Source organism: Molothrus ater, chromosome 1 (assembly GCF_012460135.2).
Source record: "Molothrus ater isolate BHLD 08-10-18 breed brown headed cowbird chromosome 1, BPBGC_Mater_1.1, whole genome shotgun sequence".
Classification (NCBI taxonomy): domain Eukaryota; kingdom Metazoa; phylum Chordata; class Aves; order Passeriformes; family Icteridae; genus Molothrus; species Molothrus ater.
In genome coordinates this window covers 15,845,689-15,974,779 of record NC_050478.2, presented here as the reverse complement: position 1 = coordinate 15,974,779, position 129,091 = coordinate 15,845,689, and the positions used below count along the sequence as shown (strand labels likewise).

Here is a 129,091-nt window from a genome sequence, read left to right as displayed (position 1 = left end):
AAAATCTAACATCACTTGCATTTAAAATTTGGCTTCCATATGGCAGGATTTCATTTTTTAAATTGTTATTGAGATTTTACAGATGAAATTTACGGGGAGAGAGCAGAAGGTAGAAGAGGAGTTAAGTTATGCAGCAATGGGGGGCCATGTACAAGGGATTTGTGACAGCATTTGCCTTTGCACTTTTCATGTGCCAGAGGCTAGAGTAGTAAGCCTTGGCCTGCATATCTGCACATCCTGAATGCAGCTAGACAAGACATAGAAAACATTTTTCAAGCATTAATTCCTTTATTTTATCTTTACAGAGGAAGAGCTGATCTTCCACATAGCTGTCATGTCCAAGTGCATGTAAAAGCACACTGAGCACATGGGCTGGAATTGTTTTAGAAGCTCCAAGCTTCTGTTCTGTGGTTTCTTCTCTATCCAAGTACCTTTGTTTTACTGATTTCTGGCCAGAAACACAACTTGGAGTGACCAAGGACTGTGGCAAAGCTGGCTGTCATGACATTTCCAACCTATCCAGAAGTGCAGGAAATATCCCAAGAAAGCTTGTTTTTATAGGCTCCCAGAAGGCTTGCATATGTCAGATATGCTTATCCAGACCAAACCCAGCCTTCCTGAAATTCACCCCTCACTAACATTCATGCTTTTTTCCATGTCAACTTGAGTAGTCTGAGATTTTTGGCAATCAGGGAGTAGTAAAGATTTGTTTACTGCTGTTTTGGAATGGATGTTGGTTTGTTTATTGCAATTCATGCCAAAGGAATATTTCATAACAAGTAATATATTTCAGCCTATTTGTTCTTTTCATTATTTTCTCTTACTGTAGGGTTTTTGTTTTGAAAGCTTGTGTTGTTCAGCAGTGGCCAAATACATAAAGCAAAAGGAGGTGAGGAAAAAAACAAGGTGATTTTGTAAGATGCTAGCCCTTTCTTGATAATTTCAAAGGTAAAATCTCAGACTGGTGCACAGAAGTTCAAAAACAAGGGGGGGGGCTGTTGAACTGTCACATTTTCAAGTATCAAAGTTTTACAGAAATGGTGACTTAATCTAAAACCTTTTATTGATTCTATTACTTATCCTTATTTCTTGGCTCATCTACCTTGAGTGAATATTTTCAATCATGTTTCCAGTGCAAATATGCATGGCAAGAAAGCTGAAATGAGTTTTCCATTACCACTTAGCTCTCATCAGGCTGAAATTTTGCTTCTGTGAGCTTCGATTGTTCAAAACTGCACCAAAAATACCTTTAAAGCGTTTTCAATGCCTGACATTAATTTCCTTAAATATGTAAATATTATACAAATATTTTTGTAGGGTTGTCTGTTTTTAGGCAGTAGGAGGTTGAATAAGTATTAAGCCCCCAGGTAAGATTCCTCGTCTAATGCAAAATAAATCCACATGGGCCCACTGTTAATACAGAAGGCATAATTTTTTTAAAATAAGAGAAGTTTGTTATGCATTCCTTTTTACATGAAAATTTCTAAAGTCATCAAAGTTTGTGTCCTTGGTAAAATACCCAGAATTGGAAGATCTGCTGAGAGCTGCAGAACTCATCTCAGAAATGCAGCTCTCTGTGTCCCATTGTCATTATCTGATTTAGAATGCGAGATATATCCTGCATTGGAAGATACAATCTACATTTCCCAGTGTGTTAATAACTTGACCCCCTCCAAAGGTCCTGCTGTGTGTATTGAAGCTGTCTATTAATTCCCTTGTGGACTGCTGGTTTTGGTATTTAATCTCCAGGAAGAATTTAAGAAGGTCAAAGTCCCCTTCTTTGAGGAATGCCATACAAGTAATAAAACAAAGTACATTTGCCCCTCAAAGAGCTAGAAGTCTGGGAGCTGTGTTGACAAGAGACCTTTGGACTATTTATACTGCTATTAGAAAGAGGGGGAAGGGCAGGGAGATAGTTACTGTAGCTGAATAAGTATGGGAAGATGGTTAATACACATGGAGTTTCAGCCCCACTGTGACATTTGATTTATGTTAAATATAGTGAGGGGGTCAAGATCCCTTTTCACACCACTGCAATCCTACGGACCTCCTTGGTCTGTGCATGGTGGCTAGAATTTGGATGATGCTGGATTTCTTGGAGCAAAGAAGTTTAGGATGTAATAAAAATTCAGAAAATTTCCCACAGAGGGATCTGCTCACATAGTTTCTGTGTAGGCAGGACATCAGCACAAAGTATCACTAAGCCCAAAGACCAAAGAGAAAAAATTCTCTAAAAGTTATATTTGACAGCACTGGCTTGATCTTAAATCCCAGTTTCAAGCAGACTTGCAGAGGACTTCCAGGACAGCAGCATTAGGACATCCCCAATGCTGAGAGAAAAAAACCAAAACCCACACCAAAACATTCAAGGACTAGAATTTACCAGGTCATAATGCAGACATTCCTTGGTTGGAGACTCGCTGGGCACTTCATGCCATTGTCTCAAAAGAGCCATGGAGATAGATCCAAATTTCCAAGGGTCATTTGAAAGCATGCTTCTGTTGCAGTGACTCTGGGCACATCTGAGGCTGCTGCAGTGTTCTGGGCTCATGCAATGCCCATGCACACTCACAGACTAGGGCCAAGAGGGTTCCTGATGTAATACATGGTATTACCCCAGATCTCTGAGTAGGTTGCTGGACTTTCTAGTTCTGCTTTCCAAGAAAAACAGTAAGTGCAATAGCATTTTTTGTTTGTGTGTTTATTGATCCATCTGTCCCTTCAAACCTGGTGGTCAGTTCCTATTGGGTTTTGGCAGTGGAAGACACTTCAAGGCATCATATTCCTGCAAGCTGATTTAAATGCATGGGGCACAGAGAGCCTAGAAATGCCTCCACAAAATAAAAGCTGCTACATAACCTCAACCTATTCAACTCCAGGAAATGCACAAGGAAAGGACACCAAAACTAAGACTTTGGTTGGTTCAGTGGCATGTGAAGCTACTTTCCATGAAGAAACACTGGAGGCCAGGGAGAGCAGTAGTGAGCAGCCTTGTGAAAGCCTGCAAATTATCCTAAAGAAAGCTGTAATGAAGTTTCCCTAAGAATCTGGGAAGAAAACACCTTTTCAGCCCAGCTGTCACAGGGAGATGAAAGTTAAGGCTGCCAATACAAATTCTTTGCAATAGCTCCCACGGCAGTGCGTGGTGAGGAGCTGATGGCAGGGCTGTGCTCCCTGGGGCTGCAGGACAATGTCCCCTGCAGCTCAGCAGAGCAGCATCCTCCATCCTTCCCTCCCTCCCTCCCTCCCTCCCTCCCTCGGTCCCCCCGCCGAGCCCCAGAGCCGCGGGGCGGGCGCTGTCTCTGCGCGGCACCTTCGCAGCCCAGGTGTGGGCAGATAATGGCTCAGGCTTCCCTTTTACTGCTGCTCTTATTTTATCTGCCCTGAGATACCATCAGTGACAAGGCAAGTGTGGGGAGATTTCTTTGACAGTCCTCTCATGACATCTGATTACAAATGGCCTGGGCTTATCCAACGCCTGCCCTGGCTGATAACTTCAAAGGGACTGGCTCTCCCTTCTCTTGCTTCAGCTGCCCAAATAGCTCCTCTTCCAGGGCTCTGATTTTGGCCAGGCTTTTCATAAAATGCATCAGTGTCACTGTGTTCACAGGGCTGGATCTGAGGAGGAATCTGGGCTTCTAGCCTGACAAGACTAAACTTGGATGGGCAAATCTGCTGAAAATTGAGGTTTTATGAACTTTTCAAATTATTTTTGTGTGTTCATGGGGTTCAAAAACTCTATTGAGGTCATGAACCTTTCCTCTCCTCCTCCTGTCAATTGAAACTAGTTTTTTTTCCAAGAGTGATTAGTTCTATTAAAAGAGTATTTTCCAAACTGAATGGGAGTTCTGTGCTACTGCATGTCCAGACAGGAGATGTGATGAATCACGAGATGGAAGAAAACTTTGGAATGAAAAGCCCATCACCATGATTAGAAAATGTGGATAAAATCCCAGGCCCAGTGAAGTTAGCAGCAAAATATTATTGCCCTCTGTAAGACCAGGTTTTCATCAGCTACTTTTTTGTTTCATTGGAGTTTTTCTTCTCTCCTCCTCCTCTTGGGATCTATGTTTGTTTTCCTTCAGCCCACTCAAAGGCTTTTTTTTCCTCCTTATTTTTGAATAGCTTTCATATTTCTTTTATCCACAACTGTTTCTTAGACTGCTTCCCTTTGATAGAATTCGTTCTCAGTCTGCTTTGAGTTCAACTAAGATGTTTCAGGAGCCTAAGACAAAATAAATTTGCCTCTGGAAACTTCATTCTTTACACAATTTTCTGTGGCTTTCACCACCATGCCAGCAAAAACTAGATGCTTTACATGTATTTTGAAAGGAGCTTGGTTTGCAGGGTGAGTTTCCCACTGCCAGAAAGGGTAACTACAAAGCACAAGGCACATGGATGGCAGGAGGCAGTGTCAGGGATATTTTTTCCCCATTAGGCTGGCTTTGCATGGCAGTGAAAAGTGATGGCCACTGGAACCACCCAGAGCCAGTGTGGTCCCAAAGGCTGGCACCACTGGAAATGTCCCCAGGACCTAAAATTCTGTCAGGGCCAGAGTTGTGACACTCATGTAAACCAAGCATGGGATTTCTGCCTCCTTCCTATGATTCAGGAGCTGAATCTCTTATTTTTTGCCTGTTTATCTCAGTGGAACTGAGACCCCCTTGTGACAGTGCATAGCTGCACTACCAAGGCCCACGAAGGCACAACCCATACCTCTGATAGTTTAACAACTTAGTTTAGCTGTTAATGTCTCTGTTTAACAGCTGAAAATTAACTTTGCCATGCTACCAGTTACATTTCCTACTACCCACAGACAGAATTTATTGTTTGAAGCCACAGTTACACCTTTTGAGATGAAGACCAGCCTTCAAAAGAGTTCACAGTAAAAAAAAATTGTAAAAAGAATAATTTTGCACACCAACTTTGTTTCCAAAATTATTTTATGTTAATGGCTGCTGCCCATAATTCCTTTTGAGTATTTAAACTTCAGAAAGACAATGTTTTTTAGCTAATAGCCTGAGAAGTTCCTGGGGTGGCAAAGAGCCTGAAATCCTCTGTGCATCACGGATTAAGAAAACAATTCCAGCACTTCTCCAAATCCAAAGGACACCTCTAACTGTGTTCACCCCTCCATGTCCCCCTGAAGGTGGGGAGGCCCTCCAGGTCCTGCATGCTGGCTTCTGCAGTAGAGAAGCCAACATCCCTATGTTCTGAGAGCACATCCCTATGTTCTGAGAGCACAGCTCCACCAACCACTCTTGTCAGGTGATGGATGTGGTGTGCTCCAAGCTCCTCTCTGCTTGGGCCTGTTTCAAGTACCCAGGTTATCAGGGCTCTGCCATTATAAATGTAAACTGCAAATGGAACATCAAACAACAGCCCTGTCCTGCACAGCGTCACCGCCACGGCTTGGACAAGGAGGAGCTGCCTGATCATTTCCAGCTCTCACACTGCTGGGGAAGGGCTGGGGAGTGACCAGGATAAAGAGCAGCATTCACAACAGCCTCAAACTCCTTCTGCAGGAGGGCTAAGGTCACGCTTTACTCCTACTCCCAGCTTTGTTACATTAAGAATAATTCTCTTTACTTTATGAAAACAGGTTAAAAAGAAGAACTGGAGATATTTGGATTAATGTACAAGAACAGGGGGATTAAGAGGCCCTGTCAATTAAGGTGATCCCTTTAAGGCTCTGCCCTTTCACCCCTGGAACTTGGCTTTAATTCCTACTCAGACTGATGTGACTAAACCCCTTCTAATCTGACAGCTGATAGAGGTCAGAAGTTAAATGTGTCCAGGCAGCAAAAGACACCATTCTCAGGGTCTCTGTCCTCAGGAGTCACTCTGACACAGCAGTCCCAGGCAGCCCTCACAGCGATGAGAGTGGCTCTGTGACTTTTTTGGCACCTTGTGGTGCTGACTCTCCAAGTTTGGATTCTTGCAAATCTTATCCTTTGTGGTTTTGTCCCCCGTGCCCTTCATAATGCTCCCCCTGAGGATGCTGCAGGGCAAGTAGCACCCTCACCACAGGGCTTACCCTGGCCCCCAGAGTGATGTTTTGCTATTTTCCACATATAGCTATGGTGTGTTATGGCAGGCACCATTTGTAAGCAGTGACCCTGGTCCAACTGCAGCACTTGTTGTGGATGGAAAGGAACCAGGCTGTGCCAGGCAAGCAGGCTTGGGCATCATCCCAGCCTGGCCTGCAGTCAGAGGTGTAGCTGCCATGGGTCCTGCTACAGAGAAGATGAGCAGATTGCTTCAGAGATTGTCCACACACCTCATTTAGACACCTCTGTTGGAAGGGGTTGTGTCTAAGTGTCTGGCTCACATGCTGGTGGTGGATGGGGCTGACACAGGGTTGCCTCACTCCCCTCTCCCAGCTGCTGACTAGCCCTGAGGCCAGTGAGATGGATCTGCTTCTTGTTACACAGGCTTGCAAAACCTAAACCAAACCAGAGCCTGTTGTTATCTAGAAGTGAATGTCATGTCCTAAGGAGGATGCTGAAGATGGTTTATGAGCTGTGAGATCTTCCAGCTTGCACAGTAAACCACCATCAAAATCCATGCCTCAGCAGTACTGAGATTAGTGATAGCCAGGGCTGTGTGCTGAGCAGGCTAACTTGAATAAATGTCTTATTTCTCAGCTGCATGAACAAAGGAATTGTGACTCTCTGAGGCTGTGTTTTACCCTGCAAACAATCCCTCTGGGCTAGGCTTGGGACCTTTCTGGGATCTGTTTTCTCTCTAACATCTTGCACTTGTTCTGGTTCAGAAGAGGACTTTGAAACCCAGCAAGACTGAGCAAGCAGCTCTTTCAGGCCAAGCATCACTGATAAAATTCACAATGCTTATGCTGAAAAATCAGAAGAGCCTTGTTCCATCTCAAGTAGTTAAAAGATATTTCTGGGTCAGAGCCATACACTGGTTTCTTTCTGCTTCTTCTGTGGCCAGGCATAGCAGCAGCAGGGATGGGGAGAGTGGGGAGCTACAGGAACAAAAGCAGGAAGGAGCAGAAGCCCAGGCCCCACATTCCTCAGAAATCTTCTTCTACTGGTCTGTTCCTACTTTTCTGCTTGTGACTGCTTTTCCCTTTTTTCCTCCACTTTTCTGCTTCCTGGGTTCTCACAGCCTTTGCAGTTAACAGCCAGACATTTGTCCCTTCCCTTCAGAGCCATGGAACTGGTGTATGCCTTCAACAAGCCCACCACAGGCTCCTTTTGCTGCAGCTGCAGGGGCCAAAGCCCTGCTTGCAGCCCTGCCTGGCAGGATTAATTTCAGCAATGCATCAAGTTACTTTTCCTGAGCACTGTCCACAGAAGCTGGATGACCCTGCATGCCTGGCCTGGCTCAGGGGAAGTGCAGGGTTTGCCTTCCCCACCTTGTACCATAAATGCTGCAGCCCCAGAGAGAACTCCTTGTTGCCCTGGGGTACAAAGCTCAGTACATGTGGGAGTGTCTGACCACGAAAAGAAAGCTTGGATCAGTGCTTCAATATTTAAAGAACAGGGAAAATAGGAAGACAGATGCCATTTCTCAGCCACCCAGATGTGGAGAGAGAAGTCACTGTAGTCAGGGTGGGTTTGCCTTACTCTACCTCCATGCTCAGCAGCTCCTCTCAGCACATGGTCTAGATTAAGCCCCATTCTCTTTTAAGCCATTAAATCATCATGAGCTCTCCAGTCCCCCAGTGGGCTCATCTTGGAAAATCTTGCAATAGCTCCAATTTCTGCCAAATCATTCAGATCTTAGCTTTCAACTTGTCTTTCACCCCAGGGCCTTGGCTTCCCCATTGGTAGAAGGATAAAGGTCTTGCACAAAAGCCTCGGGAGAGATGTGCGTGGGCTCACTGCTGCTGATCTGAAGCAAAGACAGAGTTTGTGTGGGGGTGTAAAACCTTATGTAAAACTCAGAGCTCCAGTTCACCTCAGGGCCACCCACAGACTCCAAGATTAATTATTTGCTTGCACATTTTCCCCACAATAAGATTCATTTGTGGGGAAGGGAACACTGACTTTGGGGGCAGTGAACTTTGCTGTTCAGACAGATGTTTAGTTGGTACTCAAACCTGGTCCAAACCCACTTTTGAATGGTTTCACAGAGGTGAGCTGATGATCTGGACATGACCTGATCTCTTAGCTCATCTGTGCTGTACGTGGTCTTCTCAGGGATGTGATATGGATTCCCAACCCTGCCATCAGTTTTATGTTCTTAGATTAAGGAACTCTTGATCGCATTTTAGTCCTCCAGCAGGCCAGGTGCCAGGATTGCACGGTGTGGCTGTGACCAGCTCACTGAGGTACAAGTGATGAGTGTAGTATCTGCCAGCCACCTTGGCAAGCAGCCCATAGGAGCCAATTAGCCCTGGGCTTGGTTGTGTGTGCTCACACCACAGGGTGACAGTTTTGTCACAGTAAAGGAGCTCAGGGAGCTAAGACATGCAAGTGGAAGACTTAAAGCTCATGCACAGCCATTCCTGCCTTGTCCAGGGGAAGCCCTGGGATCACACCATGGCTGGGACCTCTAGGCCCAGGTAGCTGTGCTAGGGGTGCACCCTGTTATGCCTTTTCTCATGGTGATCCATCAGTCCTACACATTCCCTGCAAGGCTTGTTTTAGTGTCACAAAAGTGTTCTTAAATTCATTAGCAGATGTACCATATTTTTCAAACAGATCCCCTAAGACTAACTTAATTGTCCAGTAAGCTGTAGGTCCAGCTTTTCAAGTCCACATTAAACAAAGAGCTGCTGATCCTGACAGAAGCGAGTCAGAAATTAATAAAACCTTCCTGAGACTAAATGGTGAAATGCTGCATGGTGTGTATGTCATCTCATAAATACACCTGTTGAGTGAAGGGGTGGGCAAAGAGGAGAAGGGAAGTGTTTCCTGAAACCTCCCTGGGGCTGGCTGCCAGCTGCTGTTTGAGCAGCACATGCAGCTGTGAGAGCTGTGCTTGTGGGGAAGGGAAGGGAAGGGAAGGGAAGGGAAGGGAAGGGAAGGGAAGGGAAGGGAAGGGAAGGGAAGGGAAGGGAAGGGAAGGGAAGGGAAGGGAAGGGAAGGGAAGGGAAGGGAAGGGAAGGGAAGGGAAGGGAAGGGAAGGGAAGGGAAGGGAAGGGAAGGGAAGGGGGTGTGGGAGAGAGGCTTTTGCCACTCCAGCACACCCTGTGCTAGCCTAGGTCCTGCTCCAAGAGCCCAGGCTCTTAAACTCACCCAAACAGTCTGAGCAGAGACTTTGCAGCCCCAGTTCCCTGGAGGCTGGCCAGGGATTAAGTCAGTAAATAAAAGCATTGCGTTTTTTAAAGTTTTGGCAAAGAAGATGAAAACAAAGGCCCAGCATTTTGCATGCAAGGATGAGATTACTTTTTTTAAACTTCTGCTGTCACCATACCTTCACTGTGTCTGTAGAGAGGAAGTCAGTGGATGAGGAGCTCTGCCACCCCAGTTTCATGGGGCTGAATGTCTCCAGAGCAAACAGCATTCTCACAAGCTACAGAGCAGCACTGCAGCCTGATGCCACAAAAGAGATAAGAATGCATAGACCATGTTGTGAAAAGAGGGGAAAAGTATTCTTGAATACTTTGAATCCCTGATGTTGATTAGGACACATTGTCAGGGTCTGTGAAAAGTTGAGGTGCCTCTCTAGAGAAACTTGCCATCACATACATGTCTCACTGGTCCTTTAACCTCATGCTAGATCCCTTCTTCCCAGCCCTTCTGCCATTGCAATGTCCCTAAATCTGAGTCCCTCACACAGCACATGCTAAGGAGAGGGTGTCCAGACCTGGCTGTTTGTACAATACTGCATAAGGAAGATTAAACTGTATTCCTTACACATGCACATTTTCCTGTAAAAGAATATTCCTAAAGTGCTTTGAGATCCATGGATGAAAAGATCTGTTAATAATAATAATTTATTACTGCAAAGTTATTGCTAAAGGTCTGTCAGCTTTTCCTTTGTGATTATATACATAGGAGCTTCCTGCAATGTTACAGAACATCTCCCCAGGCTGATACTTGGCAAACTGTGTCCCAATTCTGAGCCATTTAATTTTTATTAGTTTTCTGAAAGCTTGTGTTAACCAGTTTTAACCTGAAAAGTGAAGAAACAGAACCAAAACAATAATACCTGGACTGTAAATCTGCACCCTGGTGATTTACAATGAAATGACTGTCTGGATTAGACCAACTATTGTTCTAGTTACACTCCACATCACCACTGAATGGGGCAGAAAAAAATAAATAGGAGGTTAGAAGCGATATTTTCTTTTTTATGAGGGCATGGAAAATCATGGTAGCTTAGCACCCCTTCTCAACTACAACTTTTCCCCTGGAGCAAGTATGAGTCATGTGGACAGAAGCACAGATAAATCTTCCTGCAGACAAACTTGTGTCTGCAAGGTTTTCATTTAGTTTGCCTTTGCCAACAGGTCAGAGTGTGAAAATACAGTAGCTGTTCAGTGAGGTGAGGAATGATCACTTTTTTAACTACAAAAAATTAATTTGTAAAAATTGGTTTTAAAGAAAGAAATAGGGCTTTCTCTTTCTGGCGATACAACATGCTCTGCACAGGCAGTGTGATGGAGATGCTTCCTGTGTGCTGCTCTTCAGTGCACTCAGTGCATTACTCACATGTTCTTTTCCTGAGCAACTTGGCTTGGATGTGCAGTTTCTGCAAGGATGAGGACCAGGACTCTTAAATGCCTGTGACCCATCAGTGACCACAGCAGTTCATTGTTGCACTTTGCCTGTCCTGTAGGAAGCACATCAGACTGATCCAGCGACCCAGCCACCTTCCAGCAGCCCTGGCCTGACTTTGGAGCAGCACTTGGTAGGACATGGAAGATACTACTCCAGGCCCTAAGGCAACTAGAAGCAATTAAGTAGGATTAAACAGGGACAAAACAGGAATGGGAGAACTGTTTCTGTTGCTTTTACCAGCAGTGGAGTGGAATCTGATTGTAATTGTGTCCTGTTTACTGTCCTGATCAGATCAGAGATGAATGTCCAGATAAAATAAAGACACTTTTAATAAACTGTTTCTGATTAAAAATAGCAGTGGGGGATGGAGGAGCAAGGCCTGAGCGCAGCACTGTGTGTAATTTGCTGATGAGTGCCTGGGCTTGCTCTGCAGAGTGTCCAACCTTAGCTCAGTGGCAGTGCCCTCATCCTCAGCCATGCAGGTACAGAGCAGCTGAGAACGGGTCCTCTGTGCCACCTCAACAGCTCACACAGAGTAGTAAAGAACATAATCACCCCTCCCTAAATTTCTCCTTAAATTTGTTTTCCACACTTGGTGTGCCCCTGCTCATGACAGGAGGATAAAAACTAGATGATCTTTAAGGTCTCTTCCAACCCAAACCATTCTATGATTCTGTGATCCTATGATACCATGATTTTGCAAAACCACCCCAATACTTAAATAATTTCTGAGAACACTCACCAGGACCATATGACTGGTCTCTTTCTGAAATTACATTTTCTCTGCAGTACATTTAAACAACAGGACCTTGGTGGTGGAGAAAAATCAGGAGACTTTCATGAGAGAGTTTTCAAAAAGCAACATAAAAATGGCATCTCCTTGTTAACCAGGAGACTCAGAGGGAGCATCAGTCAGACTGCAAGGTACAGGTAAAGAAATAACCCTCAGAGGTATTTTCTTCAATATGAAGAAAATCCAGGATAAGGACAATAAATATGAAATACAGTAACAAATGCATAGCATTACTGAAGCCTCAGTGCAGAATTTTAATAAAGAAAAACATTCTGCATTCATATTCAAACATAAGTCAGTTATTGTAACACACTATGATACTACCCTATGGGATGTTTGCCCAGATTTCATATCTGAAAGAGGAAAATGATTTAAACTTACTGTAGGGTTCAAAATGCTGCAAAATTCTCGACACCATTCTGGAAAGCCAGAGGTCAAAATTACACTGAACCAGAAAGTGGTTGCCACTTCAGCAGCAATCATTCAGAATAGTATCAGTACAGAGATGAAGTCCAATTTCATTGCAATGTATTGTAGGACACAATAATTCTCCATACTGAGCATTCACAATATTCTTACAAGATAAGCTGCTCTGGGACTGTAATACTGGAGGAGTTAAAGGAATGACCTCATTATTTCTGTTTAAAATCAATAATTATTTAAGTTGTTGGTATGCTTGGAATAATCCAACAAAAAATGGAGTAAATATATCAACAACAGCAAAGCTAATGACTGCAGGAGTCAGCAGAAGCAGAGAAGCCAAATGAGAGGGAAAACTGAAAATCCAGTATTTGAGAAAAGTGACCAAGAAGGTGACATGGTCATCATCAAGGCTCTGGGCTGACAAAGTCTGCTGAAACCAGGAGTCTGTAATTGCTCTGCCAACAAACTGCAGCCTCAGCAGTGATGGTGCCAGAAGGAAAACCTCTGGCACAATGGGTACAGCGTTTCTGTAAATGATGGAAATACCCCAAACAAACTGAGACTGGTTCTAGCTATAAAATTACAGTTAAATTTAAGGAAACACACTCATTCTACTAGACTCTGGGCAGCTGGCATGTTACAGTGACTCCTGGAGCACTCTGATTTCTACAAGAACATGGACCAAAAATCCTAGTGTTTCAAATGAAGCAAGAGTGCTTTCAAAGACATTGACCTTACACTGAAGCTGCTAAAATGGCAATAAAAGTTCAACAGTATAAACAAACTAAGTATGTACAGAGCTTGATTAGGAACATCACCTTGAAACATCAAATATCTTTTCTCCTTTTTCCTGAATCCTTCCTAGGAATGAAGAAAAATCTGGCAAAAACAGCTGAGAAAAAGGGTGGTGCACATTCTGTTTTACATATATACCCAGACTACATTCTTCAGTAAAAAGGGAAGTTTTCTTCTAATCAAACCAAGTATGTCATTGGAAATGCCTCAGTCATAACGTGAAAATAATCATGTTTTATACATATGTAAAATCACAGCTGCTCACATTTTGCTATGAAATATCCGAAGATAATCTAGAACTTCTAAAGACTCATGAAATCTCACCAAAAAATAAGAGTGATCTGGACTTAGAAGCACTCCAGAAAAGATTAAACTAAGTCTTTGTTCATTTAGCAGATGAGCCGCATTTCAGTTAGAAACAAAACATAATTAAACAACTGAGAATGTCCTAATGTTATGCTTCAGCTGTATTAACTGGCAGAAATTGTACCTCCATTTCCAGTAAGCTATGTGAGTGCTGAAAGAATATTTTCAGAACTCAGATTTATCCCTTCACCACAGAGGTTCAATATTACAGAGCAAATATCAGAAAATGTTACTTCAGTTTCTAAAATAAATTTTAGGAGAAGCATATTTGTTTGACATTTGAGCATTAGCATACATTCTGCAAAATTACCATGCACAAATGAATGAACAAAAAGAGATTAAAATATCAAGCTCTTATTTATATTTCTATTAGGATTAAATCCAACCTGTTAGTACAAATTAATCCTAAGTTTTTATTTTATTTTTCATACCAAAGCAAGAAAAGAAAACCAAAGGAAAGGTAGAATGAAATAAAACCTTGATGATTTCTGGATATATGTCCTCCCCAGACTTCCCAAATCCTGCAGTCCTGCACAGGGAGACCACAGACCTTTGCTGCATCTGTGATCATGATTCCCCACACTGGGAGGTTCCTGCAGACCAGCAGGGCTGAAGTTCACCTTTGCATGGATGAACCTGCTCACAAGCCAGGCAGAGCAGCTAGAAAGGCCCTCTCTTACACTCCATCTGGAAAAATAAGGTCTACAGTTCATCTCAGTAATTCTTTTAGTACTCAACACAATTACATTACACTAGAAAGCATCCAGAGAAGGAATGATAAACTAATAAGGATATTCTTTAGCTGGGAACCACTTCACAGTAATTAATTCCTGGTCTGTGTTTGACCAGTGTTACTTTGTGCATAGACTGAAAGTTAAAAGAGTATTTGCATCAAAGCACACAGGTCCCTTAGCACGCAGACCCCACTAAGCTCATTTCCTATCCAAGTGCAGTGCTCAGTTTAAAGTTAATTCCTCCCCTACAGAGCTTATGGGCTACAGCAATATTCCCTCCTTTAACGAGGGGGAATACTGCTGTGCTGGGAATATTTCCATGGCCAAATTAAGTTCTGGAAGTACTTACCCCCAGCCCAGAGCCCAGTTCTGCGACCTTTCCTTACCCCTCTTTATGGCCTGACCTCACCACAGCAGAGTGGAGCCCATGGCTGAGAACAAAGCCTGGGGCCCAGTGCTGCCCTCAGAGGCGCTTAAACAAATCTGCCTTCTTGAGCAGCCTGCTCAGGTACTGCTGAAGGTGTAGCTGGACCTCATTCTTTGCAGTCTACCAAAGGAGACTAAAAATTATGTGTGTTAAGGGAGTCTTTTACCTCAGAGTCTCTCTTTCTTTTTTTAACCTTCCAAGCCCTCAAGGAAGCCTTTTCAGAGTAACATAAAAAAATTAAATTAAAGGGAGAAGACAGAAAACCTTAGACATTTTTATTTGGATTGAATAAGTTTGACTATCCCTTCATGCTCATGATAAAATACTAAAAACTGATGATAAAAGAAAGTAAGGCTTTCTTAGCTGAGAGAAAGAATGCCAGTATATTTAGGAGAAGCAAGGGGTTCTATAAACAGATTAAATGATGTGCACTTTGTTTGAGAGCTTTCAACACAGTACACAAATTAAATATTTCCAGAAATTCTGTTGGGCCTACGTAACAGAGAAGTATTGTGGTCTCTTAAAATGACCTTTCAAATTTAGAAAAACAAAAAGGTCTGTATACATAATGGAAAATGTGTCTTGATAAACATAAGGTACTTTGTTGACTGTGGTTGAAAACTGACTATTGAAGGAATCTCACAGGGACACAAAATGCAGCCTTGTTTTACTTTTTTTTTTTTTTTCTTATTTTTTACTTCTCTTGCAAGGTCATGGGTTTACAGACATCTGATGTGGAAAATGGAAACTTGTACCTCACCACACGGGCAGCGGATGCAGCACAGCTCTCGGGCACACTCACTCATGGATGCATCTGCAGAGCAATGAGCATTCTCTTCCAAAGGCTTCATTCACAGCATTACAGGGTTTTGGACCCACCTCATGGAGACCCTGCAAAGAAGATGCAGCCCAGTCCACCTTCAGTTCTTGCAGCTCTTGGGCAGCCCAGTCCATCAGCCTACCTTGTCCAAGCCCCGGCATTCATCCCAGACAGGCTAAAGAAATGCTCAGATTTTTCACTGTTCCAGCTTCTCCTGATAGAGGCAGAGACAGATTTCTGTATGCACAAAATATCCACTTCAGGGGACAGGTCTGGCCCTTAGCCACTTGAAAAGAGAGTAAGTCAGGAGTCACATAGATAGAGAAGGACACCTTGCATGACACCCCCAGTGCTGATCCATCCCCTCACTTTGAGACCCTTTTCATTTAGTCCTTGGCCTGCAAGGTAAATGTTTATCTTTCTCCACACAGTTCAGGGATGCTTCCTGATGGTTTCTCTGCTCAACCTTATGTTTTCCAAAACGCACTACATTTTAACTCATATTTCTTTCCTTGACTACAGCAGCCTTCCCCCTGCTCCTCTATGGCCCCAGTGTGCTGATGCCACTTTGACAAAAGAAGTGTAAGCACAGCTCCACCACCTTGTTCTGCTGTAATCCCACAATCCTGGCTCTGACTCACTGTCACACTCAGGTAATGTCTTCTCCCAAAGCAGGAGAAACCCTCTTGGTCCACAGTACCTTGTAGTGCAGGGCCTTGTATAAGTTGGAAACACAATGAGTGCCTTATGAGTAGCTTGCCTTGTTGTGTCTCCATGTCACTGTCTTTGAATGACCACTTTCATAAAACATATTGATGTCTGCCCACAAAAAGGATTCCAGGTAAGGGAGGAAGAACCACTGTCAACTTTCCTGCAGTTCTGGGAGGAGCAAGGAGCTATCTGAAGTGGGTCTATATTCCAAGGTGGGGGTTGGTTTCCCTCTGTGGCAGCAAAAATGCATATTCAACAAGATCAACCGTCCAACTCATGGTTTTATTATTAAATTACAGACCCTGAAGTACTCAATATAAAAACTGATTAGATCAAAAACTACTTGCTTTGTACATCACCATGGCAATTCCACTTTCTCCATCTAGTTATTTATGACGATGATGGCCTCTGCAATAAACCTTGAAATAGATACAAAGATATAACTGAGTCAAAATAAATTACAGAAAATGGACTTGCTGTCTTAACTGGCAGCAAGTCCATCATCCTCTGCCCCAGAATACCATCTAGGCTCCAAGAAGATAAAAGGTATGGCCTTGAGAACTAGCACATAAGCAGAATTCAAATGCATTCATAAATGCAATCTGCCAAATCCCCAGCCACTTGCTGTGTGGATACATAAGGATATTTTTGCTTTAAAGTTCTCCAGATACCCGAAGTCCACCCTAAACCATCAATGTTGGGAGCCAAAAAATCCCCAGGATCTGATCCCAGAGGTGTTGCAAAGCAGTGCTACTCTAGGTAGTCTCTCTCCATGAGCAGCTGTTACATGTACACCTTCCTTTGCAGAATTGTCCCTGGGTGACCACACCAGAGCTCCAGTCCACATTGAGTGGCAAGGTTTCCTGACCCAGTTCTCTTCTCTCTCTGATTCTCAGCCCCTGGTCAAGAGCAGCAGCCAGCCAAACATGGATGCTGACCTGCCTGACAAAGCACGAGCATCCTGGAAGGCAGCCTCCTCCTCTTTCAGCTCAGTGGGGAGCAAGACTGCTATCCTTGTTTCAGATGAACTCCAATGGTAAATATCTCTCTATGTCTCCCTTTTTTCAATGACTTTTAATGTTGGCATCTCAGCTTTACCCAGGGATGTAGGTGCTAGGAAAGATCCATCCAAACAGACATCATCGTGTGTGCAAAAAGGAAGCAAGTAGAACAAAGCCTTGAATTTTAGAACAAGCAATGTTATTTGGCACTGTAAACATGAGATCTGCTAGATCCCATCCAGAATATATATATATGGCAGGTTCTATGCCCTGAAACACCTCTTCCCCATGCTGTGCTCCATCACATTCCCAGAGCTTTCCCCAAAGCCCCAGATTTCTGTGTGTTTGTACAGATGTACCCAGTTCCAGGCAGGGCTGCTCTTGGGACACATGCCCACATAGGCAGGCAAACAAGGATCTTCACTCTCAAAGAAAAGCATTCACAGTTTGTCTGCCTTTATTTCACTGTTTATAAATACCCAGTTAGGAATTAGGGGAAGACCACTGTGTGGTTTAAGTAGCCAGTCTGCTACCACAAAAGATGAATAGTGAATAGCTGAAGCAAATGATTCCCAGAAAACTCATAGTCTGAAAATGGTTTGACTGTGTAATTCAGCAAATGCTTACAAATAAGGAACAAGAAGTAAGGACATGACCAGAGGCTAGATTAAACTAAACAGGATTTTTTCACATTTAAATATTTATCGTGTACTATATATAAAAAATACATATGCATATTGAGGGGAATTTACACACCTCACACTCTTGTACAAGCATGCAGAAGCCAGAGCACTGACAGCAGTGTATCATCCATCAGATGGTCATGAGCAAAGCTGATGGAGGTGCAGGAAATGACTGTCCATGGCTGCTGGAGTGCAACGCTCCTATGTCAACATTTTACTTTCTTGTTTCATCTTTCCCATATGCTACAAGCAGGTTATGAGCCTGACCAGTACTCATGCTGGAAACTTGATGGGTATGCATCAGCAAGGCACACAGGTGTGAAAATGGGCAAACCCTGACAAACTTCTTCACAGTGTTCCTTGTGATTCTGATGATACCAGAATGGTATCAGGTGAGAGCTGAGACAGAGTCATTTTATGAGCACTGCCACTGAAATTTCCTGGCCAGAGACTGTCAGAGATGTTATCTACAAGGAATTCTGCCTCTCATCTTACAGATATTCTCCTCCTGATGCTGTGATTTATCACCCTCAAAGGCAATCTAGCAGGCATGGTCACCTGCGTAACATATGACAACAAATTGTCATAACAATTTCTTCAGAGGTACCATGCAAATTACAGGACCCCTGTTTGCAAAACCCTTTTTAACAGCCCTTGGTGAGAAGCCATCACAGGGCCAAACACAAATAATACAAAAATATTTCTTTTATTAAGAAATAATAAAAGAATTAAGACATGTTTACTAGGTCACCAAACTCTGGCATAACTGGGTGAAAAGTAGCTTTTTTCTAACTGCTAACCAGAAAGAAGAATGTGGGGCTGATTTTTTTTTATTTTTAAATATAGATTGGTTTCAAAACAAAAATATATCAATATGCTTTCTAGACAGTCCCACCATTTTTAATCAAAATATCTTATCAAGTTTGACATTATTTGATTAAATTATTCTAAAACTGCTGTGAATTTACATATTAACTAAATATATTTTCTGCTCAGCTCCATCCAAAACATGTATAACACTTGTAAGAACTGGTGGGGGAAACTGTGACTAGGATACAGAAATATTTGAACATCAAATAAAGTGTAAATGTAATGGACTCACTATTACAGAAATATCTTGGCATGCTTCCACCTGGAGCCAGCAAGATGATTAACTGGCCATATGCACTAATTATTTGAGGTTGATGTTTGCATCAGTGCTGTGTAAATTGGATGCTGTTCTGCTCACAAAATAACCCCAAACCAACCCACATAGCTGAGGCCAGGAGGCTGGATCTTCTGTGCCTGATGAAGCTTGAGATAGGTACAACAACAAGAGCCTCTGGGATTTCCAAGCACAGGTTTGGGCAAGCCTAAGTAGCCAACAGCTCAGTAAGGGAAAGCCCTCGCTGTGCTGGCTCCAACAGCACCCAGGGAGCTTCTCTGGAGCAGGAATCACTTGCATACAGACTCCCACCATTCCTGTTCCCCTGGAAATGCCTCTAACAATCTCCTCACCAAATTCTGCTCCAGAACTGAGTGCCTAAAACGTCTACTAAAGCAACTTCGGCTTCAAGACCTCCAATTCCTGGCCCTGCGACATAACCTAACCTTTGGTTAGAGCCCTGTGCCATGAGGAGTACTGCTAAGCAAACAAGGACAGTTCTCTCCTACATATTCTTTTCTATGTATGCCTTCAGACAGAATCTGAATTTGAATCCCCCCTCAGATGATAAAAAAAAACATGTTTGTTCTTTGCCCATACTTGGAGTAGTCTGAGCAGGATCAGGGCTGAGATTTTGCTGAAAGGTGCTTGTTGGCCTGGTTCTTCCATGTATACAGAGCAAAAATGGTGTTAAAGCTTAGTTGAAAGTTCATTTGTCTTCAGTGCAACCTATGAACCCAGTTCCAGCTACAGGAGCACTTGGAGGCCCCAGGTACTCTCGCTGCTCACAGCATCTTTTCATATATTCCTGTCAGCTGTGGCCAAGCTTTGTCTGTTCTCTGTTTAGGATTTGTGCATTTTAAAACAAAGGCGGAAACAACCACCAAGAAAATCCTGACACATTTTTGGAGTGTGACAGCCATGTTATAAATAATAGAAAATCAATGGGGTATCTTTTATTATTTTAGTTTGGGTTTGGAGGTTTGGAGGATTGTGGGGTGGTTTGGGGTGGAGGGGTCTTGTTTATTTTTAATATCTATTTAGAGCTGGCTTTCCCACGTTTTTCAGGCAGCAAAATTAGACCAGGAGCAGCTTTATCAAACTTTTCTTTTTCCTTACAACATATTCACTTTCTTTCAGAGTCTGTCAAGTTCCTGTGAAGGGCTGAGATGTTCTGGTGGTCCTCAGCAGCACTGTGCCTGCAAGGAGGTTCGTGTATCTGCGCATCACTTTGCGAAACGATGCCGGTAACGATGAATGGGGAAAAAGCACAGAGATCAAATGCAGATTTTCATCGCTGTTTGTTTAAAAAAAGGGGAGAGCATTCTGCTGAGCTGGCCTGGGGCCTGGCTGCCCACGAGATGGTGCTAGAAAGCTGCGGATGTGGGATGTGCCCGGAGCGCCCCTCTGCGCTCTGGGGACAGCAGGACCCGTCGGGGAAGGCACCCTGCAGGTTGAGGACATCAAGCACTTCAATGATCTCTCTCGTATTTTAATAAAAACACTTCAGGTTCATTTTCACTTGAAAAGTTCGATCATTGTGAAGGCATGCACTTAATACACAACAATTCTCACTTACATATAGTTAAAACCCAGGGCACTGCTTTCTCATGGGTACACAAGGAGATGAGCTCCATTTCTAAATGTTACTTACTTATTTCCAGCTTTCTTTTAAAATTGTTTTTTCCCTTGCACTGTTTTCAATTGTTTGCAGAAATTAGTCACTCTTGCTATTGGACATAACATGCTGGATTCAGATCTAGTTAATCCAGAATCTAGACTCAGATAATCCAGAATTACTTTTTCTAATGAAAGAGACCTTCCCTGACAGTACATGATTGACAGTGAGATCAACTTTTGTCTCTGTTTTTTTCACAGTCACAGGAAAATTACAAGACAAACAGACAAGACATGCTATAAAGTGAGGAATCCAGCCCCTAAAGCTGCAATCTTGTCTAGCCTGCAGAAGCTTTCTGGGTAGAAAGCACCACCACAGGTCAGATAAATTTTTGTAGCAATCACACAAAGGCCAGCTGAGGTCAGGTCATCCATAATAAGCAGATATTTCCATGCTGGAGCACTGGGCCCTGACACACTTCTGTTCCAAACACAGCCAATATTTGCTATTACAGATAATTTATTAAATCTTGGCCAATCATAATAGGAAATTTTATGCATGTGAAAAGCTCTATATTTTGCCAAATGTAGTTCATGCATGAAAAATATTACATAAACTTTCTGAACATATATCAAAATAAATATTACAAACTACAGGAAATATGCTAATATGACTCCCATTGAAATTTCAGGATTTGTTTAGGATTACTCTGATGGTTATAAAAGTGTCTCCTCTCATATCCTTCAGCTGAAGGAACAGCTTTGCCTTGGTCATTTTCTCCTCTTAAAAGCATGCCAGATTATTCTTACATCCAGCAGAACTCCTAAAGGCACAGCACAAAGTCTAGACACCTGCACATGTCCAGACCAAGTACACTGCTGAGCTGGATCCCCCAAGTCAGAAAAACCTTCTGAGCCAATTTTCCAGTGCTGATTGATGCTGCTCCTGCATAACTATGCATAGCTGAGCCTTCCAGCCACCATCTGCAGCGGGGTCACCACGTGTCTGCAAGTCGTGCCAGCCCTTTAGAGGCAGGTGTCAACACTCTTCACTGAGCACGATGACAGCAGGGCTTGAACTTCCACTGTATGTGGCAAAGAGGGATGAAGTCACATATTTGCTTCCCTTGATGTCTGTCAAGCTGGCCTTGCTGTGTTTCTGACTGTACTCATTTCACAGCATGATAGTGACTCCAGTATCATGGCATGCTCACAGGGTTTATGGTCCTTCAAGGGTTGGAACCTGACAGAATGTTCTTTGACTTCAAGGGGTTTGGGATTTTGCCCCAAGATGGATGAAAATGTCATGATAGAAACATCATCTACTACAAATAGTCATGGTTCACTCAAAATCAACAAGAAAGTGTTTGAAAATGTTCTGAGTCTTAAGTTTACCCTGGCAAGAAAATTTGCACAGCTCCATCAATCTTTCACAAAAAGTGATACAGAGATAGTGAGAGCTGAAAGATGGGAAATGAAAATTATGACAGAGGTAAAAAAAAGAGCAATGGGCACCTCTGGAACTGCATAACTCAATGAAACAGAAAAGTTACACATTTAAGAATTTTGTTAAAATGAACAAAAGGGTTTTTGTAACACCTTATCTCTGGCATTTAATGCCTCATTATTGCATTGAAGCCCAGTATACATCAGCTTTCCAAGAGGGCTTAGATATGGATAAACAAGATCCATATTAAGGCACAGATCATTAGAATGAGGGGAGAATATTTTTTTTTTAATAATAAATTCTTACATGATTCAAAGTATTCTATAACTGTGTGTTGTTGGACTTCCTGCACTTCCTATAAACTACTAATTATTTGGCATGGAAACACTTTCCTGTTGCCCCCATGGCCATTTTCTTGGAAAGAGGGCAGGAGAAGTAAGAAGTGAAGAAGCCTGCCTCCAAGTGATGCGGAACTGGGTCAAGCTGACTTTGTGGGATCCATCCCAGCAAGATCCTGTGGAAAACAGCCTTGAGGAATCCCAGCTCAACACAGGCAAAAGCTCAGCTAGAACTGGCTACTGCTGTGAAAGATAATGGAAGTGTTTTTATGTTTACATTAACACCAAAAGGAGGGCCAAGGAAAATCTCCATCCTTTATTGGAGTGATGAACATTGTCACCAAGACTGCTCCCTTTCTCTCAGTCTTTAACAGAAAGACTCTTTATTCTCAGAGCAACAAGCCCCCTGAGCTGGTGGACAGAGACCAGGAGCAGAATAGATCCCCTGAAACCCAGGAGGAAACAATTTGTGTCCTGCTGAGCTGCTTAGACCCTCACAAGTCTATGAGGCTGGGTGCGATTCCCTTGAAGGGGCTGAAGGGGTTGGTCAAAGAGCAGAAGAGCTTGCCAAGCCACTCTCCATCATTTATCATGGGTCCTGGTTAACTGTGAAGGTTCCAAACAGCTGGAGGTCACCCAGCATGATGTTCATGTACCAGAAGAGTTGGAAGGAGGATATGGAGAATTAAAGGCCTGTCAGCCTGACCTCAGTGCCAGGCAAGGTTATGGAACAGGTTATCTTGAGTGCCATCACGTGGCACATACAGGACAACCAGGGTTTAGGAAAGGCAGATCCTGCTTGACTGTCCTGATCTCCTTTTATGACCAAGAGACCTGGTCATAAAAGGGCTAGTGGGTAGTGTCCGGTTTGGCTGTCTGTCTCTGCCCGGACACGGGTAGGGTGGTTCTTGGGTGGCACGCGTTTCAAAGCACGAGTCTGGACTCTTCAGTTTTTCGATCTTCAGATTGTTTATTATTTCTTATCTACAGAATTTTCTGTCTGCCCAACAGAGGTCTGACCTGCAAGGCAGCCAAAGGCACTCTGACCACCCACAGGGCGGTCGTGTCTTTTTATACTAAAATCTACGTATATCATATTTACCTTTATTTCCCAATACCTTTCACCCATATTAGCAAGTGCACCTTTACCATGAACCAATCCCCAAGTGCCAACATCACCACAGAAAATGGATGACAAGAAGAAGAAAGAAGAAGGACGAGACATGCCCTGATCCCTCCATCTTGTCTCCATAACCCCCCTGTACCAAAAACCCCAAAATCTATATTTCACCCTATAAATGTGTCTTTCTTGCACCCTTCACTCCCAAGTGATTCTCACGTCCTCAAACAGGTGTCACTTCCGTAGAAGGATCAAAATCAAGCCACCAAACACTCCTGGCAACATTCCAGGGTTTCCAAGCCCCCCAAGGGTTCTCTCAGTAACTCTGGACATCTGGAATGATGTGCTGAGTTCCCACAGGGCAGGGAAAAGGCTGTGGATCTACCTGGACTTCAGTAAAGCTTTCTATACTGTCTCCTACAGCATTCTCCTACAGAAGCTGGCAGCCCTTGGCCTGGACAGTGCCCTTTGTGCTGGATTAAAAACTGCCTGGGTGGCAAGGCCCTGGGAGTGTTGGTGAATAGTGCCACATCCAGCTGGGCAGCTGGTCACCAGTGATGTTCCCCAGGGCTTGGTGTTGGGGCAAGGGCAAGGAGGTCAAGGGCACCCTCAGCCAGTTTGTGAAGGATGATTAGTTGAGTGGGAGTGTTGATCTGCAGGAGGGCAGGAAGGCTCTGCAGAGGGATCTGGACAGGCTGGATCCATGGAGTGAGGCCAGTGCTATGAGGTTCAACAAGGCCAAGTGCTGGACCCTACACTTGGGTTGCAACAACCCCTGCAGTGCTACAGGCTGGGGGAAGAGTGGCTGAAAATTGGCCAGTGGAAAAAGACCTGGGGGTGCTAGTTGACAGATGGCTGAATATGAGCTGCCACTGTGTCCAGGTGGCCAGATGGCACCCTGGCTTGTGTTAGAAATACAGCATGGCCAGCAGGACTAGGGAAGTGATTGTCCCTCTGTGCTTGGCACTGGTGAGATGCCCAAGTGCTGTGATCACTTCTGGGCCTCCCAGCTCCTCTGTCCCTGGAGAAAACAACTTCCCTTTTCTGAACTTTCCCTGTTCAGAAAACAACTGGATGTGACACTCAATGCCATGGTCTGTTTGACAAGGTGGTGATCAAAGATTGGACCCAAGGATATTGGAGACCTTTTCCAACATTAGTGATTGTATGATTCTGGGATCCCATTGTCCGCAGTCTTTCATGGATGGGAAGTTACCACAGAAAATTCTAATGTGCACAAAGGACATAGCACAGAAAGCTTAAATATCTCCTCTAAGGTCACATATCAAATCAAGGAGAACCCCCTGGGCCCCAGGTGTATATTTTTGCCAGTGCTGCCTGTCTCCTGACATGGAAACACAGCTAAAAAAAAACAAGGGTAGTGCCCTGTGGGGCTTTTTCTCCATCCATGCAATCAGATATGCCTTTTATCCCTCTCAGCTGGCTTCAGACAGCACGTTAAGCACCCTCCTGTCTGGTGTCTGTCCTGCCTCACCCCCAGGCCCAGCCTGGGAGCCAGCAGAGAAAGGCTCCCCTGCCCTCAAAGCACTGCTTGGAAAAGCGACGGGCAGAGGAAGGGAGGCAGTGCTGGGGCAGAACAGAGACACAGCAATGCTCAGAAATCCCCAGGCAGAACGCAAAGGGGAGGATGATCCCTGGTGGGTGTGGGGACAGCGTGGTGGTACTCACAAAACAGAGGAAGAGCAGAGCTGGGCCTGCAGAGCTGGGCCTGGTCAGGGCTGAGGTGCGGCCGTCCAGGAGCCAGGCCTGCCTCCCCGCAGTGCCAGCACAGCCCAGAGAGCACCACGATTCCCAAGGCAGGCAGGGCACAGTGGGGCAGCTTTGCAGCCTTTGGCAGCTCAAGGCACGCAAGCTTCGCAGCAGTGGTTGCATCTCACAGCCATCCGGACGAGACTGTTTTTAAATAAAAGCAAAATTTTCATAAGTATTTGTTGACTCCAGCAGTCATGAAGTGTAAAACCCCAAGCTATTGAAGAATTTGGGATAATTTGCAAGCTTTAGTGTTGCAAGAACATAAATAGAGAAGTGCTGTTATTGAAGGAGAAAGGAAAGTTGTATAAAATGTTTTAGAGGATGGTTTAAATGTCTTTAAATATGATAACTAATTTCACTGTCTGAGGATTTTCACTTTAGAGTCACACCAGACAGAAATTTTTTTTGCAGGTATGCATTGGATTATCAGATACTAAGGTTTCTTTTAGCACCAAAATAAATTATCTCATGTTAAAGATTCCGAAGCTTTCTAAGATTTTAATTTTTTAATGAAAGCATTATCACACTTTAGTCTTGTAAATGCTTGTATGTAGAAGAGGCACACAAGCATCCTTGCAAAACCATTTCCCAAACCCAGATTCCCTGGCTGGTGAGCTTGCCTATGCAGAAAATATCAATAGGTATTCCCACAAGATCCAGCATGAAATCCACCAGAGAATCTCCCAATGCCCCAGTGGCAGCTCTTCCCCACTTTAATCCCAAACAAAAATCTTAATGATAAATGTATTATTTTCACTTAGTCTTCAATAGAAATAACAATTTGTGCTCAAACAATGGAAAAAAACAGACCACCTTCCCCAGATCACAGAAAATATAGTGAAAAAGATTAATCAAGGTGAAGTTTGTGACAACTTTAATGGATTTAAGACCTGCCTCTAAAATCAGCTGCTAATAACAGACTTAGAGACGCCTAAACCAAGTTACAAAAAATATTAATAGTGAAAAAAAAATCAGAAAATTACAAGTGACTGAGGACTCTTTGGTGGAAACCACTGAATGCTGAAGCTTTGCTAAGATGGCAATGATAAGTGGTTTGTGCACAAGTTTTATCAAGATACATGGTCCAGGCTCGTAGAAGACAGGACCAATGCTTGTACCCCAAGGAAATGACGTTGTACACTGATGATTATTTTTATATGTCTTGTTGTTGCTATTGGAACATGAAAGCACTTATCTTTATGTAGTTTCCTCTATCTGTATCAACTAGTTGTAAACTCTGTTTGATTTTCCAGATCCTTTTAGAGTCAAATGTTATTTTAAAAGGACTGTGGAGTATAGAGAGCAGAGCAGCCAAAGGGCAATTTTAAATTTGCAGGCTGAAAGAAGTGGTATCATAGGCAGGGAGGAACTCACTGGCCAGTTTTTTATAAACTAATAAAAATTTTGAGAGAAGGCAGTTGATCTTCTAGTTGCTGTATGATTTCTCTTCACCTGAACAGGCATCCTTTGCCAAGAACAAAGCAAAGCTATTTGCAGAAAACAGCTCTGCTTGGCCTTCCTGCTCCTGTCTGCAGAGGAAGGAGGGAGGCAGCAGGATATGTTGCACATGTGTTCAAGTCCTTGCATTGTTGTCAAGGAAGTGATATGAACTTCTGGGAAATCCATAGTTCCTCTTTAATATGTCAACAGGTTAACAGTGTTGTGCAGGCTGTATCTGGCTGTGCAAGCAAGATGATGTTTATATGGTTGGATAGTGATAACAACACCTGGATAAGTTCTGATTCCTTCTAGAAATATCATCTTTCCATGTGAGCATAGCACAGGTGTTGACTTAATTTATCCTTACTAGCATGCTTTTGTTACAGGGCACCAGTTCATTCAGCAAATTCAACCTGTAAGAGTGGAATGTCTTCATCTTTGCCCAAAACCCAGTACAGTACTTTTCCTGATTAACATATTTTGAGCTTGAGAACAAGTGCTCTTTTTAAAATCTTGTCCTCAACAAATGCTAGAGAAATCTTTGAAAGCTTAGAAGTCCTAAATGATGAAATATTTTTTCTCTTTTTCTCTACCTAGGAAGGGCCACTTGGCTGCAGCAGGGTTTTGAGGTGGGCCTCCAGGAAGTGTCCCTGGGTGCTGCCCTCCCTCCCAGCACCCACACGTGGAGTGGGTGGCCCACAGTGAATGTCAAGGACCTGCTGCAGGGCAGGTGCAGGTCAGGGACTGTGTGGGCCACTAGTGAGAGAGGTCAGAATAACTTCTTGTGCTGATTTTTGTCCTTTCAGTCCTCTCCTAGGACATATGCTCTAAAAAGCCATTTTATTACAGCACAAGAAAGTGCTGCCACCCTGTGAGATGCCAGCAGAGCTCAGGCCTTCTTCAAGCAGAAGAATAATTAAATTATTTTTCATTGCCATGTGACAAGAGCCAGGGGCAACCCAGTGGTCTTACCAACAAGAATTGGATCAATACTCAAGAAAGACTTGAAAAAATATTTTTTCTAATTATAAAGTCTTCCGAAACAGCTGGAATTGACAAGGGAAAGGTATTTTCTCATATCTTGAGGTTATTTGCCAAATTTTGAAGGAGGGATCCTGTATAATATTCAGTCTGTAGGTTTTCTTCTGTGCCTTTTAGAATGAATACACCACACCCAAGGTTTCAATCCCTTTGGCCAAAACAGCAATAATCAACATTTGTGTTTTGAGACATTTCAGTGATAAATGAGTTGGGGTTGGGGGTTGAAGCTACATTTTACATTGCTCCTGCATTGCTGGTGTGGAACGCACAGGAAAACCTCTGCACCTGTTGGGCTTTTTTCTGGCCATGAACACATTTCCTAAGTACTATCTTGATGTGATGACACAAGCTAAGAATAATCCCAAAGTCCTTGCTTCATAGTTTTAACTAAGATTAAAGCATAAATCAATTAAACCCATCACTGTGAACTAGGAATGAACTTTTTTTACAATTCTGTAGCTCTCTGTAGCTCTCTGTAACTCTCCTTGTTTTCAAAGACCACTTCCTTCAGTTTATTTATTTTTATGCCAGCTTTTGTGGCTTTGTGCCTTGCACTGCACTCTGAGTGATCTCACTAGAAATTCCAGGTATGTCTCAACATAAAATTTGCAAATTCTCCCAAGTCTCCAAAAAACCTTCTCCCTGCCCTACTTCCCCAATTTCCATTTGGTGATAAAATGTGGTTCTGTCAGTGTTCTTTCCAGTGCTGTCCCCAGGCAGCAGAAACATGCTGTGGCCAGTCTGATGTCAGCCTACAAGAGCAAATATCTGCTTCCTCCTGTGCTGTGCAGAGAGAACCAATTGGGGCTGAGTCACATCTGGTGAAACTCTGGGCGGTGTTATTATAGGGGAAAAGTCATTTGGAGGAAAGTGAGACCAAAAACTCAAAGGAGAAGTAAACTGCTGTGTATCAGCAGAGGTGCAGAGAGCAGAAAGTGCTGGTTGGATTTGCACAGCAGTGCAGTGAATCAGCATCAGGGCTGTGCCTGGAAACCTCTCAGTGCCACCCAGCCAGCAGCACCAGTGAGAGCTCAGAGATACACTTGGGTACCCCATGGGGAAGTAGATGAAGGAAGAGACTGGAATTCAAGAAGAGAGGTTTCAAAAGAAAATGGAATTGGGCTTTAGAATGGGATGGAAAGAAAGCCACCGTTTTCAGGGTGTCCATCCACAGCACATTGAGCCTGCAGGGCTGGGGTTGGAAGCTCAGCAGCAGTGCAGCAGAAAGCTCTGCAGTTCCCTATCCTTGCTATTCACTCTCATATTCATTCAATTTTATTGTGATGGCATTTTAAAATCAGATCTAGTCCCAGGAAAGAGAGAGACACACTCTGCATGGGGATGGGAAAAAGTGCCAGGAGCAGGGCCAAGAGTTCCTTGTCTGAGCTTTGCAGCAGGGATGTGCTCACACTCATTGTGTGAACTGCACCAGGTGAGGTGGCATGGAAGGACATAGCAATGATGCTTTTATTGAAGGTTTTGTATATTTATTTTTTTCATCTTGTGAATCTAGATCCTCTTGCTCCTACTGCACAAATATCTTGGGTCATCTCTTAAGAGTTTTCTATTTAATGAAGTTCAGTTGTAGTGGATTAAATTTACATCACTGGTAAATTGAGAAGTGTTTGCCATTTTCTAATTAACAGCTTAAAGAGTTCTTTTTTGCATAGAGGATATTTATGTGCTTTGCAGCTCATCTTTCCTCTTTGCGTCACATTAATTCCTGCATCTGAAGTTTGTTCTCTATTTTGTGGCAGTAATGCACATAAAATGCTTGTAACACCAAATTGCCAGGATATTCATATTCCTAATTTAATCCATGAAACACAAAGGAGACCATGCAGCGCTTGGGGTTTAAACCGAGCACTCGGTAGCCCTCGGCAGGGGAGCTGTGATTCGTGTCCTCGGGCTGCCGCAGCCGCAGCTCAGCCAGCAGAGCAAAGCACGACAGTGTCAGCTGCAGCTGCCCCCTGGCAGCACCTGCGCTGTCCCTGTCACCTGTGCAGGCTCGGGCACAGTCTGGAGGCACAGTCTGCAGCATTCCCGGGGGGAAGCAGGCAGCTGGGCAGGGAGAAGCCTCCAAGCCCGCTTCCAGCTGCTCCCGGGGAAATCCCGGGCTCCGGGGCGGCGCTCCGGTCCCGATCGAGCGGCTCCCGCAAGGACATCACTAGATGGCGACAGAAGCTTGAAAACCGAGCCGGAGCCTCCCGGGGGCTCGCACAGGGCTGCGGGTCAGGCTTTAGCAGGACCCTAAAGGGGCAGGAGCTGCAGCCTGGGCTGCCGAGGGGTCTCCTTGGCTCTGGCCATCTCCCCTTTCCTTCCTAGGGAGCCGCGTTATGCTGTGCCTTTGTTCCCAGGTGTAATGTATGTTATGAAATGGTTCGTGCCTAAAGAGAGAATGTATTTTATACGATTGTAAAATCCAAACGAGTCTCTGAGCTCAAGCAGCCCAGAGGCAGATGTCTACTTCAGAATCTCGAGATTCCTGAAGGCGGCAGGAGAACAATACCCAGTTTACTCATGAAAAGACGCCCAAGAACGATCATCGCCCATCTGATACCATCGATCGAGATAGCAGAAGTCGCCAGAAAGATACATCTGAATATGCGACTTCCCCTGATACGATCAACACCGGCCACCGCTCAGGAAACAGCGATTGTCCAGCTCTGCACAGTGAAAGAAACTTTCGTGCATATGCAGAGTTACAAAAGAAATCGGGACTCCTCTGCCTCAGATATAAAAAACTGTATAAAACAGCCTCGCTGGAAGCGGCACTCGTGAACAGAGGGAGACCTGATGGGATCGAGGTTGGATCCAGGTTCACCCAGCGCCGGTCCCGGGCTCGACGCTGTCTCTTTGGCTGTGGGTTTTTCAGGACCCTATTTTGGTCGTAGAAAAAAATAAAATCTTTTTGCATTTTGATAATTTGGCTTTTCGATTGATCATTTATAACACAGGCAAGGATCCAGCACGCTGGGCTGGAGGTACAGAGGTACTGGAGGGCCTCTCATGAGCCAGCAAGGCAATGCAAGGTAATCACATCCCATTACAGCTGCTGCTGCTCTGAACTTGGCTGAGTAACCTGGGCTTGGTCAGCGGACCAGAATAATAATGCTGAGGTGCCCAGAGTGGCATCTGCTGTGTCATTGGGGAATATCAGTCGTGGGGCTCACCAATCAGCCTTCTCCATTCTGTGCTCAGGCTTAGGCTCAGTTTAATTCCATGCAAAAAGGGTGAGGAGAAAAATAAAATAGGTCAAAACAGGAGAAGATAAGAAAAATTAAATTTAACTTTATACAAAATAAAAACCATCTTCAGGGAAGTCTCTTGCCATTTTGGGTGTTAAACTACTCTCTGAGGAAGCTGTGGGAAGCATATCTCCTTATTATATGCTGTAAACAGGATTAATTTGCTTTTCTGTGTAAATGAACCCCATGATTCATTGCTGTCAGACAACCTGCTGAGAGTTTCAGTTCCAACTGAATTTTAAAATAATGGGCTGAGCAAATTGTTGATGTTTTCTGGCCCATGAGGCAAAACTGTAAAGTCACAAAAAGGTTAATTTTTGAAACAGCTTTGGAATATTACAGAGATTGTTACATTACTGCTGCTTGCTGTGCTCTGCTGTGGGAGCAGAAGTGACATCTGTAAGTGATAATCAGGTCCCCACCTCACAGCAGGGACAGCAGGACCTGTTGAGGCACTGGAACTTGACCCCTGCTGCTCCAGTCTCCATGGCACATCAGCTTCAACATGATATTCACAGACCTGCAGGGACATATTTTGTCAGCCTGTATATGTGCCCTTGCTCCAGATTTCTCCAGGAACCTCAGGAAATAACTGCCCCCCTCAAGAGCAGCTTGTCTCTTCCTGGGAGTCCAGGTGCAATGTAGGCACAGGGAGGCTCTGGTGGCCTCTACTGCATGGAAATCTGTCATTTCAGTGCCAGGGTGAAACCAAGGACAAAAGCAATTTCCCAGGGGCTTCATATTCTTGTACCACCTTCTAAGTGCCCTGTCTCTTTTATATACCCTGAATCCCCACATCACACAGGTGGGTCTGGATGAAATTGGTCCCAGTGAGCCAGACAGAAAGAAGAGACCATGGTCTAGATGTCAGTATTTTGGTTTATAAGTTTCAGGTCTCAGCCAGAGAGTGTCTGCTTAGACTTCCAAGTTTTTATCTTCTCAACAGTTTTATGAGCAGGAAAGTGCAGATGGATACCAAGGTATTGGGAGAAGTGACCCATCAGAGTCCTGAGAACCTGCTGCAGAGGAGGGAGTTGCACCAGCTGCTGAACCACCCTTTCAGCCATGGCTGGGACATTTTCAGGAGAAAGAGGCTTTGGTGGCACTGAGAACAGAGAAGATAATTGCCCCTGCCAAAGTGGCTCAGCCACTGCAAGGCCCGGTAGGCAGGGCACTGGCCTGCAGGAATGCATCAGTGAGCATCTGCTGTGCTGGGGCAGACAGCCTGCCATGTGCCCCATCACCAGGCTGGTATCAGCATGGCTTTTTTTCATCAGGATGGTGCTCACAGGTGACAGCCCAAATAGTTGCTCTGTTTTTCCCCAGAAGTGGAAACCCAAACCACATACTCCCCCACCCTCAGTCACTCTTCATAAGCCAGGTGTTTCTTTAGAAAACATGTTGTTGGACTGTTTGAGAGAATTTTATGGGCTTTTCTGGTACTGTTTCTCACCTCTTGTGGTAATCCAGGTTTGTTAGTACCCACCAAACATCTAACTGTGACATAGTTAAATGCTGGAAATCTTGGAATATCCCAGAAGCCATTAAAAACATATTTCTGTGTTTCTATGGTGGTTTATGAAAAGAGAATGCAATCATGTTGTGTTATTCCTGACCTGTTCCTCAAACTGGTAATAGGAGCTGAAACAACCTGAGAACAGGAGCAGGAACAACCTGAGAGGGGAGTGAGGAGAGGCACAGCCCAGTGGTGGGAGGGCTGGGTGCAGCAGAGGAGCCCTTGGTGGGGAGTACTGAGGAGACAGAGGGCAGAACCCTCAGGGCCCATCTGGTGTGGGTGAAAGGGCAGAATGTTACCTCAAAAGGCAGGGACTGGTGCACCAAAACCTCACCCACTGTCTGGGGTGGGTCCCTGCCTGGGTCAAGGGTGTGCATTCCATGGTTCTAGAGGGTTCTCTGAGGGAAGGTTGGAATTGCACCACCTGCTTTTCATACCAGTGGAAACCTCTCAGAAACCCCTGCTTATCCTGGCAGGACTCAGGCTGACCTAGCAAGCAGTGTTCTGCCAAAACCAGGGCCTTGGGACCAAGGCAGGATCCTGAGAATTCCTCTCTGAAGGACATGTGTACCTGGGAAAAAGGGAAAAGGAAATTCCCTCAAGCTCCAAAGCTGTGTTTTTGCCATTCACAGTCAATGTCAGTCACTCCGATCATCCCTGCATCTAGGTGGGCAGTCCCCAGCCAGAGTGGAGGCAAATAACCTGTCTCTGACCCCATAGAGAGGCAGAAATAACTGCAGTGACACCAGCCTCCTCCCGTCAGGCTCCACCGAAAGCTCAGGCCAATGCAGGAAGTTTCAGGGTATTTTTTTCCATTGGTAGTTCAAAGGAAGGAACGTAATTCTCTTTCTCCCGTCACTGCCATTTTCGTGTGTGCCGGAGCTTCTGGTTTCCAGTTACCACTGAAAGCAGAAGTGAAAAACAGAAAGAAAAGCTCTTCTCAGGGTATTTTAGGTTCAAGCAAAGTCAGGAGGTTTTAGAAACAAAACAGGGGCACTATGAGATAATTTGGTTTGTGCTTAGCTAAAGGCAAATCAAACTTTGACGCTCGCCTATCCTGTGAACTAGCCACAAATTCTCCTCCCTCTCAAATACTTGCCCTTTATCAGCATCCACAGCTCAGTCCCAGTTTTGCCTAGCAGGTGTTTATGAATAATAATATTCTGCTCTTCAGCCAGAATTTCTGTCTGAAGGTCTCAAAATTTACATTTTTGCAAATTTTACATTTTCCCAAAGTAAGAGCTGAGTAACAACAGAGTCACTCTTGTACAGATTTATGTTTGCCTCCCAGAGCTGCAATGGCAGAGGTGAAAACAATGCTGAAGTGCCTCAGCTAGAGGCACAGCTGTGCTTCAGCAGTTCCCCAGCTGTCCTCCCTGTTGTCCTCCTATTACAGACCAAAGATGCACAGGGGGACCAAGTCTTGATACAGCCTCTGGTAACTTCAGTCACTCAGATATCATGGGAAGTGTTGGAAAAGATCAGACAGAAAAACTCTGATTTTTGCTGTTACTCTAAATCAGTCCTGTGTAAAATGCTGCCATGCAGTGATGATGGCCTGGACCCAGAAATCAAAGATGAACAAAGAGGTTTCAGGAAAAAAAGTCCAAAAGAACAACTGGTCAGGATGGAGACATGGTACCCAGGCCCATTTATCTGCCTGTACACTTCTTATGAGGGAGGATGACAAGTTTCTGTGCAGAGGAAACATGTTTGGCAAGAGGAATGACTCCAAGAGAAGATTTGAAAGTGCAAAGATCATCAGAGAGCAGTGAAAGCCTGAGGGTTTTCTTTGTTAGACCAAATGACTGTTCATACTGGAGTAGGTCAGCACAACTACAGCAGACTCCCAGCAAAGAAGTCTAGGTGATGTCCAGTGGAGTTTTCTGGCCACAGAAAGGAGTGTGAAGCCCTGACTGCAAAGTGAAAACAAAGAGATATTTCAATACTTCATGCTGTAATGACATTTTGGCCATGTGAGAACTTTAAAGACATTCACAATATGAAATATGTGCAGCTGACTAAATGTTAGGGGCTGTATCTGTCCTAGCTGATCCTAGTTGATACTTCAAGTTAAAAAAAAAAAAAAAAAAAAAAAAAAGATAGAAAACTTGGAAACTTAGATCTGGACAGGAAATTATTCTTTCAGCCTCTGACATATCATCAGAGGAACTTTCCATTCAGCTCCAAATTTCAATTGCTGAAAAACTTAATTTGCTATGCCCACTCTTTTTAGACAGGAAGAGATAGTAAGATAGAGGGGTTGGATATACAAGAAGTATAGAGGGTGAGAGAATGTGCATCAAGGAGAAAGGAAGTAGTCATGCTGATAAGGAGAACTATTAAGGAAATGTTACAGTAAATGAGAGAATTGTGCCTGTTTCTATTAAGAAATATGGTGATGAATGAAAGAAAAAAGAGAGCAAAAGAGAAAGAGAAAGAGAAAGAAATAAAGTGAGAAAGAGAGAAAGAAAGAGAGAAAGAGAAAAGGAAAGAGAGAGAGAGAGAAAGAAAGAAAGAAAGAAAGAAAGAAAGAAAGAAAGAAAGAAAGAAAGAAAGAAAGAAAGAAAGAAAGAAAGAAAGAAAGAAAGAAAGAAAGAAAGAAAGAAAGAAAGAAAGAAAGAAAGAAAGAAAGAAAGAAAGAAAGAAAGAAAGAAAGAAAGAAAGAAAAGAATCAATCATACAATCATACATACATGCAGTCAGCCCAGGTAATAAAACAGGAGTAGCTTGATCTTCCAGTGAAAGGCATGAAATCAGCTAGTACAGAGATAACAGCAGCAGAAATCTGACCTGAAGCTGTAGGATCAGTGTTGAGCAGGGAAGAGAATAGTACAGGGGAGGGGATGGAAAGATTTGCTCACTTTGGGAATGGGAAAGAAAGTTATTTTGACGTGTATAAAAATCAGTTTGTTGCACTGGTCATAAAGAGTTCTAGCAGGGCACTGTTAGGAATCTGTTATCAATTTCTAAAGGTTAAATTTGCTTTGTGATAGAACTCTCCTGAGAAGGGGCAATGATGACAATTTTGGAGACCAGCAGGTTTTTTTCCCTTGTGTGCTGGATGTGCCAAGGTGCAGAGCCAGTGTGTGACATCCATCCCTGCTGTGGAACCAGACATGTTCACCCCTTCTTCAAGGGGGAAGCTGTTCCATGCCCAAGAGGTGTCTCTTTGGTTTCATGACAGATGCTCATAGATCATGTAGGAGAGAAAAAACACAGAGCCCTTGGTAGCCAGAGCAGCAGAGAATGGGCTGTGGGATGGCAGGGCAATTCCCTGTGCAGGTGGAAGTGTTGATGCAGGCTATATGCTATCCAAACCTCCAGCAGGCAGAACATGCAGAAGCTGTTGGAGAAGCACCTCTTCAGAGAAATAAGAAGGTGTGGAAAGATTCCAACACTAATGGGATGAGTTGGTAGCTGAGTGAGAGTTTCAGGTGTAAGCAGGAGCCTACAGAGGCAAGGAAAAGGCTCTGAGCAGACGAGTTCATGCCTTGGGCACCTCACAGTGCAAAGGGAAAGTGAGAGAGGTTGTGAGGCATGCAAGATCAGTCAAAGGGTATCAAAACAAACAGCAAAGTATGGGTTAAATGAAGTGGAGAAAGAACTCCCTGGTGGGAACTCTTCCTCTTTTGTGCAAGGGCTGCTGTGTGGTGTAGCAGTGCTGGGGGTGTTGCACAAAACCAGCATTGCTGCACAGACATTTTCTCTGGCACTATTTTCACTACATCCTCTTAGTTTCTCTGTAGTTCTAGATTTCCTCCAGTTTCTAGGGAAGTCTGGGCATAAAGAAAAAATATACATCATTAAGACATGATCAAGGGCTGGCATCAGCTGATCAGGTGCTGGACATCAGTTCCTATGTCCAGGATCTGGCTTCAGACACCTTCCTCCTTTGAGCTGTCAGGAAATCCCCAGGCTGTAAGGGTTGAAAATAAAACTAGCCTAGATTTACCAGAGTACAGAAGGACACTTGAAAATATAACACGAAAAAAACCAAACTTTTCTCTGCATTCAGCTAAGTCTGAAAGCGGTTTTTAAAGCAAATTTTCCTCATTGCCACCTCATTTCTGAAGTCATCTCAAGCATAAGAAAACATCAGCCTGAAAGAGACTTTTCCAAGAAAATTGTCAAGAAGGTGCAAAATGAAAGGAACTCCTTGCTGAGGGGTCACCTCCCTTTCTTCCTTCATGTGGGCTCACATTGTCCAAGAAAGGTTGGTGGTCAGGGTGGGCAGGTCACAGGGTGGGAAGGTGGGCAGGGGAGTACTTACACTTTGGAGCCCATGGGTGTTCACTCCAGCTGCTGCAAGTACACCAAAACCATTGGGGCATCAAGCAGCAGCCTGGGAGAGAAGGCAAAGCCTGGATCTCACTGCTCCATACAGGGCAAGGATGAGAGCAGATGGGATCTGGGACTCCAAAGCCATGGAGACATGAGGCAGATGCAGCCATAGACGGGGATGTGGTTCCTAGAGTGGCCAGCACCATGCTGGGAGGAGCATGGAGTGGACCTGACACAGGCAGCTCCTGAGTCCTTCCCAACACAGCACTTCCCACTGCCCATCAGCAGAGGCAGGAGAGGACCTTCTGCTGCTCCTGCCCCTGCCAGGGGTGCTCACAGTGCCCACACTGCCCAGCCCTGCTCAGTGCAGTCCTCCTGCCTTCCTGTGCCTCAGCAGAAATCCACATAGCTCATGTCCATGAGGTCAGTTCTTACAGCTGGGATCCCTCAGCTGTGGCATTTGGGTCTTCTTGTGTTCCTGAAGTATTTCAGCCACTGCTCTCCATCCCTCTGCTCCGGGGGCAGGGAGCTGAAGGAGTTTCTACAAGGAGTCTTTTATCTTGTCTTATGCAACAGACAAAATGATAATTATTAGACAAATTATTAGACAAAATGATAATTATTCATTTCATCTTTTAGGGTTCTGGACCATTTCTTGTCTATCTCACACATCTGTTCCATTCATTTTGCCCCACGCTAGAGCTTTCTCTTCTGTCCAAGCTGCAGCAAGGTCTGATCCCCAGGACATCTCCACCAATCCTCAGGGACTCCCCAAAACCTCACAGTGGAAAGCCCCTCAGGGGCTGGGGATCCACACTGGGCAGCTGCAAGGAAAGGGACATGAAAGGATCACCCTAGCAAAGGTACAAGTGTCAGGGTGCACCTGAGGGCAAGGGTGGCACAAACTGCACTGTTCCTTTCCTTAGAGAAGACGAGGGCTTTGAGGTGAGGAACACCAGCCTGCTCAGCATGGCACAGAGACCTGCTAGCTGGTGTCCTGAAAAGTGGGCACTGCCAACTAAAGGCCTGAAAAGGTCTTATTTCAAATAAAAAAGAAACGTATATGGATATTATTAGTAAATGCACCAGGCAAATAAACAGACTCAGACTGCATCCTGTCTCTGGTCAGCCTCTGCATCCCCATTTCCTTTTGGTGCATGCATCACCCGATGGCTCTGACTCACATGCTGGCACTGGAACAGCTTTGGATGTACTGTCTCGTGTCCTGAGAGGAAATGAGACACTGACATGGCTTGGAAAGTGGAAATAATCTTTAATCATTCTACTCTGTATTGCAGCCAAGTGCTGGTGCCCCCACAGGAGACACGCTGGGAGCCACACTCAGCACCAGCTGGAGGGTAGCACAGGACTGATCCCAAAACCATTGAATTCCCAAAGTATCTGGCACCCCAGCCAGCCCAGCACTGTCAGGGCAGCTGCCTCAGGGCAAGCACAGGGCACAGGTCACTTCTGCTCTTCTGTTTTGGTACACAGTGCACCTATGCCAAGGACTGTACCTCTACCAAAGGCTTGTATCCTTCCAGGCTTTCTGCCTGCCTCCTCTCCCAGGAAAACCCTACAGAGAGAGGAGAGTGGCTTTCATACCACAGAGCTATGATGTGGGCTTTACTACTCAGAAAGGCACTGAGGTCCTGGCTGTGCCTCTCCCAGTGACTTTAGGGGAGACGGGACAGAAGGTGACAGAGGAGCAATGCCCCACAGCATGTCAAAACTTTCCTGAGTGGGGGAAACAAGTATCCTTCTGAAGCTTCATCCAGGCACAAGGAAAATCCTGGGAGAATTGCAGGGACAGAGAATAAAAAACACCGTGTCTTGAGAAGGTGAAATTTATAAAATCCATTCCTGAGATCTTGCAAGATGGGTAGGAAGCTGAGGTAATCAAGCACAGAAGAGGAAGGGACATTAAACAGAGGCAAGTTTGCAGGCAAATGCTGAAGGGAGACAAGCTTTGTCTTTTTGTGCTTGCTTGTTTTGTGTGCCAGCCTCTACTCTGTCTCCAAAACATGGGTCAGTAGGCAACAGTGTGTGGGGTGGCCCAGCTTTCTTGTTCTTCCCCTCAGGGTTCAGGTCCACATGGATCAGGAAGTGTCTCTAGTCCAAGCTCTGCTCCACATGGGGCAGACTGCAAGGTCACACTCAGTTATTTGGGCTATTCCATTCAAGCTTTGAAAATATATCCCCATGTCTGTAAAAATAAAGATTTCCAAACTTAAAGTGACCTTATAAATTAGGCTTGAATTTGTTTCTGCAATCTTATGCACCCAGCTGTTTGTTTGTATTTTCAAAACTCGGTCTGAAACTGTTATGTCACTGTCAGTGCATGACTTCAGCTGAATAATCCCTCAAGGGACTTGGGAAAGGAGTACCTGGGAATGTTCAGGAGAGGAGTCATCCTCAGCAGGCCCATATTTAAGAGCTGGCCATGTTTCCCTGGTGTCTAACCTCTGCCTCATTGCTTCATCTTTCAGGGCCAGAGGTGTTCGTGCTGGGACAACATTTACAAACACAACACCAAGAGTACCATTTCAGAGAAGGTGATCTACCTTCAGGGCTTCTGGTACTAATTACTCCTGTGAGAAGCTTGACTCTGACATGATGACTTTTCATATAGCAGCCCTATCCAGCCCAGTAAAATGTTTCCTAAATATGAATAAGAGCCTTTCTGATAAAAAAAAGGCACAATGAAGTCCTGTAATCAGAACTATTGCAAAATCTGGAATAGTATCTACTGACATGCAAAGGCTGGGCATGCAAAACATTAGAGTCTAAAGGAAGGCCAAATTCCAGCACACAGCAGCTGGAGTTAGCTGAAGTTTGCAAGGAGCTGAAGTTTAGAAGGAGCATTGTATTTCCTTGCATAAATACAAAGTTTTCCTCCTTTCTCCAGGGAGCTAAATGATTAAAGGTCTCTGTTGCTGCCCATCTCCTGAAGCCTTCCTAACATGCTGGTTTGGCTCCCCATGTGTCCTAACAAGTGATCTAGAGGAAAAAAAATAAAAGTGGCTCTGGCCCAAGACCTGCCTATGGAGGGGTTTGCTGGGTGTCCCTCCTGTCCTCTGGTATGCCAGAACAAGGAGTGTGCAGGGACAGGCACGTGCACTAATTCTGGCTTCAGGGCTCTGAATGTGCAGTGCTGCCCCAGCAACACCTGAGGAATTGGCTTTGGAAGTCATTCCCCATTCACCATGGAAGAGGGAATGCTTCTTGCCCCATTTACAAATTTCATGGGTGCAGAAAGAAATACCACACCTCTTTTTGAGATACGTGTGCTCAGAGACACACCTTGAGGCCTCCTCCTTCCAGGTAATTGCTGACTTCTTATCAAACCTGCACTTACCCACACATACTACAGAGAAGGCCAAGAGAAGATGCCACAGTTAATACTAAAGTCTTGCTGCTGGAAAGTAAAACCTAACTGAGGTACTGCTTGCCTAAAATAGTACAGAAAGGGAGACAGATCTTCCCGAACATTTTTGACATTATTTGGCTTATTTCCCTTCCTGGAAATGTTGCTCTTTTAGCAAAATGAGTTGCTGATATGTTGTAGCCAAATATGCTTTCATATTTCTAAGGAAGAACAAACTTAACCTCAAATGGTACTTGTTGCTTGCTTTAAAACAACCTTTCTTATGCAGAAAAAGGTCTGATTTTCCCTGAGACAACCCAGTGTGTACTTGGAAATGCCATGGTGTTTGGCCAGCCCTGCCTGAGACAGTGATATCTGCTCTTCTGGTCTTTCAAAACCACCTACACTCAAATCCACAAGGATGCAGCATATGTGTCCCTCCTCAGAGGGTCTGCAGGGTGGGCAGGGAGCCAGTTAGACCAGGCATCCCATGGGATGGGAAAAGAGCTTTAGAGTACTTTTCAAGCACATCCCTCAGTGAAGTCTTTGCTGGCTTCTCACCATCTCTGTATACCAGCAAGTACAGCCATGGTCCTCACGGTGCCCAGCCCAGGGTCCCAGTGCTCCCACGGGGGCAGATTGTCCTTGGGCCACCAGCATCTGGGGGATGGCAGCACAGTGTCACTGGTCATCCTTGGGGCATGGCTGTGCTTCTGGCTCTGCTCAGGACACCAGCTGGAACCAGCCACCTCCAGGGTCTGTGGCAGGAGCTCAGTGGGAGAAGGAGCCAGGGGTCCCTAAACACCCTGACCTGTGCCACTTCTGGCAGATGCCATCTGAGGGGCTGGTGGCCCAGTGCAGAGGCAGATCCATGTGCCAGCCTCCCACAAGCCCCTCTGCATCTGTGCCAGAGGGCCACCAGGCTGGCTGGCAGTGCAGGATGTGCAGTGCACACAGTGACTTGTGGGGACCAGGCAGGCTGCAGACACTGTGAGACAGGAGGGAAGATGCATGGCTGATGGGGACACCAGCTCAGGCTTGGAAATGATCATTATGCACAAAACTAAGGAGAAACAGTTAATTTGTTTGAGGGGATCTCTGTCCCACCTTGTGAATACAGGTTTGTGAAGGAACATCTGCAGGGATGGTGGGATATGGGCATAGGCTCTGCTCAGGGTCAGCACTGCCATCAGCTTAACTGTACCAGGGCCACATGAGGCAGCTCCTGCTCATTTGCCATTTGAACAGGCAAGAGAGGAGTTGACAAAGGGAAAAGACCCACACTGGAAATTCACACAGGTTTTGTAGACTTCCTCTTTGGGCAAACTATGTTTGCTCTTTTCTTCTTCCTTTTTTTTTTTTTTTTTTTAATGGGGGAGGTGTTCTTGTTTCAGCTGGAATAAAATTATTTTTATTCTTAGCAGAAGAAAACTGGTACTGCTAAGTTCTTCTTAGTGCCATATTTTGGATTTAAAATGAAACTCATGTTGATAACACACTGATGTTTTGGCTGTTGCTAAGTAGTGCCTACACAGAGTCAAGGACTTTCCAGTGTCTCATGCTCTGCCAGTGAGGAGGAGCACAAAAAGCTGGGAGGGAGCACAGTCAGGAGAGCTGACCCATAGTGGGCCAAGGGATATGCCACATCACATAAAATCATGCTTAGTGTATAAACTGGGGGGAGCTGGTCAGAAGGTGTCAATTGCTGCTCAGGGGTGGGCTGGGCATTGGCCACCATGTGATCAGCAATTGAATTGTACATCACTCATTTTTTCTTCATTTTATATTTTCTTTTTTTTTTAATTACAATTGTTATTAATATCACATTTTGCTTTGCTTCAATTATTAAACTGTTCTTGTCTCAACCCACAAGTTTTGTTTTCTTTTCCTTTTTCTTTTCTGAGTCCCTTGTGTTTTTCCTTTCCCCGCAGGGATGGGGAGGGGTTGAGTAAGCAGCTGCACAATACTTGGGTGCCAGCTGTGGTTAAACAGTTAGGGAAGGGGGAGAAAAGTTGACCTTGGCTTGGCTTACTGTGAGAGGCAGAGAAGAAGGCAACCCTTTGCACTGCCAGCAGCCTTGATAAGGCCCTGGGCTGAGCACTGACTCTGTGGCACTTCACCTCTGGAGGTTTAATGGATACCTTCCTGCCTCCCTGGGCTGCACATACACCTCGTGGAGTCCTCCCTGCCTTCCCTCATCTCCATCTTTCACCCTTCTTTGGCTGCATATGACTTGCTGTGAGCACCAGGAAGGATTTAAACTCTGCAAACATCACTAATTATTTGACTTTTTCATAGTGACAAAGCTATGCTTAATGCCACAGCCTGCAAGTAAGGCCTGGTCTCTGTGCATGCACACCATGGTAGCATCCCTCCTCTGACAATGGCTCCTACTGGAACAGGGTTCACACTCGAGACCAGATCTGAGGCTGCCATTGCATGTGGCTTTGATGAGGATCAGATACAGCCATGTTCTCTCGCACACCTCCCTCTGGGAGCATCCTCCCCCTCACAGCCCCTCTCTGGACCAACCCACCTGCCCCTGGACAGGCTCAGGCTGCCCCTGTGGCCAGGCTGCCCCTGTGGCCATGCTGCCTCCGTGCTCAGGTGCCACGTGCTGCTGCCTTGCCAGGAGCTGTGGGTGCAGGTGAGCAAAGCTGTCACAGCAGCTCACCTCCTTCCTGGTGAGTCACCACGCCCCAGTATCTGTCAGTATGGCTGTGTCTGGTGACCAGCCTGAAGCAGCATGGGTGTACCCATGGCACTGGAACCAGCCACTCCCAAAGTCTGGCTGGAATTTTTTTTGGGTGTTGCTGATTTCGGTCAGCACACAATTTATAAAGACTTGTTTTCACCTTGCCTTTGGATGGTAACAGTTTTAGAAATGGATGTTGCTGGGCCCTTCCTGTAAGAAAAGAAAAGGCTGCTTGGGCTCCAAACAGTGATTTGGTGCCCTTGTGTTGGGAATTTGCAAAGACCCTGGGCATGGGATGCAAAGCAAAGCATAGGAAGCAAAGAAAGCCTTCATGGTGTCTGAGCCTGTCTTGGAAGCTGCTAGTACAGCCCCAAGGGAAGCTATTCCCAGCCATGCCAATATTCCCAGTTTTGGGCATGCACAGCACCAGGCATCTCCCTCCATCCCAGTCCTTTCCAGACAGCCAATCTGGCCTTCCCAGCTGTGGCAGGGTCACACCACCAGTGACTCTTCCCCAGCTGCTTCTTTGCTTCTGCCAATTAGCCAGAGCAATGCACTGTTTTCCCCAAGGTCCCAGCTTGGAAAACTGAGCACTGTTTTCCCCATTAGTCCCCAAAGGGACTAATCCTTGGCCAGGGGCCTCCTTCCCCATTCCCATCAGCTCTGCACACAGGGAGTGCTGGCAAACTGCTCTGTACTGCTCCTGCAGCTTCTGTCAAACTTCCAAACATCAGGAAGCCTTGCTGAGGAGCATCACAGTGATCTCAGTCCCAGGGTCACAGCTGAGATAAGAAACCTGCTAAGCCCAGGAGAATAAAAGGCACATTTGGCTCCCTAATTTCATCGCTGTTGTGATTTACCCTCAGCAGGCAACCAAATCCTGCACAGCCACTCACTCACTCCCTTCTGGTAGGATGAGGAAGAGAACTGAAATGGTACAAGTGAGAAAACTCAAGGATTAGATAAACACAGTCCAAAGGGTAAAACAAATGCTGCGCACATGAGCAAAGAAAAACGAGGAATTAATTTACCACTTTCCATGGGCTGAAAGGTGTTCAGCCATCTCCAGGACAACAGAGCTCCCCTGTATACATTATGGTGACTTGGGAAGACAAACACCATCTCACAGAATGTTTCCCCTCCTTCCCCCAGCTTTATCCACTGAGCATGACATTGTATGGCCTGGAATATCCCTTGGGGCAGGAGGGATGTCCCAGCTGTGTCCCCTCCCAGCTCCTGCTGCACCCCCAGCCTCCTCCCTGGCACAACACTGAGAGAAGCAGAAAAGGCCTTGACACTGTGAGCCCCACTCAGCAACAACAGAAACATCCCTTGTTATCAACACAGTTCCCAGCACAATGCTGAAACAGCCCTGAGCTGGTTACTGTGAAGAAAATTATCTCTACCCCAGCCAAAACCAGCACAATCAGTTATTTTGAGCAGTGGGCTTCCCCTTGCACTTGTGTTTTCCTTTGCAGTTTAGCATGAGTCTCAGTATTCCCTCAAGAGAAAATGAAACTACACACCCAAAATCAACAAAAACAGAGGCAAACCCTTTGCAAAATCCCATGGCTCAGCACTGACCAGCCAAACCCTGGGACTTGTGCTACTAGCACAGGGTTTTCCCACCATCCATTTTCATTCCCTCCCCCTCACCTCCAGCCTCCGTTGCTGGGAGTACACAGCTGCTCAGGCAACCAGATTAGAGGAGTAATCTTCCCCCTCCCAGGATATTTCTAACCCAGTTCACTTCCCTGACCTCATTCCCCAGGTGCTGGTGTAAACAAGTGGACCTACACAACGCAGGGATCACTACTGTGGGATATGCTTGAGGGATGTGGGATGTTTGGGATGTGATGTATTGCTCCAGAGAGAAATTCCTGCTATGCTGCAGCCTAAGGCTCACCTGAGAAATAGTCTCCAGCAATTAGAAAGCTGACAGAGCTGGAAGCAATGCTTGGTGTTCAGCATACCTGAACAGCTGCTTGTTGGTTGTGTACCAGTCCTCTGAAGTGATAATTATCCTGAAGCCCTCGCACTGTTCAGCCATGTGGATGTACTTATAAAGAGCTATTGGTTCACCCAGCCAAACCTTATTACTTATGTCTGGCAGTCCATACACTGTAATTATTTTGGGTATCCTGGTCACTTACTACTTTCTTAGTAAGAAGATATATAACAGCCATAACTAAACCCAAATATGAAATAGTGAGCCTACATTAAATAGTGTCTCCATATGCAGATTTCCATGCTGAAACATTTAACTGGGTGGGGGAAAGGAGAATGGCATTACAAAAAAAAAAAAAAAAAAAGAAGAAAAGTCAGTGTAACTTTTTTTAAAGCAAAGGTAAAAGACCCCTAGCAGGCTGCAATTTTGACATGATCTCATTGTTGAAGTATACAGGCATTTGATAAGCACTTGCATAACCCCTAGCCATTGTCTGGTGAGAATAAAAACCTTAATTTTATCGAAGGGAAACTGGGGGAGAGATTATAAACCCACCTCTAGTTATGTGAAAAGCTGCTTCCTACTAATTCTATAAATCTCCTTAAAGATCAAAAGCTATCAGTAAAAGAGCATAAAATTGAACACAGGTCTCTGAAACCAAAGGTGATCATCCAAACCATTAGGTCATGTTTTCTTTAAGTCAGCCACACTGGAAGTCTGATCCCTGAATATCCTGATCACTACAGTCAGTATAAATACTAAGAGGGCTCCCTCACACAGCTCTTCTCCAAGCAACTTGTTATCTAGAGATTTTGCACTAAGCATTAGAGCAAGTGGGTTATTCCCAACAGCATTTTTGGCAGCAATTAACATCAGGACTGAAGTGCTCCATGTTGTACACAACTACTGTGTATCATCCAGGCAGTCCATAAGCAATGCTGGGGTGTGAGAAGGAGATTCTGCCAGAAATACTTACCATCTATTACCAGAGTCCAAAATCCATCAGGAATCACCCTCACCCTACTTCCCAACAAGTGGGGTGATGCCTGAAGTGTACCTGGGCCATAGTAGGGGTCTTGGCCCAAATGCAGCTGCAGCCCCATGCTGTGCTTGAGGATGAAGGAAGAATGGACACGTCTTAAGGCACTGAGCTGGATTTATTCACTTGACCATATCAGTATCAAACTAGAAATCATGTGTTTAAGACCACGTGTTAGAGAGGAGCAGCATTAAATAACAGACATGAAAAAGAGACTGTGCTTCAGAAAAGATTCAGTGTACAACATACACAGTATGCCATTTAACACAAATGCTTATAAAGAGTCATCCTAAGCATCAGAAAGAGTTTTATAAAAGTTTACGTTCTCATCCCATGGGATGTACAGAACTATGCAGTTTACATAGTTTTACTATCATCCAAAACATCATGTTTCAAATGTATGAGGCACAGCAAGAACAATATAATTCCATTTCCATAGGAACATAAACACTGCTTGTCACTAATGACACGCTTTCCAAACCATAGCACTCAGAGCAATTATACACGTGTACAATTTTAAAGTATTAAAAAGCAAGAGTTTGGAGCCTGCCCACTGTTATCAATAGAGCATTAACATTTGATCTACCCTTTAAAACTATCATAGATACCCTTGCAGTAGTTGTAACATAGTAAGGAAGTCACTGTCATACTTTGCCAGGGCCAACTTATTGTGCAAATCCCAAATGTGACTGACACTGCCATTGAAAGATTCCCTTGACCCACAGAGAAGGGGACAGCCTCCTTCTTAGCTCCCACTGCCCCAGGAAGATGCAAAGTTAAAACACATCTGCAAACAAGTGATAATCTGACTCCACAGACATTCTTAATTTTCATTAAGAATGGCTAGAGGCTGACCAAATCTTAAAGACCAAGAATGACCACGTCTTAAAGACAGAAAAAGACTGAACCAGTATTAACTGGTCAAAACAAGGACTTCTTTTTTCCTTTTTTTTTTTGGGGGGGGGGTGGGGGGTGGCAGGAATGTTTTTTCTAAAGACAGCTCAGAGAGACTGAATCTTACAACCCACATGCTAAATTATATTATATTTTTTCCTGACATTATTTGCAAGCATATAATACAAGTTTTATAAAAGTGCAAGGCCCAGCACAGGAAGATATCCTGGATTAAGACATTCCCAGCAGCAGTGTTCTTTTTGACATCTTCTTGTTGGTCAACCAGCAGACACACAAACATCACTGCTTGGGATCAGCTTATCAGACCCCCTAAGGGTTTAGCTTTATCATCTGTGCAATTAAACACTATTCACATTTGACAGCCTATAATGGCAATAGTTTTATGTACAAATTGGAAAATCAAGTCTTAAAATCAAGTTTTAAGAGGTAGAGGTCCATTTCTGACTCATCAACATAAAACGTTACTGAGTCAGTCATATTCTAAGGCTGGTGGTCCCCTAACAATATTGAAGTAACCAGCTAGAGCTCCTAGGTCTATGTAGAGAGATCTTTGTCTCTTTAGCAGGTCTGACTCTTCCATGCTCCCATTACACAATGAGGAATCTAAAAAGAAAACAAAGAAACCATGTAATTACTGCACAAATAGCTGTGTCAGTTCATTTTCATATTTGTCAGTATTAATGGAATATTTTGCCTATTTGATCTTATCAATCTGTGGTTTAGAAAATTTTTCAGTACAACATAAGTCAAACCTCAAAGGAAATAATATCTAACAAACCAACCCACAGCTCTAGGACAAAGAAAGGGAAGCAGTTTGCAACTGCAAACAGCAAGTGTGTTTGACTACTTAAAAAAAAGTCTCCATCAGCTGGGACAGTTAGGCAGAGCTTTTTCATCCTCTGAGCTATAGTGCTAAAGGAGAGTTTGGTGCAATAAAAAACCTGATAAAGTTCTGCCATCTGAGAATTCTGCTTCCTCAGAATTTTCAGCTAAACACGGGACATCATCTTTGTCTGGGCTTGACCATAGAGAACAAATACAGGACCATCTGTTTCAGATTTTTTATTCCTTTTAAATCAATGTCTGAAAAGACAGATTGGGTTTGCAATGGCAGAATTCCCCTGAATACTTGTATAATGAGTGTCTTGGAAACTCAAGCACCTATAATAAAGTCAAAGTTTAATGGTCCAGCATTCTCTTCATTTTCAAAAAAACTGATTCAGATGGTCTGAGCTGGTCAAAGGATTATGCAAGCCCAAGGCAAAATCCAGAAGGTACAATGCCATTCTAAATTCAGAAACTGTGACTGATTTTTTCAGTGAATTTCTTGCAAAAATTATGCATTACAGTACCCAAAACTTTGCACAGATATCTTTTGAAATATTTATTCTAATTATATGAACCACTTGTCTGGGAAGAGTCTTTCAATGCCTTTTGTCAGAACCCTCCTAATGTATTAAGTAAGTAGAAGAAAAGCATTTTGAAGCCTGTTGGCAGGTTGTTGGCACTAAATCTCGCTTGGCCTTGAAAGGGCTGTTTCCTACCTAGTTTGTGTATTATCCTTCATTAAGCACTGGCTAATGCACAAGGGCAACAGCATTCTATCCCACAGTCATTTTTAGTTTTAAAACAAAAGGCTTGTACTGCTGACACTCAGTAACATTAGTTATGGTTTTGTGTGTGTGTTTTTCCTTAAAAAGGCAAAAAGTGTTGGATTTGCTGGTGGTTGTTGGACTTTGTCGTTATTTACAAATCAAGAGCGTCTATAAAACCTCTCTAGTACAGTGGCAAATTGAGTCCATTTGGGACAGCAATCTATACTTCATGAAGTGCCCTGAGTGATTGCCATGGCTTTTCCAAGAACCAATCCTTCAGGAGCTCACAGAAGTCAGGCTAGGTTCCTCCCCACTGGTCAATGGGAATTTTACAGATCACTTCATGACCTCGGGCTCTGATCTCATCTGATTGGGATTTTCACTGGTCACTTTCCAGATGTGCTGCGAGTTTCGTTGGTTCCTTACCACTCACTCAAATCAAGATTTGACACAAAGTAAAGTCTACAAAGTCCAAGGCAGGTGATCCCGTTACCTGTGATATTTTCTGGCAGCTGCAGATCCTTCCTGGCCAGCAGCCTTTTCCTTTCAAACAGCGCCGAGTCCAGGCTCTGGCACCGCGGCTGCTCCTCCGGGGGTGGGTGCAGGGCCTCGTGCTTCAGTAGGTCTGCTGCAGACAGCCTGTGATTGGGGTTCCTGTCCAGAGCTGCTTCTAGCAACTCTCTCATGGAAGTGCTGCAGTCCTCAGCAATATCCTCTAAGGGAGGAGCTTGCTTGTGTATCTGTTGGAATGAAAAAAGACCATGGAAACAGTTATTCCAAAAACAGTGAAAGAGGAAGTAATGGATAACCACATGAGTGGTCTGGGAATTCCCCAGTTAGGACTCATCACCTCCCTAAGTAGGGCTGATCAACTAGAACAGAACATGCAACTACACAACATGCACTTGTTAAAAATCAGATTTTATAATAAATTTAAAAACTCAAAGAAACTTCAAGTAAGCCTAAAATCCAGTGCAAGGCAAATTCACCAGATTTCTATACCATACTGGAAGAGTCAGAGAATTAAATCTGCCAGGCTCCAGTTTTTATCTGCAACTTCTAAGGAAAACAGACAAGTAGAAGTCAGATGGGCTTGTTTCAATCAAGTCTCACACTGATCTAACCCTGTCCTTCCAGTAAACCCAAGGCCTGTAAATTGAAACACAAATCACAGAGACAACTCCAGCTCAGTCTCTGTCTTCCCCTAAGAGATCAAAACCCACTTCTCTCCCTCCCTCCCACCCCCGAAGCAAAAAGGATGATATCATCTCTCTGACAAATATTTTGATAGTTCTTATACAACTGGAGCTTTCTCAACAAGAGTACAGGAAACCCTGCAGCTGATACTGAGCTGGCTCTGCTAAGGACACTCACAATGTAGAGGTAGGAGGGGTATGCAGAACGAGGGTATCTGTTCACCCAGGGTGGGATGCCCGTTTGCATATGAATAATAGTAGCTCCCATGCTGTAGATGTCTGCTTTTGTTGTGTGGCCTCTGCAAAGGATAACTTCAGGGCTCATGTAAATCTGTGAAAAATAGTTAAAAAAAAAGATTACTCAACAGGGGAAAACAACAACCAAAGATGACTCAATGGCATTTTGTGATCCTGGAAACCCCACTCTGAAGGGATGCATAGTAGTGAACCTGCAAGCATCATTTAGGAAATAAGATTGTTCTGCTCTGTATATGAGTACAGCCAAAGAGACAGCACCTGGACAAACTCATATTTCAGGTTTGCCCTCCTCAGACAGGCCATAGGTCAGTGGCAATGGGCCTTAGCTGAGCTGTGAGAGGCTGAGGTTCAAGCCATGGCTCTGCTTTGTTCAGATGAGTAGCAGAAGCCTCATCCCTCCACAGCAAAAGGATGTGCCTGAATTGCCAGTTTGTTTTGTGGGGCACTGCTGGACTGCTCCATCCTGCTCGAACAATGGCTGGGCATGAGCTAAAGAGAGAGGATGAACTGTACTGAGAGCCACCCAGATGGGGGTAGGAGTCCTCCCCTCAGATCCCTGTTACACAGAATACTACACAACCCTTCTGAGCAGAACTGACAGATATATACCTTCCTGTCTTCTTTACTCCTCCTTCTTATCCACTAACCTGCATGATGGAGCATTATCCTGAGACATGGGATGATGAGGAACAAGCCAGGTCTAGGCAATGCATAAATTAAAAGTTAGGTGCTCTTTGCACCAGATTACCCCCAGAGCAGCTATGAAGACAAGAATCCCTCTTCTAACCTTTTCCCAAACAAAAAATTCTAATCTTTCTTGATGGAAACTGAAATAGTTTCCATCCAAACATTTCACTGAACATTTGAATTTGGCAAGAGTCTAAAGAAGGATCTTGGAAGCTCCTGCCAGCAACAGGCAGCTCAGAGTGCAGCTGGAGGAGAACCAGACAGGCAGGATGCAGGAGGCACACCCTGCACAGCTCTGCCACTGGCCAGGGGAGCAGGTTTCAACACCACATGGGCACAGCCCACAGCACACTGGGTTAGCAAGATACCACATTTGCTTCTGGTTCCTACTTTTCCCTCACCCAATTTCCCTCTAAAGGATTCAAACAAACTTTAATTAGTTCAAGTCATCCTGACACAAAGAATCACATTAAAAGCCATTAACTGACACAAGGGCAGGAAGTTAAGTCATCACCACATGGTTTGACTGCTTATTACCACAGATTGAGAACGGCTGTAGGGCTCACCAAAATCCAAGGAAAAATTCCCAGTAAATTACATTCCCTATCTGCAAATAGAACTTGTGATTGGAAGTGTGTGCAAAGCCTCAGCAAGTGTCTGCAGCTGCTACTGACTTATCCATTGCTTTTCTCAGGGCTACGAGACAATCAGTGCATCTGCACCCTTCACCTTTAAGTCTCATAAGGAGAAAAGAACAGAAATTCTTATTTTGTAAAAAGAAGCCTTTGGCAAATACAGTGCAACTTGAGTGAAATCTACATAAGCAAGAAGCAGCTGCCTTCAAAAAAGAATGCTGGTACAAGATCCTGTCTGCAGTTAAGGTGAGAAAATGGTCAAGATGCACCTTGACTGCACAATGACAAAAATCAAAAATGAGCTCCAAAACTCTGATTTCAGACTGGTCTTAAGTCTGCTGTCACCAAAGCAGACAGCTCAAGCCATTAATAATTTCCCATTCTCATTCCTTCTGACTGGTGGGCTGGCACTTGCCTGCCAGTCAGACCAGTCACAGTCTAGCTAAAAACTAGTCCTTTCTTCATGCTGCACTAGTTTTAGTTTAGCATTCCTGAAAATGAATCATACCTTCCACACTCAATAAACTTTAGCAGACAACTTTTTACCCTCAAATGGTTATAAGTGAAGCTTACATATTTTAACAAAGTGACAGAAGCATAACAGAAAGTGTAGCAACTGCCTAGGAAAAGTATTTCCTGCAGAGAAGTTTCATAACAACCACAGTTTAATGTTCTGCATGACTTGTACACAAAAGCAGGAACACCATTTTTTTTCACACTACACCATCTAAACAAAATTTAACTATCTTTCAATCCCATTGCCCAGAATTGTAACTACTCATTTTTTTATAAACCCAAAGAAGATTCTCTACATTCAGACTTCCTATGCTATAGAAGTGAATAGAAATCCTAACTCCCAGAGAACATGCACAGGACAAAGGTTACTCCACCTGCCACTTCCCTCAAGGACACAAGTCCCTGCCAATAGCAGATGTAAGAGAAACCAGCCAGCCCACTGGCACAATGCTGCTTGGCAGTGACAGAGCCCCAGCCAGAGGTTGCACAATTACATGCAGGAACAGCAGGACAACTGCACCACTTCTTAAGGCTGCATAATACAGGGTGCAAAACTCAAGAGGACTTTGCAGAGTTAGATCTCTGAAAAAAAAAATCATCAAGAAAGCCAGACTACAGAGGGCATTTGTGGGTGACAGGATTAGGCACTGTGGAGAGGAAGATGCCTAGAATGAAGACTGTGAACAGAAAAACCTAGAGAAGCACTAGAAACATTAGCTGTAAGTCTTTCACTGGTATCTGAAAATCTCCTTTCCCAGTGCTGTCGTTCCAACCTAATTTCTGGCTGCAATGCTGCAGCAGGACTGCTGCTCCCCTGAGACAGCAAACACCAAACATGGCTGGGGGGATTATCAGCTCTCTGAGAACAGGACTGCAGGTGGTAAAGTGCATGGAATTCTCCTCCTATTAAATGAAAAACACTTGGCAAACACTGAAATGTTTTCACTTTTCACTTGTTCTTACTAACACAACCTTGACCTGTCGTTCAAGACCCAGAAGTGGATCCTCACTAGTCTGCTCCACAATCATGGAAATGTCCTGTTTACACACATCTCCATCACTGGGAAATACCCTACCAACTCATACCCACCACTGTTCTTATTAACAGCACACAAAACCCCCTTGAACAAACAAAAAGCCCCAAACCAAAGTAAAAACCCCACAAAGCTCATGCATGAAGTGCCAGAAAGCACACTGCTTCCAGTTCAGCAAGCATTTTAAGCTCTTAACTACCCTGACAAGAAAGACAGTGAAAACAAATATTCAAGTGCTTTCTCAAGCATCTTGAAAAAAAATAAACAAACAAACCTGACCTTCTGTGAAATCTTGATTTATCCTCCCCTTCTAAAAAGTGAAATGCTTTTTGTCAGTTACACAGGGATTTCCTCTTTACACATGTGGAAGACTATTAAAAGGGTAAGTGCAAACATCTCAGCTAAAGCATTTCCTGTAAACAATCTCCTCCAGCAACAGAGAGCACAAACGCCACATCTGCAGCAGCTATCCAAGCTAATTGTTGCTGCTTGGTTGTTTGCTAAAACTCCAACCCTGGAAACACCTCTGCAGGAATGCAGCCTAAGTAGTGTGCAGAATCTCAAAGTCACTGAGACCATTTAAAAGGACCCCACCTCCATCACTGTAATGTCTAAGCAATTTTACCAGATAATCATGAACCTTGCCATGCACAACCTCTGCAGAACCAAAGCTTACATGTAGATGGGGAACAGAGCTTAGAAGGGCTAAGAGATGAAACCCAGACATCTGTAAGTTCTGTGGTTTTGAAGGAGGAGGAATCCAAGTACGGTGCGGAACAGGTCACCCCAGTCCATAGTGAGTATCTCAGAAGAAATCTTTGCTAGAGCAAAGAACAAATTCCTGTTTGAAGTGTCTCTGATCAGCAGCTGAACCACTGCAAACAACCCTCCTCAGAGTACTGTTTGACTTCAGTGAACAATTGCTAACAATTGAAACTGCAGAGAAAGTGACATGGCTTTCAAAGGATTTCATTCAGCACGTTGAAAATAAAAATATAATTGAGACTCTATTAATATCAGTAAGTTTTTTATAGGTTTTATAGTAACTATTTTACTAATAGTAAACCCTCCAGCTTCAAATTTGAGCCTAAACACCACAACCATAGGACTAATGCAATATAAGGGCTTTTGTCCCTTCAGCTTCTTACCTCTGTTCCTCTAAGATCTTTGGGATAGTAAATATCTTCAGTCATTTGAACACTTAGGCCAAAATCCACCAAAACAGCCTTAGTTGACATAAAGACAATGTTGCTTGCTAAAAGAAAACCAAAAATTACATCATTTAAGCATCTGGCATGCTTGGTATTTATTTTACAACACCCCTGTTTCATTCAGATGCCTGCCTGAAAAGGGAGAGAAATTAGTACAACCACTCTCTACAGCCAATATCCCTCTAGCCAAAATAGGTCTGGTAATGATTTGGTTCAATTTTAAAACATATCTTAAAAAACAAACTGATCTAGTTTATGTAAAAGAGCCAATGTTTTGTCATTTTTTTAGCTTAAAATTTAAAAAAAGACAAAGAGAGAAAATAGCTGAGGGTAGAGGAGGAAGGCAGAAGACTGGTAGGCACCACAGCACAGTGCTCTGAAGATGTTTAAGGGTCTCCAAGAGAGAGATCATGCTGTGTAGCTCTGGCTAGAAACAGGACAACTGTTGCTCACCAAGAGGTTTTTCTAGAGTAGCAATTTAAATGAAGACAGAAACAGAATAACCAGAGCCCCTCCACAGCAGCCACACCAGTCACCTGCACTGGTCCGTGAGAGCAGCTCAGCATGACAACAGAGGACAGACAATGGCTGTAAAATTAATAGAAGACTGAGCATTTCAAACTCCCTCAGAACTGCAGCAGTATCTAGGAGCTTAACTTACTTTCCTTCATAAAATTCTGCCTAAGGCACAACTTTGTACTCAGAGGCTTTGTTTGCAGCTGTATTTCTGATCAAATATTTAAGAATGTAGTGCTCAGTGTGAGCCTTGAGAAATTCTTGTTTGCTGTTTCAGAAGATGTGGTAAAATGAAGTCTCCAAGTTACACAACAGAAACACATTTCCCTTACAGGAAACTGTGGGTCATTTTCTGTCTTGATAGTGCCTACCGTGACCACACAGAGGGAGGGCAGACTTGATTTCAGTAGTACTGATTCCTGGAGCAATGCTTCACACAGCTGCCTCCTTACCAGCACTATACACTACGTAAATACGTCATTTTAGGGATAACTTTGAAGATATGGATTCGAAACACCCCATAATAGATCATCCAAAGGGCCATACTGCCACAGTGCAGCAGGACCTGCTTACTGCCTGGGACCATACCCAGCCCCAGCTGCAGCTGATTTTGGACTGAAGTTCCCCCAGCCAAAAAGCCTGATGGTTTAACTGCTCTCCAACCAAGGGTTAAAAGGAGAGGCAGCACTGAACACCTCCCAAGAACCAGAATGTCTTCCTCCCCTTCCTTGTTCAGGGCATTTTTTACTCTCAGTAAAATCCTCACCTTCTGTATCAGCAGAACAGACTCAATTGCAGCTCAAAAGCAGCAGATGGAGTGAGGAAAAAATCAGAGGTTTTGGGAAAGAGTCTTTTCTATTCATTCCACCTGGGGAGGGAAAACACACACTGCTCCCTGCATGGATGCTGCCTTGCCAGGCAGTGGGCATGGCTCCACCTCAGGCCTGGTGTACCCAGCTCACCCTGGCACTAAACAGGCAGGAGCATGGCCAGGGCTCACCCCAGGCACCCCTGGGCAACCACATCTGCCCCAGGCAACCTCTGCCTCATCATCTGCCCTGGATCCACCAACACAGGAAAAGGCTGGAAAAAGTGAAGCACACTCATATCCACCATATTCACAGTGGGCTGGTTCTCCTATTCACTACCTAGATGTAGTAGGCTTTGGGCTGGTTTGGTTTTTAGATTGTTTAATTAATGTCTTTGTTACTGCCAATTAAAATAAACCCATTGGAAAGACTCTTACTACAAATGAGAAAGAAAAATAAAGGGAAAAAATAAGCAATTTTGTAGCTGTCAGAATCTCAAAGGCTTACATCTAAAGTACTGACCCATACTACATTAAAAAAACCCAAAACCAAAAATGCAAAACTGAGATAAAAATTTAGCAATTCCTAATAGTTCACTTCTGTGAACTATTGTAATGCTTCAGTCAGAATATTTCTACTTTAAACCCACAAGTTTAGCTAAATAAACTCACAGAGATGCATCTATCTGCAGGCCAAGATGGTACTGGGAGAAACAGCATTTAATACTAATTTAAATGCAACACATTAAAATTGAATTTTAAATCATTTCAATACCAGCGTTTTTAATTTGGACTTAATATCAATATGTTTGATTATTTATAGATGTAATATCCGGAGATTTTTAAAAGCAAACATATATTAAAATTTGCTGTACTTGTTGAAAGAAAAAGAAGAGTACAAATTATGTATTTACTTCTAAAGTGTCCCAAACTGAGGAACAGCAGTGTAGAAATGCAAAACCTAAAAGAAGGTGCAAGATGAAGGTGAGCATGGAAACATTCAGGATGAATTTATATTAAGAGCAGGAAACTTCCAGCTGAACACAGACTGATAACTTCACTCTTTAGGTTTTTATTTAAATTGAGTTCCTCATCAATGGCATAGGATCTATGACTTTCTAATTACCCTCTCTGCTGGAGTGAATTAATAAATAGTGTCAGTAACTATCACCTCCAGAACCTGACCTTGCCATTTGTTAGGCATTATCCATCCCTCCCACTCAGAGATGTAAGGCTGTGTGCCCCAGCTCAGTCCCAGGGACTCTACCAGGACCTCAGCCCAGCCAGGACCAGAAAGCACCCCAAGGAACCCCACAGACGTACGTTTGATATCATGGTGGATAATCCTCTTAGAGTGGAGAAAGTCAAGTCCTTTCAGAATATGCTTTGTCACCCAAATTATTTCAAACTCTCTCATAGGCCCACAGCTCTCCAGCTTTTCCATGACAGATCCTCCCTCTCCAGCTTCCATGAAGAGATGGATTGTCTCATCCCACAAAATAGCGCCGTATAATTCAGCAATGTTTTCATGACGGAAACATGCCTGTATTTCAACATCTGATGGTTTGAACTGCTCCACTGGGACCTAGGACATTGGAACAAAACCACAGTTATCCATAACAAAAACAAGCTATCCATGTGGGCCCTAATTATCCTATAGATTAACAGAAAAGAAGGAAGTATAGCACCTGTATCCACTTGTTAAAATACTGAGCTTTACTTTGCTCCTGTGACTTTTCTTCCTTTGCAGCTGAGAGACATCCTGTTAAAAGTTGAGAGACATTTTGGAATCATGCCCAAATAAAAAGTGCAATCTTCCAGAAAAAGCAGTGTAGCAAGAGTTATTCCCGTCAAAATCCAGTGATTACGCAAAAGCTTTATGCAAACTTCCTGGTGAAGGAGATAAAATTCCCACTGCTTTTTCCATTAGCTTTGTGCACTCATCTGCACTACCAGAACTACACACCCACCTGACAGGTGGATCAGTGCTTGCAGCGCTCAGGCCCATTGCTGACCTCCTTATCAGCACTGGTTTATGGCTTACAAGAAATGAAAGCTGCTTTGAAGGGAGTGCCAGCAGCACGATATTTCTTTATAAAGTACTGACAGCAGATTGCTGAGACAATAAAAGCAGTGTTTGCTTACACACAGAAAAGCTACTACTGCTCTGTTTAGTTTTCTTCCCTTGGACTTGTGTCTGTGAACCAAATAAGAGGCTCATTTATTTCAAGGAGAAATACTGTTTGTATTTTCAGAAATATTAGGATGCTTTAATTCTGCTGTGGGCTATGCAGGAGCAGCTAACAATCTGTCCCCACATGGACACACAGGCTGCAGGGGAAGGACACACAGCTGGCCTGCCCAACTCTTAGACACACAGAATTAATACAGGTACTTATTCATGAGTGGGGGGATATAGAGCAGTGTCCCAGCTGAGCTTTTACTGGCTCTGAATATTTACTGCTCAATTCCAAATAGTATGTTAAAAGACACAGCTGAAAGAAAATGTTGGCTTGCATAAAAGTAGGACAGTGCTCAGCAGTTCTTTTGAGGCATCTCACAACCTTAACCCTGTCAGTGCCCAAAACACAGTAAGAGTTGCACATACTGAGTTCTCAGGGACTTTAATGGCACTGGAGTAAAGAAAACTAAAGTCTGAGCACCTCAGTTAAAGGACAAGAGCCTAAAACTTCTGCAGCAGCAGGGTTTTGTTACCCCCTTCAGCAGGGACAGGATCTCACTCTGATATTTCACACCAGCAGGACAAGTAGAAAATCCACTCTGCACAACAGGCTATGTGCCAGTTCCACACACTTCTAGATATTTCCAAAATGCTGAAACATTTGCAGCTTTTTAAACAAGCTAACAGAAGTGTACATTTTCCCCACCTTGTTTAGGCCAACAAAACCAAGATGATCATCAGCCAACAGTGGAATTTGATGCAGACATATTTAAAAATAGACCATAAGTAGTATGTTATACAATATTTGCTCAGAGATAAAACCACTGAGCTAACATACCAATTTGCATGCCATTCGTTTCTTGGTTTCTCTGTCTTGGGCTAAGTACACTTTCCCAAAAGCTCCCCGAGGAATAAAGTCAGAACCAATATTCCTGTAAGTCAACTTCCATGGAAACAGGAGCACATCTGAGTCAATTTGATAGCGCCCGTTCTTGGGTGTGATCTGGGAAGTTAAATAAATAACAAAAAACCACAGTGAAGTTAAAACCACTACAAATCTAATTAATTTTATATATATAGTGGGAAAAGCCCCATATCACTTATGTGTATGATGCACATGATCTGCTTAGCAGTCTTTATTTAGTAACACTAAATGGGAACAGCATGTGAGGCGTGGCATTCATTCACAGCCCAGGCATCCACGTTTCTCTCCAGTGACTAACTTATGAAGTGTAAGTTGCAATTAATTGTCTTGAAACAACAACAACAGCAGCTGGGTTAATGAAATTACCCACCTCTTGTTATTAGATTTACCTGCACATGTTTGTCCTTCCTGTAATCTGTTAACTTGTTATGCCACATACCTGTTACTCATAGGTTATCTTATACAATGTGAGCAAGAGTTTCAGCATTTCCTAATATCACATGTACTGCTAGGAGTTTAATTTCCCATCTTGTACTGGAGTTTCTGCTGCTTAGTAAAAGGTCAAAGAAGTCTGCCTTGATTTTACCAGCCACTTTCCTCTAGTTTTATACCATAGTTTACAAAAGAAGAGTGGGAGTAACATTGCCTCCTTTAGGTGGGTAATGTTGGGAGCTTTGCATCTTGTGTATCACCAGCTAGGCAAGGAGGGGATTCAGGGCACCTAGGTCAGTATCTTGCTCTAAATCTGTTTCCCAAACAGTTCCCTCCCTCTGCACGTGACAGAGAGAGTCCAAACGCCCAACTACAGCCATGTGAGTACTGCTTGATCTCTCATGCTGCTTCTTCAGTCTCTCAGCTACAAAATTAATATTATTTCCTATGAATATGCTTGTAATTATTTCAGCCAGTATCTGGAATATCATTAATCTCCTTAATGCTACTTTATTAAGATTCTTGAAGAGATGTAAAATCACATCAAGGATATTTATCATTTCATGTCTGTCACACGGCCTCCAATACTCAGCTCTTCAGCTGCTCTTTTTAAGATAACAGCATATCAGGAAGATTATTTGTTTTAGATTTCTATTTAAGGTATAACATATTATCTTTCACTCTTAATCTACCTGCATGCTTTTCAATAAGGAAAGTACCTTATTGACTGCTAAAATTGTCATTTGTGATTTGTGCTACATGAAATAAATTAATTCTTCTAAGTTCCTAAATCTGGGGAGGATAAGTTCTTAACCTTTGACCAAGGGGGCATGGAGGGCTGTCCTTCAATAAAAAGTATTCTGCTTAGGATAGAGAGAACAAGCCTTCCCTCTAATTATTAGAGCCAGGGTAAGGCAATCTGTACATGTCTAGCATCTTGCTTGCCTACTTCTGCACTTCAAAGGGTTGAGACTAATCCATATGGGTTACACCTTATCCTGGAAAGGAAGAGACGCCGAGCAGAGCTGATCTGGAGAGCAAGACAGTGAGAACCACCACACTACTCATGTTTTCAGGAGGCTTTTAGGACTAGTTCCTAGCCTGACCCTGTGAACATTTGTCTGTGGCTGCAACGCATCTTTCAGCTCAGTTCTAACTAGAAGAAATCCAGCTTGTGCACTTCAAGACAGCCATGGTGCAGCCAGTGAGGATCACCAGACAATCAGAAACACTCCTGACCCCAACCAAAATGCTGTAGGAATTTCCAGAGCAGTGCCCCTGCTGAAATGCATGTACAGGTAATACCCTGCCTCCAACCCTCAGTTGCATAATGGGATCACGTGCACCTAATAGTACTGGGTTCATACCAATTGTATGCATCTGTAGAAACAATGCAAGCAAAACAACCACAGTATGTAGAACAGTGTCTACCCTAGGCATAGGAAACATTTAATATTACTAAGTGTCATTTCAATGTTACAGAGTTGAAAAGTGATTGTTTTGCAATACTGCAACGCTCCCTCCAAATCAGAATAAAGCAATACCCTGTGGTATTTTGCACCTAAGTAACCAGTAAGCCTCAAGCAACCAGTGTTCACATATAAAATATATGATATGCAGGATATTTAAGAAAATAGATATAGAGTATCTTAGGAAAATACAGCAGCAACACTAACATGCATGAACAGAATTCCATTGCTACACTGATTGATTCCAGAGCAACTGATCTTAAACAAAAGTTTAATGACACTAATATCTAAATGCTTGTAGAACACAAACAATTTTAGGGAAAAAAAATAACATCTCAAAACAACACATCTATGTACTTGAATTTAGCAGTGTGAGATATTACATAATATTTTGACTCTTAAAATCACACTTGATAGTATGTGCTTTTTCTCCTTACATTACTACTATTGACATTTTGTGCAGATAGAGTAAATTTAGGAACTATATTGTCAGATCCTAGATCTTTATTTTTGGGAGTTTGCATAATGAACATTTTACTGCATGAATATAAGGCATTAGAAGACACTTACTGTCTCCCAGACCTGTAAACCATCATAGTCCATAGAATCATAGGTAGGCTTTGGTTGGAAGGGATCTTAAAGATCATCTAGCTGTAACTCCCCTACTATGGGAAGAGATGTCACCCATGAGGTCAGGTTGCTCAGGGCCCCATCCAGCCTTGCCTTGAACACTTCCAGGGATGGGGTATCCACAATTTCTCTGAACAGTCTGTTCCAGAGCCTTGCCACCCTCAGAGTAAAGAAATCTCTACACTTTTAGTTTAAAATCATTCCTCCTTGTCTAATCACTACACAAACTTCTAAAAAGTCATTCTCCCTCTTTTTTGCACAAGTTATGGATTTTATAAGCCCCATTTAAGTACTGAAAGAACAAAATGAGCTGTAGATTTTGCTTTTTTACTGCTTGTCTCAAGTTTGTATTCAACACTGGGAAATGTTTTCTGATCTCCAGGGATACTAGGAGATAACAGAGTGGATCCTTCTGAACAACAGACCTTGCTCCATAGCTGCCCGAGACTGCAGGGGCTAGACTTAATACGCTCAGAGACCCCTTCCAGTCCCAGGGTTGCACCTGGAGCTGACCTTTATTTAGAATCATTAAAAACTTCTAATTCCTACAGTCTATGAAATGCCAAGTAAAAGGAAAACAGATGTACATACCATATTCAAGAGGATTCCAGATTCCTGTTGTCTGCATCCTTTAAATTGCTTTGCAGTGTTAGACACCTGATTGGCAAAAGCAAGCAGGTCTTCCACAGTCCCGTATTTGACAGAGGACATCAAAGAGACCTCCCCTTCACAAAACAGTAATGATTCTGCACGTTCATCATTTTGATTTGCCTCTTCACACATGGTAATTAAGCTGTCCTCATAGACTGCAATGTCTTCACCTGGATAATGGTTTTCCATGATGGCTATCACCTCAGACATATTTAGATCAGCTAGCAACAAGTCAATCTCCTCTTTGCTATCACTACCCGTGCTCATATACTCCATTACTGTCCACTTTGCAAAATCACTCCTGGAAAAAAAAGAAACAAACTTGAAAACACTTTTCACCTAAATTTATTTTGGCAAAGTAAGAATGAAAAGGAGTTATCAGAAGTGACCAGCAGCTCATCATTATACAGATTTAATATTAATAACTTGTATTATGAAGAAAATCATAATTAGGATCCTGGGTGAAGACAAAACAGAGACCTATTTGCTAGCCAAATTTATTTAGAAGTTACTAGTTAACCTCCCCTGTCACTCACTCCCAGAATTTTTTATGATAAAGCTTTCCCTAAGAGGAACAGGTTCAGTAAGAATACACCACTGTGATAGATATGCAAAAATGAAGGAGCACCCTCAATACAAACAAAGGAATTCATTGTTTAGAAAAGAATGACAAAGAGAGATATCAACATTCTCATTTAGTTATGTCTAAGTTTGTATTGACAATTTATGTGATGTATCCAGAAAGAAGGAAAGGTCACAAAGAAGGTCATTCCACTAGTAATAGGCACTTGTTAGTATCATTGTACAGTGCACAACTGTCACCACCTGAGATACAAGATCCATATTTTTTTTGCAATTAACTTGTCAGAACTAGACTTGAACTGAAATTTTCACCCTGACTTTCAGAAGAAAGTCAGAAACTGAGCTATCATAAAAGCAATGAGCTTTAGAAGTGGTTTCCAACACTAATTGTTCTGTTCCCACTAATCCTAACAATAACTTTTTAGGTTACTATTGCAACTATTTTGCTGGAATGGATTTACAGCAAGCTGGGTTCAACTTCCCAAAAAGTCCCTTTCTATTCCAGAGAGTTGCATATTCAAGTTTAAAACGTATGCATGGTCAGTCATTAAAATACTGACACAAATAGTTTCCAACTCATAAATATCAAGAGCACTTACCTTGTATTTAACCTGATTACATCACTCAAAACCATTTAAAAACGTCTCAATAGAATCCCTGAAGTCATCACGTTTTTCTGAACCCGTATTTACCACTGATGATAATTTCACAGTGTTCTGTGGCAGTCTATTAAAAAAAGCAAAACAAATAAAGCCATTGCATACCAGCTCAAGCAGAAGGACTGGTTTGTACTCATATAGATCATTTGCTTCACGGAAAGAAGAGCTAGTAATCACAAGGCTGAGATAACAGGGGATTTTTCTGCAGAAAACAATGACAACTCAAGAAAGAATCAAGCTACTGTATCATCCAGATTTCCAAGTAGTAGTGAAAAATAGTTTTTCCATGGTTAGGTCCTGAGTTTTAGCCTCTCTGTCTCATGCTTGCTTAAGCAAAGAGTAGGACCTCCTTTTCCTTTAGCAGAACTGACTACAGCATGCCTTCTTTAGAGAGCTCTCACTTCCCTTTTTCGTAATCCACTGCACCATCTATTTTGGGCAAAAGATAACAACTAGGCAAAAAGACACTTTGAAAAAAAAAAGGAAAAAATGAAAAACATCAAACAAAACCTTATCTCAAGGACAAGCAGCAGACTCGGTCCCCTGAGGCCATGGAGCAATGTGTTTACCCAGGTACAGTTTCTGATTATGATCACTATCTTTCTTACCCCCACCACAAGGACGTAGAAGCTTTGTGGCACATATTTCTCATGGGTTAGAGTATTTACGTCAGCTCTAATGTGAAGAAAACCAAGTAAAATGACGTGTCTGAGTTGGCAAAGAAGTCAGACCACGTGAATTTGAGAATTCAAAAGGCAGGACAGGACAGCAGATGCAGCATCAGAAAAGGGAAACGGACTGCCTGTTCCTTTACAAACTCAGACCCAAACCCTGAGAGTGATGGTGGCAGAGCAGTGCTCTGCCAGCCCCCATTCCCCAAGATGGGCACAGTGACTTTCACCAGCCCTCTGCACCAGTTCACCCAGCCCTGATCAACCCACACCCCCAGCACTAGGGCAGCCAGGTTGGAAACTTTGTGGTCACTAGCACTACTTGATTGGGGAGGCCCCAGGCTTCGTATCCTGGGTGCTCAGAGAGATCACAAAAAGGAAAAGACGCTGAGGGTGTTTTCTAGCCCCTATCACCTCAATTTGCTCCATGACCAAGCTATAGGCTGTTAACAAAGCCTGAATGTGGTTATTTTTCAATAGAAATGAGATTTCTATTTTTCCCCAGAGCAAGACTTCTATTCACTGATTTGTTGGTTTTTAGGGTTCTTTTTTTTGCCTGGTTTGTTTTTTTGGTTTTTGTTTTTTGGGGTTTTTTTAATGCTGAATTAGTGGGGTTCAAATGAAAAGAAACAGTGCTGTCATAAAAGGAACCAAGAGACCTCATGTGTAAAGTCAGGTAAAGTTACAAACTAGTCCTGAGGGACTTTCTGAAGAAAAACATGAGCCTCTAGATGCTGTGGTCTTTTGTGGATAAAGACAAATATGTGCCACAGTTAAACTAATTTACCCTCTGACAGCATTTTCATGCACAAAGCATCTGTACAGATTAGACCAAATGTAGCTTTCTGGAAGTGCCAGCTCTGCTTCATTCCTCAAAATGTTCCCAAACTGGAGCACAATACTAATAATACTCTTGGCAGTTTCATGATTACTCAAAAAGTTCTGAATAACATGAAGAAGTGACTATAACCTGCGTAGTCTCAGTTCTTTTACTGCTTGAGAAAAGCTTCAAACCCTTCACCTTTACAACTACCTGAAAGGAAGAGGTAGTCAGGTGGGAGCTGGTCTCTTATCTCAAATAACAAATGAAGGAACAAGGGGAAATGGCTTCAAGTTGTGCTAGGAGAGGTTGGATATTAGGAAAAATTTCTTCACTGAAAGAGTTGTCAAACCCTGGAACAGGCTGCCCGGGGAAGTGGTGGAATCAGCATCCCAGGGGGGATTTAAATACATATATGTAGACATGACTCTGTTTAGTGGTGGGCTTGACAGTGCTGGGTTGGACTTGATAATTTTACAGATCTTTTCCAACCTAAATGATTTTATTTTTCCTTATATCTAGCAAATTCTAATCACTAACTGTTTACACAATAAAAGCAGTGTTTAGACTATAAAAGCTGATTTTATAAATTATGCAGCAATTTAGTACTATATTTTCCCTACAGACAAAAAAAAAGGGTCCATTTTCCAATGGGGAATTCACTCCACCTATTTATCTCTAAAATCCTGTACTAGTATCAGTGGTGGGCACTCATATAGTATTCTAAATCATCCTATATAATCTAGATTAATGAAGAAATGACATCACTAAGTATGCTTTACTTAGATTCTCAGCTAAAAAAATGGGTTTACCTGCAGTGGAAAAATAAAACTGCATGCAAGCACTTAAGTCAGTTGCTAAAGCACAAGACTCTTTCTCCAGTTTTGCCAATATTTCAACATCATCACATGAGTAATTTGTAAGTCAAAGGTTTATTTCTCTATCCTCTGCGTAGCTTTTCAACCCCTTTTGCCTAGGAAGTGTGCTGCCAGAGACCACTCTTATATCCATCATATTAAATAAGAGTAACTGGATACCAGACTTCTGAGCCCCTGTGAGACTTTTTGTGTGCCAAAGGTCAATGATGGAAAAAACTGAACAAAATCTACAATAAAAATAAAATTCAAAAACCAAGACCACACAGACAAAAAACCTCAACACCCCTTGTCTCCCCCAAAAAAGTTAAACACTAACTGCATAGACTGGCTCAATACAATCATACACTCATAATAAAGATCTCTTGTGCTGCTTTTAGAGAATAATTTTCTGGTCTAAGTGACAAGTGACTGCCCACTGGAAATGAAAAAGTCCTTATTTACTTTTAAGAAAACGTATCGACAGAACTTGAAAAACACAATCCCTCTGAAAAGAAACTTCTACTGTTAAGGAACAAGAAATATGAACAATTTCAATTTCAACAACATTCGCATATTCATTTGGAATAAGAAAACCCGCGACTCTCCCAGCGCTGGCAGCAGCAGCAGCAGCAGAGCCCAGCCCCAGCCCCTTCCTGCCCTGCAGCCCCCGGGGACAGCGCAGGTGCCGCAGCCCCGCCGGCTCCCCCAGGCACACGACGCGGCTCGGGAGGCCGAGGGCAGCCGGGAGGGAGCCCGAACCCGGCAGCGCAGCCCCGTCCCGTCCCGTCCCGTCCCGTCCCGCTCCCGTCCCGCTCCGCTCCATCCCGCCAGGGCTCCCCTTGCCCTGCCGGCCTCGTCCCCGCTCACCCCGGCGCTCCGGGAGGGCCGCGCCGCCCGTCTGCCCGCAGCCCGCGCCGCTCCGCCGGTGCCGCGGCAGCTCCGGGGGCGGGCAGGGGCGCAGGTAGCACCGCCCGCCCCTCCGAGGGCGGGGGACCGGGCCGGCCCGGAGCCGCTTTCTATTTCGGTTTCCCGGCAGGAGAAGCGCTGCGCTGTCCCAGCCCAGCCTCAAGCCCGGCCAGCGACCGCCTCCTGCTCCAGCCCCGGCATCGGCAATGGCCTGTCCCCGGCGGTGGCATCGGGAAAACCCTTCCCTGCCGCCTCACGTTTCCGTGCGCACCTAGAGGGCGTCACCAGCGTCCCACGAGTTTAAACATTATCTGAATTAAAATTCAGCTGACACGCGGGTGGAATTTAGGACAACAACGTGAAGAATTTGTTAGTAGCAGTAGTATTAAAATATTCCGGGACACACTAGTGTGAGTTGGGTAATTACTAAAATTGGGTACGACTACTTTTTTTTTCTTATCCATAAGGAAGAAATTCTTGCAAAACTGTGCTGCCCAATAGCTCCTCTTCAGCCAGTTCGTTTTCAAGGAGACAAGTAGCACCTTTAACAAAACCAGCTACCACAGCACTAGGAACTGATGAGTTGAATCTGTCTTAAGGTGTCAGAAGACCCAAGATGGATTTTTGGTTCATTATCTGCAGTGTAATGACTACTTGCTTACTGAAGTCAAGGGCAAAACCATCATTATAGAGCTTCAGGACAAACATTCACCTTAGGCTTCAGTGTTTCTTAGTAGTTCATACAACTCCTTTTCTCTTTATATTATCAAGATACCCTGACTCCCTTGTTAAAATGGTTTATGTTTGCAACCTCTCCTGGGACATTCACAATTGTCCAAAGTATGTCACAAATGACATTCTGGAATGTGCAAGAGTTCAGACTCACTATAGGATTTTCTTTTCCTTAGCATCATAACTATGTATATGGAACCCTGCTAGCAGGGTTAACCTTTGCTCATACACGGTTTCTTTTCCAGACTATACAGATGTTAAATACATTGGCAAGCCTCCATAAGGAAAGAGGTCTCTTCTTTATTGAGTTTGACTTTGTTCAATTGCACCACCCAGTGCATTTGCTAAAAAAAAAAAAAAAAAACCAAAACAAAACAAAACTGTGGGGGAAAAAAGGCAAGAAAGCTGAAGATGATTATAGGAAGACAAAAGAGAGGAAGGACTGAGGAATAAATGAGGCTGTAGGAGAGGCCAGACCAAGGAGAGGGCGGAATTGGCAGCACCTTGAAAGTGGGAGGTTAAGGAGGCTGAGTAATACATCCTTAATGTGCAGCAGCTCTCACGCTAGGGTACTTTGGGTATCCTCTTTCAGGAACTTGCTTGTGGTATTGGTTTTTCCAAACCCACAATTAATTTTAATGAAACCCTTTTCTATTTTTAGACCAACTTCAAAGAGGGAAAGAGGAGGAGGTCCTCTCTCCACATCTCCAATTTAAGCAGGACAAGTCTTAGGATTCCAAAGGAAACTCGCCATGGAGAGATGGAGGAAACACAAGTTTGTACTCCATGGCATGCATAAATAGGATATAAATTGAAATGCTCTATTTTAAAAGCAATATACTCTCTGTCTTAATGATCATCCTAGAATACAAAACCAAAATAATTAGGTCATAGCAATTACTTACAGACCCTGACATACTGGGAGGCTGCCACAAATATATACAGCACTGCACTGAAGACCTACTAACACACAAAGTGCCCTAACATACACTACAGATGTGCCCACAAGTATTACATAGATGTTTTTAAAAACCAAAAAAAATGACATTTTCTTCAGTACATGCCTGGGGAACTATGCTGCAGACCAATGACTGCTTGCTGGGTGCCCTGCAGCTCTCTGCCCCAGCCACCACATTTCTGATCCCACAGGCTGCCTTCACTGCAGTATCTCTGCCTTCACAGCCCTAGCCCAGGACCAGACAAACAGAATCACAAATTCAGTTAGGTTGGAAAACACCTCTGAGATCATCAAGTCCAACCTATAACCAAGCACTACCACGTTGACTGGACCACGGCACTGACTGCCATGTCCAGATTTTCCTTAAATACCTCCAGGGACAGTGACTCCACCTGGGCAGCCTATCACAATGTCTAATCCCTCCTTTTGTGAAGAAATTCTTCCTAGTGTCCAATCTAAAACTATCCTGGCCCATCTTAAGACTATATCCTCTTATCCTGTCACTGATTACCTGAGAGAAGAGGCTGGCCCCCACCTGCCTACAACCTCCTTTTCTTCAAGCTAAACAACCCAGCTCCCTCACCCAATCCTCAAATGGCTCATTCTCCAGACCCTTCCTCAGCTCTGTTGCCCTTCTCTGGACTCACTCCAGCACCTCAATGTCCTTCCTGAATTGAGGGGCCCAGAACTGGACACACTGAGGCACACTCAAGGTGTGGCCTCACCAGTGCCAAGTACACTTCCCTAGCCCCACTGGACAACATCGCTGATACAGGCCAAAGGTTTTACTTCCCTTTTTTAAGTCAGTCTGCCAAAACCTACATTAGACCCCCACCACCTTGGCCATCTGACCCTTCATGTTCCCCCCATGCCCACCCTCACCCTCCTGCCCTTGGCTGGCAGGGTTCACGCAGGCGTTGACAGCCAGCCCTGGCCTGGGCTGCTGGTGCTTCCTCACACAGGGCAGGCAGCTGCTCACACCCACGCCTCAAGCCTGACCCGGGAACCTCACAAAATCACAGAATCTGCTGAGTTTAAAGGGACCCACAAGGATCACTGAAGTCCAGCTCCTGGCCCTCTGCACAGGACAACACCAAGAATCACACCATGAGCCTGAAAGCATTGTCCAAAAGTTTTTTGAACTCTCAGGTTTCCTGCTGTGACCACTGCCCTGGAGAGCTTGTTCCAGTGCCCAACCACCCTCCGGGTGAAGAATCTTTTCCTAATATTCAACCCAAACCTCCCCTGACACAACTTCAGGCCATTCCCTCGGGTTCTGTCACTGGACACCACAGGCATCAGTGCCCACCTCTCCTTCTCATGAGGAAGCTGATGACTTCCATGAGGTCTCCCCTCCATCTCCTCTAGGCTGAGACAACCAGGCAAAGTGACCTCCAATTCTCCTTTTAAGTTGTCCCCTCAAGGCCCTTCATCCTCTTCGTTGCCCTCCTTTGGATGCTCACTAAAAGCCTTATATCCTTCTTACGCTGTGATACCCAAAGCTGCACAGAGGCCTCAAGGTGAGGCGGCCCCAGGGCATAGCAGAGCAGGACAATCCCCTCCCTCGCCCGGCTGGCCATGCTGTGCCTGATGCCCCCCAGGACGGGGTTGGCCCTCCTGGCCGCCAGGGCACACTGCTGGCAGCTGTTTGTCCCGTCTGCCTGGAGGAGGCACTGCCCGCACCCTGGGCTGCCCGCTCAGCTTTGCTCCCTCCCAGCAGAGCGCCCAAACGCGCCAGGCACGCTCAGCCCTTCCCGGCGCGCACGGAGCGGGCTGAGCCCCGCCGGCCGCCGTGGAACGCGGCGCCTGCGCAGAGCGGGCGCGGCCGTGCCGGCCATGGCGCTCCGCGCGGGAGGCCCGGCGCTGGCGCTGCTGCGGGGCCGCCTGCGCCTCCCCGTGCCCGGCTCCCGCGGGCACGCCCGGCTCGGCCGCTCCGGTGCCGCCGCGCAGCCGGCTGCCGAGGAGCCGGGGGAAGGTAGGGACGGCTCGCCAGGCCTCGCTGCGTTCGCCGCGGGCCTCGGTGCCGCGCAGCCGGCTGTGCCGGAGGGCGTGGGGAGGGGAGCGGCCGCCTGACCCGCTCGGCCCCACCGGAGGCGCCGGGGCAGCGGCCGCGTCCTGGGCGTGAGGAGCCCCGCAGGGCCCGGGCAGCCCGGCCGGGCGGTGAGGTCGGCCTGTGCCGTGTGGGGCGGTAGCCCAGGAGGCCGGAGTCCGCTGTCAGTGCCCGGGACGGGGATTGTTGATTGTAGATACCAGCTAGAGGTGAATCAAGTGACGGGCTCACCCCGAGAGACCCCTCAAAAGGGCATAGGAAATGCGTGACTGGCACTTTAGTGTCTTTAGGACAAGCAGAGAACTAGTGAGCATCAGTGCCATGCTCAAGACTCTACAAAGGACAGCAGAGCCAGAAGTTGTGAGATCATATAATCTCCGTAGCGTGTAAGCATGTACAGGTAGTAAATCAGGCAAAAATCACAGCCGTTCCGGCCTAATGCAGGTCCCTGTCACCCATCCGTGGGACTTGTCTTTTTTGCATCTTGGTCACTTCATCCTTCTCAGTTTCCATGGAAACTGTGGTATTTATCATCTTCATAAAGTGTTTCCTTAGTTTTCTGATAAAAAATGCTAGTATAAAACTTGGCTGTTGAAAAAGCTACTGTGATTATTATTTACAACAGTAAATAATACTGTGAGAGCTCAGTAAAGTTATAAAATGAAAGATTTTTTAAAATAAATAGTATCAAGTAATACTAACAACTATCATGTAATGATACTTAAAGGTTTTCTTGAGGCCACGGTATCCCATGGGTTGTTCAAAACCAAAAGCAGAATAAAGTGCTCTCTGCTGAATATCCCTGTGGCACATGGTAGCTGCTGGGAAATGCTCCCCAGCTTCCCAATCCAAATGACAAAAGGGAAATATTAACAGGCAACAGCTTCACAGGCACTGCTGATGTGATGTGGTCAGTGGATTAGTTTGAAAGCTATGCAGGGAAGTAATCATGACTTCAGATTTGGGAGATAGCCCCTTTGTATGCAAAGAGGAAAAAGTTCCATGTTTCTGGATGTTCAGCATGTGCTGATTCCGTGTGAATTCTGGAGGCTGTCAGCAGCAGTACAGATTGCCAGTGGTGTGATGAGATATGACTGCTCTATGGGTTTATTGTACTGGAGTAGATGAAAGTGCATTATTAAGTGAAAATTTTGAGTGGGAGTTTACCGTAAAGGAAGGTGCTGAGTTGTAAAAATAGCAAGTGTTGAATTGTTCCAAAGTGCTGGTTTTGTGGTATTTAAGAGAGACTGCCATTTCAGTGAAGCTTGCCAAAGGTCTAGACCTGCCTCACTGCCTAGCTGGCATTTCCTATCTCTTAGGGGTGTGCTAAGTTTTTTGATGGTGAGCAGCAAATTAAAGAACAAAAGATTCCTTGTATTATGAAGCTTCCTGTGCACCAAAGGAAGTCAGTTTTGTTTTCTTCCTACCTTTCCTACTCCTTGTTATTACAATTGTATGCATTATATTTCTTTCATTCATTCTTCATTGTCCTTCATTCATTCTTCATTCTTTTCATTTTTGCTGTCATGATCTTGTAGAGTCAAACAAACCTTTGTTTAGTTGTTCAATCCATAGGAAAGAATTAAGTGTGCTAAAACCAGCCACACATCTTTCTGTTTACTTGGAAAAGCCTTGATGCTTGTTTCTTCTCACAGATGCTGAAGTCAGTACCAGAAAGAAGACATTTGCTGAAGTCCAGACAGAACGACTGGATCAAGCTGAACGGACTGTTTTAATTAAGTGCCCATCAAAACTTAATGAAAAAAAATTATTGCAGTACTTAGCCAGTCATGGGAATGTTAAGAGTCATTTCTTTTTTGAAAATCGTGTAAGTAATTAATGATGTCAAATAAAATCTAGACTTAAATGAAAAGAAATACCAGAAAGAAAATTTGGTTAAGGCCTCATACATAAGTTAAGCAAATTATTTACACTTAGCATATTAAATCTGTATTTATCTGTGCTAATGTTCACAAGTTGCTGAGCAGTTGATTTTTATTCATAAGTCAGCTAAGCAACACCTCTAAGGAATAGCCAGCAACCTGTTTTGCACTAAATCTTTGAAACTTTCACATAGCATCATTCATTGTTCTGACAATAGAGGTAGCTCTTTTTTATGTGTTTCTTGAGTATTTCAGTTGTTAAGATGGATATAGTTCTGAACTTTTATGTTTAGTGCTTGCTTCCAAGAATAGTGCATCTTAAATACTTTTAATCTCTTGTGGAAAAGCATCTAAAGTGTTTTGAGATATGGAACCTAGCATTTGGCTTCAAGGCTGTCATAGTAATCTGTCTCAGGAGCACCAGTAACATCTGAGTAATATCATTCTCAATGAGTTCAAGCAGTGTATGCATTTATCTTACCCTGTATTTCCATTCTTAATGTTTTAGGGCATCAGTGCTTTAATAGAGTTTTCAGAAAAGAGCAGTATAGCCTCGTTGCAGGATGCTGTTGGGATCCCAAGTGCTTCAGAGCATCATGTTGTCCCATTTAAATCAAGACTTTTTACTTTCACACTGAAGAACCCAGCTAGTCAACACATAGAAGAGACACCACTTCACCTCTCTCCTCAGAGTCACATTCCAGTGAAAGACCTTATTGAAAAGCTTTGTCTTGCAGACAGCGTAAGTAGAGGTTTCTAGATCTCTCTTAATTAAAAATAAGGCACGTTCATTTCAGATTTGCAAGTGGTCATGTGAAACTTAAAAAGCTATTTATTTTTATTAAAATGGTAACATATTCACATTTTTATTAAAATGGTAACATATTAACATTTATTTCTCCTACATTGAAGTAAATAAATGAAATTATTCATTTTAATTATGAAAATAATTTTTCTGTATGAAAGAAACCTTTTTGAAGTTTTGAAAAATAACCTTCTAATTGCATTGATATTAAATAGATGAAAATATATGTTAATAGAAGATGGGCCATTGTATATTTATGGTGTTTATTTTCTGAACTAGATAAGCAGTCAGATGTACATTCTACTGAATGAGTATCAGCTGACAGAAGAAAACATCAGGCTGCGATTTCTGGCCTGTTCTTTGGTTCGGGATTTTGCACGTGCCTATTTCCCTGACAGCACAGTAAAGCCATTTGGCTCTTCAGTCAACACATTTGGCAAACTGGGATCTGATGTGGACATGTTTTTGGACTTCCGTGACACAGGAAAGCATGCTACAAAAATGGTGAGATTGTGCTGTGCATCTTCAGTTTGTTGGATTTCTTCAACAGAGCAGCTCATTTGCTGTTTCACACACAGGAATGAGATTATTTTTATTTAGATTTTTATATGGGTTCATACTATAGAGTGTGAACAAGTTTATTTGAATGTTTGGATCTGAAGACTTTCAGAAGCTGATTGTGACATGGATGAGATGTTCTTTGCAATAGGAAGAAAATGATTTGGTGTTTATGTAAACTTTGCACTATTAGGGTGAATTTCACTATGAAAAAAACCCTCCAAACTTGTTTCAGCAGAATCAGACCTTCCCATTCCATTGTCGTGTTTTCTTCTCTGTAGCTTCTGTGCTTCAGCCATGCTCTCTTAAAGCTTGGCTTTGTTTTTTAGGGTCCTCTATGTCCTAAAGCAAAGTAAGTTTGTGCATGTGCACATCTGTGTTTTGGGAGGATTGTCACGTTCTTTTCCTTACCTTAAAGAGATGACTTTGTGCTCCAGGAAAGTTACTGGATTATGTACTGGGCTGTAAATATATCTATAGGCACATATTGAGTGTGTGCAGGTGTGAGAGCTCAGGATGTGGAATAGTCATGGTGAATACTTACAGTTCACAGATTCTGAATGAATAATCAAGTAAGTGGTTCTCGTGAAAACTTTTCTTTTTACTTGTGTGGTGACAGATAGTTTGGAAAAAACTGTTGGGAAAAGCTGTTGGGAAAAACTGTTGAAGTTTTGGAAAAAAGTTTAAGCCTATTGTCTTTTAAGTTTTTCCTTAGAAGACAATGGGCTTAAACTTTTTAAGATTGAAAATTCTCTCAGCTTTTCTGTACAATTTGTATATTGCTGTATAAGTTACTTTTAAAGAAATAATCCTTTAAATGTATATAGTTTTTAGTATTACTGCAGTGATAAATCACAATGAAAACAAATATGTCAGAAGAGAAGGGTTGTCATGTGTGTGTGAAGTGCTAAAATCTTTATGTTTAATCAGTGAAGTTGCCTCTTAAATTTTGAAGGAATAACTTTTAAGTATAAAATGTCTATTTTAACAGTATCTTTAGTAACTAACTGTTTTCTTTTTTTGTGTATCCTCTGTGGAGATAGAAGTTCTGTTGTGAAATGTAGAGTATTTGATGATGAGTGAGCAGCTGTGATTACCTGTGAATAGCTCAGAGACTTATTACTCTGGGGAGACAAAGGGGACGTAGCTTTAGTTACAAGGTGATTTATTTAGCAGCAGTGAAAAAGTTATGTTCTGATTTCTCCACTTCTGTAGCCTTTCAGGAGGTGCCAACAATGGGGAGGATCAGGCATTTCAGCACTTATTTACATGAAATAACTGGTTTTGAGCCTTATGGCAAGCTGACTGCTAATTGTAATTTAAGAAAAGGGCAGAAGTGGGAACATTCTTTACCAAGAGTGAATGCTAGACCACAAACAGGGCGTTTTTAACCCCTGGGCAGTTTGGGAGATTAGTGAATGACTTTAAACAGTGCTCTGTGATATTTTAGGATAGCAGTTTTTGTTAAACTGTTGTGCTTCTTGCTTAGGTTACTGTATCAGTTTACCAAAAAGTAACTGTTTACTCTTAATAGTAATAGTTTCATATTTGCTGTTTCCATCTACATGACAAGAATTGGGGAGGAACCACAGGGTTGAGGCAAGTGTATCAGTACTTCCTAGCCCCTAGGTAGCACCCAAGCTGTATATGAATGTTCATTTAATTGCTAAGAATATCTACTTTATCATTATAAAACAGTCTTCATTCAGTTTTTGAGAAATAGTGAGGGGCTGTCTGGAAAGGCCCATTGTGGTTTTTGTCACAAATATAAATATCAACACCTGCCCACGTACAGGTCAGCTGAGTACCCATCTTTATCTTTCCTGTTAACTGCCTCGATGTTGATAGTTACAGGCTTCTTTCACTAAGAGCCAGCCCTACTGTAGCATGCAGCCTCACAGCCAGATGGGATTAGGGATTGCTGTCCTGGCATGTTCCACCACACGTGGTGCTTTCTGGAGAGCCACTCCTCTCGGGAACAGTCACCTCGGTGATTGCCAGAGACACTCAGAAATTCAGCTTCTGAACTGACCTTATGGGAAAGGTTGCAAGGTCCATAACTTCTGAATTGTTTCACCTGTTTGAGGTCACTAATTTGTGGACAACAAAAGTAATGCACTTGGTATCTCAGTTACTGTTACATCACTGTAATTTATTTGTACAGTATGCATTCACCCATTACATGTTCCAAGGGGGTGGATAAGTCAGTGTAAAATATAAGATTAGCAAATAAAACTAGCTGATGTGTTAAAAACACAAGACTATAAAAAAACCCAGAGATTTCACAGGTGTTTTATTGAGGTAAAAACTACAAATATGGCAAATCAAAATACAAAGACCTACAGAGAAGTTAATTTCTGATGTTAGAATATATCTTCACAATATTTTTCTCTTTCATGGAAACTATATATGACATGAAGTAATTTTTTAAGTCTTCCAGAATTGTATCTTAATTTTGAACAATTTAAGTAATTTGCATGCTAAGTTTTAAAGTTTTTTAAATGAAAAAGACGTTTTTCCTTACATTGCTACTTGATTTACTAATAATGCGTTGCTCTTTGAGGATTTGACATGGAATTACTGATAGCTTGAAATTATTGGTAGTTTGGTTGTGTTGCCCCTCTGTAATTGTGTGCTCCTCTTTGCAGTCAGAGCGTTTATGCTCTCTGGGTAATTCCACAATAACCTTTTTGAGCCAGTAATGAGATGTAGTACTATTACACTTCTGTTTGAACATGTAGATTTATAGTAAGTTGATCACTAATTAGCCTGGAAAAATTGAATCACCAGAAAAGAATGTAAAAGAGAGAGCAATATGTTTTTACCTATTTTAAGTTCTGTGGACTGCTTTGAATAATTCTTGTCTTTCAGTTCTAGTTGTACAAACTCCTTTGCAAATTGCGGTGATCTTTCAGAAGTATTTTTAAATGTCTCTTTTGTTTGAGAGCTAACAGCTTGCTTTTAAAATTCTGTGTTAGAAAAAAGGTCCCTTTGAAATGGAGTATCAGATGAAAAGATTACCATCAGAAAGATTAGCAACTCAGAGGATTCTTTCTGTGATTGGTGACTGCCTTGATAATTTTGGTCCTGGCTGTGGGAATGTACAGAAGATCCTCAATGCCCGCTGCCCTCTGGTGAAGTTTTCCCATCAGCCAACAGGATTCCAGTGTGATCTGTCAGTGAGCAACAGGTGAGACCTGGTTTTGAAAAGTTTGCAGAGAATTCTGATGTACTTATTGCGTTCAGAAAACCTGTAATATCAACTGTTTTTTTCTGGGTTCTTAACAAATGTGAATGTTGGCTCTGAAAGTAAAAAGGATATTTTTTGACTTCTAGAGTTTAGAGTTTGATGGCCTTAAGTTGTCTTTCTCCAGCATAGGAAATACTTGGTAGCTGAAGCCTCAAAAACCAGTCTATGGAAGAAGGCTGGCTTATAAAACAGGGAAGAAGGCAGTCAGTGTTCATTAGTCATTACTTCCCCATGGCATATGTGCAGCCTTTCTTGATTACTTTTCAGATTAAGCAGCTCCAGAATGTTAATTTTTAGGGATTTCGCTTCTAGTTATTTTGGTGTCCTTCCCTTTTTCTTACGGCCTGCGTACAGCTGTTTGCTGGGAAGAAGCCCTGACGCCAAGGGAATTCCCGCGGGGAAGGGGGGCCCGCGGCGTTCCCGGGCCGCTCGCAGCACTGCCCGCTAGGGGGCGCCGGCTGCCCAGGAATCCCCCCAGGGCCGCCGGCGACGCAGGAATGGCCGCGCCGCCCCTTTGTGCTTCTGCTGTCCTGGGTTTCTGTCAGAAACACCCCCTCAGGGCAGTAAACAGCTCTGGCATAAGCGTACATAGCCCAGAATGAGTTACTGACCCTTTTCATTGTTGTTGGGGAATAGAAAAATATGAGTGATTATTCTTCAGGATAAAAATGACAGGACCCAAGGGAATGGCCTGAAGTTCAGTCTGGGAGATGCAGGTTGGATATTAGGAAAAGGTTTTTCAGAGCGGGGTTGAGCCCTGGAACAGGCGCTCCAAGGAAGTGGTCACAGCACCAAGCCTGACAGAGTGGAAGAAGCTTTTTGACAATGCTCTCAGCACAGGGTGTGACTCTTAGGGCTGTCCTGTGCAGGGCCAGGAGTTGGACTTTGATGATCCTTGTGGGTCCCTTCCAGCTCAGATTATTTTGTGTTTCTGTGATACGTGCTTTAGTGCGGTTTTGTGACTTCTCTGCATCAGATGCAATCAGATCAGATACACTACTGAATTACCCAAAATTCTGTTTCAGGATATGCAGGAGCTGTTAAGGCAATATTGAACAAGTTTCTTACAATGAAATCACTTCTCTATATGCAGCCACAGTGAAAGTTAGCATGTAGTTCTGTACAAGGTTCCTTGTAACTCACTGCTGATAGTTTGGCTGGTTGGGACTGTATGTCTTGTTATAATTTTTACTAGAAACACATCTCTCTGGACACCCTACAGCATCTCACAGCTGAAATTTAAGAAGTCCAGGTGGTACAAAATTTTGACCTAGTAAATGTCCTCAAAAGTCTATGCTGAATTTTTAGAACATCTTTTAGCACTTCTGGCTAAAACTGAATCAAAGTAAGTTTTGCTCTCATACTGCCATTTTTTTTCTACTTTTTCTTGCCCTCCCATTTGTACAATACATGAATGGTTGTGTAACAGCGTGATAAAGGAGATCAAAAACTGATCCATCTGAAAACCTTTATCCTTCCAGATTAGTTGTTTTTTTCAGCTTGACTAAGCACTAATCATTTGAAAATTACCAAACTGACTTGTTTTGTGGATTTCTTTGTGTCTCTGCACTTAGATTATTTTTCAGTGCAGCATTTTACTACCTTTTAGATAATAGCAGTAATAGAAGTTCTAGTTGAATTTTATTATATGTTAGGATAGAGATATCTAACGTACCAAAGGTAATTGTGGCTGAATATTGTTTTTTCACCTCAGTTCTGCATAGTTTGACTCCACAGCACATGATGGTGTTTTCTTTATTTTGGGTTTATTTTCCTCCCACTGTGATGTGGATTGAGGAAACAGGAAACAGTGCAAATGCATATTATTTATCCAGAACTGTATTATGCTTGCTATGAAAAACTACCAGGTATTTAATCCTGGATAATTCCAGGCATTCCTACCCAAACCGTTGTACTATTCTGTGATTCTCTTCTATTATTTAAAATGTATAAAAGTTAATTTCTTTTTCCATGAAAGCCCCCTTAATGAACAATGAATACTGCACCTGATACTTTATAATTTTCTCATCATTGACATTTCCTCTTCAGCATTGCAATAAGAAGTTCGGAGCTCCTGTACATCTATGGCTGCCTGGATTCCCGTGTACGAGCGTTGGTGTTCACTATCCGGTGCTGGGCCCGTGTCCATGGGCTCACTAACAGCGCTCCTGGCGCCTGGATCACAAACTTCTCCCTGACCATGATGGTCATGTTTTTTCTGCAGAGGAGATCGCCACCTATCATTCCAACACTAGACCAGCTGAAGGAACTGGCAGGTAAGCACAGCTGTTTGTGTTTATTGCAGCTGATTGTTTGTTTTATCTAAAGTGATAAACCCAAGCAATTTCTTTATGCTCTCGAATACTAATGAATATTATTTGTGTTTTAAGTTTGAGGGAATACACAAGTTTTACATGGATTTTTTTAGTGAAAATAATGCATCTTTAAAAGCAAAATAAATCCCTTTTCAATACAATACTAATTCAATTTAGAGGGGTTAGAATTATTCTGTCTCTTAGATAATTAAATGTAATTTACTTGTTCAATGCTCCTGAATTTTTAAAAATTTTGTTAGTTAGAATTCTTGTAGGGTCTTGAACATTTCTGGAGTTAAGGATTTTGTGCAGACTTAACTGCACAAAATATGATGATATGATATGTATTGTTTTATAGCTACCAAATGCTTAAAAGAAAGGCTATGTTTTCTCCTCCTAATTTTTAATATCCTTGAGACTGTTCAGGCCCTTTGCAAATAGTTCTTGTATCTCCACAAACAAGCTGTTCTAGAGGTTTCTTACACAGCATTCAGGGTGTGTTATCTTCAGTGAATTGTATGAAAGCATTGAGAATGATACCCCAAGTTCTTGATTCCTTACTCATGTGTTCTGCTTATTGACATGATTCCTTGGAAGCTTTGAGTGCTTGAAGTGGAGGAAAAGATCTGTGTTCATTTACTTTAAAATAATTTTAAACATTTCCATCAGAATTCTGTAGAAATGTTTATACATAAAACATGTGTTCTGATATTTACAAGAGTGTTCCTAATTCTGTGAAGTATTTCAGAGGAAGACAGTGAATGCTCTGGGGCTGATCTTTTTTTAAACCCTCATGTAGGCAGTAACCTCAGAGAATTGTGCTCTTAAGTGTGTAATACAGCCTTCTATGCAGAGATACCCTGTTTGTTACTTACAAGAAGTTTTAAGAGATACGATGTCATTTATCTTAGTCCTGTAGGATTTTAAAAATGTGCCATTTGCTCATGATGCTTTTCCTTTGCCCATCTGTGGACTTTTTTCTTTTAAATCTTTTACCACTTAATTTGAATCTTAACCTTAAAGTTCACTTGTGAATTCCTAATTTGATTTGTGTAGTATGGTAGCATTGCTTTCAGCTTGTTATCTGAATTTTATAAATACAATGGCATTTTAGTGTTTATTACTTCAAAATATACCCACAATTTTTCTTTCAGGTGAAAGAGACAAGCATATAATTGGAGGATATGATTGCTCATTTGTTAGTGATTTAAGGAAGATTAAACCTACAAAAAACACAGAAACACTTGGTAGGTAGATCTTCATAACTTTTGTTTATTTTATGACCATATTGAATACAAACTTTTCCTTAATGTTACTGATGGCTCTTGTTTTTCTTTCCCCTTAGATGTACTGTTGGGTGAGTTTTTTGAATATTTTGGAAACTTTGACTTCAGAAAGAATTCCATAAATCTTCGAAAGGTAAATGGATTTTAATTGCTCATCATTAACAATTGAGTCTCTCTGTCTGCCATTTGACAAACTGCATACGCTAAGCAACAATTTCTATCATCTTTAATTATATATAAAGAAACATTTATATGGAAACAGAGTTCTTTCTGTGAAGGAGGAGTGTTTTCCTCTTGGAGCCCAGTAATTTACAATACCATTAAGAACGTTTACAGTGTCATTGCTTGGATATGCTGGAAAGCAGAAACTGATGCAAAGCTGATGTGATTTTTGTGAAAAGCCCTGTAATAAAAGTGGCAGTTGTAAAAAAGTCAAACTCTTTTGCTTCTGTGGGAGGAAAACTTTTAAAATGTCAAGATGTCTGTCATAGCAAAAGTCTGTGACAAACCCTGTGAGCTGACAAGATTCGCATTTAAAGTTGGGAGTCCAGACCCGACCAGAGCCTACATTAAAACTTACAGCTGAGTTTTGGGTATGCTTTTGACACTGCAATTTTCTCCTGCAGTTTGTATCAGCCTACAGTAACTGTGCTGCAGCTCAGTAGGCATGCCATAGCATGATAACTCTGTGCTAGCACTTCAGTTTGCTTTATATGTTTTAGTCGTCCTATTGATCTGTGTGTGCATGCAGGTGTAGTAGGAATATATGAAAATGTAACCTCCATAACTCACTCCTGCTCATGCTGGGCTGCTTCCAGAGCGGGGTTTCAGTGCCACATTGCTGTGTGGATGCTCATTTGTTCTCTTTCCTATTCGGGCATTGTGGATCACTGGCTAAAGAGCCCTTTTTGCAGATCGATCCTAGAAACTGATTTATTTAGGTTGAGAACTTCAGTTTGCTGTTCAACCTGAAAAAGGCAGGCAAAAGCACATTTGGAGCCTGAGCTAGTCAGGGGAGGTATCTGGGCTGCTGCTCTTCCTCTGACAGTGCTCTTCGCCCTGGGGCAAGAGTGTGTAAGGTGTACACAGACACTTCCTGGACCAGCAGGAGCTGGTAGATTCCTGCTAGAGCTTGGGAAGAGGTTCTGCTATACAGAACCAGTCAGCTAAGAAACACTGATAAGCACTGAGATGGAAGTGCATTTAAATAACAAACTACATAGTTGTCAGCTATTTGTGTTGTACTATACCAGGTGCCTAACAGGGGACCATGACCTGAATAGCTCTGTGCTTAAAAGCAGACCAAACTGGGAGGAATTTCAGCCAACAAAGCAATCTTGTCCACTTACACCAGCACTGTGATGTCTCTGAACAGTGTAGGAGGAATGGTTTGAACAGTTTAAGTGCATGCAGTATTTTATCAAACTGAGCTGTGCAGGTTAATATGACACCCTGATGCTGCCCATACACAAGTGGAATTAAGAGTAGGAGGTTGCAGTAGTGAGGTCTGAGGTTTGTTGGACAGCAAATGGGAGAATGGCCAGAAAGATAGGTTAAGCTGTAGTTGTGTGTTCTTTACCTTGAAGGATATCTAAGTTTCATGTGGCAAAGAAAACCACCACTGAGAGGATTCAGAGAACAGGAATAATACAGTCAAGTTGACAAGAAAATTAACTTGATTAATAATGACTGGGTGTTTTGCAAAATGTTCTCTAATAGGTCAAAACACTTTTAATTCTAATGTAATAACTCAAGTGATTCGTTATTTGCTCAGCCTATAATGTACATATGCAACTTTGGCTTTTTCTTTATGCTGTCTGCAGGGAAAGGAAGTAAATAAGCCTGAGTCGTCTCCCCTTTATATCTGGAATCCCTTTGAACAAGACCTTAATATCAGCAAGAATGTTAATCAGCCACAGCTGGAGAAATTTATAGCTATGGCCAGAGAAAGTGCCTGGATTTTACAGAAGGAAGATAAAACTCCGCAAATGATCAATAAAGAACCTTGGGGACTGGCAGCTCTACTGATACCATTTGGAAAAAATAATTCCAGCAAGATGAAGAATAGGATGAAAGGAATAGGAAGTGAAACAATCAGAAGCCTCTTGGACTCTTTAAAGTTAAATAATGCAAGCAGTCAACAAAAAGCAGTGGGAAAATGACTTTAAGCACAGAAACACAATAGCTAATATTCTGTTTTAGGAATTGAATGTGACACGCAGCCCAAAGAACATTAATTTTAATATTTCTATTATGGGGAATGGAGAATCAAGCAATCTCTGGTTTTCATTGTAATGATTTTTGTACAGGTCTACATTCTTTCTGTACATTTTTCTTCTCCTTACTCCTCACTTTTCCATCTGTTTTATGAATGAAGAGTATTCAAATGTAAGTTTTACAGATGCATTTTGGAAGTAGCCTTTGCTTGGGCACTCTTCTGTAAAAAAGGCTGACAGGAGCAGTATGGGGAAAAGCCTTTGGGAATTCTCTTGGCTAGCGTACAAATGATATGCTAATTAAAAGCTCAAGAAACAACCACCTTTCCATGAAACCACAGTCTGAAAGAAGATGAATGTGTTGGAACCATTGTTTCCAGTCCAGTCGTGTTTTGGAAGCCAGTAAAACCCAAGTACATGTATCTATATTTGCAGTTGTTTTCCATTCGTGTAGATAGTGCCAAGACAAAATAAAGAGAATGGAATTAGATAGTTGGGTGTGCAGTTTCATAAAGCATTGCACCACCACAGCTCTCCAAGGATAGTGCCACTGTTTTGTGTTGGACAAGTGGGTTTGCTCTTGTGTTTACCACCTGATTTAAAATGTGTTTAGTTAACTCTCCTTTGTTTTCTCTACCCAGGACTGGTCTCCACCCACACTTGTTTCTTATTTTGCCTTCAGCTTCACTTTAAACCTGTATTTCAGGTTCAGGCAGGGGTTCTTGAATGCCCTTCTTACTTCATCACTCTCCCCAAAGCTGCTGCCTACCAGGTGACATGAAAGCATTCCTGCAGAGGGATCTGTCCTGTGCAGAGATCCAGAAATCACCCCGTCTTGCCTTGGTTTTCACATATTCAGGAGAACAGTGAGGGTTGCCCATTTGTGAATACTTCACCTGTCCAGTTTGAGAGCCCCTCATGCATTAGACTAAATGGTAGCACTGTCAGCAATTCCACAGAGCATTTTCTTTATTCTTAACAGAAATTACATGAAGGAAATTACTGTATTCATAGATAATCATATAAATGCAACATCAATTTTATGATTACTTTTTCATTTTCAGTACTTTTAGACACTTTAATGTTGCACTGGGATATGGTCTTGTGTAGACTTTTTTCTAATGGTGTGATCTGAACAATTTATAAGTGTGTTTTCTCTTTTCTCTGATACATTATTAATTGGAAATACTGTAGGCAAAAATAATGCATACTTCCAAGTACTTGTAAAAACTGGGCAAGGAAAAGTATCTTCTAGCAGTTGACAAACTGAAAGGTTAGATCTTCAAGTCAATTCCATAATAGTTTATCCGGAGTTTAAAATAATACATATATGTGTCCATTTCTGATTCATAAACGTTTTCTTAAATAATGACTCACATAGTCATTACTTTGGTTGCTGAAATTAATTCTCATATTAACTTCTTCAAGACTGAGCCTTGATTTTGAAAGTTGCTTTTCTACCTAAATCCTGGTATTAGAACTTAGTTTTGGAGGCTAGTATGAAGTTTATTGTAACTTGCTATTGATGCAAACACAAAAGCTTTCATAGCAAGCTTGACACAGATTCTGTAAGGAGCCTGTTGCTCCCTTAATCTTTACAGAACCTAGAGGTGCATTGTCTGCAGTTTACCCAGGAACAGACTATGTAGCTTTTTGAAGATTAGGGCAGTACTCGAGTACTTTGGAATTTTCTTTTGTTTTACATTAACCAAATGGGTAGTAGTGTAATAATAAGAATATGGGTTACCAGGGACAGAAGCATGCAGCAGAACTGTGGCAGTGTGTACCTGATTGCATTATTATCACAGGGATCCACTGACACAGGTAGGAAAGATTTTAAAGGAATTTTGACACATAGATACAGGACACTTGTAGACAAGTAAGAGTGAATTTTGTATTTTGGTTATGTGGTTGAGCCATGCTGAAACACAGGCTTCATTTGTAAATGGTTATAGATGTTCAAGCCGCTCAGTATTCCTTAAAAGGCAGAGCAGACCGTGGTTACTGTGCATGCAGCGCTTTTCAGCATCACTTTTCTGTTTAGACTGCCTGTCCCTTTTGGGAATAGTTCTGAACCCTTGTCATGGCTGCAGGCCAATTTCTGAAAAGACGAGAAAGAAGCCAAAAGCAGAGTTGTAGCAGTGGAATGCACAGGTTATTTTTTCAGATATCTGCTAGTTGAGGGAGCTGGTGAGCAGGGAGCTGAAGCTTAGAGGCTGTGAGGATCACCCTCATTGGTGAGGTAAATAAGCTCAGCAGGCAGCTTTCCTAGAAGAGGCTGTAGCTGGAGGAGGTAGAGGGCTGACCATGAGCTTCCCTAAAGTAGGAGTTAAATCTGGGGAAGGGCTGAGTGAAACGGAAGCCACCTGTGGGAAGAGAACCAAGACTTGAGGGGGTGTATTTATGAGATCAAGAGAAATTGTGTGATTATCATTTCCTGAGGGCAGCAGTCTTGCGTTGAAGATATTTAGAAACCATCAATATGGTTCTGTCACTGAAAACAGGAGCTGGATGTATGTCAAGAAAGCACTATGATTATGATCTAGATTTGAGAGCTCATTCATATGCTCCAGAAACACCTAAACAATGTCTCTGCAAGAGCAAGGCAGTGAGTTTTAGTTACTCCTCAAGCTTGGTGCTGATCTGCTGTATTGTATGGTGGGGCTGTTTGGGAGGTCACAGGTAAGGAATACTAGTTAATTAAAGGCAGTTTTGCCCCTCTGCCCCTTTCCTTCACTGGAAATACTTTTTAGTGCAAGTCTAAATGGTAAGGGAAACTGAAAATATTTGGAAGTTCCTTGTCCTGAGAAAATACGCTTTGGGATATTAACTTCAAAGTTAACGTTTGTTGCCAGGGATTTTTATTTTTATTTCCCTAGATGCTTGATGCTCACAAGTGTTACAGGAATAGATTCTGCTGCAACTGCCACTGTTCTTCTTCCTCTATAACTTCCAGGGAATCTGCAGTTGACTCCTGGTTGAGCATCCTAGTGCCATGCTTGTGAAGATGCAGTCACAAAACAGACTTATTGCTATATTTCCTGTCTTGGGCTCTGTTCTTTAGACTTGGAATCATGGTATATTTCAGGCTGGGAGAGAACTCTGAACCTAGTCCAGTTGCCTTCTTAAGTGGTATCAGCTGTGATATCAGACCAGGACTTTTTATCTAGTCAGACCTTTTAAATCTCCAAGGATGAAGACTGCACAGCCTGTTATAGTGCTTGACTGTCTCCATTACTGTGGTGGGCTGGGCTGAAATATGCTGCCCCAACATTGTCACTCTTAGTGGCTTTTTTTCTGATCCTGGAACATGCTCCTAATCAAAATACTGTCTACTACAAATGTTCAAGCTGCTCCTTCACATGGAAAGCTCCAAGTATTCCCTTCTTTCTTTGTCCTTCCAGAGGAACTTATATCCATCCATCACATGCAAGCCCTCCTACCATGGCTGTTATTCCCACAGCACAAGTAGTAGTAGTAACACCACAAGGAGCTCTAGCTCCTCCTGCTTGTTCCCCAGGCTGCCACACATTTGTACATTTTAGGTGGGTACCTGTTCATAATATTTTATTATTCCTGAGGTCCCTTTTGTTCTGTCACCCTGTATCCTTTTCTCTCAATCCATGTTGTCCACAAGCATGGCATAACTGGGGGTTATGGTTGTCTCTTCATTGTTCTAACTGATTGCTTTGATATGCCACTGTGCATATCCAGTTTACAAAGTCCTCATGACACTAAATCCTGATGAAAACTTGTTTCTTGAAAAGCTCTGCAGGAAAGTTAGAGGCCTTGAGTAGCAGACTGATGTACTGCACTGGCAGAAAAGCCCCAGAAAATACAGTGCCATGCAGAAATGATGATGCAGGTACAGAATCACCTTAGGGCACAGTGCTGTGTCCCTGGGAGCTTGTTGCTTCCACAAGTGCAGTAGTGTGGTACAGGATGCTGCTGCCCAGCACAGCTTGTCCCATGTGGATCTGACACATCTGTGGTGCTGTGTCACTTCTAAGTCTAGAGCAGTCAGGCTCAGCCACAACCTCACTCTGCTCCATGCTTGTGCTGGTCATTGAGGAATTGTGTTCTTAGAACAGAAAGTCTTCCCTCATAGAAACAAATCTGCAAGTTCAATTTTTTTACACTCTCCAGAGGTACAGGCTATAATTTTGCTTAACAGAATTTTGTACCTTTGGAGAAAGAAAAGGTAGACAAAGAACCTCCATTTAAATAATTTTGCAAACAAACTAGTGAAAGGTCCATGCCACATTCAGCTGAAGAAAGCTTAAGATTTGCAGCTTTGGAGATATGATGAATCAACAATGAGGAAGCTTTTCAAAATAAAGTCATGTTGTTCACTGGAAAGTTCTCTTCCAAATGTTTTCCTTTGCTTATCACAAAATTACCACCAAGGTTCTCTTCTAGTACAAAATTCTTCTAAACATCATGGGTAACTTGGGGTCAGTTTGTTTAAAACAAGGGTTAGGATTTATTTGAGGCTAACCTGTGCCTGGAGATAAAATCTCCTTCTCCATAAATCCTCTTAGTTGAAAGTCTTGATCCACTGCTTTTGCAGACCTGTTTCTCATACTTTCTTTAAACAGAGGATTGGTTTGCTTTCTTTTGCAGGACCTCCCTGCTTCTTTTCACTCTTCCTATTGACTTTTCACTGTATCTGACCTGTAAAAAATAGTATTCTGCTTCTCCTAGTATTTTGTGAAGCAATGGTGAATACAGCTGTATTGAAGAAAACAGGTACTTTTCAAAAGATCACTCTCACATTGCAATGTAATTTTTTTGACTGCTTCATTTCTTGTGTAGACTGAATTTCCATACTGCATTTTCCATGGCATGTAGAGGGATCAATTAGCTGGACTTGATGGGTCTCACCTTAATAGAACATGTATTTTGGGAAGTCTCCTCAGTAAAGAGACTTGTTTAACACAGCCTGTTATATTAGAAAGCAGAAGTTCCCTGCAAATTTTTGCAGGAAGGCTCTCTACCCTTCAGGATTCATTCTGTTTTCCCTTGTTGTTACAGGGAAAACCATGTTCAATTTGTTTCACAGAATGACTTCAGGATAGGTTTTGTTCCCAGGCTGAGCTTTCTTGTGCATACAGATTTGTAGTCAATGTAAACAGTGCAGCCCTGTACAGGAATTTTGTATGGAACAACTCCCAGAATATGTCTTGTAGGTATTATGCTCACAGCCCAACAGGGGAGGTAAAAGCCCCAGAAATTACCAAGAGATAGCCTCTCATTTGTGGTGCTGGCTCCATGAGATGGAATAATTTCCATAATTCTGTATTTCCTTTTCTCATATTGGACAGAGGAGAGACATTGCTTTCCTGCAGAGGAAAATTAAACATGCTAGAAGTTGGATTGTTGGGGTAAAGGGCTGTGGTACTTACATTCTTTCTGAATATTTCTATCTGAAGTTTGGGTTTCTGAAGTCCTTCTCTAGGAGCGATTTCTAGAGATTTTCAGGATGAGATAACTGGGAGAATACATAGAGGCTTTGTAGTCCAGGCAATCAGATAAATGTTGTTACTATTAGATGAACTATCAAAAGTAATGGCATAGGGGACAATAACACATGTAACAGTCTGACAATAACAAATATCACTGCCTTGTCTCTTTGAACCACTTTTCCTGCCTTAATTTTCTGTAGTCCAGTGGTGCACTACTTTTATAGAGGGATGGGATTTCAGAGAGCATGCTGAATGGAAACTACAGTATCCAATACATGGGAGGCTGAGTACTTAGCCATTGCAGTAGATAAAAAGAAGCATTACCAACTCCAAACTGAAAGAAGATTCAGAGACTTTTTTATTCAAAAATTAAAATATATAGAATTCTTCTGTGAATCTTTAGGGGACTCATAATTCTTCCTTTTGAAAATTATCTTTGGACACCAATCAAAAGAGGGTTTGCTGTAATTGCTTGATGTCTGAGCTTGCAAAGTAAGGTCTCATTTGAAATGACCATGATGTGTTTTGTTGAGACATTAAAGACCTTGGTGATTACAGTTCTGCTCAAAACCCCATGTTTAAGGGTTTGCATTGCAGTTGGCTTATGAATCTGGAATATTATCATTTTCAGTTATCCTAAGAATGCAAATGCCTACAGTTAGCAACAGACTTTAACACTTCTGCCTGTTACAATTAGGCTGTTATGATTTTAGTCCTTCTTTTTAATGAAGACAGTATTTTTAATCTTTGAACGTTGTTGCAGCAATTAATTTTACATTTCTTCTATGAGATAACTAATAAAGAAAAACATGTCCTCTGTATTTGTTCAGTAAGTTACTGTTCCATTGTGCTGTTGAAATCTTTGATAAGATAAAGGATAACATATCTGGTGCTTTCCTTTCTCAGATGCAGGCAGAGATTACTGAAATGAGGATGCATTTCAAAGAGCAATGGTTTTGAAGGGTTGGTCTCTAAATACCCCAGTCTACAGAGCTCACCAAAGTAAGAAAACAAACCCCTGAAAAAGCCAATCTCAGTGTCAGCCAGCTTCAACTCACCCAACAAACATTTTTAACTTTGGAGGTTTTCCAAACAGAACAATTGTCAAACCAAATGCTGTCAAGTCATGGTTGGAGATGGAGCACTTCTTGCCTTCCCGAATCACTTTATGATTAATAATTTGTTTAAGTAAATGGTGGTGTGTGAATAGTATGTCTCTATCACTTACAAAACACACTTTCTAATGAAGAGAGCAGAAATAACACTTTGGATATCTGACAAACTCTGTGAGATGTCTCCTAATGGGAAGAGAATTTTTTTTCTAGCTAGATATCCAAAGTTCCTGAACCCTGTCCTGGCAAAAAACTTGCTTTTTATCCTTATAATTTATAAAGGGGGAATACAGGCATCTCTGTTTGTCTTGATTTAATTTTATCCCACATGTATAGGGTTACAAGTATGTGGCAGTTAGGCATAAGTGATAGAATTTTATGCTCCAAATGCTGGTAAGAGAGAAGCTTCAGATCACATAGATTAATGCAGGCTTGATTCAAAGACACCTAGCCCAAATCTCCTACACTTTTTTAGATCCTACCCACCATTGTAGCAGAAGATCATAAATATTAACAACTGCCAGCTGCTCACTCCTGGTAGGGACAACTTCCCCTGGGGTTAATCTTTCTAAGCCAACAGCAACCTTTAATTGCCAAGCTGACCTAGGGACTTCTGAAGCCTGAGAATGCAAAGAATGGTTTGCCATCTTCATAGCCCATTCCTAGCAAGACTGTTTTCCTCCTGAGTCTAGTAACAGCAGGACATACCCCTACATTTTTTCTCAGATGCAGAAATAGTGAAGAATAATGCTACAGCATGGCCATTTCTATTCCTTAGATTTGTGCAATGTATGGTTTGTTTTTATCTAACATCTTTATTCTGTTTTTCAAAAAAGATTGATGAAATTTTTTTGTTGTTTTTGTTGTCCTTGGAGTTTATTAAGCTAGAGCTTTCAGAGCTGTGCTTCACTTGTTCCCATGTTTTTCCTGGCAAAGAGTAAAATTCAAAGCTGAGCCTTTTCTGCTGGATGTTTTTCTTTTCTGTGATAAACACAAAGTATGCAGTTGGTGTCATGACAGCAGTAGGTGCAGGGTTCAGCTGACACTTCCCAGCAGAAAAGTCTCCATCTTGCCAGGCCTTTGAGGAGACATGACAATGATTCATTTTGTGATAACACAGCAGGAACACAAGACCAATTGTTTGCTATGTAGGTCAGAATGGGATATGTTGGCACCTCTGTTTGCAGTCTTTACAAAGATGTCTGGGAATGGGAAGCATGATAGCAAAAATCCTATTCTGATATAACTTAAATTGTTCTGCTGATGGAAGTAATCTATGAAGAGTTTGCTGTCAAATACTTGCTGTCTAGCTAGCAGAGCTGGACATTGTCTGTGTATGAGGAGGTTTAATTTTTCCCATTAAACAGCTCATTTACTCTTTACCCAAGCTCTGCAATTAAAGTCTGTCTCTGTGCCAAGGAGAAAGCCTTTAGAAATACTCAGTCTTGCTGTTCCAGTATGAGTTCCTTGCAGTAGCTGATGTACATGTACACAATGTACTTAAAAATCAGAGGAAATTGACAGTTAACTTGGTTAGTTCAGGACTTTTCTTTCAGTCTTGTGCCTTTTAATGTCTGTGCTTCAGAAACTTGTTCAGCAGTCAGTTTGGGTTTTGCTTGTTCAGTCAAAAATGGCTTTGGGAACGTAATTTTTTGTAACACATTAAAACATTTTGTTGCACACACCATTGCACATCATGCAGGAAAATGACATGCCTTTTTATGGGAGTCTACCAGCTCTCCCCTGATGTCTCCTCCTTCCAGAAAAGCCTCTGGTTATTGAAGATGAAGAACAAAGCTTTTCCCTCTTTCCCCAGGTGAGTGCTCCAATGGAGGGCCCTGGGACTGCTTTTGTTTGGGACGTTTGGATGGTGTCATGCACTCTTTGGACCAGGCTGGTGCCTCTGCAAACACCTCATGTTCTCACTTCCAGGTCTGTCCCTCTGATCCTCTGTGTTCATCACCTACATAAACAGCAGCATTACTGCTAATTCTGCTCTACAGCTAGGAGAAGCTGAGGCACCTTCCTATTTTGGGGAGAACAACTCTTTCCCAAATGATTCTCTCCTTTAAATTAACTGTCAGTTTCTTCTCATACCAGTGGGAGAAATGTGAAATACCTTACAACATTGCTCAAATAGATGTTGTGACAAACATTACAGCCAAAACCATACCTTTTTGTTTTTAGGTTCTTCACCACACACATTCAAGGAAAAATATTCTTTGTCACATGTCTTGAGAGCTGCATAGATTTTTTTAAGCAGTTGGAGGTAGTGTTGCAAGATCAGAGATCAACCATGTCCTATTGTTTTTCTTTTTGAAAGAAGGAAATAAATCCTAATGGCTGGACACAATATTGTCTGTGATCATACTTTGTCTTGGCATGTTTATTAGCACAATGTAGACTTTTATGAAACTGTTCTCCTCCCTCTATCAGTCCTAAGCATTTATAACTATTACTTTCTTTGGGGTTCTGTTGGTTATCTTATGAAAATCTGTCTCATACAGGAAGGACACCCAGTCAGGTGATAAGTTTGAAATAACAATATGAGCAACAATTTGAGCTTGCAACACAGTTCAGAAGGGAAGTGGGTGGTAACTGATATTTTTATTTCTGCCTCATCACAAGAATTCAATTGAATCTAAATTTTATTGCTGGTGAGGCTTATTTCAAAATAAAAAAAACAACCCAAAAAACAACCTAACAGGGAAGTTCTGTATACCTGCCCAAAGGTGAGATTTCTCTTCTAGGAGGGCTAAAGCCCTAGACAGGGTTTGTGGAAGTATCTGTAGCTTAATGCCTTTCCACAGCAGTCCCTAGCTGAGGATCTTGATTGCTCTTGATCATAAAGAAAAACGTAAAGAATAATTATGGGAGGGGATCTTGATTTCTGTTGCTGCACTCTTATGTGAAATGCATGCCAACACAGACCAGAACACCACATTCTGACACAGAGAAGCATCTGTATGTAAATGAACTTGAGTTTTCACAGGGCTCCAGTGCTGAGTCCCAAATCTTTTCAGCAACTTCGAAAATTCCCTAAAAAAAATCAATTACAGACTAGTTTATGCAGGGAAGAGGAAAGGGAGCATGTCCTCTGCTGAAGCATCATGCTGTGATGAATGGCCAGCAGGTCTGGTGAGCCAGTTGTCTGTTCCAGTTTTGTCTTTGTTCCTGTAAATGAGCCAGTGTATATCTGGAAGAACAGGAAGTTGTCTGGAAACATGATCCAACTGATCCAACAAACAGCTCCGTTGTTGCTGTGATAAAAGCAGAGGATGGTTATTTCAAATGTTTAAATAATGGTGATATTTTTAATTAAATAAGTTATTATAGCCTTCTTTAACACTGTCATTACTGTTTATTGCTGAAATAAGTAAAAAAAAAGGAGTATAGATCATGTGCTACACTCTAATCTTTCCATATAAACATCTCTAAAACCAGAGTAAGAAGTAGCACAATAGGATAAAAAAACATTTTGCTAAATCTTTATCACATACATTTTGACTGCCAGGCATAAAGATTGTATTTAATTTTGAATGGTGTAACAATTGCTGTTATATTAGGTTATTTTATATGCATTTATTTAATGCACTAATCTAAATATAGCTGTTTTAAACAAGTGTTAGGTTTGGTCTGATTCCTATAAAAATAAGAGAAATGGAGTCCCCCTTGATTTTCTCCTTTGGCGGGAAAGGTGCTGCTGAGAGGACGCTCAAAATCCCTTCGTTGTTCGAAGCTGGATTTCTCAGTTGCTCATGAAAGTTTCCTTGTTTCTCCCTCACATTTATGAGACATTTTATACACATCTACATACAAGATTTAATTTTTTTTCATAGATAATCAGTGGAGGTAGAGTAATCCCATAATCAGTAAAAAATAAATCTGCTGTGTTCTAACGCCCTGCAATTTTAGCACTGTCGGGGTGTGATTGGGGCTAGACCACTTCACCCTCGAGTGAAACAGCAAAATGCACATGTTCTCTGGAGGCTCAGGCTAAGACAAAAAAAAACAGGAGACTTTTCCCCGTGCCTCTGGAGAGAAACTCGTGCTGCACCTCCATGAGCCACTTCTGGCTGTAGCTGCTGGAAAGCAGCAGCTTTGCACAGCCCTTCAGCTGAGGTTCGCACACCTTTCTGCTGAGTTTTGCCCACCTTTCTGCTGAGATTCGTACACCTTTCAGCTGAATGTTGCACGCCTTTTAGCTGAATTTCACACACCTTCCACCTGAGTTTTGCACACCTTTCAGCTGAATGTTGCACACCTTTTAGCTGAGTTTCGCACACCTTTTAGCTGAGCTCGGTACCTTCCAGCTGAGTTTCGCACACCTTTTAGCTGAATTTCGCCGACCCTCCAGCCGCGGCTGCCGCCGAGGGAGGACCCTCCCTCTGTCCCTCTGTCCCGCTGTCCCTCCGTCCTTCTGTCCCTCTGTCCCTCTGTCCCGCTGTCCCTCTGCCCCGCTGTCCCTCCGTCCTTCTGTCCCGCTGTCCCTCTGTCCCGCTCGCACGGCCCGCAAAGGCGGCCCCGAGAGTGTCCGGACACAGCCGCATCCCTGCTCCTCCGCATCCCTAATGAGCACAGCAAGCTACAAACTTGGTTTTTCTTCTGCTTTTGTGAGCTCCGGCAGGCTGCCGGCAGTGAATACCAGGCCAGTTTCTAATAGCTCATGTTCTCTGTCTGTTGGATCAGAAAAAGGCTGGCGTGGGCTGTGTTCCTGCGGCAGCCGCCCCAGCAGGGCTGTGCCCATGCCCACACAGGCTCCGTGACGCACAGAGCGGCTCCAGGCTGCGCTCCGGAGCTGCGAGCCCCGGGAAATCCCCCTGTGCTCCAGAGCCCCTGGGCAACAGCACGGACCGCGCAGCTTCCGCTTCTCCAGCGGCAGGAGCGGGGAGAGGAGGAGCTCCCTGCTCGTCCAACATGGTTTTGGAGCTGGGAATAATGATGCTTCGATGCTTGAACAAGCTGCAGCTCTAATCAGGGAAGTTTTAGGGTAGAGGTGTGGCTCACAGAGACCTTCTCAGCATCCTCCACCACTGCCCTTTCTCAGGGATTCCCTATGAAGCTGCATTCCCCAGATCATTTGATGTCCCTAGGGATGGGAGTGATGACTCCTCTGCTTGCTGTTGGCAGTGAAAATCACCTCCAACCCTTCACACCTGCGTTTTGCTCCAATCCTGAAACCTTGGGCAAAGTGCTCTATTTCTTCCTGGAAATGGAAATTCCAGCTGAGAGAAGTTAATAAATCTGTTAACATGGAAAGGGCCCAATTCTCTCCTTTGCCTATCTCACCTGCAAAGTCCATGGGAGTGTTTGCATGATGCTCAACCCTGCCAGAGATACAATGCACAGCCTGTTTTCTCTTGATGTAACACTGGAGGGAGAAGATGTTTTCTACATTGCGTGAAAACGGTGTTAATTCTGCTTTCTCCCTTTTAAGGCATTTACACAGCTTGAAGAACTTCCACTTGTATTTTACAACCAGAGAGCAAAGGCAGGCAGATGGCTGCTGTCAGCACTGAGTGGCTCTGTGCTGCACCAAGCCTGAGAGCAGGCACTGCTGATGGACTTTGGGTGAGAACCAGCTTGCTGCAGGCACCTGAATAACAAAACTGGTGCCAGTAAGTTAACTTTCTCATCATCCACTCCAGTTCAGAACAGGAGAACTTTTTCTGTCATGGAAAATGGTTGCTTCTTGAATGGTAAAGTCCACAAGAAAAACCTTTCAGAGAGATGCTTTTTGATATGTGAATCTTGAGACTGTTTGTGTGTAAATATTTGTTGAAGCTTAATATTTGTAAGCAATTATCTTCACGTTGGATAAACACAACCTTTTGCCCCTCACCCATCTGAAAAACCAGTGCATTACAAGCTGGAGCCCCATTTTCCCCCGGGTGGAGATCTCTGGGATCCTCGGGCGTTTGCTCTCTCCCTGTGCTGCAGCTGCTCTGCCCCATGTGCACATACAGGTTCTGTGCCCTTGCAAGCAGCTGCTGCACAGGTGCCCTGTGTGGTGTGTGCCCCAGTGAGTGCCCACGGCAGCAGCTGGCTGCCCCCGTCACCCTTTGTCACCCAGCCTCAGCTGGCAGTGCCACTGCAAGCCCCCAGCACCCTGCAAACTCCCCTCATCTTCTGGGAGCCTGGCAGGGAGGTAGGGGCACACCAAAGGGTGATGTGCATCCATGGCTTCCTCTAGTGGGGACAGAGCATCCCACTGTGAGCCCTCTGCAGTTCCCCTGCAGTGCTGCCTTGTGACCTCTTGTGCTTCTCTGCCTTTTGATTCACACTTTCATCATGGTAAAATCACACAAGGCAGGGCCTGGGCCATGTGCCATCCCCCCTCTTCTGGCCTGCTCTCACCTATCTCTGAAATTTACTTTCCTCTCTCCCTTGTGCTGGGAAAAGCCCTGGGTAGGCTCCTTATTGAGATAAATAATTCCTGCTCTCTGTATACTTTGTCACCTGCCAGCTCAGTCAGTGTTGGACAGCTGCACCCTTTTTACCTTTCTGGTGCTAAGTCCACATTCTGCATAAATGTTGTCTCTCTTCTGTACATTCAACAACGGGGAAAAGGGCAGGTCCTGACAGTCAGAAGGCAGCAAAACACCCTCTCCTGTTTAGATTTTGAGTTTATCCCCAGCATTAATAGAAAAAACTTTTTATCTGCATGGAGTTTAAACATAACCAGTCCTGGGTGATGGCAAATGGTCTGTTGGAACGCTCTCCATCTCCCAGTGTGTGGGGACAGCGTGGACACGGCCTTGCAGGAGCCTGTAAAGCACTGAGAGAGTTTGGGTGGTCTGCTCCCAGGAGCAGCAACTCAGTGGGTGGGGTGGTGCTGTAGATCATAACTTTGGATGACTTCAGTGCAGCACAGAAGACTAAACTTCACACTGCTGTTCCTTGTCAGAAAACATTTACTGCTCAGCTGCAGCACAGCCAAGCCTCCCCATTGCTGCTCTTGGAGCTCCACGTGGCACCACAGGCTGCAGCTTGTCCTGCTCTTGGGGCACATGGCTCTGCACCAGCAGAGCTGCAAGGGGCTCACAAGGCTGAGCACTTCTCCCCAGCAGGGATCTGCTCCCAGCCACACAATCACTGGGCTGATGGGCTCCACTTGAGGGTGTTTAGAAATGTTCCACCACAAGTGCTTGGGAAACTGAAAAGCAAAGAAGAGCTCTGGCTCTGCCAGCAAAAACATCTCCTAAAAGGAGAAGATAAACTACTTTTTCTATGTGGTAGGCTCACTTTCTAGAAAGAAAAATGCCACCAAGAGTGGTGGGAGGGATAAAGGAGGCTTGTATAAGGAGGTGATTTCTTTCAGCATGAAATTATGCATCTGTTCTGCCTGCCACAGGCCTTGCAGCATCAGCCCTCCCTCCCTTGGCTCAGCTTCTTTCTCTCAGCATGAGGCTGCAAGCTGCTGTGCTAAAAATACATATTTTTAGCATGAAATAGCTGCTTCTGCAGGATCACACCTCAGAAACGCCAAAGCACTCCTTGCAAGCTCTGACCCAACCTGCCTGGACTTCTTTCCTGAGGGTGGAGCATGAGGCCATTGACTGGAAAGGGCTTTGCTGACACCCCCGGTGAACTGGGAAATCTTTCCCATCCCTCCATGGATTTCTCCATGTCCTGGGTTTGGCTCAATTGAATCTTTTTGTAAGGAAACTGAATTTGAAAAAGAGTCTCCCCAGAAGGTTTGTTCACAGACCTGTAAGCATGAACCTGTCAGAATGAACATGTAAGAATAATGTTTCTATTTGTTCTGTGACATTTTTCCTACAAATGTCTCATTATTCCAGGGTAATTCATTCAAGACTTGTTGTTTACATGTAGTAGTTGCAGTGTTTAGTCCCTGTGAAGAGCTGTAGACTTTTCTGTTTGGGCTGAGAGCTGACAAAGTCTGGTTTATCACGTGCTTCTTACCAACAAAAAACTGTAATTCATTAAAAACGTTGTTCTATCAATCACTGAATGAAGAGATAAAAATCACGACAAATTGAAGCCAGGTAACATTGGAATCACAGACTGATAAGGCTGGATAAGACTGCTGGGGACCTCTGGAGATCATCTTGTCCAGCTCCTGCTCGAAGCAGGTCAGCTAGGGCAGATCACCCAGGGTCATGTCCAGTTGATGTTGAATGTCTCCAAGGATGGAGGCAGTGTTTTCCATTCCCCTCTCTGGGCAGCCTGCTGCAGTGCTTGACCACCCTCACAGTAGAGCATGTTTTTCTTGTGTTTAAATCCATTTCTTGCATTTCAGCTTCTGCTCATTGCCTCTTGTCCTAGCACTGGGCACCACTGAAAATAACTTGCTTCCCTCTCCTGTAAATCCTTTCTTCAGGTGTTTATACATAAGGGTGAGATCCTCCCTGAGCCTTCTCAGCCTGACCAGTCCCAGCTTTCTCAACTTCCCCCTCTATAAGAGATGGCTCCAGTCCTACAATCAACTTCACGATCCTTCATTGGACTCTCTCCAATGTGTCCATGTCCCTCTGGCACTGGTGAACCCTGAACTGGACAAAGCACTCAGGCATGGGAGGGGACCTGCTGGCCAAGCTTTGTCTCATGCCGGCCATGACACCATTAGTCTTCTTTGCCAGTTTCCCAGACCTTATTTTTGGCTCTCCTGAAAGAGGAGGACTATTGTCTTTCTTCTTTTTCTTCATCTTCAGGTATCTCTCGTGAGTGCCAAGGTTACAGAGTGACCTTGCAGTGACATTGGCTAGCTCCTCAGCACTCATGGTTACATCCCATGGAGTCTCATGGGCCTGCCTATGTCCAGTTTGTTTAAATGTTCCCTGACATGACCAAAGCAAGTCCTTCTTGCTCTGATCTCAGGGTAATTATAGCATTGTACAGTAAGGATGCAATTTTCTCTTAATTCTCTGCAGTGCTCACAGCATGTTGTGGTTTTTTCCCTGTTGAGTTCTGCAGTATATTACAGAGAAAAAAATACTTCAACAGCAGGTCTTCATGTAATTATAACCTCTATATCTACCTTCCTTTCCTCCCTTTTCCTCCCACTCACCTCCAGCACCTTATTTCTAAATCCTCCTCCTCTCTCAGTACCTATGAGGGAACACCAACAGTGTAGCATGTCCATGGACTCACATTGACTGCTCTGAAGGGCACAAGAGTTGCATGCTTAAACCCTTGTGGTGTTTGTTTGAAAATTTCAGCTTCATTTTGCAGAGGAGGTGAGCTCTGGTGAAGATTTTCCATTTGCCTCATCCTGTCCCCAACGCTGACATCACCAAATCCCCAGCAAGCAGTGCTCTTGCTGCATCTTCACAGTGGAAAGGTGAAAAGACTCTGTTTAAACATACAAATTTAACTTGCTACCCAGGGTGTGCTTTAGAATACTGAATTTCCTGAAAGATTAATGATGTTAAACTGTGCTGATGGCAGGCGAGAGCAGCACTGCACATCCATCAGAGCTGGTGCAGGCTGGGGAGCTGCTGCCTGGGGACCCTCTCCCATGCATGGGATGGCACAGCATGGCACGGCAGCCCACCTGCCCCACCACTGTGAGCCTGGCCTGAGCTGGCTGTGCTCTGACAAGCCTTGGACAGGCTTGGGGAAGAGTTCCTGGTGGTGGCTGTCAGGCGTGCTGGTCCTCACGCTTCCAGAGAGCAGGCGTACTCTGAAATGACAGGTTTTTTTCCAAAGTGCTTGTCTGTCTTTTATGTTTGCCTCCTCAAGCAGAAGAGCACTCTCTGCATTAATACACCACTGCAGCCTTTTCAGAAATATTGGCCTGGCCTTTGCCTGTCCATCTGCAGAGCCCCTGAGCTGACTTGTGGAAAGGAGAAGCCCTGCTCCATTTCTTTGAGTATGTGCCCACATCACCCCAGCAACCCGCCTTGGCCCCAGCCTGCTCCCCATCTTCCTGTCTGCTCTGGATGCCAAAACCCGCCTCTTGCTCCACACAGATACTTTTTCCTTCTCAGTTCTTTCAGTGAGACAGGATCCTTCTGTAGTTTCCACCATGGTGTGACAGTTGGATTTTGGATGCTGCTAGCTGAGAAGATCTTCTGTCCAAGAAAACATTACCCATCCTACAGGACAAAATAAAAGGAGAAAAAATGTAGCAGCTTACACTCCCACCCTGGGAGATCTGTTTACAGCGAGTGTGGAGAGCCAGGCTTCATCTCCAGCTTATTCCTGCACAAACAGATCCTGTTTGCAAGCCCAGAGCAGGTTGCATTTGGCATAAACCAGATGTCTAAAGCCAAGTATGGGCCCACTGAACCCCTAAAAAGGCAGAAATTATGGTCTCTGACTTCAAGCCCATGCCCCTGCCAGTTTGGGATTCTTCTGAAAAGATTTCAATTCCACATTCTAGTGCATGAACTTGGAGGGAGAAAAATTCTACCCACAGGCTTGGTTAGAAAATGAGATGCACCCCATAAAGCACCTTCATTTTGTGCATGTAACAAAAACTTAATTAGCTGGTGTCCTTCTCTATTAATCTGCATATGACCAGTGAGTGATTTCTACAGAACAAGTGGGATAATCCCATTGCCAAGGCACACCCTGCACAGCACCTGTTAAAAGGAGTCACCAGAAACTGCTGTGGAGGACACTGATAGGGTAGAAACCAAATGAAATGTTTAGCTGCCTGCTGCTGGAGGAGGCTCACCATGCTGAGGCAGGCTGCTCTGTGGCACTGCTTCCAGAGGAACAGACTGGATCCACACAGCCTCTGGTTTGCCTCTGACGTGACAAAGGAGAAGCACTGCAGCAATGGCTTGTGTTCTGAAGTTGATCACATCTGACTTTCTGCAACCACACTCAATGGACAGAGATGATTAGAGTGAATTCTGGTGCTCTTTGTGTCTCTCCAGTGCTGGGACGTTGATGAGCAGTGACACTTGCACGACTGCTGTCCTTTTCCATGGTGGATATTGGAGATGGAAGGGTAAATGGTGGGACATGCTGCTTCTTACAGCCCTGTTCTGGGAGGCTTTTGCCCCTGAAGATCCTCACTGGACCAGCAGAATATTTATGCGGACCTTTGTTGTTCTATTATTTCTAGAGTCTCATATTGTTGTTAGATTTCTAAAGTCCATACCTCTTCAGTGTGTTCTCATGGCTGCAGATCCTCACTGACTCCTTCTGCACAGCTATCCTCTCTCAGGTCAGGACTCCTCCAAGCTCTCCCTGACTGGCTAACCCACCCCCTTTTATCCCAGTTATCTTCATTGGTTACAGCTGCAGCCCAATTAAGGACATCACAGCTGCAGCCCATCAAGGGCAACCAGGACCTCCGGGGCAAAGCCTCTATACAGATATTCAAATACAATACATTTCCTCTACTATATGGATCCATATATATATATATGTGTGTGTATATATATATATGTGTGTATATATATATATATGTGTGTGTGTGTATTTATATATCTATCAGTATATTTATCTGTACTTCTCCAAGTAGATGTAAAGATTGGTCATTGGCTTTGGGGAGGGGAGGGAAGGTCAGAGTGGACACCTTACCTAACTGCACCAGGAACCAGGTCATACTGTGTTTACTCCATGAAACAATCTCTTGAGATCTGTGTCACACTCTAAATGCCACCAGAGCCAAACTGCCCCCTGGTAACTCACATCACCCTGGTTCTGCCCTCCCTGTGCAATCCTTTCACCTCCCTAATGATACAGCACAAACCATGATCACACCCATAACCCTACAACATTCTTCTGGAGCTCAGTGAGAAATCATCAACATTCAGAAATGCCACAAAAACAGAGCAGCCCACAAAGAGCTTCAAAATCAAAGAGTCTGTGTGTGTTTGAGCAGTTTGTGAAGGATGCTCTGGACAGCCCATGTGCCTGTGCTGGCTTCTGCTGTCAGAGATTTGCCTGGAGAGCAGCACGTGCTCTGCAAGGTGAGCAGAGGCACTGTCAGCACGCTGGTGTCCTGGCTGAGGTAAGCACTGCAGGGGACATCAGTGCTGGCAGCACAAAGCAGCCTCCCCACCTCTCTGAGCTCTGTTTACAGAGCCTTAGCCTCAGCTGGCAGCAGCCACATTGACATGGCCAGTGGGAAGGTGGTTGTACCCCAGGCTTCAGAAAAAAAGATGGCATTTCCCTGTCTTCAAAGCCACTGAGCTGTGTAGCCACTGTGTTTGCAGATGCTCCCTCTTTAGGGAAGAGAGCTTTTAGAGCAATAACCTCTCATCTAGCATCAGTGTCCTGTGGGACACTGAGCACCAATAGGACAGAGGGACACCAACGTGAAGAACAGAACATTTTGCTTTGAAGTCTCTGTAGCTGGTTACGGAGAGAAAATAGTTTTAATATAAAGTCCAGCCTGTCCAGATTTTTCAGTAGAAAATGTCCTGTGGAGTTTTAGCTGTTTTACATATTTAAGAACATGTGAAGGTGAAGCTCTGTTATTCCTGCACATTTCTCAGCTATTCTTTGCCATGAGACATTTCATATGTTTTATACTCCAATGCACTTCCCATCCCATTTCTGTAGTCCTGAAGTATTTAAATCATAACTTTGTAACTTCACTTCACTTCACTTCACTGGAAAAAGAAAATACATTACTGCCTCTCACACACAAAGTCATTATCCCAAAGGCTGTTCTGGTGTCTCTCTTGGTCTTTGTCATGCATGAGGTGGAGTCTCGGTGCTGAAATTTTTTGTTCCAGCAGAAATCATGGTCATTCCCATTGTCGACTTCAGCTGAGTCAATGCAACTCTTTTAGAGAGCTGTAACATAAACTAAATCACTGACATGATTTGGGTTAAGAAGCAACAAGGCAAAGGGGGAAAGCTGCATCTGTTTAATGTATGTTCAAGCAGAGCAAATAGTTTACTTTTCTTACCCATTTTCAGAAGTATGGTACCTTTCTGCTGGCAAGTGAGGTGAGATGCTGGGCTGGCTGTGCCAGCAGCTGGGCAGCCCCAGGGCACAGGGCTCCGTGCTGGAACTCCCATGCTGGAACTTCCACTGAGACTCCCAGGCAGGTCTTGGAACAGGGGCTGGCTCTGCTGATGTGGAAATGAGCCTATGCCCCTGTCCCAGGACATGCCAGGACCCACCTGCCAGCTAACAAGGGATGAGCTGGAAGTCACCAACTCCAAAAAATCCTCCAGCAGCACGGTGTTGGGAAATGTGTCATCCCCAGTGAGGCAAATGCAGCATAAAGCCATGAAAATAAGTGCCCCAAAGGAACAGGGGCACCATGAGGCATTTTTTCTCCTTCCAGTGTGCTCCATTTACAGACCAGGAGCCTCTGCTATATCCTCTCTACTCAGCTCCTTTCTTGTGCATCACCAAGGGGTTCTGTGCCTGGCCATGCTGTCAGGCACTGCCACAGCAGTGCCTTTGTGGTGCCTCTTTCTTCCCCTGATCTAAGACTCTCTTCAAGCATTGCCAGCTACATGATCCCACTGTCATGAAAAAAACAACAAAAAGAAGTATTTTTCAGCAGCCAGGAAGCTGGCATATTTCTAGCTACAACAAAGAAAGTGGCCATAGCCTGTTTTGTACAGATGACTTCCTTTAGTTAGGCCAAAAAATGTGACTATTTCAAAGCTGATTTATGTGGCTAACTGAAGTCCAGAATCTTAATCTCTCTTACTGTTCCCCCTGTCTGAACTGTGCTTGGCTGTATGCAGAGCAAGGAATTAGGGTTAGAGGTGGAAGCCCAAAGGAAGAAGGATCAATTGTTCCTATTGCAAAAGTAAACAGCAGCAAGTGCTTAATTGTTTCTGTATTTTCTCATCAAGTGGATTTTTCAGACAGCTGCAAAGAGCCCTCAGTGTGTGCAAGCAGCACAGACTGAAGTCAAATCAATCAATCCATGTCCTCCTCTCCTCTGAGGTGCTGCTTTTCTTGTCATCGCTCCAGGGCAAGGACAAGCTCCTCCAGTGCTCCAGGCCTCTGCACAGGACAGAACAGCAAAAATCCCAAAATGGGGGTATCCAGACCCAAACTGGGACAGGTTTAGAGAAATGTCTGCAAATCTTACTGGGTCACCTTCTGAGTGCAGCAGGGCAATGATCAGCCCTGAAAGCCAAGCCCTGCCCCTACACTGCCACCAACATCAAGGGACCACAGCACAGGGCTCTGATCCCCCAAAGCCCTTGGACACTGCAGGAGGAAAATACCTCATGTGAAAACCAGCCCTTTGGCGAGCACTTGAGCTCCTGACCTTGTTTCCAATGGGTTTGTGGTTTGTGTTTGCCCTGGGAAAGTGTGCTCTCCTATGCTGTAAATTCCAGAACAGCAGTGCCTCACCCAAAGCAAAGAAAAAGGGGGATTTCCAAAAATCACTTGATTGTCAGCATCAGCCATGCTCTGTGTGTGCTGGTCCTGATGCTAACCAGGCTTTATGAGGATGTTTGCATGGAGGAAAATCACAGAGCTTTGAACTACATATCATAGCATGGTACCCTCCTGTCTGCAGCAGCCAAGTACCATGGAAAGCATCAACCACTTTGGAACAAGTTCTTATCCCCAGTCAAGCCACAGTCTAAGCCCCTGGCTGCCCACATGTTTGCACGTCTTTCTGTCACCCCAGGCTACCCAGGAGTTTCCCTTTCAGCAGGATTTCTTACTCTCCCTCCTTGCCCTCCTGGAAGTATGCTATTTATTTTAGCCCTAGCATGCATCCTTCAGAAACAAATCTTCAAGTACTCAAAGGCCAAACTGGGCTCTGCTTTAATCTGATTTTTACCAGGCTGGCTGCCTTCAGCAGCAACCTGACCCTGCTACCCACACCAGCCCTCAGCTTTGTCGCCTCATGAGGATGCTGAAGGATGCATTTCCCCACAAAGACAAGGATGTTTGATGCTCTGGCACTGAACTGGGCTGTCATGCTAATGAATGATACTCCTGTGCTTAAAATGGCCTTGTGGATAGTGAGATGGAGAAGGACTGGATGAGTTTCCAGAGGCTCACTGTCCTGTATGTTGTGCAGATGATTTCTCCCCTCTTTCCTATTTTTTTTCCCAGGATTTCATGTGTTTCAACAAACAAATGTAACCAGGATGCTGAAGGGATTAACCAGGATCAAAAAGACTTTCTTGACTTGGTGGTTTGGACTGTTAATCTTTGGTCTGCACTTCTCAGAGTCACTGGAAGGCTGCAGTGCTCCTGTGTGGGATGTAATGGGTGTCACATAAATCCAAGCTGCTACACTGCAGGTTAACTGTGAGCAGAGCAGAGATGAAGAAAGGAATTTAGCGTGGGCCAGAGGCACACCCTCTGTTTTGGCAAGAAGCAGTTCACATTCTTACTCTGATTTACACTAGTTTATAGAGAAGGCTGAACTGAGTTCTTGAAGCATGTGGTAGTATTTAACTGTATAAAACTTGGAATCAGCTTCAAGCACTGTATGTGGAGAGATCAAAGCTATTAAACTATATATTTTGTGTAGGAAATATCTATGATGAAGAAATAAATTCATCCCAGTACTAGCCAACAGGGAGAAGTCTTTGAAAACAAAGGCTGGTGTGGTGTCATCCCTCTGTTTACTTGTTTTGCAGGGAGATTGATTATTAGAGCTCCCATTTTAACCTAAGCTCTGCAAAGGCTTGTGTACTTTGCACAAAGCCCCTCGTGCTCCTGAGGCTGGGGCCAAGGCACGTGCAGTGACAGGGCTGGGCTCTCCGGGCTCCTGCCCAGGGGAGGGATGGGGGCTGCACCTTCCTTCTCAGTTACAGGGGAAATCCTTCCCTCCTGGTGCAGTCAGGCTGGTATAACTTGCCTCTGGCCATGTTTTTCCAACGGTGAAAGAGGGAGAAAAAAGTCTTTGCTTGGCTTTTTTTTTTTTTTTTTTTGGCACATCTAATTGTTACCTATTCCAGATCAAGACGAGCCAAGGATGAACTGCAATGCCTGTTCTAAAGAATCTGTGAAAGTCTTCTGCAACCCTTGGCAGTGATGCTGACCTTCAGGCCATCACCATGGAGGGTCCTTTGCCACTGATGATGCCATTTCCTCCACCATGCTCTTCTGAGGCCTCCTCTCTCCCCTCCCTGCTTGCTTTCCCTCACCTAGTGCAGCTCATCTTTCGTGTTCTGGTTATTTATCTGAAGGCTGCTCTCCAGGGCTGCCTCACGTGGCTATTTTAGTCATTTCCTCCAGCAAGTTCCTGCAATTGTTGGGCTGGCATTGTGTGAGTCACCCACCACACTTCCTCCCATGCTCCCTCCCAGATGGGAAAAGCCTCCTCCTGCTAGTTTTCCTTTGTTAACCAAGGCATCCTGAAGTAATTCCACCTTTAACAGCACAAAAGCTGTGCTTGGCTGTGGCAGCCAGGTGCTTTGCAGGACCAGAGCAGAGACACCATCAGAGCAGGGGACACCACTCAGCTGCCAGGCAAGTGGTGCAGACAGGGGAAACCAGCTGGGCTGACCTGCCCCTTCCTTTTCTTCCTGCAGGTCCATGTGGTCACTCCGTCCCTGGGGCTTTTGGCTGGGAATGAAGCCAGATTTCAACCAGAGAGAGACCCGACCTGGGCTTTGCTCCTGCACAGTGACCTTCCTGTGGCCTTTCCTGCCTGGAGGACACTTGTACCTTGCATCCAGCATCTGCTAGCCCTAGCACCAGCAAAAAACCCTGTACCAGACTGTCTGCTTTAGTACACAGGAGGCACAACAGCTCTGCTGCCCAAAGCCCCAAGTCTCTGTAAGCAGAGCCCTTTTGGTGACAGCAGTGCTGGTGCTGACTGTCACCACTCTGAGATGGAGAGCAGGGCTGGCAGGAGCCATCCCAGACCTGTGTGTGTGCATCTGGGCTCCACATGGCCCTGGGAAACCACAGCTCACACCTGGCCACACATCCTGGCTTCCCAGCTAATGAGCTGCTAGCATGTGAGCACTGGAAATATCTCAGATACATGCAGGGCAGTATCTAAATACACGTGATAGGCATGTGTTTAAAATCTGAAGGAAACAGCCCAGCAAGGTTTTCTTACATTCCATCATGTTTCTTTCTGCCTGTTTGTTTTGCTTTTGGCTTTTTGTGTGATGTCATACGAAATAAAATTGCATTTTTTCACCCTTGAGTACCAGACTGGTTACCATTAACATTTCTGTTCCTGTAAGAGTGGCAATCATTGGCAAGTTTGAGCCTAACAACTCTTTTTGTTTATTTGATGGAGATATAATGTTTTTCCTGCTTGTGCAGTGCTGGACAGACTGATCCTCAGGGATGTCTCTCACAAGGGCACACTCACTTCTCTGCTCTGCCTTGCACCGAGTGTGGGTGAGGTGCAGCAAAGAACCCTCTGGAGTGAGCCCATGGGTGGGTGCTGAGCCCCACTACAGCCAGGCAGGAGAAGGCACAGACAGCTTCCAGCTTTCCTGAAGCTGTTCCTGGAAGACCAGGGACCATGCATGGGTTTTACACAGCTTTACACAGCTCCTCCTTTATCCAAGAGGAAATCTGGCATTTCTCCCCCGTTAGTACCTGAGGACATTGGCTCAGCTGATGTTTTTTGTACTGCTCTTCAGTGGCACATTTCTCACTGGGAAGGTACTAAAATCATCACCCAGTTGCAGGGGATAATTACAATTTCTGCAGGAGGGATCCTGATGTTTCTCATTAGCACCAGTGCTATGTGTGGAACCTGCACTTTGGAGGGAGCAGGTGGCAAACCTGTCCCTCAGGAGCACTGGGAGAGGAGGGAGGCTGGACTGCCACCACCAGAAGCATCTGCCAGCTCTGTGCATGGATAGCATAATCCTGGGACAGTCTGAAGCTTTGCTTGGAGACGTTTCAGAGGGTGGAAGTAAAGGAAAAGGCTGTAGAAGAAAAGCTCTAAAAAGTGTCCTGTGAAAAAAAATCCTGTGACTTCTCTTCATGGCTTCAGGTAGTGATGCAGGGGGAAGGTCAGGAGGGAATTTGTGAGCCATGTGGTGGGCTTGCCCATCTTTCAGCATCTCTCAGCACAGGGCCATGAAGAACAACTGGTTTATGCCTCAGGGATGGTGCACAGGTTCTTTTCAGTGCCAGTGCAAGGAGAGAAATTTCCTCACCTGAACACAGTGTTCTTGCCCCACAAGGGACAGAGAGACACCCTGTTGCTGCAGTGTGATGCCATTTCCCGTTTCAGCTGCCCCAGTAGTTTCCCAGGCGTGGCAATACCTTCTCCCTTCCCCTCCCTTGTCTCCTTGCTAAGTGCTGTCAGTCGATCTTATCATTCCAGCAGGGGCGTCCTGTGATTGGCAAAAGTTCAAAAGAGGCCCCTCAGCCCTGGGGTCATTGGCCTGTCCAAGTGTCATTGTCCCCTGAGCCTTCCCCCGCTCCCACCTGGTTGGTGCCTCACCTGTCCCTTCCCTCCCCTTGCCCCCGGGCCTAAAAGACACGGAGACCATGTGGTCGGGTTTGTGTGGAGCTGTTACGAGATTCAGACATCTGTGACTCTGGAACAAACTCTGGATTAAACCCTCTGCAGAATCTGCCTCCTTTTCCTCTTCACCGTCGCCTGGAGCCTTTCCACCAGAGGCAAACTGAGTTTCTACCATGCCTGGATTTGTTCCGAGAGCCTGACTGCAACTCCCAGCCAGCCCAAGGTGTCTCTGAGGGGAAACACCACAGCTGCCGCCTTTGGCCCAGCAGCAAGGGCCGGACGAGCCCAGGCACGTTCCACCTGGGAATATTGGGATTTTATCCCAATGCCCTGTACACATGAAAAGAAAAGGCAGGCAGCACACCCCAATTACTCCACTCATCTGTGCAGGCATCAGTTCTCTCTCTGCCTCACAGCTGCAAGGAAGCTCTTGGCTCTGAGCCTGGTGCAACAGTGCAGCAACACCGGGGTAATACACCCAGACCTTTCCTTCCTTTGTCTTTTCTCAGAGCATCTGGGATCTTATTTCCTGAAAAAACAAACCAAAATCTGAAAATTACCTAAAACTTGTCAGAATCAGGAGATTGGGAGGGCTGAAAGTGCCTCCTCACACCTGTTTGGGGTTGTGCTACACCTGTGAGCTAACCTGCTTTCTGAATTTGTTCCTCTAAAGCCTCTTGGGATGGTGACTGTAGGAGGCTGCAGTGGGGCCCAGAAACACTCTCCTGAATTTGTTACCACACAGGTCCAGCAGATCCCTGCTGAACTTCTCTCTGCTCTCTTTCAGCAGGGCTACTGGGATGTCAAGGAGCAAGAGCATTTAGGAATCTACTTCCTTCTGAATTTAATAGGCTTGGAAACTGTGAAGCCCTGGAGTTTGAGGTGAAGAGGTTGGCGAGCTGGAAAATGTTTGTTTTACTCCCAGTCCTGCTTCCAGTAACACTTGAAACAGCAGAGAGAAACAGTGAGGGATTAATTCCCTTTTTATTCCCTATGCCCACAGCCTCAAATCCCTGTCTTCTCCAGGGCCATGGAGAGCAGAATCCCTGGAAGCATTTTTTTCCCCAAAGATGAACTTCTCTAGTTCAACCAACTGTTACCATGAGTTAAACATTAAATATCCAAGAATCTGAGAAGTCATGTCCCAAGCCTACCTCACACAAAGCCCTAGTTTTGCTGATCTGCACCCACTACCTTGGCCAGCAGAGCAGGTGTCTGAACTCCTCAGGCAGTCACATTAAGACTGGAGTGTCTCACAATGCTGAAATGATTCTCCCTTCCACAGACCTGAGTGAAAAAATCATAAATGCAAGTGACTGGCCAAGGTCAGATGAATGTTTGCAGCAAACTGGTGTCTCCTGAGCTGATTGTCACCAAAGACCTCAGCAGGATGGCTAGGACCAGGATGCTCGGGAGTGACTTAGGCCCCTGGCATAGCCTCTATGCATTTTAAAATGTGTATGCCTGCTCTGCTTTAAATGTACCCCTTTAAGCTGTAAGGTTTTCTGGCACTGGCACAGGGATGCTCAACCTGAACTAATTTTATGGATCTTTCTCATCTATAACCTCTATGGTTCATTGACTATGAGGATTGCTGTGTTTCTCATTAGGGGTTAGAAAGTATTTTTATGCTTTTGTTCACTCAGCACAGAACAAAATCACTTCAGCATAGAGCAAAATCTTCCATGTTGTCTTTCTATGTTGGCCAGGGCTGCAGTCCATGGAGAAGCAGCATCCTGCTGCAAAATCACCTCTTTTCCCTAAGAAAGATGAAACCAAGAAATCTGGGATCAGACGTACAGTATTCCAATAAAACATTCTCCCTGTGTTGATATCTTATTTTTTATGTAGACTGGTCAAACTCAGGACTTCTTTAATGGGGCCAGTTCTCTAAGCACATAGCCATGAACTACTATTTCATCTCTCATTGCACCTTTGGAGCTGCCTGGTGGAGCTGCCTCTCACAGGCTGGCAGTGGAGCTCCTACTGATGTGTGTGACAGCACAGGGGCTCTGAGGTGTTTTTCCAACATCCCAGCCTCGCTGTTGATCATGGCAATGCCTTCCAGACCCCAGGCAGCAGCACAGTGTGCCCTGTGCAGGGAGCAGCAGCACAGTGTCCAGCCCTCACCCTGCAGAGCCCTGGTGTCCCAGCCAGGCCATGGCCCTGCCCAGGCTCACCCCAGCAGCAGCAGCAGCCTGGGGATTCTGCTCTCTCTCTCCAAGGGAGGGAGCACCCAAGCAGCAGCAAGATGAGCAATGAGGCTGAGCTTAGCACAAGCCTCCCTCTCCCAGCAGGCCGCAGAGGTTGTGTCCCATCTGTGGGACAGCGCTATTCCCATTGCTCATGGGTGCTCTGCTGCCCAGCCTGGGGCTGAACCTTGCTGAGTCCTCTTAGTCCATTTTTCAGTCTCCTTGCTGACCTTTCTGGTGTCCCATGGCCACCCCCAGGCAGGGGCTCTGCCCTCACCCACTGGTGCCAGTGCTGCTCCAGGCACCACATCACAGAGCTCACAAGAGGGTGATGGGCAACAGCACCTCTCCTGTAGCTGGGATGCCTGGGGGGTGTTCCATCCTTCATACACCAGGATGCTTCCCCTTATTTGTTTCCTCCTAAAAAGTGACTTGCTCTTTCTTACTGGGAAGAAAAAGGAAAGCAAAGGAAAGCAAAGCAAAGAAAAGAAAAAGAAAAGAAAAGAAAAGAAAAGAAAAGAAAAGAAAAGAAAAGAAAAGAAAAGAAAAGAAAAGAAAGAAAAGAAAAGAAAAGAAAAGAAAAGAAAAGAAAAGAAAAGAAAAGAAAAGAAAAGAAAAGAAAAGAAAAGAAAAGAAAAGAAAAGAAAAGAAAAGAAAAGAAAAGAAAAGAAAAAGAAAAGAAAAAGAGAAAAAGAAAAATTTAAGAGCAACTATTAATTAAGCCTAGGATTTCACAAATACCTTCTGAGAGGCTTCTGGTGAAGATCAAGTGTAATATAACATTAAATATTTAGTGTGGCCTCTCAAAAGGGATTTGATCTTTACATATGAAAAAGGGATGAGACTTAAAGATTAAACAGATCTTTTTAATATCCAGTTTCAGTTACTCAAAATAACAATGCAATCTGCAGTGACTGAAGAATTTGCATGTGGGGGATTAGGCAGTGATCAGACATTAGGGACAGCACTCAGGTCTGCAGGGGAAGCTGGGCCATTTTCAGGGTGTCACTAAGGGACACACAGAGAGACCTGGGAGGAGAAATGCTGACGGCCCAAAGGGGTGAGGCAGCAAGAAGTGACCAAGTGCATGAGGAAGGGTTGTGTGACATTCAGGTGTGGTGGCCTCATGATTTCCCAGTTGGCCATCAAGTGAACAACACATGCTATTACACTGCTGTGGTATCTCCCTGTATACAAGGAAGCTCAGGAGTGTTTCCAAAGGATCTGAGGAGTCCCTCCTGCCCCAGTATTCAGGCAGGAAATACCATGCTACAGGTATGTATATTTATATACACAAATGTGTGCATATTAAAAAAAAGAATTTGTGAAATGCATTCCTCAGGCAGACAAAAAACTATTTCAAAAGGCAGAATCATAGTATGGTGTGGGTAGGAAGGGACCTTTAAAGGTCATCTAGTCCACTCCTCTGAACAGGGACATCTTCAAGTTTATCAGGTTGTTCAGCAGCCAGTCCAACCTGGTCTTGAATGTTTCCAGGGTTAGGCCATCTGCCACCCCTCTGGACAGCTTGTTCCACTGTTTCACCAACCTCCTAATAAAAAGTTTCCACATTTCTAATGTCATTTCCAATGACTGCCCCTTGTCCTATTGCAACAGGCCCTGCTTAAATGTGTGTCCTCATCTTTCTCATAGACTCCCTTCAAGGACTGAAGCACCACAATAAGATCTTCTTGGAGCCTTCTCCAGCTGAACAACCCCAGTTCTCAAAGCCTTTCCACATGGAAGAGGAATTCCATCCCTCTGAAAGAAGAAAGGGAAAATCACAACATACACAGCTTGGTAAAATGAAGGGTTAAAAGAGAGGGATGTCCATGCTGCCATCAACCCTTCTCTTTTTCTTCTTTAAAGCAAGAAAACAGTGAGGTGAAGACAGGTCACATCAGAGCCAGCAGTTTGTTTCTCTGGGTGCCTCTAGGAGAGTTTAGCTGCGTGATGTGGCACTGCCCAGAGCCACGGCAGGGACCAGCCAAACGTGGCCAGAGCTGGGGGGACCCTGCACTTCCCTGCTGCCCTGGCTCCAGCCCCTTTCTCACTTCAGCCTTTCCTAAACAATGCATTTATAGTGTTTGGCCTGGGAAAATATGCTTGTCTAACTTTCTTTGAAGTTATTTTCAGCCCTTTTTCCCAAGCACAGCTCTGTGCCATTTTTGTGTCTGGGTGAACAGTAAGTACCTACATGGGAAAAAGGTGGGGGTGGCTCAGTCAAGAAAATAAGCCTTCCCCAGCCTTTCCACAACATTCCAGTTTCAATTGTGTCCTTTTTTTTGTTCTGTGGAGCAAAACCCTGAATGATTTCAGTCATTTCCCTTTCAAAATAATTGCTTTCCTGATGCAGCTTTGGACAGTCCAAGCAAAGAAGTGTTTTTTTCTTTCCAGCAGCCCTGGTGAAGGAGTGGCAGACGCAGCAAATGGAGCCCTGGTGAGCTCAGCATTACTAATGCCCATCAGATCCAGTTCTCATCACTGTATTGCAGCAATTTGCAAATTTTAAAATGTACTAAAGCTGGTGAAACCTGTCTTCAGTTTACCATTTAGATTTGCCAAATACAGAATCAGAAGACACTCTTATACACATTTGCTCTGACTTCCCAGGCAGCTCAGGCCAGAGGTTCCCTGAATTAATTTGCCTTTGAACTGGAATATTTCTGTTTAAAAATGCATTGTAGGAAAATTTCTGAGGTTTGAAAATCCATCCCAGTCTAGGCTAAACCTCTCCCATGTTTGGTTAATGCCATTCCTAAAACACATTCCCTTTGATCTACAACTCCCATCCTCTGACATTCAGCTCTAGATTTTGCTGCACTTTGTGTTCCAGATGATGAGCTCTCTCATTATATTTTACTCTCTTTAGATTCATTTACAGTGGAGTTCACCTTGCCTTCCTTTTGGTAGCTGCAGTGAGGATGTCTCCAGCAGGGCAAGTCAGCTCAGGCTCTTTATACTCAGTTGAGGGAAAGAGGTACTTTGAGGATACATTTTTGTCACCTGTTTTAGACCTCTCCTTTAGAAGGAGAATTGCACCCCTAAAGTGCTTATTTTCTCTGCATTGCCTTCAAAGGGAGTCTAAAGGATAAGTTTAAATAATATCTGTGCTTAGTCAGATGCGAACCACCCAAGCAGGCAGAGATCCCAGCCTTCTGAATTCATCTCTGACAAACTCCCAAACCACTCTGAGAACCTCAAATGCTGTTTTAACAAACAGCTTTCACTCCTTGCACTTATGCCCATCATACTTCCTCAGTGCCTCACAGCTTCCCTACCCCTTCCTGCAGTGGCTGCTACTGTGATTCACAAGATCCCACCACATCCCACCAGCCCAGCAGGCTCAGCTGGGGAGTGAGCTCCCTGCCCATGGCATTGCTGTGTTTTCAGGGGTTGTTTTCATTGTGTGCAGAGCTCCAGGGTCTGTTTAGCAGCTCCATGCTTGCAATGATGCTGACAGCTAAATAAGCATGACCTGCTCCCAGGGGATGGCACATCTCCTCATCCCTTGCAAGACAGCTCTGCTGTTCTATCCCCCTGCCTCACCCAAACACTGGGATGCACTGAAGGCAGGGAATAAAAAGGGAGATGCTGTTGAGTCAAGGCCAGAAGGGAGTTTACTGCTCTCTCAGAGAGAACAGTCTCACTAAAGGGAAAGTTTCCTGGATGACTGGGTGAGCCCTGAGCAGAGATTAGTGCCTGGGAAAGATGGTTTTTGCAGGGAAACACCATCTGCCTGCTGGCACAGCAGGTGCATATCTGGCTTCCTCTGTGTGCCATGGCAGAGGCAGGTGGCTCTGCAGCTGCAGTGACACCACTGGTGGCTCTGCCCCTGCCCCCTGGGACAGGCACTGCAGCTGCTGGGCACTGGGTGTATCACTCCCACCCTGCTCTCCCTGGACTGTTATTTCCCCTCATCACTCTGTTCCAGGTGCTCTTTCTGGAGAGCTTTCTTCCTGGACAGCCTTTGTCTGCACCATTTATGCATACCTCAACCTCATCCAAAAATGCCTCCTCTCTCCTAGGCCTTCTCCAGGACACTGAGAACAAGGAGCAATCAAGTAGACCAACAGAGACCAAAACAAGAGGGTCTCATTTTCCTTCCCCTCATCAGCTCTTGGGACCATTAATTATTTCTGAAAATTCAGAGAAATCCTTGCTTACTGTGGGGCTGTGTCTAGTTCTTTGCTGGGTCCCCAGAATGCTTCCCATTCCCATGGCAGCTCAGGGAAGGAAGAGAAGTTCTCTTCTTTCCCAAGCAGGAGTACCTGCCTGCACCTTAGCCCAGCCTCCAGGCAAACATCCAGTGCCTACATGCAGGATTGGAATTGCCACCTCTGCAAAGCAGCTGAGAAACGTGCAGAGCAGGAGGGAGCACAAAAAAGACAAATTCTCTGTAAGTGGATTGTTCACATATTTGGAATGAACACCTGGAGAGATTGCTGACACCCCATCTATCCAGGCAGCTTTAGGCACTTCAGAGCAAACAGCACAGATCCAGCTGAGGGATATGTGCTTTTCCAGCCTACCCTGTCCCTGCCAGACCTGTCCCCTCCAGCCTTATTTCCCTACATCCTGCCTCCTCCAGCCCTATCCCTTGTTGACCTGTTCCCTCAGTCCTTAACTTCATCCTTGAAGACCTGTCTCTGATGTCTATTAGGTTCTCCCGTTTAAATGGATAAAATGTGATGTACAGACACACAGTGTCAGATGGGCTCAGCTACCTGGGCTGGAGGTGAGGGGGGGCCTGGTGAGACATGGAGGATGGCCAGGGGGGAGCCAGAGTGTCCCCTTTACCTGCAGGATGGGGTGAGGGTGATTTGGCTTTACCAGCTTGTGGTCTGATGGCTACTAGGGTTTAACATCCACCCCTGGGGGAAAGGGGCTTGGCTGAGGCTGACCCACAGCCAGCAGCAGAGAACAGAGCTGAGAGCCCTGCTGTAGCAGGGACCTGGGGTGGTCTGGCCCCCCCAACACTGCCATGGACACAGCACTGCCATGGGACACAGCACGGACACAGCACTGCCATGGACACATCACTGCCAAGGACACAGCACTCCATGGGACACAGCATGGACACAGCACTCCATGGGACACACCCCTGCCATGGGACACAGCATGGACACAGCACTGCCATGGACACATCACTGCCAAGGACATGGCATGGACGCAGCACTGCCATGGACACGGCACTGCCATGGGACATGGCATGGACATGGCACTGCCATGGACACCGCACTGCCATAGGACACGGCCCTGCCATGGGACACGGCATGCACAGCCCTGCTGTCCTGTGCCCTACCACTTGTGCTCATGTGGGCAAGGAGAAACTTCAACCTGTTTGTATATTCATTTTGCTTCCAAAGTAATAATGGATATATATGTTAATATAAGACAACATCACTGTCACAGAACTGCTGGGTTTTTTTTTTTTTTTCTTCTTCCTGGCCTGGCTTTGACAGAGATTGCTGTGTTTCTATTGAACATTTTCCCCATTAGTTTTACGACCAGTTCATCCCATACTGACTTTCCATCAGCTGTGTCTTAGCTTTTGCTTTTACACAGTTCTCCCATAGCACAGAATTTCTTTAAGAGGTAAACAAAATCATCATTTTCGCTAGTTATTGTTGCTGTTTTTTCCATATGTTATTCATCACTGATCCATGGGATAGTGAGTTGTTTTGTTTTAAAAACATGTCTATTGAGGTAAAGTTAAAAGGAAAGTAAACAACCTACTGGAGAAGAGTCTTGAAGGCAATGAAGGTTCCCAACCAGTGATGCTTCTTTCTTTGCTAAGAAAATCTCCCCAATGAAACAGCTGTTGAGCACAAGTCTGGGGAAAGGCATTCCCACAGTCACCTCATAGTATGGATCTGGTAGGTCTGAGCCTTTGCTCTTCCAGCCATTTCCTTGCATGTGTAATTAGCATTGATCCTGAAATATAAAGCAGTCCTTAAGAAGGATAATAACTGCTAAGAAAATGGCATTGTTATTCACAAGTCTGTTCTGTGTGTCTTTCTCAAAGACAAATCTTAAGGCTTAATGTATGTTTCTATAAAGACATCACACCTCCTGGAATAACTGGGATTATTGAGAGTGAAGCTGTTAGTACAAGTCAATCCATTTTAGAAGATCCTCCTTTGCTGCAACAACTGGTGCAGAGCATGAACATGCTCATTGCAGGCACTGAGACATGGAGAAGGGCAGATGGTTTGGGTGAGGGCTGTAGAGAGCAGCGCAGACAGGAGAGGGTGGGTCAAGTGAGTTAAGAGCCAGCCTCGAATATTGATATGCACAATGTTCCTGTGCCAGCAGTGTGGCTGCCTGTCTCTGAGGCAGAGTCCAGAGGTGAAGGAGGTGAAGGACTCTCTCTCACATTTCCATTGAACTGCATCTATTGAAGGGCCTTTCAAGTCCATCCCAGCTGTCAAAGGCATTTTCTTTTCAGTTGACCCAAGCTCATAGAGTGCAGCAGCCTCAGGCTGAATCCCAGCTGAGAGCAGAGCCAGGTCAGTTATGTTACTTCAGTTTGTGGTTGTCCTCATGAGTCCTTCATAAAATAATACAGCTGTATCTAAGGTAGCTTGTCGGTGACAATGCATGCTGATTTGTGAGGAAGGATTTTAATGCTAAAGGGATGATACAGAAATCCTCTCAGCAGGGAGGGCACAAGAACACACTATTGCTCTGTCCCTGCAGTCAGTGGGCTGGGTAGAGCTCCTTAGATGTTGGCCCTTCATTAGGGCTTGAGGCTGTTCCCTACACACCAGCTTTTCTCTTCCTCTGTCCAAAGTGACCAACAGTGGCACATTCCTTGAGAGATCCCCTGTCTGATGGGACCAGCTTGGGGTGGTGGCTTCCAGCTCACAGGCAGCAGGTCCATGAGCCCTGTGGTCACACTGACAGGGAGAGCAGGATTTCTTCAACAGCACAAGCATGTAGCACATGGGAAGACAGTCAGTACCTTTGGTATAAGGCAATGAATGATCTGGCCTGCTGTCTAATTAATTTTCTATTTAATAGTAACAATGATAATTAATACTGGACTCATATTTATTATTTTTATGAGTAGAACAGAAAGCACAATACAGAAATGTTAATTTTTCTCATTTTATATATGGTGAAAGTGAAGCAGAGATGGGTGGAATGCCTTCTTCAATGTCACACTTCCATTTACTCTCAGATCTGGAAATAAAATATGTTTTCCAAGTCCTGGTCCAGCCTGGAGGTGCCAGGTCCCCTGATAGGGTTTTCTGAGTGCTTATGACTGCTTCAATGACTTTCCCATTGCAGCACTTCCAGAAACTGAAGGAAACCACTTCTGGGCCAGGGTTAACACATATCAGTCGAAGGTCACACTGAAAATCACCTTCTTGATAAGGATTTTCTCCAGGGGAGCTGGTAGAGTGTCTCATGGCAGTGAACAGAGCAAGCCCTGCTCTCTGGAGGATTTACAGGCCCTCCAAGGACATGTTTCCTATTCTGAAATGAATGTCAGGTCTTTTGCTTTACTAATGTATGCCCTATGCCACTACCCAAACACAAACCACCACATACATTTTTTTCTTTCATGATTCCTTATGCTGTGGTAGCCTTGATACCCCCTACTCCAACTACTCATTTTATTTCAGCTTCACTTTGTTTTTGCAGCCTCTTCACTCTTTCCCTGGCTCTTTTGTTTGAATTTGCTGTGTATCCTCAGATGTGTGTTCTGTAACACCTCTCCAGTTAGCATTTATGTTCATCCTGAGGCCATGAGCAGAGGGGGCTTTTATGGAGCTGCTCTTCTCTGTCCACTGGTACAACCTGAGACACTTGTCCAAGGTTGTCTGACCCTTGAACACCACCTCTGCAGCACTCCACATCACTGTCCCTGGGTTTTGTTGAGTTTGTCTAATGATGGCAAGACCACAGGGAAGCTTACTGCCCTGGAAGGAATCAAGGATGATTAACTGTAAAGGTATATTTGTGTATTTTTTCAAACTGAGGTTTCCTGTATTTCTCAGATTTGATTAGCTGAATTGTTTTATAGAGGGAAAAAACATGCCAATTTCCATTTCAGTGACATAATACTTCCATCCTCTGTATCAATGAGTGAGTTGGTGCTTATCTTTTTGCCAGAACCAAAATTTTTGCAATATCTCTTTCAGACAAGGCTGTAATCCTGAAATACTACAAGTTTAAGCAATCATTTTGTAGCTGGATATTCCTTGATTCCCCTTAAAGGAGAGCTGGGGAACAGCTGGGAGAAAGTGGAGTAATTTCTGTATTAGCTATTAGCCAGCCAGAGATTTTTTCCTAGGGAAACTTTCCCACTTAAATAGAAAGCTGAAAACTCAGATTTTTTTCCTGCATCTTCCACTGAGAGTGAAGTGAAATGTAGGCATTAGTGCTGAATTGTTTTCAGTTTTTGTAATGGCTTAACATAAACAGCTTTTCCTGCTCCAAGACAGAACACTTGACAGCTGCTAAATACCACCCCTGCCAAAACAGGTCCTTGTCACTTCAGTCCTTATCCTGATAACCTCCCAGTTCCCAGCTGAATCATGAGTCCCATGCTGCAAGGGAGCCACTGCATGGCTCTCTGTGGTTCCTGTGTGTGGGCAGGCAGAGCAGCCTCTGCAGGGTGACACACTGGTGAGGAGAGCAGGGAGGCAGGAGGGTGTGGGGCTGGCAGCACATCTCACACGGCTGAGCACCTGAGCCACCTTCAGCCCCTGCAGCCTTTGGCACCATCTGCTGTCCACCCAAACCAGGCCATGCACTGGGGGAAATGGCTCCTGGTCCTGCAGGATTGGCTTCCTGACGTGGACACCAGGTGCCTCCAGCTGTCCCTGGCACAGGTTAACCATGGTGACACCCAGCTGAACTGACCAAGGACACCCAGCTGTCCCTGGCACAGGTTAACCATGGTGACACCCAGCTGAACTGGCCAGGTGACACCCAGCTGTCCCTGGCACAGGATAACCATGGTGACACCCAGCTGAACTGGCCAGGTGACACCCAGCTGTCCCTGGCACAGGTTAACCATGGTGACACCCAGCTGAACTGGCCAAGGACACCCAGCTGTCCCTGGCACAGGTTAACCATGGTGACACCCAGCTGTCCCTGGCACAGGTTAACCATGGTGACACCCAGCTGAACTGGCCAGGTGCCTCCAGCTGTCCCTGGCACAGGTTAACCATGGTGACACCCAGCTGAACTGGCCAGGTGATACCCAGCTGTCCCTGGCACAGGTTAACCATGGTGACACCCAGCTGAACTGACCAGGTGACACCCAGCTGTCCCTGGCACAGGTTAACCATAGTGACAACCAGCTGAACTGGCCAGGTGCCTCCAGCTGTCCCTGGCACAGGTTGACTGTGGTGACACCCAACTGAATTGACCTTCTCACATCCCAATAAGCAGCCAGGGTACCACCATCAGCTGCTGCTTGTTCCCGCTGCTACCAGAAGGACTCAGACACCAGCAGAGTTGTGGCATCTCTGGAGAGAGGAGCTCTAAGGGCAGCTGCAGTCCTCTGCTGTCCTTCAGCTCGTGAGAAACCATGCATGAGCCCACATTATTTTAGGGGAGCGTCTGTCACCCCGCAGACAGAGTCTCCTCAGAGTGGGAAGGAGTCCTGTAAAGCACACTAGAAAGATCCTTTTAGCATGTCCTGCATTTCTGGGGCTGCTGCAGCCCCTTACAAGAGTCACTGAGGAGTGGGTGACCCTGACTCTGTGGCACCAGGCCCCCTTCCAAAACCACCTCCCACAGGGTGAGATTACCAGCCTGGCTGCATGGAGCTATCTCCAGAAGCCCTGCCAACAGCACACATGTATGTAATTTGCCCATTACACCAACAGCAAAAAGAAAATGCTGCTTGCTTTCTGCACCATTTTCCCCTGGTGTCCTCTCTCTGTTATTTTGTTCTTTTTCCTCAGAGTAGTCATTTAAGCAATTTCCCATCTCACATTGAAGTGAAGTCATTTTAAGACGGCTTCCTCCTGTTTAAATAAGAAGGAGAAAGAAAGGGGAAAGAAAAATATTTCTTGCTTTGTTTTGCTGTCAGTCCACCAATATGAACAAGTAGAAACTGTGTTTGTTGGAGATAAGTCCCTTCACCATTCTGGCAGGAGCACCTTGCTTGTAAAGGTACTGTCACTCTGCAAATCTGAGATACAGAATTGCAAGGCACTCCCATGAAAGCAACTGCCAGGCCAAAAATACCCAGCTGCTCTCCTTTCACCAAAGTTGTGGTGGTTACAAGCTTTCAAGCACAATATTTTCATTATATTGATATTTTCCAATACTGTGTTGAAATACATGGGTAGTTTAAAAAGCTGACCTTTATAAGAGGAATTGTATTTTTCAAAACTATGAATGTTATTCTGAAAGATCAATAAATAAAATATTGAAGGAAGCAGTTCTGTTCATCAATGCAGGATGAAAACCATAAAAACAAACAGCCACCCTGCAGTACAGCTGCAGCAGCAGACACCAGCCAGGACACCCTCCCCAGGGGGCTGGGGATGCACATGAAGGGATGCTCCTGCAGTGCTCAACACCTTTTTGGTCATCAGATGTGACCAGTGGGACCACTTGGCTTTTGGCCCTTTTTCTCTGGCCAATCAGCCTGGCCACACCTGCTTCTAAACTGGCTAAACTCCTTGGCTCCAGTTTCTGGGGCTTTTTGTTTTTTAATGTCACTGCTAATGGACTTCCCCAGGAGATGGGAGAGTGGAAGAATTTACATGGATAATGTTCCAGGAATACAGGATAGAGCAAGAACAGCGTTACTGCTCTTGCTGGGGTAGCCCAGGCCAGGCAGGGCTGCAGGCACAGCCCTCACCGTGACCTTTGAACCAGGCTCTGCTCTCATCAGCTCCTCACCTGCTGGATGCCCAGCACATGTCTGGGAAGTGCTCAGAGTTGGGCTAATGAGCACCACTAATGAGTGGAGGTTGAAAAAGAGCATCTCACTTCCCAGCTCTGGCTCTCAGGGCCTTTCCCCAGCCCTTCCTCCCTGCAGGGAGCTCTGAGAGCAGCGGGAGGTGCTCGTGGCCATGAGGCCATGGCTGGATTTCAGCTCTTTGGCCAGAAGAGCCAAACAGTGAAGGTGCTGCATCCCAGGGCAGGAAACCAGCTGTCTCCATCCACAGCTTCAAGCACTACCACAGCAACTAATTAGAGTTGTTTATTAGTGCTGCATTGCCCTGGCTGGGCATGCTGCAGACTGCAGCTGCTTTGGCCCTCCCTAGAGCCCAGGAAAAGCCCTGGAAGCAAATTGCCTTGCAGCATGCCCTGAGGGCCAGCCAATGCTGCCCCTGCAGGACCAGAGCAGATGGCAGAGCTTCAGACTAGGAAACCTCATGCAAAAAAAATCACCTGTTCAAGGCAATGAGTAAGGGTTTTCACCTTCTCTGTAGTGAGATGCTTCTTGCTGTCTGGTGAGACCAGCCTTGCTGGGGATGCTGAAGCTGTAGAAGCTGAGAGTGATGCAGCAAAGTCCCCTCTCCAGTGCAGCCTGAGTGGGAGCTGGGTGTGCCTCCATGCACAGTTCCTGAGCCCCTCCCTGCCTGCAGCACTGGCTCCCCAGCATGGCCAGCAGCTCATGGGGTGCCCTTGCCTCCACACCAGGAGGCTGGAGCCCAGCAGGCACCACTCAACACAGACACCCAGCAGTGAGCCTGATGAGAAACACCCCATGCCACCAGGGCACCATGAGCACCACACTGCTCCAAAGATGGGCAGCACATCAATGGCAAATCTGCTCACACCAGATCCACTGCCAGCTCTGCTCTGCAGTGACCACCAGCTGAGCATGCAGAAGAAAATGCTCAGGAGACATTAAAGATTTAAGCAAAAAAATTGGTTTTGTCTGACTGAAATAGGATAAAAGAGGATCCAGCATACATGTTCTTGATGAGAGGATGGCACTTTGGCTTTGTTTAAGGCAGGTCTGGCTTTCAGGAGACAGCTCCATGGGGTACTTGGGTGAGTGTAGCCTCTCTGCTCCTCCTGGGTAACTTGTGGTTTCTCACACACCTGCACTGTGTCCATCTCCCTCACCAAGGGGGCTCCTGCCAAGTGCAAGGCACTGCTCTCACTGCACACCTTCACTCCTGGTGCAGCCCTGCCCTGGGCTCAGCCTGTGCCTGTCCCTCCCAGCAGAGCCAGCCCTGCAGCAGAGTGTGCCCTGTGCCACTCTGGCCTGAGGCTGGCTTGGGATGGATACATGGTGTGAGCTGTGGTTCACAGATTGCACATGGCCTGGGCTTTAGAGAGCCTCCTAACAGGCAGACAAAGGTCTCACAAGTGAGAGAGCACCTCACAAGCAATGGCAACCTGAGGGGGGAGCTGAGAATAATCATCCAACAGCTCTTTAATTTACCTCTGGGATTTTGATCCCCTTAGTTTCATATGTTTCAGCTTTTCTCCTCAAACAAGAGAGCTACTAATATTTTCCTTAAATAAACTTCACATAAGGCATTTTCACATAATAAGATTATTCTAGGAGCTGGAGAATTAGAGGAAAGCCAGAGCCTGTTCCATGAGGTGCAAACACGGAATCCCCCGAGCATCAGGGTGCTGTCACTTGGATAGATGGGAGGCACATTTTTGCAGGGGGAGGATTATCCTCAATTTTAAGATTCACATTTTGATCTAGTTAGCCTCCTGAACATTTAGCAGCCCCCCCCAGATTTTATCAGAGCCTCAAGGGACTGGTGGTGGGAGAGCAGTGAAGGAGGAGGACAACACACCATGGCAGCACAAGACTGCAGCAAATGGAGAAGAGAAGCTGTGAAAAGAGCAGGGTCACTGAAAGGACAGTGCTTGGATCCTGGCTGTGGCAGGGATTCTCTGTAGTTTGATGCTAAATTCTATAACTTGGATTTGCCAGTGGTTTTGAGCAGCTATTGGTAGGACCACCAGCACCAGCCATATCACCCTCATCACTCTGCTGGGACCTTCTGAGGGAGCAGAGTCAGATGAAAAGGCACAGGTCAAGAGTTGCTCTTTGAGTCATCAATCTGACAATGACATACAGTGTGTTTTAAGGCAATTTAAAACCTCCAGGTTTCTGTTTCTTTAACTGTAAAATGGAGGAAACAAAGTATTTCAGTTAAAAAACCTGAAACTCAACTTTGGGTGACATATTGTAAAGCAATGCTATGAATAATCTCATATCTGTAGATACTTAGGAAATAAAACTATAAAGGAGCTGTGATCTTTGGTTTCCTAAGTTCAGAAATGACTTTATCTTCAGATTGACGCAGGCAACACTATGCTTCTTTTCCTTAAGAGGCATAAAGGGGCTGTAAAATGTAAACTGTGACTGTGACTACCTAATTAATGCAATTTCTTCTCTGTTATTTTGCTCATCAGTTGAGTCTAAATGGGAGGAGAAGGAGCAGGTTTGCTTTCAGGCAGCTTGGTTTCCATGGGACTTGGAGTGATCAATGAGTTCACATCATCACCACAGGAGCTGGTGTGGACTGGCTGTGGTCACATTTATGGCACTGCCTGGGTTGGCTAAAAAATGCACAGAGTTTTGCTGTCTTAATAGTCCAAAGCTGGTTCTGGTTCAGTGGAGGCTCCTCTTGGATTAATTTTCTTGTGAAAGCTATGCCAGCCTGCAGTGCATAACCAGTGGGAAGGTGCAGCACAGGGTGGGGCCTAGATTCTGTTGGATATTTTCCAGCTGAATGTTTGCTTGCATGTGAAGATACCAGTTGGCCAAAATGGGAATGTTCTCTGGGAATATGTCAATTTTGACAGATTGCAGCAGCCAGGGGAGTTAAATTGCTGTCATGGGGATTCCTGCTACAAAGCCCCTCAGCACCAAAGGGCTCCAGAATGCCAGCCCACACACCTGCAGGGCTGACAACAGCACCTGGTTTTGTTTAAGGTCCCCTCCCCACCCAGTAACCTTCCTAGGGAAGCCAGACTTCTGCAAGCAAACCAGACAAGCATCTCTGCTTCCACACAACAGAGCTTTCCTAAGCTTCTTCAAATCTTACAAGTTTTCCCATAGTGGAAGTTTGTTTTTCTGGTCTGCCTCAAATACAAATCTTTTAAAAAAACCCCATTTATAGCTAATTCTGGAATACCAGCACACAGAGATGCATGAGAATCATCAATGGTTAACTGCTTTGCTTCTGAGAATTCATAACAAATTCAAACATATCTCCTTCAAAGGAAGACAACAAATGGAAAAAAAAATAATGAGACCAAGGAGACAAATCTGAACAATAATGGAAAATGTTGTGTGGGCCTGAATTTTGGCAGCACACTACCTTGCCTTCCTGTCCTTGGACATCCTTGGACTGGGGCTCCCTCACATCTGGGCAGGGGAGACACCAAGCAGCAGTGGGGAGCAGCAGCCTGGCTTTGTGCCCACAGAGCCAGGGGTGCTCTGAGCTCTGTGGTGTCTCACTCATCTCCTCCTGTGGCTGAGGACAGGCTGTAGTGGTTTTTCACCCCATCTGCAAACAGGGATCAGGATGCTGGCTAAGGCTGCTGCTGACCCTGCTGTGACAACGTCACATCTTCTGGAGCCTGGCCTAATTCATCTCATTTGAGCTGCCAAGTAGTTCTCAGAGGGTAAAAGCTTCAAACTGCTCCTGTCTTAAATTGGTTTGAAGAGATTTGCTAAAAGCAAAAGACTTTGTATCCAGGCTACTCCCTGCATAGAGCCCAGAACAGCCTGACAGGGCTTTTTTTATAGAGAACTGAAATGCACTGCAAAGGGGATGGTAAGGAATGAAATCCACATGGATTGTTACTTTACAGTTTAAAAAATCCAGCTTCAAACTCAGGAGCATCCATACAAAGGAGTAACACACAAAACTAAGACATTTGCACCTTGGTGTTGCTCAGGTAAATGTTCACACTTCTGTCTTCAGAGACACTTCTGTGTGATGGGAAATGTCACTGCATCACTGTCCTTGTGCAGGGGTCCTCCCTGAGTATGTCTGGCATGGTAACTTGGCACTGAAAACTGGGATTGCAGTGGCAGCAAGGGGGCAAGCACAGGAGTGTGGCTCCACCATCCATGGAACATGGATGCAGATGTCAATATTTTTGGGATGCCTTCTCCATACTGAACAGACCAGCATGAAGTATGAGTGCCCAGACTGAGACTGGTGGCTTTCTGTGAGTTTTCTGACTTGCTGCAGCGAGGTGAAAGCAGAGCAGGCCATGACACAGGGCTGACCCTGATTCCACCAGCTGCCTTGTGATGAGCTCTGTGGCAGGCAGTGCCAGCACATCCACAGCACAGCCTCAGAGCAGGGCTTGGCCCATCCAGTGCCAAATGCCCTGGCTTTAGAAGAAGCTACTGGCACTTAAAACTTTCTACAATGCCCTCAAGATTTCAAAAATACCACTCTGTCAGGCCTGCAGGTTGTGTCTCTGAAGGATGGACTCATCTGACAAACAATGCATTATGCTCCTTAATGTTACCTTGCTTTCTTGTAACTTCTGTTGGGAATGGTTACTATGAGCTTTTTGGCCATAGTGCACATCTGAGTCTGATTATCAGAACTTTGCCAAAAAGTTCTTTGCCTTATTTTTCTCCTTTGCCTCTAAACACTTGTACATGGCCAGTCAGTGCACACCCAAGTGTGAGGCTTGGCTTTCTAGAATGCAAACAGGAGGGAATGAGTTTTGGTCTGCTAGGGGCAGTGCATCATTTGAGTACAATGACTCTTGCACCTTAGGTTGTGAGTAAGTTTCCACAGCTCAGGAGCAGTTCCAGCATCTGAGAAATCCTATGTTAATGTGAGTTTTAGGAAAAAAAAAAAGGCTTGCTATGGCCATAAAATTGGAAAGTTCCATTTGCTCTGACCTTAAGTGCAGTTTCTCTCTACTTCCTGGGAACTCCTGGTATTTTGCTCCTTCTGATGCTTGCCCTAGAGAAAGCATGCTCATCCTTATTCATCTTCATTATTAAAAACCCAAAGAAGATTTACTCTGCCTTTTGCAAAGAATGTGCCTTCTAACCCTCCAAGTGTACACAGCAGAAATAGGTCCCAAACACTGAGGATCTTATAAGAGAAAACTGATTAAAGTGCATCAAAGAGGAATCTAACATGATGTTTTATTTCCCTTTCCAATGTCCTTCCTCTGAGCAGTTTACCTTTTTTAAGTTCAGTTCCTGCTGCCAACAGTGTGTATTTGTGTAGCAGGGGCAGGCAGATGCGTGCCAGAGGTTTGTGCCCTGCATGAAAGACAGGTTAGAGGTCTCACCACCTGCCTTTGTGGTTGGAACAGAAAAGCCAGACCAAGGGCTGCAAGGAAAGATGGTTTATTTCAGCATACAGATGGGAATGGAGACAGAGAGGTGTGGGGATAAAATTTCCTAAGAACTTGGGTCTGCCAAGTGCAGGCAGGTTTTCAGAAGAGCTGAGCTTCCATTAGTAAGTAAAATAATGGGCTAATTTATCCAAAGAACTCTGGACAAGGGGAAATGAGATCTTTTGGGGATCTTGCCTCATGTAGTTACTATAACGACTTGGCTTTAGAGCCGAGTGTATGAAAATCCATCAAAGGTGATTTGCCAGAAGTGATGCAGGGAGTCTGTGATACATCTGGGGATCAAATCCTCATGTCTGAAACAAAGTACATTATTCAGGCCTCTTACTTGTTTGGGAAGGACAAGATTTAGCTCTGGATTAGCTGTCTTGCTTTAGAAGAACAGAAAAAAAAGGCAGCTCAAAGCAGATTGTGCAGATCCTTTGTGGCATTTTGATGTTTCCTGGGGTGATCTCTGTGACCAGGTTGGATGGGGCTCTGAGCAACCTGGGCTAGTGATGGTGTCACTGCCCACTGCAAGGGCTTTGGGACTAGATGATTTTTAAGGCCCCTTCCAACCCAAACCAATCTATGGTTCCATGATTCTCTCTAAGAGGAAATGTTTCAGGGCTGATATGGCTGTAACAAGGCAAAGACAGCCCCACATCACCCTACCCACCCTGGACAGTGCAAAGGGCTTCAGGGCTCAGTACAGTTTTAGAACTTCCACAGACATTTAATAATTTTTGAGCAAATTCCTTGGGGCTGCTAGGTGAGATGAAGGCTTGGAGAATGCCTGTGAGCAGGTCAGTGAAGCATCTTCCCTCAAGTCTTGTAATATCACTTAACTTCTCTTGTGGAAAACAAACACAAAGCTTGATCATTGGGGTGGTGCCACACTTTCTGCCTTTTTATTCAGAAATATCTGTGGCTCAGCATTTCCTTCAGACAGGCTTTCACACTGCATCCTGGACAGCCACTTGGCTAGTTGTGACAGAAGTAATTGCAGGTAAGTAGCTGAAGGCAAGGCTGCAGTTCTGGATACACTAAAAAGAGACTTTTTCCCCTCCTTGCCACATGAACACACTCTGCCTTGCTGAAATTATCAAGAGCTGTCACATGAAAACAGCCAAGGAGCCACTGAGGCCATGGCAGAGGACTGCAATTTCTGTCAGACCCACTCTTGTTTCATGAACAGCAATTACTCCTTTTCCCAGAGGAGCAGCCATGGGGCCAGACCCACTCTCTTCCAGGTGGCTGGTTTTGCAATTTGCTTTCATGGCATAGAGTGAAAAGCCAAAATGACCACAAGACATAGGCTGTGGGGTGGCATCTTCCAATTAACGTGGCTCATTTTGCAGTCCATGGTCCTGGGGTCTGGCAGAGTCCCTGGGCTCCTGCCATCAGGGGTGTGAGAGAAACAAGAAAACCACTGTCATTACCTAACAAGAACCATCACACCTTTCTCTGAATACCAGTATTTTCTTAAGGTTAGGAGAGATCTCTGCTGTTTTCCTCATTAGCCTCTATTTTCCGGACCTCTGAAACCCTATGTTCCTTTCAGCCTACATTTTCCCTGTTTTCTCCACAATGTGCCCAGACACCTCCATCTGAACAAGGATTTGTTATTTGTCTCATTGAATGCTCATTATAATTCTGTGTCATTGAATCCACCAGCTAAACCAGGGACTTCATGCTGACATCCTGCAGCTGGGCCCCAGTGTGGGGCTCTCCAGCTGGGCCCCAGTGTGGAGCTGTGGGGACACAGCTGCCTCACCTTGGTCTGCACCAGAATCTGCTCCAGTGCCTGCAGCACCTCCTCCTCCTCCTCCTTCCTCACTGCCCCTGGTGTCTGCAGGGCTGTTCCTCTCACACATTCTCTCACTACCCTCTCCTCTGTTATTCCAGGCAGTTTTTCCCCTTCTTAAATAATGTTATCCCAGAGGCACTACCCATTGTCACTGATGGGTCCATGGCCAGTGGCAGGTCTGTCCTGGAGTCATTTAATCCTTTGCTCCTTTGCAGAGTCCTGCAGTTCCCTGTGACCCAGCACTGCAGGGGAGCAGAGCCTGCACCATTTCAGGTGGTTTGTGATATACTTTAGTTTGTGATCTACTTTAGTTTATTATATACTTTAGTTTATGATATACTTCAGGGTTTCTCCAGTACTCCCATACTAACACTCAACACAGCTTCAGAGGTTTCTGCCCTGTGAAATGAAGCTGATTGTTGAAACAGGGCTAAGATGTGAAACTTAAACCTTCCTCCACAAGTGTTCATTCCAGAAGGAGATGGATTTGAAGCTGTTCATCATGCCAGAGCCATGGCAAAGCCTGCAGGGCCTGGCTGTGGGGCTCAGCCCACACCAGCATGTCCCTGCCCTTCCTCAGCACACCTGAACCTCCTGGAGCCAGGCTGGGGGTGCCCCCCTCCCCTGGACCTGCCACCTCCCCATGGGTGCCTGGGGCTCTGTGCAATGGGCTGTATCCCACACAACCCTGAATGAGGGTCAGAGTCTGAATGCCATTAACTGGGAGATCCTTCTTGATGGGTTGGGAGCAACTTCTTCATGGTAGGGGGAAGACCTGCTGGGTTTGGAAAGGGGAAGCAAAGCCCACGTAGGGTCAATGGCTGTCAGAGCCCTCCAGTGCCCATCAGCAGGGCCTGGAACCCCCCTTTTCCCCTTGGGCTTGTAACAAAGGTGCCCACACCTCATTTAAGGGGAAGCTCTTTGGTGAAATTGCCTGGATTAACCTGCAATTAACTGTAAATTTGTGTCATTTTAGCTTGTCCTGTCTTTTGGTGTTTTATGTTCACTGATGGTCATGGTTGGTGGAATTTTAGGAATAGAACAAAACAGAAGGAAACAGTGCAATCTAGAAAGAAAATAATTCAGATGCACGAAATTCACTTATTTCCCCTGCTTTTTCTTTTTTTTTTTTTTTTTTTTAGTTTTGACACCTATGGCAGTTTTGTGTCTTATTGTGCTTGATATGGTGAAGTGCTGGTTCAGGGCCTCAGTCCATGGAGCGCTTTGACTAAAGAAAACATTTGCTTTCTTTTACAACAGAAGTACCAGATGTCAAAACTGTAGAGCAGAAGTGTCCAAATTGTGGTCTGTTACCATTCCCAATGGGCTCCTTTCCCCAAAAGCTCATGTTTTCTAGATCAAACACAAAGTTGTTTTGTGTGAATCCTAATGGAAGATCTTTTAGCAGTGTGGATCGGCAATATCACTTCTAGAAGATGTTCCCAATTCAAAAGAAATAGAAACTTTTTACTTCCAGTTTTCACTATATAAAAAAGGGAGAAAACTTGCAAAATAAATTAGCAACTACTCAAGTTCCTTTAACATGTAATTTCCCATCAACAATGTCCATTACAGTGTCTTCATCTCATTATCTCAGAAGGAGTGGCCAGCGTAGGAGTTCTTGATGCTGCAAAATTGTACTTCATTGTGCAGTTTATTGTGCAGTTTACTGTGCTTCACATTTCCTTTTGTTTGTTGCCCAATTCATAGAAATGCTGACTGGAGTGCAAAACTGAATCCCTAAATAGGGATGTGTTTTATTCTGCAGGCTTTAATGGGAGGCAGGTGAGCACAGCAGCTTCCAGACCTCAGCCAGTGATTAGAGAAATATCCAGCCTTGCATGAGGCTGCTGAAAGGGAACGCTCCTCTCACAGGCCAGGAATGACTTGTTGCTGTTTATGCTTGGGAAACAGCCATTCCAGCTTGGAACCATGATGAAGAGAGAGGGAACTGCAGGGCTGCCTTTGTTTTGGAGGCAGAGTGTTTGTGGTCTGTACTGCAGCAGGGTACATCAGGCAGGGAGCAGGTCTGAGCTGCCTCAAGGTACAGGGGCAAAATACAAAACATCACCAATAAGCAGGCCTTTGACTTCCAGATGCTGGATGCTGTGACAGAGTCGAACTCTGGCAAAGGTTTCAAACTGAAATATTGGGGTTTCTTTGCAAAATAATGTGAACTTGAAGGAACTGGAGGTGAATTTGTGTTCAGCTTGTTGACTTGTCCAGGAGAACA

The 129,091-nt window shown here is 44.3% G+C and overlaps 2 protein-coding genes across 2 annotated transcripts; one reads left to right on the top strand and one right to left on the bottom strand.

Annotated features, from left to right (window-relative positions):
* Positions 1–45,585: 45,585 nt before the first annotated feature.
* MAP3K8 (mitogen-activated protein kinase kinase kinase 8) lies at positions 45,586–65,617 on the bottom strand. The gene is made up of 9 exons (XM_036406584.2): positions 65,584–65,617; positions 62,309–62,435; positions 61,068–61,428; positions 57,859–58,023; positions 56,162–56,423; positions 53,452–53,558; positions 49,352–49,504; positions 48,471–48,717; positions 45,586–46,985 (listed from the first exon to the last, which is right to left on the bottom strand). Exons 2-9 carry the CDS (start codon positions 62,341–62,343, stop codon positions 46,852–46,854), a joined length of 1,464 nt encoding a protein of 487 aa, XP_036262477.1. The 5' UTR covers positions 62,344–62,435; positions 65,584–65,617; the 3' UTR covers positions 45,586–46,851.
* Positions 65,618–69,148: 3,531 nt separating this feature from the next.
* MTPAP (mitochondrial poly(A) polymerase) lies at positions 69,149–82,165 on the top strand. Its single transcript, XM_036396272.2, is given in 10 exon segments — positions 69,149–69,287; positions 71,018–71,190; positions 71,754–71,987; positions 72,330–72,554; positions 75,587–75,798; positions 77,908–78,134; positions 79,328–79,420; positions 79,519–79,592; positions 81,283–81,595; positions 81,598–82,165. Coding segments are annotated over 10 exon segments (1,737 nt in total). The 3' UTR covers positions 81,645–82,165.
* Positions 82,166–129,091: the final 46,926 nt, after the last annotated feature.

Bases quoted from the DNA above. Each gene is read 5' to 3' on its own strand.
- MAP3K8 (XM_036406584.2), bottom strand. From the start codon at position 62,343: ATGGTTTTGAGTGATGTAATCAGGTTAAATACAAG. The intron at 48,718-49,351 runs GTGAGTGTCCTT...TCATTCCAACAG, and splicing joins ACCCCTCCTACCTCTACATT to ATACACAAGCAAGCTCCTCC. The intron at 46,986-48,470 runs GTAACGGGATCA...TTTTCTTTTTAG, and splicing joins GCTGCCAGAAAATATCACAG to ATTCCTCATTGTGTAATGGG.